The sequence below is a fragment of the Solea senegalensis genome, linkage group LG6 (genome assembly GCF_019176455.1).
Source record: "Solea senegalensis isolate Sse05_10M linkage group LG6, IFAPA_SoseM_1, whole genome shotgun sequence".
NCBI classification, from domain to species: domain Eukaryota; kingdom Metazoa; phylum Chordata; class Actinopteri; order Pleuronectiformes; family Soleidae; genus Solea; species Solea senegalensis.
This window is the reverse complement of record NC_058026.1, coordinates 16,994,058-17,121,142: the sequence shown is the minus strand read 5'-3', so window position 1 is coordinate 17,121,142 and position 127,085 is coordinate 16,994,058. Positions and strand designations below refer to the sequence as shown.

At 37.3% G+C, this 127,085-nt stretch overlaps 6 protein-coding genes across 13 annotated transcripts; 2 read left to right on the top strand and 4 right to left on the bottom strand.

The window, feature by feature from the left end:
• Positions 1 to 23,181: 23,181 nt before the first annotated feature.
• Positions 23,182 to 43,581, bottom strand: LOC122771628 (von Willebrand factor A domain-containing protein 7-like). Of its 2 annotated transcripts, none has more exons than XM_044029297.1 (11): positions 43,317 to 43,581; positions 28,473 to 28,665; positions 27,859 to 27,995; positions 27,326 to 27,470; positions 25,915 to 26,008; positions 25,385 to 25,513; positions 24,526 to 24,712; positions 24,279 to 24,448; positions 23,726 to 23,838; positions 23,494 to 23,610; positions 23,182 to 23,400 (listed from the first exon to the last, which is right to left on the bottom strand). In XM_044029297.1, exons 2-11 carry the CDS (start codon positions 28,656 to 28,658, stop codon positions 23,197 to 23,199), a joined length of 1,482 nt encoding a protein of 493 aa, XP_043885232.1. In that variant the 5' UTR covers positions 28,659 to 28,665; positions 43,317 to 43,581; the 3' UTR covers positions 23,182 to 23,196. The 2 variants fall into 2 exon arrangements, with proteins under 2 accessions (XP_043885232.1, XP_043885233.1); XM_044029298.1 differs by lacking the exon at positions 43,317 to 43,581 and adding an exon at positions 31,410 to 31,501.
• On the top strand, positions 33,488 to 38,980 carry LOC122771629 (prostaglandin D2 receptor 2-like). Its single transcript, XM_044029299.1, has 3 exons — positions 33,488 to 33,557; positions 34,258 to 34,292; positions 37,141 to 38,980. The coding sequence occupies exon 3, from the start codon at positions 37,148 to 37,150 to the stop codon at positions 38,516 to 38,518; it is 1,371 nt and encodes a 456-aa protein (XP_043885234.1). The 5' UTR covers positions 33,488 to 33,557; positions 34,258 to 34,292; positions 37,141 to 37,147; the 3' UTR covers positions 38,519 to 38,980.
• A 2,062-nt stretch (positions 43,582 to 45,643) lies between the features above and the next one.
• cabp2a (calcium binding protein 2a) lies at positions 45,644 to 63,577 on the top strand. Of its 4 annotated transcripts, none has more exons than XM_044027440.1 (7): positions 45,644 to 45,804; positions 46,239 to 46,421; positions 60,130 to 60,160; positions 61,330 to 61,464; positions 62,275 to 62,384; positions 62,485 to 62,632; positions 63,207 to 63,577. In XM_044027440.1, the coding sequence occupies exons 1-7, from the start codon at positions 45,745 to 45,747 to the stop codon at positions 63,230 to 63,232; spliced, it is 693 nt and encodes a 230-aa protein (XP_043883375.1). In that variant the 5' UTR covers positions 45,644 to 45,744; the 3' UTR covers positions 63,233 to 63,577. The 4 variants fall into 4 exon arrangements, with proteins under 4 accessions (XP_043883375.1, XP_043883373.1, XP_043883374.1 ...); XM_044027438.1 differs by lacking the exons at positions 45,644 to 45,804; positions 46,239 to 46,421 and adding exons at positions 56,434 to 56,864; positions 57,112 to 57,366; XM_044027439.1 differs by lacking the exons at positions 45,644 to 45,804; positions 46,239 to 46,421 and adding exons at positions 56,436 to 56,864; positions 57,145 to 57,366.
• A 797-nt stretch (positions 63,578 to 64,374) lies between these two features.
• LOC122771501 (up-regulator of cell proliferation-like) lies at positions 64,375 to 76,051 on the bottom strand. 3 transcript variants are annotated; one of them, XM_044029109.1, is made up of 12 exons: positions 75,790 to 76,051; positions 74,719 to 74,800; positions 74,347 to 74,475; positions 74,006 to 74,095; positions 73,171 to 73,251; positions 71,327 to 71,410; positions 70,609 to 70,683; positions 69,763 to 70,060; positions 69,631 to 69,676; positions 68,084 to 68,353; positions 67,718 to 67,984; positions 64,375 to 66,902 (listed from the first exon to the last, which is right to left on the bottom strand). In XM_044029109.1, the coding sequence occupies exons 3-12, from the start codon at positions 74,433 to 74,435 to the stop codon at positions 64,441 to 64,443; spliced, it is 3,762 nt and encodes a 1,253-aa protein (XP_043885044.1). In that variant the 5' UTR covers positions 74,436 to 74,475; positions 74,719 to 74,800; positions 75,790 to 76,051; the 3' UTR covers positions 64,375 to 64,440. The 3 variants fall into 3 exon arrangements, with proteins under 3 accessions (XP_043885044.1, XP_043885045.1, XP_043885046.1); XM_044029110.1 differs by lacking the exon at positions 74,719 to 74,800; XM_044029111.1 differs by lacking the exons at positions 74,006 to 74,095; positions 74,347 to 74,475; positions 74,719 to 74,800 and having other exon boundaries at positions 75,790 to 76,050.
• Positions 76,052 to 76,894: 843 nt separating this feature from the next.
• On the bottom strand, positions 76,895 to 83,659 carry LOC122770432 (CD209 antigen-like). Of its 2 annotated transcripts, none has more exons than XM_044027277.1 (7): positions 83,555 to 83,659; positions 83,312 to 83,467; positions 81,365 to 81,463; positions 80,463 to 81,257; positions 78,413 to 78,555; positions 77,669 to 77,778; positions 76,895 to 77,376 (listed from the first exon to the last, which is right to left on the bottom strand). In XM_044027277.1, exons 2-7 carry the CDS (start codon positions 83,415 to 83,417, stop codon positions 77,238 to 77,240), a joined length of 1,392 nt encoding a protein of 463 aa, XP_043883212.1. In that variant the 5' UTR covers positions 83,418 to 83,467; positions 83,555 to 83,659; the 3' UTR covers positions 76,895 to 77,237. The 2 variants fall into 2 exon arrangements, with proteins under 2 accessions (XP_043883212.1, XP_043883213.1); XM_044027278.1 differs by having other exon boundaries at positions 83,312 to 83,464.
• Positions 83,660 to 95,635: 11,976 nt separating this feature from the next.
• On the bottom strand, positions 95,636 to 101,870 carry LOC122770537 (reticulon-4 receptor-like 2). Its single transcript, XM_044027446.1, has 4 exons — positions 100,318 to 101,870; positions 99,381 to 99,607; positions 99,029 to 99,262; positions 95,636 to 98,834 (listed from the first exon to the last, which is right to left on the bottom strand). The coding sequence occupies exons 1-4, from the start codon at positions 100,373 to 100,375 to the stop codon at positions 97,980 to 97,982; spliced, it is 1,374 nt and encodes a 457-aa protein (XP_043883381.1). The 5' UTR covers positions 100,376 to 101,870; the 3' UTR covers positions 95,636 to 97,979.
• Positions 101,871 to 127,085: the final 25,215 nt, after the last annotated feature.

Below are 127,085 nucleotides of genomic sequence, written 5' to 3'. Positions count from 1 at the left end.
AAACAGATACAAAAAGAAAAACACATCCAAACTGTGAAATCATTGCAAAATAAAACACTGAGGGTACAGAATAATATCTTATAAGATGTTAACATCATTTTTGAGGTTTATATTATGAGACAAAAGAAAATTGACAAAAATCAAGAAACAGCCTTATCTCAACTGAAAGCTCACAAAGATAGAGACCAATAGAAAACACATCCAAACAGTAAAACCACTGCAAAATCAAACAGTGAAGGTATAGAAGTATATCTTATCAGATATGAACTTCATTAGTGAAGTTCATATTATGGGACAGTAGAAAAAAGAGAAACATTCTAAAACAGCCTTATCTCAGATGATTACGCACAAGAACAGACACCAATATCAAACACATTCCAACAGTAAAATCATTGTAAAATCAAACAGTGAAGGTATAGAAGTATAGCTTATGATATGTTCATTTCATTAGTGAGGTTTATATCATGGGACAGTAGGAAAAAGGAAAACATTCGAAAACATCCTTATCTCAGATGAATGCGCACACAAAAAGACAAAATCGAAAAAAACATCCCAACAGTGAAATTATTACAAAATCAAACACTAAGGGCTCAGAAGTATATCTTGTAAGATGTTTAACTTATTAGGGAGGTTTATATTATGAGACAGTAGAAAAAAGAAAAGTTTCGAAAACATCCTTATCTCAGATAAATGCGCACACAAAAAGACACAAATATAAAAAAACATCCCAACAGTAAAATCATTGCAAAATCAAACACTGAGGGTACAGAAGTATGTCTTATATCATGTTTATTGCATTAGTTAGGTTTATATTATGGGACAGTAGAAAAAAGAAAAACATTCGAAAACAGCCTTATCTCAGCTTAATGCGCACAAAAACAGACAACAATAGAAAAACATATCCAAACAGTGAAATCATTACTAAATCAAACAGTTAAGGTATAGAAGTATATCTTATAATATGTTAACTTCATTAGTTAGGTTTATATTATGGGCAAACGAAAAAAGAAAAACATTCAAAAACAGCCTTATCTCAGCTGAATACGCACACAAACAGACAACAATAGAAAAACATATCCAAACAGTGAAATAATTACAAAATCAAACAGTTAAGGTATAGAAGTATATCTTGAAAGATTTAAACTTCATAAGTGAAGTTTGTATCATGGGACCGTAGAAAAAAGAAAAACATTTGAAAACAGCCTTATACTTAATACGCACACAAACAACAATAGAAAAACACATCCAAACTGTGAAATGATTGCAAAATCTAACACTGAGGGCACAGAAGTATATTTTTTAAGATGTCAACGTCATTTGTGAGTTTATATAATGAGACAATAGAAAATGAAAAAAATCAGGAAACAGCCTTATCTAAACTGAATGCGCGAAAAAATAGACAACAATAGAAAAGCTAATCCAAACAGTGAAATCATTGCAAAATCAAACAGTGAACTTGTAGAAGTATATCTCATAAGATTTCAACTTCATTGGTGAGGTTTATATTATGGGACAGTAGAAAAAAGAAAAATATTCCAAAACAGACTTATTTCAGATGAATGCGCAACAAAAAGACACCAATAGAAAAAAAAAAAAAAAAAGTAAAATCATTGCAAAATCAAACACTGAGGGTACAGAAGTGTATTTTCTAAGATGTTAATTTCGATAGTGAGGTTTATATTATGGGATAGTAGAAAAAAGAAAAACATTCGAAAACAGCCTTATCTCAGCTTAATGCGCACAAAAACAGACAACAATAGAAAAACATATCCAAACAGTGAAATCATTACTAAATCAAACAGTTAAGGTATAGAAGTATATCTTATAAGATGTTAACTTGATTAGTTAGGTTTATATTATGGGACAATAGAAAAAAGAAAAACATTCAAAAACAGCCTTATCTCAGCTGAATACGCACACAAACAGACACCAAAGACAAAAACATCCAAACAGTGAAATTATTGCAAAATCTAACACTGAGGGCAGAGAAGTATATTTTATAAGATGTCAACGTCATTTTTGAGATAATATAATGAGACAATAGAAAATGAAAACAATCAGGAAACAGCCTTATCTCAACTGAATGCGCAAAAACATAGACAACAATGGAAAAGCTAATCCAAACAGTGAAATCATTGCAAAATCAAACAGTGAAGGTGTAGAAGTAAATCTTATAAGATTTTAACTTCATTGGTGAGGTTTATATTATGGGACAGGAGAAAAAAGAAAAATATTCTAAAACAGACTTATTTCAGATGAATGCGCAACAAAAAGACACCAATAGAAAAAAACACCCCAAAATTAAAATCATTGCAAAATCAAACACTGAGGGTACAGAAGTATGTCTTATATGATGTTAACTTCATTAGTTAGGTTTATATTATGGGTCAGTAGAAAAAAGAAAAACATTTGAAAACAGCCGTATCTGAGCTGAATATGTACACAAACAGACACCAATAGAAAAACACATCCAAACTGTGAAATCATTGCTAAATCAAACACTGAGAGTACAGAAATATATCTTCTAAGATGTTAACGTCATTTGTGAGGTTTATATTATGGGACAGTAGAAAAAAGAAAAACATTCGAAAACAGCCTTATCTCAGCTTAATGCGCACAAACAGACAACAATAGAAAAACACATCCGAACAGTGAAATTATTGCAAAATCAAACACTAAGGGTTCAGAAGGATATCTTCTAAGATGTTAATTTCATTAGTGAGGTTTATATTATGGGACAGTAGAAAAAAGAAAAACATTCGAAAACAGCCTTATCTCAGCTTAATGCGCACACAAACAGTCACCAATAGAAAAACATATCCAAACAGTGACATCATTACAAAATCAGTGTAACTTATAGGATGTTAACCGCATTTGTGAGGTTTATATTATGGGACAGTAGAAAAATGAAAACATTTAGGTAACAGCTTAATCGCAGCTGAATGTGCACAAAAACAGATACAAAAAGAAAAACAGATGCCAACAGTAAAATCATTGCAAAATCAAACACTGAGAGTACAGAAGTATTTTAGACGACATACTATTCTATGACATTTTTGTGCAATTTTGGACGACATACTTTACTGTGACATTTTTGTGTCATTTTGGACGACATACTAGAATATGACATTTTTGTCTCATTTTGGATGACAAACTATTCTATGACATTTTTACTCATTTTGGATGACATACTATTCTATGACTTTTTTTGGTGATTTTGGACGATATACTATACTATGACATTTTTTGGTGATTTTGGACGATATACTATACTGTGATTTTTTTTGACTTATTTTGTACTACATACTATACTATGACATTTTTGTCTCATTTTGGACGACATACTATACTATGATTTTTTGGGGTTATTTTGGACTACATACTAGAATATGACATTTTTGTCTCATTTTGGATGACATACTATTCCATGACATTTTTACTCATTTTGGATGACATACTATTCTATGACATTTTAACTCATTTTGGAAGACATACAATACTATGACATTTTTTGGTGATTTTGGACGACATACTATACTATGACATTTTTGAGTTATTTTGTATTACATACTATACTATGACATTTGTGTCTCATTTTGGACAACTTACTATACTGACATTTTTAGTTGTGTTGGACGACATTCTATGACATCATGTGTCATTTTGAAAAAACTATCTATACTATGACATTTTTGTGTGATTTTGGACGACATGCTAGACTATTTCATTTTTGTCTCATTTTGAATGACATACTATTCTATGACATTTTTGTCTCATTTTTGACGACATACTATACTATGACTTATTTGAGTTATTTTGGACTGCATACTATACTATGTCTTTTTTGAGTTATTTTAGATTACATACGATACTATGACATCTTTGTTTCATTTTGGACGACATACTATACCATGACTTTTTTGAGTTATTTTTGACTACGTAGTATACTATGACATTTTTGTCTAATTTTGGATAACATACTATACTGTGACATTTTTGTGTCATTTTGGGTGTCATACTATACTATGACAATTTTGAGATTTTTGCACTACATGCTACACTATGACATTTTTGTCTAATTTTGGACAACATACTATACTATGACATTTTTGTCTAATTTTGGATAACATACTTTACTATGACATTTTTTGTCTCATTTTGTATGACATACTATACTATGACTTTTTTGTCTCATTTTTGACGACATACTATACTATGATATTTTTGAGTTATTTTGGACGACATACTATTCTGTGACATTTTTACTCATTTTGGAAGCCATAATTACTATGTTGTTTTTGTCTTATTTTTGGCAACATACGATACTGACATTTTTAGTTGTTTTGGACGACATTCTATACTATGACATTTTTGTCTCATTTTGGAAGACATACTATACTATGACAGGGTCACACGGGAGTGTAGTGGTTAGCACTTTCGCTTTGCAGCGAGAAGACCCAGGTTCGAGCCCCGGTTGGAACAAGGTCCTTTCTGCATGGAGTTTGCATGTTCTCCCCGTGTGTGCGTGGGTTCTCTCCGGGTACTCTGGCTTCCTCCCACAGTCCAAAAACATGCAATGTGGGGAATAGGTAAATTGGACACTCTAAATTGACCATAGGAGTGAGTGTGAGAGTGAATGGTTGTTTGTCTCTATCTGTGTGTGGCCCTGCGATGGACTGGCGAACTGTCCAGGGTGTACCCCGCCTATCGCCCGATGTAGTTGAGATTGGCACAGCACCCCCCGCGACCCTCTGGTGGAGGATAAAGCGGTTAGATGATGACTGACTGACTATACTATGACATTTTTGTCTTATTGTGGAAGAAATACTATACTATGACATTTTTTAGTGCTTTAGGACGACATACTATGACATTTTTGTCTCATTTTGGACGACAAACTATACTATGACATTTTTGTCTCATTTTGGACGAAATACTATACTCAGACATTTTTCGGTGCTTTTGGACAACATACTATACTATTACAGTTTTGTGTCATTTTGAAAAAACTTACTATAGTATGACATTTTTGTGTAATTTTAGACGACATACTAGACTATGACATTTTTTTCTCATTTTGGATGACATACTATTCTATGACATTTTTTCTAAAGCAAAAAATCATAGCATATTTTGTAGTCCAAAATAACTCAAAAAGTCACACTACAGTATGTCGTCCAAAATCAACAAAAATATCATAGTATAGTATGTTTTTAAAAATGAGACAAAAATGTCATAGTATAGTATGTCGTCCAAAATCATCAAAAATTGTCATAGTATAGTATGTCTTCCAAAATGAGAAAAAAATTTCATAGTAGTGTATGCTGTCCAAAATAACTCAAAAATGTCATTGTATAGCATGTTTTTCAAAATGAGACAAAAATGTCATAGTATAGTAAGTCGTCAAAAATAACTCAAAAAAGTCCTAGTATAGTATGTAGACCAAAATTATCAAAAATTGTCATAGAATAGAATGTCATCCAAAATGAGACAAAAATGTCAGTATAGTATGTCGTCCAGAATCACACAAAAATGTCATAGTATAGTATGTTTTTCAAAATGAGACAAAAATGTCATAGTATAGTATGTCATCCAAAATGACCAAAAATTGTCATAGAATAGTATGTCATCCAAAATGAGACAAAAAACTCATAGTATAGAGTGTCGTCGAAAATATCATATAGTATGTAGTACAAAATAACTCACAAAGTCATACTATAGTATGTCGTCCAAAATCAACAAAAATGTCATAGTATAGTATGTCGTCCCAAATGAGACAAAACGTCATAGTATAGTATGTCTTCCAAAATGAGAAAAAATGTCATAGTATAGTTTGTTTTTAATTATGAGACAAAAATGTCATAGTATAGAATGTCGTCCAAAATCACATAAAACGTCATAGTATAGTATGCAGTCCAAAATAAATCAAAAAAGTCATACTATAGTATGTTTTTAAAAATGAGACAAAAATGTCATAGTATAGTATGTCGTCCAAAAGCACCAAAAAATGTCATAGTGTAGTATTTCGTCCAAAATGAGACAAAAATGTCATAGTATAGAATGTCCTCCAAAATAACTAAAAAATTTCATAGTATAGTATGCTGTCCAAAATAAATCAAAAATGTCATAGTATAGTACGTCGTCCAGAATGAGAAAAAATGTCATAGTATAATATGTTGTCCAAGATAACTCAAAAATGTCATAGTATAATATGTCGCCCAAAATGACACAAAAATGTCATAGTATAGTAAGTTTTTTCAAAATGAGACATGAATGTCATAGTATAGTATGTCGTCCAAAAGAACCAAAAAATGTCATAGTATAGTATTTCGTCCAAAATGAGACAAAAATGTCATAGTATAGTATGTTGTCCAAAATAACTAAAAAAAGTAATAGTATAGAACGTCGTCCAAAATGAGAAAAAATGTCATAGTATAGTATGTTGTCCAAAATGAGACAAAAATGTCATAGTATAGTATGTGGTCCAAAATAACTCAAAAAAGTCGTACTATAGTATGTCGTCCAAAATCACACAAAAATGTCATAGTATAGAAAGTTTTTTCAGAATGAAACAAAAATGTCATAGTATAGAATGTCGTCCAAAACAACTTAAAAATGTCAGTATAGTGTGTCGTCCACAATGAGACAAAAATGTCATAGTATAGTATGTCGTCCAAAATGATACAAAAATGTCATAGTATAGTATGTCGTCTAAAATGAGACAAAAACTTCATAGTATAGTATGTCATCCAAAATGAGACAAAAAAGACATAGTATAGTACGTTGTCCAAAATAATTCAAAAATGCCATAGTATAGAAAGTTTTTTCAAAATGAGACCAAAACGTCATAGTATAGTCAGTCAGTCATCATCTAACTGCTTTATCCTCCACCAGAGGGTCGCGGGGGGTGCTTTGCCAATCTCAGCTACATCGGGCGATAGGCGGGGTACACCCTGGACAGTTCGCCAGTCCATCGCTGGGCCACACACAACTAGAGACAAACAACCATTCACTCTCACACTCACTCCTACGGTCAATTTAGAGTGTTCAATTTACCTAATCCCCACATTGCATGTTTTTGTACTGTGGGAGGAAGCAGGAGAACCCGGAGAGAACCCACGCACACACGGGGAGAACATGCAAACTCCATGCAGAAAGGCCCGTCCAAAAGCACTAAATACTGTCATAGTATAGTATGTCGTCCAAAATGAGACAAAAATGTCATAGAATAGTATGTCGTCAAAATGAGACAAAAATGCCATAGTATAGTAAGTTTTTTCAAAATGACACAAAAATGTCATAGTATAGAATGTCGTCCGAAACAAATGAAAATGTCAGTATAGTATGTTGTCCAAAATGAGACAAAAATGTCATAGTATAGTATGTAGTCCAAAAAAAATCAAAAAAGTCATAGTATAGTATTTTGTACAAAATGAAACAAAAATATCATAGTATAGTATTTTGTCCAAAATGAAACAAAAATATCATAGTATAGTTTGTCGTCCAAAATAACTAAAAAATGTCATTGTGTAGTATGTGGTCCAAAAGCACCAAAAAAATATCATAGTAAAGTAAGTCGTCCAAAATAAGACAAAAATGTCATAGTATACTATGTCGTCTAAAATACTTCTGTACCCTCAGTGTTGATTTTGCAATAATTTTACTGTTGGCATCTGTTTTTCTTTTTGTATCTGTTTTTGTGCACATTCAGCTGTGATTAAGCTGTTACCTAAATGTTTTTATTTTTCTACTGTCCCATAATATAAACCTCACAAATGCGGTTAACATCCTATAAGATACACTGATTTTGTAATGATTTCACTGTTTGGATATGTTTTTCTATTGGTGACTGTTTGTGTGCGCTTTAAGCTGAGAAAAGGCTGTTTTCGAATGTTTTTGTTTTTTCTACGGTCCCATGATATAAACTTCACTTATGAAGTTTAAATCTTTCAAGATATACTTCTATACCTTAACTGTTTGATTTTGTAATTATTTCACTGTTTGGATATGTTTTTCTATTGTTGTCTGTTTGTGTGCGTATTCAGCTAAGATAAGGCTGTTTTTGAATGTTTTTCTTTTTTCGTTTGTCCCATAATATAAACCTAACTAATGAAGTTAACATCTTATAAGATATACTTCTGAACCCTTAGTTTTTGATTTTGCAATGATTTTACTGTTGGGATGGGTTTTTATATTGGTGTCTGTTTGTGTACGTATTCAGCTGAGATAAGGCTGTTTTTGAATGTTTTTCTTTTTTCTACTGTCCCATAATATAAACCTTTCAAAAGAACTTAACATATTATAAGATATCCTTCTGAACCCTTAGTGTTTGATTTTGCAATAATTTCACTGTTCTGATGTGTTTTTCTATTTTTGTCTGTTTTTGTGCGCATTCAGTTGAGATAAGGCTGTTTTCGAATGTTTTTCTTTTTTTTACTGTCCCATAATATAAACCTCACTAATGAAGTTAACATCATATGAGATATATTTCTGTACCGTCAGTGTTTGATTTTGCAATGATTTTACTGTTGGGATGGGTTTTTGTATTGGTATCTATTTGTGTGCTTATTCAGCTAAGATAAGGCTGTTTTGGAATGTTATTCTTTTTTCTACTGTCCCATTATATACACCTCACTAATAAAGTTGACATCATATAAGATATAGTTCTGTACCTTCAGTTTTTGATTTTGCAATTATTTCACCGTTCGGGTGTTTTTTTCTATTGGTGTCTTTCCGTGTGCGCATTCACCTGCGATAAGGCTGTTTTGGAATATTTTTCTTTTTTCTACTCTCCCATAATATAAACCTAACTAATGAAGTTAACATATTATAAGATATACTTCTATACCTTAACTGTTTGATTTAGTTATGATTTCACTGTTTGGATATGTTTTTCTATTGTTGACTGTTTTTGTGCGCATTAAGCTGAGATAAGGCTGCTTTCGAATGTTTTTCTTTTTTCTACTGTCCCATAATATAAACCTTTCAACAGAACTTAACATATTATAAGATACTATACTATTACATTTTTTTGTGATTTTGGACGACATACTATACTGTGACATTTTTGTCTTATTGTGGACGACATACTATACGATGACATTTTTGTCTCATTTCGAAAAACAAACTATACTATCACATTTTTGTTGATTTTGGACTACATACTAATATATGACTTTTTTTCAGTTATTTTGGAAGACACTCTATACTATGACTTTTTTGTCTCATTTTGGATTACGTACTATTTTATGACATTTTTGTTGATGTTGGACGACATACTATAGTATGACTTTGAAAAACATGCTATACAATGAAATTTTTGAGTTATTTTGGACTACATACAATACTATGACTTTTCTGAGTTATATTGGACGACATAGTATACTATGAAATTTTTATCTCATTTTTGACGACACTCTACAGTATGACTTTTTTGTCTCATTTTGGATGACATACTATTCTATGACATTTTTTTCTCATTTTGGATGACATACTATTCTATGACATTTTTGTTTCATTTTGGAAGTCATACTATACTATGACAATTTTTGGGTTTTTTGGACGACATACTATAGTATGACATACTACAGGTAAAGGTACAGAAGTATATCTTATGAGATGTTATTTCATTTCTGAGGTTCATATCATAGGGACAGTAGAAAAATGAAAAAAATCAGGAAACAGTCTTATCTCAGCTTTATGCGGACATAAACAGACAACAATAGAAAAACATATCCAAACATACAATCATAACTAAATCAAACAGTTAAGGTATAGAAGTATATCTTATAAGATGTTAACTTCATTAGTTAGGTTTATATTATGGGACAGTAGAAAAAAGAAAAATATTCCAAAACGGCCATATTTCAGATGAATGCACAACAAAAAGACACCAATAGAAAAAAAACCCGAAAATAAAATCATTGCAAAATCAAACACTGAGGGTACAGAAGTATATCTTCTAAGATGTTAATTTCATTAGTGAGGTTTATATTATGAGACAGTAGAAAAAAGAAAAGATTCAAAAACAGCCTTATCTCAGCTTAATGCGCACATAAACAGACAACAATAGATAAACATATCCAAACATAAAATCATAACTAAATCAAACAGTTAAGGTATAGAAATATATCTTATAAAATGTTAATTTCATTAGTGAGGTTTATATTATAGGACAGTAGAAAAAAGAAAAACATTCGAAAACAGCCCTTATGCGCACTAGACAACAATAGAAAACCCATCCAAACAGTAAAAATCATTGCAAAATCAAACATGATAGTATATCTTCAACATTAGTGAGGTTTATATTATGGGACAGTAGAAAAAAGAAAAACATTCGAAAACACCTTATATCAGATGAATGTCCAAACAGTAAAAATCATTGCAAAATCAAACACTGAGGGTACAGAAGTATATCTTCTAAGATGTTAATTTCATTAGTGAGGTTTATATTATGGGACAGTAGAAAAAAGAAAAACATTCGAAAACATCCTTATATCAGATGAATGTGCACACAAAAAAGACACCAATATAAAAAAAACATCCTAACAATAAAATCATTGCAAAATCAAACACTGAGGGTACAGAAGTATGTCTTATATCATGTTTATTGCATCAGTTAAGTTTATATAATGGGACAGTAGAAAAAGAAAACATTCGAAAACAGCCTTATCTCAGCTTAATGCGCACATAAACAGACAACAATAGAAAACCCATCCAGACAGTAAAAATCATTGCAAAATCAAACAGTTAAGGTATAGAAGTATATCGTATAAGATTTTAACTTCATTAGTGAGGTTTATATTATGAGACCGTAGAAAAAAGAAAAGTTTCAAAAAATCCTTATCTCAGATGAATGTGCACACAAAAAGACACCAATAGAAAAAAAAACGAAAATAAAATAATTCCAAAATCAAACACTGAGGGTACAGAAGTATATCTTCTAAGATGTTAATTTCATTAGTGAGGTTTATATTATGAGACAGTAGAAAAAAGAAAAGATTCAAAAACAGCCTTATCTCAGCTTAATGCGCACATAAACAGACAATAGAATAACATATCCAAACATAAAATCATAACTAAATCAAACAGTTAAGGTATAGAAGTATATCTTATAAGATGTTAACTTCATTAGTTAGGTTTATATTATGTGACAGTAAAAAAAGAAAAACATTCGAAAACAGTCTTATCTCAGATGAATGTGCACACAAAAAGACACCAATATAAAAAAAACATCCCAACAGTAAAATCATTGCAAAATCAAACACTGAGGGTACAGAAGTATGTCTTATATCATGTTTATTACATCAGTTAAGTTTATATTATGGGACAGTAGAAAAAAGAAAAACATTCGAAAACAGCCTTATCTCAACTGAATGCGCACAAATATAGACAACAATAGAAAACACATCCAAACAGTAAAAATCATTGTAAAATCAAACAGTTAAGCTATAGAAGTATATCTTATAAGATTTTAACTTCATTAGTGAGGTTTATATTATGAGATAGTAGAAAAAAGAAAAGATTCAAAAACTCCTTATCTCAGATGAATGTGCACACAAAAAGACACCAATAGAAAAAAAAACGAAAATAAAATAATTCCAAAATCAAACACTGAGGGTACAGAAGTATATCCTCTAAGATGTTAATTTCATTAGTGAGGTTTATATTATGAGACAGTAGAAAAAAGAAAAGATTCAAAAACAGCCTTATCTGAGCTTAATGCGCACATAAACAGACAATAGAATAACATATCCAAACATAAAATCATAACTAAATCAAACAGTTAAGGTATAGAAGTATATCTTATAAGATGTTAACTTCATTAGTTAGGTTTATATTATGAGACAGTAGAAAAAAGAAAACATTCGAAAACAGCCTTATCTCAGATGAATGTGCACACAAAAAGACACCAATATAAAAAAACATCCCAACAGTAAAATCCTTGCAAAATCAAACATTTAATGTATAGAAGTATATCTTATAAGATTTTAACTTCATTAGTGAGGTTTATATTATGAGACAGTAGAAAAAAGAAAAGATTTAAAAACATCCTTATCTCAGATGAATGTGCACACAAAAAGACACCAATATAAAAAAACATCCAAACAGTAAAATCATTGCAAAATCAAACACTGAGGGTACAGAAGTATGTCTTATATCATGTTTATTGCATCAGTTAAGTTTATATTATGGGACAGTAGAAAAAAGAAAACATTCGAAAACAGCCTTATCTCAGCTTAATGCGCACATAAACAGACAACAATAGAAAACCCATCCAAACAGTAAAAATCATTGCAAAATCAAACAGTTAAGGTATAGAAGTATATCTTATAAGATTTAACTTCATTAGTGAGGTTTATATTATGAGACAGTAGAAAAAAGAAAACATTCGAAAACAGCCTTATCTCAGATGAATGTGCACACAAAAAGACACCAATATAAAAAAACATCCCAACAGTAAAATCCTTGCAAAATCAAACATTTAATGTATAGAAGTATATCTTATAAGATTTTAACTTCATTAGTGAGGTTTATATTATGAGACAGTAGAAAAAAGAAAAGATTTAAAAACATCCTTATCTCAGATGAATGTGCACACAAAAAGACACCAATATAAAAAAACATCCTAACAGTAAAATCATTGCAAAATCAAACACTGAGGGTACAGAAGTATGTCTTATATCATGTTTATTGCATCAGTTAAGTTTATATTATGGGACAGTAGAAAAAAGAAAACATTCGAAAACAGCCTTATCTCAGCTTAATGCGCACATAAACAGACAACAATAGAAAACCCATCCAAACAGTAAAAATCATTGTACAATCAAACAGTTAAGGTATAGAAGTATATCTTATAAGATTTTAACTTCATTAGTGAGGTTTATATTATGAGACAGTAGAAAAAAGAAAAGATTCAAAAAATCCTTATCTCAGATGAATGTGCACACAAAAAGACACCAATAGAAAAAAAAACGAAAATAAAATAATTCCAAAATCAAACACTGAGGGTTCAGAAGTATATCCTCTAAGATGTTAATTTCATTAGTGAGGTTTATATTATGAGACAGTAGAAAAAAGAAAAGATTCAAAAACAGCCTTATCTGAGCTTAATGCGCACATAAACAGACAATAGAATAACATATCCAAACATAAAATCATAACTAAATCAAACAGTTAAGGTATAGAAGTATATCTTATAAGATTTTAACTTCATTAGTGAGGTTTATATTATGAGACAGTAGAAAAAAGAAAACATTCGAAAACAGCCTTATCTCAGATGAATGTGCACACAAAAAGACACCAATATAAAAAAACATCCCAACAGTAAAATCCTTGCAAAATCAAACATTTAATGTATAGAAGTATATCTTATAAGATTTTAACTTCATTAGTGAGGTTTATATTATGAGACAGTAGAAAAAAGAAAAGATTTAAAAACATCCTTATCTCAGATGAATGTGCACACAAAAAGACACCAATATAAAAAAACATCCTAACAGTAAAATCATTGCAAAATCAAACACTGAGGGTACAGAAGTATGTCTTATATCATGTTTATTGCATCAGTTAAGTTTATATTATGGGACAGTAGAAAAAAGAAAACATTCGAAAACAGCCTTATCTCAGCTTAATGCGCACATAAACAGACAACAATAGAAAACCCATCCAAACAGTAAAAATCATTGCAAAATCAAACAGTTGAGGTATAGAAGTATATCTTATAAGATTTTAACTTCATTAGTGAGGTTTATATTATGAGACAGTAGAAAAAAGAAAAGATTCAAAAATATCCTTACCTCATATGAATGTGCACACAAAAAGACACCAATATAAAAAAAACATCCCAACAGTAAAATCATTGCAAAATCAAACACTGAGGGTACAGAAGTATGTCTTATATCATGTTTATTGCATCAGTTAAGTTTATATTATGGGACAGTAGAAAAAAGAAAAACATTCGAAAACAGCCTTATCTCAACTGAATGCGCACAAATATAGACAACAATAGAAAACACATCCAAACAGTAAAAATCATTGTAAAATCAAACACTTAAGCTATAGAAGTATATCTTATAAGATTTTAACTTCATTAGTGAGGTTTATATTATGAGACAGTAGAAAAAAGAAAAGATTCAAAAAATCCTTATCTCAGATGAATGTGCACACAAAAAGACACCAATAGAAAAAAAAACGAAAATAAAATAATTCCAAAATCAAACACTGAGGGTTCAGAAGTATATCCTCTAAGATGTTAATTTCATTAGTGAGGTTTATATTATGAGACAGTAGAAAAAAGAAAAGATTCAAAAACAGCCTTATCTGAGCTTAATGCGCACATAAACAGACAATAGAATAACATATCCAAACATAAAATCATAACTAAATCAAACAGTTAAGGTATAGAAGTATATCTTATAAGATGTTAACTTCATTAGTTAGGTTTATATTATGAGACAGTAGAAAAAAGAAAACATTCGAAAACAGCCTTATCTCAGATGAATGTGCACACAAAAAGACACCAATATAAAAAAACATCCCAACAGTAAAATCCTTGCAAAATCAAACATTTAATGTATAGAAGTATATCTTATAAGATTTTAACTTCATTAGTGAGGTTTATATTATGAGACAGTAGAAAAAAGAAAAGATTTAAAAATTAGTGAGGTCTCAGAAATCATTGCAAAATCAAACACTGAGGGTACAGAAGTATGTCTTATATCATGTTTATTGCATCAGTTAAATATTATGGGACAGTAGAAAAAAGAAAACATTCGAAAACAGCCATCCTTAATCATCAATAGAAATCATTGCAAAATCAAACACTGAGGGTACAGAAGTATGTCTTATATCATGTTTATTGCATCAGTTAAGTTTATATTATGGGACAGTAGAAAAAAGAAAACATTCGAAAACAGCCTTATCTCAGCTTAATGAGCACATAAACAGACAACAATAGAAAACCCATCCAAACAGTAAAAATCATTGCAAAATCAAACAGTTTAGGTATAGAAGTATATCTTATAAGATTTTAACTTCATTAGTGAGGTTTATATTATGAGACAGTAGAAAAAAGAAAACATTCGAAAACAGCCTTATCTCAGATGAATGTGCACACAAAAAGACACCAATATAAAAAAACATCCCAACAGTAAAATCCTTGAAAAATCAAACATTTAATGTATAGAAGTATATCTTATAAGATTTTAACTTCATTAGTGAGGTTTATATTATGAGACAGTAGAAAAAAGAAAAGATTTAAAAACATCCTTATCTCAGATGAATGTGCACACAAAAAGACACCAATATAAAAAAACATCCTAACAGTAAAATCATTGCAAAATCAAACACTGAGGGTACAGAAGTATGTCTTATATCATGTTTATTGCATCAGTTAAGTTTTATATTATGGGACAGTAATGCGCACATAAACAGAAAAAAGAAAACATTCGAAAACAGCCTTATCTTATATCAGCTTAATGCGCACATAAACAGACAACAATAGAAAACACATCCAAACAGTAAAAATCATTGTACAATCAAACAGTTAAGGTATAGAAGTATATCTTATAAGATTTTAACTTCATTAGTGAGGTTTATATTATGAGACAGTAGAAAAAAGAAAAGATTCAAAAACTCCTTATCTCAGATGAATGTGCACACAAAAAGACACCAATAGAAAAAAAAAAGAAAAATAAAATATTTCCAAAATCAAACACTGAGGGTATAGAAGTATATCTTATAAGATTTTAACTTCATTAGTGAGGTTTATATTATGAGACAGTAGAAAAAAGAAAACATTCGAAAACAGCCTTATCTCAGATGAATGTGCACACAAAAAGACACCAATATAAAAAAACATCCAAACAGTAAAATCATTGCAAAATCAAACACTGAGGGTAAAGAAGTATGTCTTATATCATGTTTATTGCATCAGTTAAGTTTATATTATGGGACAGTAGAAAAAAGAAAACATTCGAAAACAGCCTTATCTCAGCTTAATGCGCACATAAACAGACAACAATAGAAAACCCATCCAAACAGTAAAAATCATTGCAAAATCAAACAGTTGAGGTATAGAAGTATATCTTATAAGATTTTAACTTCATTAGTGAGGTTTATATTATGAGACAGTAGAAAAAAGAAAACATTCGAAAACAGCCTTATCTCAGATGTATGTGCACACAAAAAGACACCAATATAAAAAAACATCCCAACAGTAAAATCCTTGCAAAATCAAACATTTAATGTATAGAAGTATATCTTATAAGATTTTAACTTCATTAGTGAGGTTTATATTATGAGACAGTAGAAAAAAGAAAAGATTTAAAAACATCCTTATCTCAGATGAATGTGCACACAAAAAGACACCAATATAAAAAAACATCCTAACAGTAAAATCATTGCAAAATCAAACACTGAGGGTACAGAAGTATGTCTTATATCATGTTTATTGCATCAGTTAAGTTTATATTATGGGACAGTAGAAAAAAGAAAACATTCGAAAACAGCCTTATCTCAGCTTAATGCGCACATAAACAGACAACAATAGAAAACCCATCCAAACAGTAAAAATCATTGCAAAATCAAACAGTTGAGGTATAGAAGTATATCTTATAAGATTTTAACTTCATTAGTGAGGTTTATATTATGAGACAGTAGAAAAAAGAAAAGATTCAAAAATATCCTTACCTCATATGAATGTGCACACAAAAAGACACCAATATAAAAAAAACATCCCAACAGTAAAATCATTGCAAAATCAAACACTGAGGGTACAGAAGTATGTCTTATATCATGTTTATTGCATCAGTTAAGTTTATATTATGGGACAGTAGAAAAAAGAAAAACATTCGAAAACAGCCTTATCTCAACTGAATGCGCACAAATATAGACAACAATAGAAAACACATCCAAACAGTAAAAATCATTGTAAAATCAAACACTTAAGCTATAGAAGTATATCTTATAAGATTTTAACTTCATTAGTGAGGTTTATATTATGAGACAGTAGAAAAAAGAAAAGATTCAAAAAATCCTTATCTCAGATGAATGTGCACACAAAAAGACACCAATAGAAAAAAAAACGAAAATAAAATAATTCCAAAATCAAACACTGAGGGTTCAGAAGTATATCCTCTAAGATGTTAATTTCATTAGTGAGGTTTATATTATGAGACAGTAGAAAAAAGAAAAGATTCAAAAACAGCCTTATCTGAGCTTAATGCGCACATAAACAGACAATAGAATAACATATCCAAACATAAAATCATAACTAAATCAAACAGTTAAGGTATAGAAGTATATCTTATAAGATGTTAACTTCATTAGTTAGGTTTATATTATGGGACAGTAGAAAAAGAAAAACATTCGAAAACAGCCTTATCTCAGATGAATGTGCACACAAAAAGACACCAATATAAAAAAACATCCCAACAGTAAAATCCTTGCAAAATCAAACATTTAATGTATAGAAGTATATCTTATAAGATTTTAACTTCATTAGTGAGGTTTATATTATGGGACAGTAGAAAAAAGAAAATATTCGAAAACATCCTTATCTCAACTGAATGCGCACAAATATAGATAACAATAGAAAACCCATCCAAACAGTAAAAATCATTGCAAAATCAAACAGTTAAGGTATAGAAGTATATCTTATAAGATTTTAACTTCATTAGTGAGGTTTATATTATGAGACAGTAGAAAAAAGAAAAGATTTAAAAACATCCTTATCTCAGATGAATGTGCACACAAAAAGACACCAATATAAAAAAACATCCTAACAGTAAAATCATTGCAAAATCAAACACTGAGGGTACAGAAGTATGTCTTATATCATGTTTATTGCATCAGTTAAGTTTATATTATGGGACAGTAGAAAAAAGAAAACATTCGAAAACAGCCTTATCTCAGCTTAATGCGCACATAAACAGACAACAATAGAAAACCCATCCAAACAGTAAAAATCATTGCAAAATCAAACAGTTGAGGTATAGAAGTATATCTTATAAGATTTTAACTTCATTAGTGAGGTTTATATTATGAGACAGTAGAAAAAAGAAAAGATTCAAAAATATCCTTACCTCATATGAATGTGCACACAAAAAGACACCAATATAAAAAAAACATCCCAACAGTAAAATCATTGCAAAATCAAACACTGAGGGTACAGAAGTATGTCTAATATCATGTTTATTGCATCAGTTAAGTTTATATTATGGGACAGTAGAAAAAAGAAAAACATTCGAAAACAGCCTTATCTCAACTGAATGCGCACAAATATAGACAACAATAGAAAACACATCCAAACAGTAAAAATCATTGTAAAATCAAACACTTAAGCTATAGAAGTATATCTTATAAGATTTTAACTTCATTAGTGAGGTTTATATTATGAGACAGTAGAAAAAAGAAAAGATTCAAAAACTCCTTATCTCAGATGAATGTGCACACAAAAAGACACCAATAGAAAAAAAAACGAAAATAAAATAATTCCAAAATCAAACACTGAGGGTTCAGAAGTATATCCTCTAAGATGTTAATTTCATTAGTGAGGTTTATATTATGAGACAGTAGAAAAAAGAAAAGATTCAAAAACAGCCTTATCTGAGCTTAATGCGCACATAAACAGACAATAGAATAACATATCCAAACATAAAATCATAACTAAATCAAACAGTTAAGGTATAGAAGTATATCTTATAAGATGTTAACTTCATTAGTGAGGTTTATATTATGAGACAGTAGAAAAACAAAAACATTCGAAAACAGCCTTATCTCAGATGAATGTGCACACAAAAAGACACCAATATAAAAAAACATCCCAACAGTAAAATCCTTGCAAAATCAAACATTTAATGTATAGAAGTATATCTTATAAGATTTTAACTTCATTAGTGAGGTTTATATTATGAGACAGTAGAAAAAAGAAAAGATTTAAAAACATCCTTATCTCAGATGAATGTGCACACAAAAAGACACCAATATAAAAAAACATCCTAACAGTAAAATCATTGCAAAATCAAACACTGAGGGTACAGAAGTATGTCTTATATCATGTTTATTGCATCAGTTAATTTTATATTATGGGACAGTAGAAAAAAGAAAACATTCGAAAACAGCCTTATCTCAGCTTAATGCGCACATAAACAGACAACAATAGAAAACCCATCCAAACAGTAAAAATCATTGCAAAATCAAACAGTTGAGGTATAGAAGTATATCTTATAAGATTTTAACTTCATTAGTGAGGTTTATATTATGAGACAGTAGAAAAAAGAAAAGATTCAAAAATATCCTTACCTCATATGAATGTGCACACAAAAAGACACCAATATAAAAAAACATCCCAACAGTAAAATCATTGCAAAATCAAACACTGAGGGTAAAGAAGGTATGTCTTATATCATGTTTATTGCACCAGTTAAGTTTATATTATGGGACAGTAGAAAAAAGAAAACATTCGAAAACAGCCTTATATCAGCTTAATGCGCACATAAACAGACAACAATAGAAAACATATCCAAACATAAAATCATTGCAAAATCAAACACTGAGGCTACAGAATTATGTCTTATATCATGTTTATTGCATCAGTTAAGTTTATATTATGGGACAGTAGAAAAAAGAAAAACATTCGAAAACAGCCTTATCTCAGCTTAATGACACACATAAACAGACAACAATAGAAAAACATATCCAAACATAAAATCATAACTAAATCAAACAGTTAAGGTATAGAAACATATCTTATAAGATGTTAATTTCATTAGTGAGGTTTATATAATGGGAGAGTAGAAAAAAGAAAAGATTCAAAAACATCCTTATATCAGATGAATGTGCACACAAAAAGACAACAATATAAAAAAAACACCCCAACAGTAAAATCATTGCAAAATCAAACACTGAGGGTACAGAAGTATGTCTTATATCATGTTTATTGCACCAGTTAAGTTTATATTATGGGACAGTAGAAAAAAGAACACATTCGAAAACAGCCTTATCTCAGCTTAATGAGCACATAAACAGACAACAATAGAAAACATATCCAAACATAATATCATAACTAAATCAAACAGTTAAGGTATAGAAGTATATCTTATAAGATGTTAACTTCATTAGTGAGGTTTATATTATGGGACAGTAGAAAAAAGAATAATATTCCAAAACAGCCATATTTCAGATGAATGCGCAACAAAAAGACACCAAATTGAAAAAAAAACCCGAAAATGAAATCATTGCAAAATCAAACACTGAGGGTACAGAAGTATGTCTTATATCATGTTTATTGCATCAGTTAAGTTTATATTATGGGACAGTAGAAAAAAGAAAACATTCGAAAACAGCCTTATCTCAGCTTAATGCGCACATAAACAGACAACAATAGAAAAACATATCCAAACAGTAAAAATCATTGTAAAATCAAACAGTTAAGGTATAGAAGTATACCTTATAAGATTTTAACCTCATTAGTGAGGTTTATATTATGGGACAGTAGAAAAATAAAAACATTCGAAAACAGCCTTATCTCAGCTTAATGCGCACATAAACAGACAACAATAGAAAAACATATCCAAACATAAAATCATAACTAAATCAAACAGTTAAGGTATAGAAGTATATCTTATAAAATGTTAACTTCATTAGTTAGGTTTATATTATGGGACAGTAGAAAAAAGAAAAACATTCGAAAACAGCCTTATCTCAGCTTAATGCGCAAATAAACAGACAACAAAAGAAAATACATCCAAACAGTAAAAATCATTGCAAAATCAAACAGTTAAGGTATAGAAGTATACCTTATAAGATTTTAACCTCATTAGTGAGGTTTATATTATGAGACAGGAGAAAAAAGAAAAGATTTAAAAACATCCTTATATCAGGTGAATGTGCACACAAAAAAGACACCAATATAAAAAAAACACCCCAACAGTAAAATCATTGCAAAATCAAACACTGAGGGTACAGAAGTATGTCTTATATCATGTTAATTGCATCAGTTAAGTTTATATTATGGGACAGTAGAAAAAAGAAAACATTCGAAAACAGCCTTATATCAGCTTAATGCGCACATAAACAGACAACAATAGAAAACATATCCAAACATAAAATCATAACTAAATCAAACAGTTAAGGTATATAAGCATATCTTATAAGATTTTAACTTCATTAGTGAGGTTTATATTATGAGACAGTAGAAAAAAGAAAATATTCGAAAACATCCTTATCTCAGATGAATGCAACAAAAAGACACCAATAGAAAAAAAAAAAGAAAAAAAAATCATTGCAAAATCAAACACTGAGGGTACAGAAGTATATCTTCTACTATGTTAATTTAATTAGTGAGGTTTATATTATGAAACATTAGAAAAAAGAAAAGATTCAAAAACAGCCTTATCTCAACTGAATGCGCACAAATATAGACAACAATAGAAAACACATCCAAACAGTAAAAATCATTGTAAAATCAAACAGTTAAGGTATAGAAGTATGTCTTATAAGATTTTAACTTCATTAGTGAGAGGTTTATATTATGAGACAGTATAAATAGAAAAGATTCAAAAAATCCTTATCTCAGATGAATGTGCACACAACAAGACACCAATATAAAAAAACATCCCAACAGTAAAATCATTGCAAAATCAAACACTGAGGGTACGGAAGTATGTCTTATATCATTTTTATTGCACCAGTTAAGTTGGTGTATTAACGGACAGTAGAAAAAAGAAAAACATTCGAAAACAGCCTTATCTCAACTGAATGCGCACAAATATAGACAACAATAGAAAACACATCCAAACAGTAAAAATCATTGTAAAATCAAACAGTTAAGATATAGAAGTATGTCTTATAAGATTTTAACTTCATGAGTGAGGTTTAGATTATGAGACAGTAGAAAAAAGAAGAGATTCAAAACAGCCATATTTCAGATGAATGTGCACACAAAAAGACACCATTATAAAAAAAACATCCCAACAGTAAAATCATTGCAAAATTAAACACTGAGGGTACAGGAGTATGTCTTATATCATTTTTATTGCATCAGTTAAGTTTATATTATGGGACAGTAGAAAAAAGAAAAACATTCGAAAACAGCCTTATCTCAACTGAATGCGCACAAATATAGACAACAATAGAAAACACATCCAAACAGTAAAAATCATTGTAAAATCAAACACTTAAGCTATAGAAGTATATCTTATAAGATTTTAACTTCATTAGTGAGGTTTATATTATGAGACAGTAGAAAAAAGAAAAGATTCAAAAAATCCTTATCTCAGATGAATGTGCACACAAAAAGACACCAATAGAAAAAAAAACGAAAATAAAATAATTCCAAAATCAAACACTGAGGGTTCAGAAGTATATCCTCTAAGATGTTAATTTCATTAGTGAGGTTTATATTATGAGACAGTAGAAAAAAGAAAAGATTCAAAAACAGCCTTATCTGAGCTTAATGCGCACATAAACAGACAATAGAATAACATATCCAAACATAAAATCATAACTAAATCAAACAGTTAAGGTATAGAAGTATATCTTATAAGATTTTAACTTCATTAGTGAGGTTTATATTATGAGACAGTAGAAAAGAAATGGCACCGGACTTGCTTTAATGAGATTCCAACCTAATAAAAGGCCTTTAGTTCAATCTTGAAGATACAGTGACCTCTGACCTGGATCTGAGAATCTTCATAGACACGGATTCCACATCCTATACAACGTATATTTTCTTATGTCCAAAGACCACGGTCACACCCTGACACACTTGTGTAAGGGAGCAGTAAATGTAGGAGTTCCCTGGGTGATATAACCTGCAGTCTCAGCAGTAGATGTCGCTAATTCACACACACAGGACCTTTAACACACATTGCTACCATATAATCTACCAGGTATTCACTGACTATAAAACTCTAAAACAATAAAACACTCAGTTGACTAAACAATGACTAAACAATGACGAGAATTATTTGAGAGAGAAAAAAAATCCTAAAGCTTTGAACACCCTGGCCAAGCAAAGGTCCTGAGGCACAACCAACCAGTGACGCCCTACTTTATAGTTTAGATAGGATTATTTTGACTGCTAATGTGCTGTGTTTCTACACATTGAACACTGAAGCACAGTCAGAAGACATCATAATAACTGTGTCCTGTGCAATATCACTTTATACTTATGTGAGCTGTTGTCTTATCTTATAAATCAGTGGAACAGCTGAGTCCTACCAGAGCTGAGGTTGAGGTATCACGGATAACACCTGTGGCCTGAGGCAGCTGTTTCTTGGACACCTCAATGGCCTGGCCTCCAGAGGCCAGAGCCAGTTCCTTGTAGGCATCAAAGGCACTACTTGTGGCCCTGCGACGGCGCTTCTTACTTCTGCTAGTCATGAAGAATGACACCTGTGTAGATAAGTTCAAGAGGACATCACACACCCAGTGGTTCACGCTCAGAAAGCATAAAAACTCAGAGTGATGGCTTCAGTTAGTATCTACCGTAGACTTGCTGGTTCTGATGAGAGCAGCAATGGTGTCCTTGAGTTCAATGTCTTTTGCTGCAGCATCAGTGAAAACATAGATGTGGGAAGACGATGGGGCACCAGTGAGAGCCAACTGGAGGAACAAAGTAATGAACCCATTCAGTGCATGTATCTGTATCATCACTGACAGTAAATTGTATCTCGATGCCAATCTTAGTTACTTCACGACGGTATCATCACTATAGTACCTGAAGTGCTGACAGACACATCTCAGGGATGTCACCTCCCCCTCGAGGTTTGAGATCTGAGATGGCTTTCTTCATCTTATCAGGGTCTTCTGTTCTGAACATGGGTCCAAAGTCTACACAAACACACATTTTAAGACAAACTTTTAATCAAACACTAACACTATGACTATATACAAATTCACAGTGTGTACCACAATTTCATTTATCTGCTTTGAAACAGATCATGCACTGATTTCACAACTAGCAGTAACACATTACTTGATATGATATGTGATAATTTACTATTTTGCCCAGTAACAAATAGTATAAAGAATTACAATTTACAAAACAACAATAATATTACAATTACTCGGCAAAGTAATGCTGTGTTACTACTCTGTTATCTTTTGTCCTGTCACTTTATGATTATATTTACAAGAGTAATATGATGACTTTTTGATTTACATTTTTTTGTAACATAAGCCATTTCCTGAATATTGCCCAACACTGGCCAGGAGTCTAAATATTACCTATGTTTTACTAAACATGACCAGTAGAAATTCAGGGTTCATACCCGGGTCATTGAAGGGCACCAGGATGTACTCAGAGGGCTCGTCCTGTGTTCCTTTTTTGCTGTCAATGATTTCATAAACAACTTTCCTTGCTTCAGCGATGTCATCAGACATACTGCCAGTGGTGTCAATGACAAAGCACACCACAGATGAGCGGGCAATCCCCATCATTCTGTGTGAGAAAGAAAAGTATGCAGTAAAATCTTCCAGTACACACAAGTAGATGTCCTTCATATGTGACCAACATACTTCAGAAATTCCTTGTTCCCGACAGCCAAGACGATGTCCTCCAGGAGCTGGGTACTTGCACTTGTGGCTAAATTCACAGCAGCATTGTGGGCAGCTATGTTGTCAAAGCGACGCTCGTCTTTGCTGATGCCACCACGAGGAACAATAGTGCTTGTCAGGTCACCTTTACCTCCATGGCTACATTTACCTGGTGCAGGAGGGACAGGTCAGAGCAGTGGACTGGGTAGACTGAAGAGCTTGGTAGAACTTAACCTTCTTTTATTCAAGGTAGAAGAAATTTCCTACATTCCTGTATTTGGCACCTGTGTCGCAGTAAAAATAAATATCTAAATACAATAAAATAAAAACATGTGCCTTGTTTTAGAATATATTCATTATATTAGTATATAATGTTTAGTATATAATTATACAAGTATTAATAAGCAGCACAGATAAAGGATGAGTGTTTCAGTGAAAGAAATCTCATGATGCTTTAAGCTCATTTGAGGAAGCACATGTTCTCGTATCTATTGAAATTTGTTGGCGTTTTTATTACAAACCTGCTTAAAACCCATCCATGCATGCATGCATGCATCCATATAGAGTCTTAATCTAACCCCCATTTTAAAATCCAATCCAAAGATTAAAATAAATTGAAAGCACAAACTGTGATATTAAATCACTGAATGCACAGGCTCTAATTTAAATGTCTATAGTATGTTACATTTTTTACACTTTAGAGGAGTAGAAAAGTTGGCATATTAATAAAGGCAGGTTTGTCCTAATATTCACTTTACAGCAGTTCATTTCTTTTGCATTATCTTTGAAAATGTGGTTAAAATGTACAGCAGAGTTTTAATGAAAACCAGACTCCTGTTACCTTTAGGTTTGGAAGAAAAGTAGACTCCCATGTAGCCTGATGTAAGCTTCTTTTCACGCAGGATGTTGGGAAGGATGGGATTGGGACAAGATCCACTTTCACAGTCACTGCAGGTGGGAGTGTTCACATCTACACAAGCAAAGCACAAACAAGATATTGTAATAAACACCTCAACCGGTCGAGGCAGATGCTGTACATCTTTGAGTCTGGTTCTGTTTTTTTTCTCTCCACTGATGCCTAGTGTTTGCTCAATGTGTGAATTGTTGGGTTTCTCTGCGCATGATTATGTTGTCTATGTACAGCGCTTTGAGATTATGTGTGTTATGATTTGGCGCAACACAAAAAATAAACAAATAAAATTGAATTGAATTGAATCGTCTAGTGAGAGGAAAGTCACCACTGATTCATTTCCTTGCTTTTTATGTATCCACCTTGTCATTATACTTGTACTAATATGTTCAAAATCCGAATAACAATTCAGAAATGTTCCTTCTTATGATTGACGTTGTGAGATTTTGATTCTGACAAACCTGCCAGGTTGTCCAGTGGCAGATCTGGGCGTAGGAGGTTGATATATGGTTCTGTGTTTTGCAGCTCCACCCAGTTACTGTGGCTATAGAAGTCCTGAAAATACATAGAAACACTCATGAGAACACTTACAGTACAGTATATAGCACACTTTCATTTTCAGTGAATTAAACATTTCAATGTTTTCTTTCTTACTTCTATCCTACCCTTTGTTCCCTTATGCGGTGTCCTGAAACCTTAAAGGAATACTTCACCGATTTGCATTTAGCTTTGTATTACTTGAATAGAGGTAGTATTTTTGAAAAAGTGTGCTTCCCAACCTCAGTTTCCCCTGAGTTGAGAAATATCTTCATTCTTTTCTTTGTTACGTGCCCACCAGTGACACTTGGTCCTGTTAGTGTAACTGTTAGCAAAGATGGCGGACACTGTTTCCCCCTACGAGTGGGTCTAAAAAGTGCGGAATTAGCGTTGCAGTTTCAAGTCTTGGAGCAAGTGTCACTGGTGGGCACGTAACAAAAAAAGAAAAAGGGGAAATTGAGGTTGGGAAGCACAATTTTTTTTGTGCCCGAAGTGTTAAACTGAAATACTGATTTCCCAAAATACATTTTAATTTTTGGCCCACAAACTCTTTTGATCTGTTGCTCTGCCCAGTAATGCAATTTGCATTCAACACACACGGACTGATACTGAACATAAACAACCTCATTACACCTCCCAAAAGTGTCTCAACCAGAGGAGAAGAAAAACGAGTCTCTGCATTGGAGATTAAATAAAATATAGACGGCTAATACCAAAGAGGAAGATGCGTCCACAACAGACAAACACTCCTCCTCTCAATATAACACTACGATGCCCTGCATCAGAGAATGATCATGTGATCATTCTCTGATACTCCTCTGAAAAAGACCATTTTCAATCTCCACCAGTTGCTGCCACACTGAAATTATCCAAATAAGTTATTTTTTATGAAATGAATACAGACAGTAGGGCAGTATGTCTTCTTTGCATATTTTTTTGAAACTCTGGCAACCACGCCCTTGAACCTTGAACCTTGTACCTTTAGCGTTAATAAAGTGTGTAAGAATTAGTGATATCTAATTCTTATCTCATATTCTTATCTCTGAGATTGCAGATCTTAAGAAAATAGAGGATGCTGGCGCTCACTTTTTTTACGTCCTTCACAGACCAGAAAGGATGTCATTTTTTGTTTGCAAGGAAAGTGTTTCCTTCAAAAATGCAACATCCGCTCTGGCTTATTTGTCCATCTGGGCTGCCATATAAGGAAGATGGGAAAGCTACTATAAACGTCTTGTTCTAAGACTTTGAAAACGGAACTATTTTTACTTTAAACCATCAATACAATTAAAAAAAATGTAAATGTACACATAAATGATCCTTGAGTTGCTTCCTCACCTGGAGTGTATGAAGGACTCTGCCCAGTGCTTCTCTGGCAGCCTTGTAGCTCTCCGAGCGAATGTTAGCCTTAATGGCTCCCATGCCCTCCAGGATTAGGCCACGGCCCTCATTGAAAGTCTCTGAGTTGAAATGGTGCGGAGCACTGAAAGAATTCTTCACATGTAAGCAATTGTACATGCTAGCCTCTTGCTCAGCTGACTCCATTTTATTGTATTTTTGTCTCGCTTTTTATTCTCTTTTTGATGCACTCCATTCAGTATCATTTACCTCAGTTGGAAAAAGAACTTAAAACTTTTATTTATTTCTAAATTTAAGTCTCACTTTAATGATTTTTTTTATTTACATTGTCCAAATGTCTCAGCTCATTGGAGCTTGATTTTCTCTTCATTTTGGTTCAATGTAATATTTTAGTCTGTATTTCTTTTCATCTGTAAGGCACTTCAAGCTTGAATAAATGAATCAAACAAATACACTTAACATGAAAATAATACAAACCATACTTTGCTTTTATTATACATTTTTTCTCCCACCTGTTGGAAAAGTCTCGGTCTACCAGTCCATTCTGTGTGTAGATTTCTTGAAGAGCGGTGTGAAATTTGGCGCCTGAGACGATTCCTGTTGCTGTGGGTCCGAGGCAGCCCTGGACCAGTTCCTCGGGAGAAGAACCCTGCAGACAGAAATGAATGTTTGCTTAAGGAAGGTAACCATGGAAACTAAAGGCCTGTAATGAGAAATTTGTTCTTTTTCTTGAGGTGGCAAGAACAAGAACAGAGTTAGTTATATCCAGGACATTTCATACTTCATGAGAAACTGAAGTGCAGACCTCCTGGGAAGTCCTCACAGGAAATTACAACATTTCTGCATTTACAACGCCCACTTCAAATTTCTGGCCAATCACACAATAGGTGTCAGACACCAAATAAGAAAAATGTTCTGCCCAGGTGGTGTGTCAAGAACAAGCTGCAAGAACTCCCAAACAAGGGCTGCAAGATAATAATGACATGTGATGGAGCAGGAAAATCTCTGAACCATTCAGGGCAGTGGGTCTGCAGGACCAGGATCGAGAAACACTGCAAGGAAATAGCAAATACTCAAGAATTCAAGAATTTTTTTTAACTTTGGTAGTTGTTGTCCTCCATCTTACCGTGGGTTTGAACTCATAACCGCCTTCATCAGCCACTGCCTGACACACCTCCTTCACTTTCCCCAGCAGGGCCATTCCTGTGATACTGACATGAGTGGACGATCCACCTCCGATGGGGATAAAGGCCACACAAGGCCCTGCTATCAGAGCCAAACCCAGCAAGGCAAACCCCAGCACTGAAGTCATGATCAATCTACAATGGAGAAAAAGTCAAATGAATCATACTGGTTAAACATCACAGCTATGATTCTCTTATGTCATGACCCCTGGATTATTCCAGGCACTTTTATTTGAACATCTATTTTGTTTGGACATTTTGTTGTTCCTTTCTATTTTCTTTAACTTTTTAGATATTTGTTTCTGGTTTTCCTTGTTTTCCTTGTTTCCTTGTTTTATTTTGTAGTTTATCCTTGTGTGTAATTTTTAAAGTTTTACTTCCTGTCCTGTCCTGTTGGTTGTCTGCCCTGCCCTAATGTGATTCACCTGTGTGTAATTGGTTTCACCTGTGTTTGATTATCCCTCCCTGTGTATATATGGTGTGTTTCCATTAGCTCGCCTCGCCCCATTTAAATTTTCCATTAGTGATAGTACCTGCTACTTTTTTTAGTACTTGCTCTGGCAAGGATACAAGTGAGCTAAGCTGATACTACGAGCGACGTCGCCTGAGTGTCACCATAGGAAGGGGTATGAGCAAGACGTCCGACACAATAATAAAAGTGAACAATGCCAAACTGTAGACCAGTTAAAAAGACTTAACAATCCTGAAAACATGTGTTAATCTCCAACATTTAGCAAGGAAATGTCTAAAATTTCATTTTAGTCCGGTGCATTTAGTGAGTGTGCCCCTGTCATGGAGGAAGTACTGAACTAATCTTTCACAGCCGTGCTGTGATGACCCCGCCCATGTTCAGCAGGTACTATATTGTAATGGGAAACCAACCAAACCGTGGAGCGTTGAGCCGAGGCATTACTATACAGTGGAAAAACGCCATTGGTGCTCCTTTGTCGGTTTCAGTTCATCCTATTTAAAGGCTGTTATATGCATCCCTCTGCCTCTATGTCAGAAGCTGACAGATACAGGCCTGTCAGACCTAGCTGTTGGTTGGTTTTCACATTCCATTTGTAAGCGATGTGTGCAGCTTAGTAATCTTTATCCAGCCTTCTCAACTTTGTGAAAGGTGTGTCACAGGGTTCAGTCTTAGGACCCACTCTTTTTACAATCTATGTCAATAGTGTAGGTCAAAATACAAATACATCTTTATGCAGACGATACTGTCGTCTATTGTATTTGGACATCTGCAGTCAGCATTTGACATCATTCAGCCTGTGCCACCTTAGACTAGTTGTTGTAGATGATGTTGTTTTCTGCCAGTGATTCTTCCTTCCTTTACATGTGCTCAGAATACCCCTGTTGAGCTTGTGACTTCTTATAAATACCTTGGCATCACAGTTGACTTTCTTTTAAACCCCACGTAGAATATCTTTTAAAGAAACTGAAATTGGGTTTCGTCTTCAGAAACAAACCCTGTTTCTCCTTTAATGCTGGGAAACTGTTTTGTTGCTGCCACCTTCTTGTTTATGGAGATACAATTTAGATGAATGCCTCTGCTCAATCTCTCGCAATCTCAGTCTCTTACAGGCTGTAGGCCCCTCACACAGCACCATTGCACCTTGTATCCTCTGGTCATCATTGCATTGGTACAATTTCATTTAGAAATCTGTCCTTGGCCTGTTGCCCACATATTTATCCACCTACATGTTACATGTTACTCAGGTCAGTCTTAGCTTATATTCCCAGCACTTTCACTGTCCCTCCTCTGTCCGCACAGAGCTTGACAAATCGGCATTTTCCTACTTTTACTACCCTAACCTGGAATACGCTCCTTAGCAGATTTTAAAATTCATCGCTTCACTTGCTGCTTCTGTTTATTCACTTGACATTTTGCCCATTTCCTTTATTGTTGTTGTCCTCTGTTGTGAGGAGAGGAAAATAAATCATGTTAAAACCGTATGTTACCAAATAAATAAATAAATAAATAAAGCCAACAAGAGAACAGACCAGTGAGGTAAAATAAGTTAAACTCTAACAACAGATACACAATGAAATGTAGAATGTGAGAATAGATTAAATAATAATCAAATATTCAATAGAAGTAGAATTAAATTAAAACAAACTAAGGGAGGTAGACATACATGAATTGTCAAGTTATAAAACAAGAAAAAAAGTTTAATAAGTACAGAAATATAATTAATCACGATAAATAAAGCCTTTTTGGCATCATTTACCCTATTTTAAATGGTTTAATCCTTATTTCATTTCAGAACTGTTAGGTTGGTGTTCGTCTGACCGACCCTCTTAGACAGAACAGAGCCCCAGATTGTTTTAAATCCCATCTTTAAGCTTTGTTTTCTATCAAAGCTTTTGATAGTATCAGATCTTCCACCTATTTATCATATGCCATTTTTTTATATGTAATTTTTAATTATCATTTGCATTCAATTTTAGTGTCCTTTTAGTCAAATTATATTAAAATAGTAGTTAATTATTCAAAAGCCCAAGAATTACTACATTACATGTAATGTAATGTTTCACAACTGTGAAAGTTGCACAACGCAGTCCACAACTGTGGAATGCGTCACTCCCAACTTCACTTTCTTTACTTTGTTCTTTCTTTGCTTATGTACATATATATATATATACACTGTTCACTTTTGGAAATTTTGTATGCTTGTTATGCGCCAATGACACCAGAACAAATTCCTTGTATGTGCAAATCGTACTTGGCAATAAAGCTCTTCTGATTCTGATTCTGATTCTGATTTTAAGTACTCTAAGTACTATATATTTGAAAAGGATTTGGTCCGGAGAGAAACCCTTTTGGATAAAAAAATATTACAATGTTGTTAAATACACTAAACATTGAAAGATAATCATACCTTGATGTTTCTCAGCTGTGATGAGCCTCGCAATTCCTCTACAGCTGAAAAAAAACACTTACTCTGTGAGGGTGGAAACTCTCATTCTGCCATTATCACTCATGTCACAGCTTTAATCATATCCAGGCGTTACCCTGGTCAAACCATAGTCATAAACCTGTAAAGTTTGACGTCTGAAGGTGCAGACTCCCGTCTCTGTGTTGAATCATTCTTATGTTTGCTATATGTTGTTAGTATAAAAAGTGTATTTCTTTGCTGCATAAACATATTTAAACAAAACTGGAACAAGTAAAACTTTACATCTAAACTCATTTCTGTTACATTCAAACCATTTCTCAGTGTACAGCTTAACATACAACTTAATTTTCTAATCCAGACCTTCAAAATCCATCCATAAAACATTTTAAATTATAATTGAATCATTAATATTTCATGGTTATTCGAAGATTAAAAAGTTAAATCAGGAACCCTATTATATGAGCGTTCACAGTCCAGCTGCAGTATCTGAATCTGAGTTGCTTTTTCTCAGCTGTATACACTTTAGGAATTACTGCAGTTGTTTACATATTCATTGAACGGAAATCATCAATGATGGATAGAGAAGTGGAATGTTTTCTGCTTAAAAATGGGTGTAATTGATTTGTTTAATTGTCAACATTTTTGTAGTATATCATATTTAATGCTTTATTTTCTCCCTATTATTCTGTATTTTGTTTAATATATAAGGTATTTATTTAAGGTATTTTGATACCTTAGTTAAGATATATAGCCTCTTTTGTTTTCCTCCTTGGGAGAGATTTCTGTTTGTAAATTTTCACAGCCTTTTAGGAACTCCAATCACTAGGATGGTGAATTACTTTTTATTAGTTAGATTGATTAGATCCAATCATTTAGATTGCGTTTTGTTTTTGACCTCGTTCTTGGTTAGTTATAGATCGCCAATCAATAGGATTGTGCTTTTGAGTTAGTTTTCGTTTTGAAGTGTTTAGAGCTTTGTTTTCCTGCGTTTGGAGAGTTTTCTGTTTTGAGTTTTAGGTGATTACCATAGTCTGAGTTTGTTTCCTCTTCGGAGTGATTTTTTGTTCCTCGTCCACAGTTCCGCAACGTTTCTTTTGAAAAGCGTTGTGTTCTCCATTTGTTAGTTTTTCATAGCCTCGCTTTTGTTTTCCCTCAGTAAAGAGGATCTGTCTTGTGTTTTGTTAACGATACTTTTCACTTTTTCTCAATTTACTGTAATATTAATTTATTTGAATGTGTTTTTAGGTTTTTGCTCTTGATGTAATCAGTGTTGTTTTGTCATTACATTACATGTCATTTAGCAGACGCTTTTATCCAAAGTGGCTTACAGGGGAATTGAGTACAACCTGCCAGGGGTGGAGTTAAACTTGTGACAACTATGGTGCAGCCTAAAGACATATTCTATTCTGTTCTATTCTATTCTACTATGTGACTATACTTTAATGCTATTCACCTCTTCATTTTGCAACAAAAATAAATGTATCTTGTAAACTATTTATCATTCCATATCAAAAGAAACACTTGTGAAATATCATCATAAATAAAATGTCAATTTTGAATGCTGACCAAACCATACACTCAGGGGCCCCCAGGATGTTTGAGTTTGAGGCTTTTCTTTTCTTTTTTTTTTTTTTTTTTACAGCAAATAAGCATGAAAGTCACATTAAAATATTATATTAACATGTCTTTATCCAGAGCTGCGTCTTCGCGGAAATTACAGCACAGTGTGACGTGTGAGACAAACGACTAGTTCACACAAGTCCAGTCTCTGGCGTGTTGATGTAAGATGATCATCAAACAGATCATATCAGTCTCTGTGACTGTGACTGCTCTCTTTTTCAGGACATATTTCCTCTGTAATCGACATGTGTGATTTGAATTTCCAGGGAAATGTGCAAATGTCTTCCTACACACACACAAACACACATACGTATGTACATATACATGTACAGTATGTTTGTATGTGAGCATTTTTGTATGTGGGTGTGGCAGGACTATTTGGTGGGCGTTTCCATAAGAGGAGAGAGAGAGAAGGGATGGGTGTCTGCAGCAATAAGACAGAACAGCGGCACAAACATTTCAAAGATTTACGTTTCTCTCTCTTCTCCGTGACTGTGAACTAACATCGAGGTGAGTCTGACCTGAACTTCACTTTTTACAGGATCATAATGACGTCTCAGCTTTGACAACTTATGATCACGCTGTAGCACTGTTTTGCAGCCATGCCACAAAACTTTCAGTGATTTTCATATTCATATATTTCTATTCAGATAAATGTGTCCTTTAGTTGGTACTGAGGATGTGAACTGGCGAAGTGACATCGTCATAACAGCTGGATCTCATTTAATCTAAGTTTTAACCAAAGCAAATTCAGTAGAATCTAGTTATTGACCTTTATACTATATTAATTTTCATAATGTTATTGTGTTACACCATAGAATTTGGATGTTTGGAAAAAAACAAATGTATAATCATGTGAAAAAACGTATGTTATGATGTTAATTGTTTTACACTTCAACAATTTATGATATTCATAATATAACACATCATCTTTCAGATTATAAAAAGATAATGAATAGCATGGATATTTATTGTTATTAATGCAAAGGTTTCTTGTTGCAATTCAAGTGTGTTTGTCTCATTTTTCATATTCTCAATATTATATACATTTTTTTATGATGCGTCACTAACAACCTTCACAGTTCATGCTAAAATTATACTGACTTTGTATTCAATTATTTAGTTTTTACCCTCTACTAAACACTATCTGATGATGCTCTGTGGTTGTTACATAGTTCATATAGTCAGTAATGTTTTATTTTTGTTTCAGACCCATTTTCCCATGCTGACCTAACACTGTTGCAGGTATGTTTTTATCATTATTGAAATTAAAAAAATTTTACTTTCTCATTGAAACATGATGTTCAAGGAGGTACCAGGGTTTATTTTACCTTACATTTTTCAATTTTTGTTTAATGTAGACACACATGACATGGACAATGATTACTGTTACTGGCTCCCATGATACCATATATTATTATTTTTTAGCTTTCAACGTAAGGGTTTGGATGTTGGATGAGAAAGCAGCTTTTACAACATCATATATTTTTATTGTGTTTGAACTCAATATTATATAATTTAAAAAAACAGTCATGCCATAAATCCTGCCTTTGTGATGGTTATATTGTTTACTTTTGTGTTTTACACAGATGTTTTATGGTCCGTATGGAGGCTGTAATTTATACTGTTGAATTGCATTTATTTATACTACAGGAGCATGTCTCAGCTGCATGTCTCATCACGCTTCTAAAAGTTACGGACTACAGCTTTAAATGTCTAAAGCAGTGCAGTTCATTAAAATGTCTGCACTGCAACAGATGTAAACATGAACATGTGACTACAGAAAGCCAGCGCAAATGAATCCCAAAAAGAAAATAATAAGGAAAATAACGAGAATTACTGCTTCCTCTATTATGATTATTCAATTTCTTAGTATTTTAAAGGCAGCTTTCACATCAAGACATTTGATTTCCTCATCAAAACTGTCCAATGAGACGGAAGCAGTCGTGTCAATGTTGTGTCATCGTTGCTATATTTACTCACGTCTGCATTCGTGTGCATACATGACGCTGTGTTTACATCACCTACACACTCTGCGTAATATGATGTAACTGTATGTATCCATAAGTGTATGGAAGAATCATTTTCAAGATAATTGTTGAAAAGACTACGTTTAGAATTCATACACTAAAGCAAACTTCTTGAGCTGCCATTAGACCACGCGACCGTGCACTTTTTGTAACGCACTATTGTCACTTATTTCACAAAATCACAATTTAGTTGACTGCATGACAGAAACTACAAAAGGCAGTTGTCACAGTACAGAATATCCTGGTGTGACCTGTGAATTGCACTGAATGATGTCTCAGTGAAAAAAAGATTGATGGATTGATAAAAAAAAAAAACTTACCATGGATAAAAACTGAAATGCCTTGTTGGTTTGTAAGCCCTACATTCCAAGACTGTATTGCTTCACTAAGGATGTGTCATTGCTCAATGTGCTGGTATGTGGTTAGACCAAAGCAGCAAGCTTTGACGTGTTCGTTTAAAATGTTAACACCTTTTTTGAGAAAATAACAAAATAAAGAAAATAGAATCAATATAAACCCTGAGTTAATTCTGAAAGCCAGACACTGTGCCTAAGTTTACTGTGAAAGTTGTGTTGATGTCACACTATGCAACATGACAAGAAGGAAAGTAGGTCACAAAAATGAGGTGAAAATCCTCATTTTTAAACAAAAGTGATTACTGTGATGAATACGACTAGATGAGCAGAAGAAAATAAATGTCTACTGCTAATAATAGAACTATTAAATAGCTTTTGTCATGTTTAATCCAGTCTGCAAGTATGGGCTCATTCACAAGATTATCAGATAAAAGGGATCGACTCAGGTTTTGTTTACAGTCTCTTTGGCAACAAAGTCAATCTGTCCTCACGGGGCTTATTCCTTTTAGTCACGCTTTGAAGAGAGGAAGTGGTGATGAAGTATCAGCCGTCACTAAGCACTAATTATGATGAATTATTTCCAAACTTGGCCACACGGTTGGTGTAGTGGTTAGCGCTCTTGCCTTCGCAGCAAGAAGACCCGGGTTTGAGCTCATAGAGTTTACATGTCTTCTCTGTGTGTGCGTGGGTTTTCTCCTCATGCAATATAGGGATTAGGTAAATTGGTCACTCTAAATTGACTGTAGGAGTGAATGGTTGTTTGTCTCTATAGATGGACTGGCAACTTATAGGTGTACCCCACGTATCGCCCTATGTCAGCTGAGATTGGCACAGCACCCACCCGCGACCCTCTCCTGTGGAGGATAAAGTGGTATAAAAGGGATGGATGGATTTCCAAACTCTAAGCAGCAGCAAGGGTATTGCAGTTGGGCTTCAAGAGGTCATTAAAAATGTATAATAAATAGTGTATCAGTCATCAGAGATTAAGAAACTGATGGTGTAACCAGTTTACTCACAATTAAAATGTTCATTTATGGCCACAAAATCTGTGTCTTAGTTTGTTGTTTTAGTTTGTTGTGCCGCCAGCACTTCAACACCCGGGTTACTCAATCACAGCGACTATGTGTCATAAATACTGAATGTTACCAAATGTAAACGTCTCATTACACCTCGACCACAGAGAAAGAAAGTCCAGGGTCTGCAGTGGAGATACATTCAGATATAGATGTTTGAAAGCAGAGAGGAAGAAGAAGACAGATGCCTGTGTAGATCATGCTCATGCAAGCAAAACAGTTTACTTCAGTCAAGGTTAGCCAATGCTCTCTGTCTCCCCCTGCTGTTTGTGGATATTGAACAACTGTTGAATTGTTGAAACACGACAGATCAGGTACCAAAGAAAGCACCAGGTACCAGCTACTATCACTAACGCAAGCCTAAGCAAAAAAGAAAAACGAGTAGAGTCATGTTGAGCCGAGAAGTGCTAGAAAAGCATGATGGAAAAGTGCCAATATTTTGCATATTTCCCCTTTATGGTGTTGGCAGACAATTATCAGCAGGGTCACAGCCTTCCTAAGTAAAAAAAAACACATCAGCTACTGAAGGAGATAAAGCAGGTAAAGTGTGAAGAGGCTTGCAAACGCTGGAGCCTCAGATTGTTCAGATCAGTTCTGTCTCTTTATCACACTTTGTCTTTTTTTTTTCTTTTAGAGCCCTGATGTCAAACACGACCAAAGGAGTGCTCCTCTGCCCCATACTGCAGGACATGCAAGGGCACAGCCTCAACAATAACAAACAGGCTAATTTGGTTGTGGTTGTCGTCCACGGTCTGGTTTCCTGCCTGGGGATTTTGGAAAATGCCCTTATCCTCTGGGTGGTTGGCTTCCGCCTACAGCGTCGCACCGTATCCTCTGTTTGGGTGCTCAACCTGGCCATGTCTGACTTCTTAGCCACGCTGACACTCCCCTTCTTCACGTCTTACCTTTACCACTCCCACAGCTGGGAGCTTGGCAACCCCCTCTGCAAGACACAGGCTTCTATCTTCTTCATGAACATGTTTGTGTCGGCCTTCCTGCTCGCAGCCATCTCACTCGACCGCCTGCTTCTGGTGGTGAAGCCGGTGTGGAGTCAGAATCACCGGTCAGTGGCAGGAGCATGGAAGGCGTGTGCTCTGGGTTGGCTGTGGGCTGCGATAAATACAATACCTTACACCGTGTTCCGCTCCGTCATGAAGAAACAAGATGGGCGAAATTTGTGTTATCACAACTTTGCTTTAATTCTATCGTCTCAGACGTCACTGGAGAGAGACTGTGAAGTCAGACAAGCAGCAACAGCCGTCTCCAAGTTGCTGTTTGCATTCCTTTTTCCCTTGGTAGTGATTGCAGGGAGTTACATCCAAATAGGTCTCTTCCTTAAGAACAGAAGCCAGAGGAGGAAGCAGAGCACCACCAGGCTGAGTGATGCTCTGATCACATCAAACAAAGACAGAACAGCAAGAACTACAACAATGCCTGTTAATATCTTCCTCAAGTCCTCCAGTCCTCCTCAAACCGCGACACCAACTGTCATGTCACTTGCAACAACCTCTAATCACACCAGTCAAGGCATGTTCTCCCAGAGCTTCATCAGAATGGTGACATTTGTGATCACAGCGTTTGCATTATGCTGGGCTCCCTATCACATCTTCTGCGCCATCGAAGTGGCAGCTCATTACCAGCGAAACATGCTCAAGTTAGTGGAGGTGGGGCTCCCCCTAGCTACAACCATTGCATTCCTGAATCCCGTGTTGAACCCCGTCCTGTATGCCTTCAGCTGCCCACACTTCTGTGTGAGAATACGACAGAGTCTGGGAGCAGTGTTTGACGGACTGGTAGAAGAAGAGGTGGAGTTTCTAACGGCGCCAGGGAAAAGTTTAAGAGCGCATATCCAATGGAAAAGTAGCCGAGATGTGAACTTCCCAACAAAGTCACCCTGTAAATCACATGTTATCCAACAACACTTGCCCCTCCCTTCGGACTGTGAAGGCACTGAAGACTGTCACATGCAGAATACAGAACAAGACTCGAGAATTGAGGTGGAGCAGAGCTGAGACACTGCAGACGTAGAATTCATAATGCATCTTATATCATGTCATGGCGTGGCTCTACAGGGATCACGGCGATTGGGTTGGTCCGCCACTCTGGTCCAGACAAAAATATCCACATAACTACAGCACGGACTGACATTAAGTTATGTAACGTCATCTGTGTTGCTGAGAGGATGAATCCTACAGACTGTGGTGACACTAGTTGGGGGAACCTTTATACAAAAGAGGTTAAATAAATTTACTTCCAAGATGCCTATAGATGCTGCACTAAATTATGCTTGATAGTGAATGATTACTATATAATAATACATTTATTCTGTGTAGGTTTAAAGGGCGAGTGCATAACATGTAGAAGTGTTTGGAATTCCTTTATTGTCACTGTAGGGTCATACATGATTACGGTGTAAAGTTAAAATGCAGGGTATGCAATAATTTGAGAGTAAATATAAAGACTGAATATCTTAAGTATGTTTGTATGAATGTATAATTGCTTTAAAGTAAAAAATAATTATTATTCTTTGGTTGTTGTTGCAAGAATCAGCAATCCACTTAAACTTGAAGCATAAACCTATAAAGAAGGAAACAGCAATATGTGAGAAAGTGTATAAATCCTTTCTGGTATGTGAAGGCCACCATAGTTTCCTTAAAGCTTGGAAGAAGTGACCTTTAACATTTTAGGTCCCTGAACTGTTTTCAAATGAAACCATAATTAATGTACATCCTTTAGCACAATTTTGACAGGGGAGTACAAGTTCGCAGGGCACATGCTGAAGATTTGGTCTTCATGCCATGCAAATCCTGGCCACCAGAGAGCAGTGTGGCTCTAACTGCATCATTATTAGACATGACATTGTATGGTAGGATTATGCTTTTCAGGTCCTGTAATCCAGGAGCTCTTTAAATCTGAACAGCTGAGTGTCTGACCACCTTTCCGAGTGATTGGATTTGATCACATCTCATACCCATTTTGATTGACTGCCTCATTGTGATTGCCACAACTGTCTGGTTCCAGCTCTTTTCCTGACACACACACACAAGCTGGATGTAATGTAGGCCACAGCAATGTAGGATTAGCATGAAGGTAGTTGTACTTTGGGGAGAGAATATCAGAGATTGAAGATACAGACGGCATGTGATTCAACAACTTTCCTCTAATCCATTAAGTTTTAGCATCTTATCTTCCTCCCCTCTTCTATTTACACATTTCTCTGTGCTGTCTCTTTGGTGGCACAGAAAATCCCTTGAAACAAACAAAAATTACAGGGCACTTACAGGGCAGAAAAAGAAATTAAAGAATATAATGTTTCATCAGAGGTTGACCTGCAGCATTTGACTAAATAGTTTGAAGGACATGGATTGCAGAATAAGAGTTTGTAGTATAGGATATTTTAATTAACTTGCAAGTATAAAATCCCTGCCTTCACATAAAGTTCATCAGTTTGGTTGTTGTTTGTTTGTTTGTTTTCTGCTATAAATCATGATAGAACTAATGTCTAGTTTAGTTGCTGTAAGAAAACAATTATTCCATTATGACTTGGTTCTTCCTCGAATTTAAAGTGTGTGTAAATGTTAATATAGTTAGCATAACTCTTCCTCAAACCATATAAAAAACCCTCAGCTTGTTTCAGGGTAGACAATTTGGCTGAATTTGACATGATTTGAAACCTAATTTTCAAAATATGAGTGACCTTTTCAGTCATCCAAATTTGGCAAGGTGTGTTTTTTTAAATTGCTTTACACTCACTTTAGCTTACCATTGATGAAATTAGTGGAACCTGAGAGTGTGAGTGTTGAATATCCCTGTGTGAGTAAAATAAAATGTCTTAATATGTCACGCTATAATTCAGAGAAAACCTCTCTAAAGATGGTTAGAGGTTAGAGGTCATAGATGCCCCACCACAGAAAGAAGGGCCGCATAAGAAGACAGCAGGAGATCAGCTGACAACATTAGCCGCTGAAAGCGATAGTGGCGGAGAGATTATATAAAGCACTGTGAAAAACAGTTTGAACAGATGAGAGATAAGGAAAGAATGAAAGAGAGAGAGAGAGAGAGTAGGTGGGTGGAGAGAGGGAGGACTGGTGCATATTGCTTTGAAGGGGTTTAATGCACTGCTCCTGTACTTATAGCTGACAGATGCTCGGTGGAGAATTAAAGTCACACGTCACTGATTTTCTTTGGAGCGTCATGTATGAAACAAACTGTACTCTCATGCACACGTACACTGTAAAAAATGTCCCCTTTAAATTACAGTAAAACGCTGGTAGCTACAGTTGTCAGCATTTTACTGTTTTTCTACAGTGTCACTACTGTAATCACAAACAAAAGTTGATTACTGCAAATAATAATAATAATGATACTGTGAGCAATTTAGCTGCCATTATACTCTTATTTTAATGTTCCAGCTGTAATCTCCATTAACAATTTATTGCTGTAGAAGGTATCACAGTTCTGTAGAACGTGGTCTTCAGTATCACTGCTTAGTTGTTTTAGATCATTTAAAAAAGATGTACATGTATATATATGTATATATATATATATATATATATATATATATATATATATATATATATATATATATATATATATATATATAGATAGATATATAGATATATAGATATATATACATATATATATATATATATTCCAAAATTGAAATTGCTAGCATTGTAAAAGCTTGGACAAACGATTGCTTCACATAAGAATGCTTGAAAAGTCAATGAATTACACTTTCAGCAACTGACAAATGCAAATTTATTACATTTTTGTAAAACACAAAATATGTTTATGTCCTATTTACTCCTTCTTGGACACCACCTTCCCCTGGCTGGCTTTTGTACTCCTGGCAGGGTTAAGACCAACAAAGTGCCTAAAAACGTTAAAACACAGAGTTAAATATTATCAAATCAATATGAAATGCTAAATCTATGCTATCCACAGTCCTACTCTTTCAATATTTATGGTGATAAATGTGTGAGCTGAGTGCTGAATTATTTCTAAATCCACTCAGGAAGACCATACTTGGAGTTGCATGTGCCTGAATTATGCAAATGTTTTGCTCAAATTCTTAGCAGTTATGTCGCAAGGTACCATCTCTATGTGGTTCCCACGCCTTCACAGCAAAAATAATTGTCACTGGTTTAACAGACTCTATTGATGTTGTCCTTTTAGCAGCTAAGTATTACAAAGTAATACTTTGTACTCTTTCAGGCTTATGTCATTTTGGTAACAAAAAACAAAAACAATAAAAAGGCTACAATACAAACTTGCAAAACAGAGTAAGTTTTATTGAAATTACCTTGTTCAGTAGGTGCAAGATGAATCACTGCAGGAAAAAAAGCAGCAGGTGGCAATTCTGGCGTCTTCTTTCTTTCTATGTAGATTCATTCATTCATCTGTTAACTTCTAAATGCAGTTATGTGACTTGACAGATAAGGATTTTACTCAAAAAGTCTGCATTATACCATAATTTTTTGCAGCAGTTTGCTAAAACTAACATTTTATTCCACAACTACATCAACATTTACAGTATTAAACTGTATACAGTAAGAATGGCAGGCTACATTACTGTATTTGTTGTGACGGTAACACTTTAGATTAGGGAACACATATTCCCCATTAACTACGTGCTTACTAACATGCATATAAGTAGCATACCAGACCTTTATTAGTAATTATTAAGCATGTAATTAACACCTTAATCAGGAAAGATCTTAATTCATGTCGTAATAGAGGTAGAATAAGGTTGTGTAGAATAAGGTGTTAATACATGCTTAATAAGTACCAATAAAGGGCTAGTGTGCTATTTATGCACATTAGTGAGCACCTAGTTAATAGTGAATATGTGTTACGTTGTGACGGTGTGTTGGGTATTGTTGTTGTTTTTTCTCCTTGTCTTTCTCCCTCTCTCTGGTTGGGCGTGGTTGTGGCAACTCTGGTTCACCTGCACAGTTTTCATTAAAACTAATAAATTAGAATAAAATCTATCGTGGTATTGGGCTGCTGGTCTGGCACTTTGAGTGTTATTGTTTTTTCTATGAGTGGTCGTGACCCAACATCCCTCACCGTGGCAGTGACAGTATCGCCAATACATCACTGCTTTGCCATTACCGACTTTAGATAAGGGCTTTACTTTACTAAGGCTGTGACAACATCCTTTCGAGCATGAAGCAGGATTTAGATTTGAATAGGCAGAACTCTAATCTGTGACTGAATGAAGTACTTGTAAATATTAAATATTACACGAGTACTTCTTTAACTGTTGCTGCATTCATATCAACATTTACGTCCATCACGCTCACTGCGATGCACAGGGATGTGTTGCGAGTTATCATGGCTCGGGCCACACCCATATACTTTTGAAATATCAGCCTGATTTTGATCTCAGATGTTGAGTGTTAATTTGTACTGACAAAAGCTGTCAGCAAATATTCGTATAAACACCTGTCAGAGTCTCAACAACTACATCGTTGGTTGTTCCTGCTGCACAAGACACACACACACACACACACGGGTTCATGCAGCCTAAACAAAACATTAACCATAACCACAAATTCAAATCTTAGCTCTAAATTGAACAAATTCCTCAGAAGTGAGGTTCTGCCTCATTAGGACCAGGTTTTGGTCCTGACAAGATCAGTGTTTATGCCAGAAAAAGTACAAACACACATGCACACACAATTTGAAATAGGATATTTACATGCAAATGTACAGATATGGTCCGTCTTCATATAAAATGCACTCATACGAAATCACTCAAGGCCGGAGAAAGTGATAAAAATCAGTGTCAGTCATACTACTCACCTCTGAGCTCTCAGGTAAGGTGAGTTGTTATTGCTTCAAGGTTGTGAAGAAACTCTGATCAAAATGATGCCATTTGCAGTAAGAAAAGTGTAAAAAGCGTGAAACCCTTGACCCTGAGTCCTTCAGATGATTATTGGTTTCTCTTCAAATAATAATGAATTAAAAAAAACAAACACAGGGCGTATTTGTCAGTGCAGGCAGGATTGCTTGACTGTCTTGTTACAGCATATGCAGCTGTGCTGAAATTCCTTTTCTGTGAAATGCTTCTTTTTTAAAGGAGTGTGTGTGTGTGTGTGTGTGTGGGGGGCAGAAGAATGATTTTAGGTGGGCCTGTTACTGCGAGATTCACTGTATGTGCCTCTGTGGTATCAGCCAGACTTTTTTTCTTGTATAGTCTTTTTATGTCTCATTGCTTACACTTAACATTTTAGTAGCAATGTGGTAAATCCACTGCAAATCTGGTAATTGCCACACAAAAATGTTCAAATTCAGCCTCTCTTATGTCCTACACACTTGTTGTCATTATTGTTATCAATCTATTACTTGGTGACATCATTACTCTGTTCAACATTGCATTATTATTATTCCCAGTAACATAAAGTATATGAATACTTACTTCCACTGTGGTCCACAGGGAAGAGAATATCACAGAGTGTGAAAATAACAGACAGAATAGTGCAAACAAGAATAAATAAACACTGTTAAAAACTAGAATTAAACTTTAGCCTCGAAATGAAAACCTGTTACTATCAAAAAGTGAACAGGTTAGCAAGTATTGAGGCACATTGTCAAAACTTGCAAAGATTATTTTATTACTACAACGTAACCCGAAATGTTACGTTGCAGTAATAAAATGGTACTTTGAGCCTCACAAAGAAAAAATCTGTCTCCTCTGACTTTTATTGTCATATTCCACCCAGTCTGACCTGCCACGACCTGCCATGCATACACGTCAAAACCTGTAAAGGACAAAAAATAATACAAAATAATACAATAATAACATTACAATAACCACACAAAGTAAGTTTAAATGGTTATTGTAATGTTATTATTGTTTTGGAAATTGCGGGGTGGTTTAATTCCTGGTCCCCTCTCTTACTGTTGTAAACATTCACTTCTGACAAACATTAACCGAAGAGGAAGAGAATCAAAGATTCTAACCCGCACTACTTGCACTGACACATTTATTTGTGATGTTGACAAAAAAAAGGAAAATGTTCTTGAGTATACAGTATAAAGGCAAAAGGTTCTGTTTGGTTTCTATTCTTGAAAAAGACCTGAAAAGTATTTTCCTTGTTTTTGAAACATTAGACGCTACCAACTCTTGGTCTGTCATTTCCACGACTGCACCAGGCCAAGTTATTAAGTCTCATACTTCACTGGGGAGAGGAATGCTGCGGGAGGCAGTGTTACAAACGTGTACACAGCTCCAGTGAAATCTTACTGTTAAAGAGAAATGATTAGATGTAGAGTTTGGATAATGGAGTCCTTAAAAAAACATTATGTTACTGCTGTGGGGAAGATTTATTTTGATGCACAAACCCCATCTCATACATCTCATCCTCCTCGTCTATCTGCATTCTTCAATCCAACTTGTTGGCTCTTGTTTGGCTGCACCCACGACACCTTACCCTCTTATGCTCTTATTTTACTTTTACAGTTCCTAGCTCTCCCCTCCTCCTTCCTACATCTCCTACAAGGACATCCACCCCCCTAAGCAGTATGACATGCAGTATGTGCAGGTAGTGTGCTGTGTGTTGTGTGTATATTTGTGCTGCACAAGGCCATGCAGTGAATGAACTAAACAATGGAAAACACTATAGAGTGAAGAGGATTGAGGGCACGCCTACATCAGCATCAGAACAGATGAGATCACAGAGAGAGTGCGGGGGGGGGGGGCATATGTGGGATTACTGAAGATGTCAAATACATGGACAGAAAATATTGGCATGCTCCAAAAGACTGAGTTCCACAGCAAATCTGTTATTACTATAATATATTGTTTTCTATTATATTTTTCTGTTTTGTTTTTTAATTTTCAAAAGATATTCATACAACAGATATTATACAAAAACCACACACACAGGTGATGTTTAAAATGACAAAAGATGAACATCAACATACGTAAATGTGTGCATGAATTAGCATCTGAACTGGCATCTGCTAACGAGGGCTTCAACAAGTCGACGGATGAAAAAGTGAATGATGGATAGAGATGCAAGTGGAGGGATGGGAGAGAGAGAGAGAGATGGTGGGAGTCAGATATGAGAAGGAGGAGCGTCAACAGTCGGAGATATGCCACAGATTATCAACCAGTGTCAGATGGTCTAGAGACCGATAAAGAGGAGTGGACAAGAGTGTGACAGGAGGGAGACAGAGAGAGCCAAAGACAGGGAGAGAAGTCGTGCATGTGAGCCGAGCTGCAGAGATGACTGATGTGAAAAATGTGTCGTCCATGGACGTGCCAGAGGAGAAGTTAGTGAAGAAGGTCAGTGGATGCACAGAGCAACATTCTGCCACGGTCACACTCACAAGCTCAACATCATTGTGAAGTTTTGTCCTCAATGGGCCAACTATCAAACCAAGGCATGGTTTCCTGTTTATTCTAACTTTAGGATGACCCAAATCATTCCATGATCATTTTTATCACTTTCCCGAAACTGTCACGTTTTCTGTTTCTCTCATCAGGGTCTAATCTGAACTGGCACATTAGAATTGTAAAATTAAATGTTAAATTCTAGTTGTGTGTGAGTGTGCTTTTCCTGCTGCTTGGTTCTTGACTGCAAACATTTCCTCATTCCTTGCTGTCAAGGAAACATGACGGGCTGATGCTGCGGTTCTCTTTTACTTCCTTTTACATGTCTTTCATTGTTAACAAGAGCAAGAGAAATATTTACCGTTCGGTGATCCTGTGTTCTCCAGGGATCTATCAAGAAGAAGATTGAATCGTTCAGGAGATGGAGTTCAGCCAGTATAAAGAGGCCTCCAAAGCAAAAGACCAAGACCCTGAGTCTGTCCTCCCCTGTGGAAAATCCTGAAGACCTTTGGCTCCAAGAGGGAGACAGAAGGAAGCTGCGACCCATCGTTGACTCTGTCTTTGGCCAGGTAGGATACTGAACTAGGTATCAGAGCTCAGGTGTGTTTAAGTATTCTTAAACACACCTGAGGTCCAGTGTGGCAAATGTGGCTGAAATGATTTCCATTTGGCAGATATTGGAGCTAAATACTTGATAATTGAGTGATATTCAACTGCAACGTATGTATGTACAGTATGTGCAGCTTGTCTCTCTGTTCCCTTTTTGGGAAAAGACTTCCTGGCAAATGTACACACAAGCTGCAAAAATGAACTGTGAAAATGATTTTTTTTTTACAGTTTTAGCATCTATATGTGTTGCATATGTCACAAACACAACATGTTGTGTTCATGTTTCAAACTAAAAAAAATTCTATTTCCATTCATTCAGTGCAGCTCCATACCGAGGAGTCCTTGGATTGGAGTACAGAGGAGTATTTTGAGTGATTTGAAAGTGTATTTTAAGTCAGTGGTTCTCAAACCAAATATAGAGAAAATATTGAGCTGTCAAAGGAATACCAGTATCACTGATGTTAAAATACAGAGGTGTAAAAATAGACAAAGTCAGCTACAAACTTTTTGCAAACTTTCACAGAAGGCAGATTTATTTTCACTAAGAGGATTTGCTCTCTCATCATCCTCCTCTTCTTCACATATACTTCACAAACTGTAGTGAAATTAGATTAAGATGGAGTGAGAGATAAGGTGACTCTTATTATAGGCACTCCGGTCCAAATTCCTCAGCTCCACTGATCACATAACCTGGCATTTACAGTAGAATAGTATTTGTTTCAGAACCATGTTTTTCAGTTGTTTAAGTTTTCCAAAGGCAGAACCTATGTAGAACATAGCACAGCAGCTCCTTGGCTGAGGGGCAGGAGATCCACACCTGGTGTACATGGCAGACGTGCGTGAGACTCCGTTACGTACTGCACACGCAGCCAGTGTGAAAACAACCTTACATGCTTATCAGCAGCGTAGGGTAGTAACGCGTTATTAGCAACGCCGTTATTTTATTCAGTAACTAATAGTGTAACGTGTTGTTTTTTTTGTTTTTTTTTTAATTCAGTAACTCCTAACATTTTAGCGATCAATAAAGTTTAATTGAATTGAAAAACAAAGCACTTGTCGCCCTCGAGCGTCCCATACGTAATCAAACACGCGCCGTGAAGAGGACTGGACAGGTCGGCATGATGGCGAGCGAGAAGGGGGAGATAAGTTTTTCCTCGTGGAGGTATTCACATTATTTTCAACTGGAGAGCAGAGGGAAAAACAACATTTCGGTAACTTGTAGACTGTGTCCCGGTTCAAAAATACTTTCTACGGCGAACAACAGCAACAGCAATCTGCTGACGCACCTGGAGGAGCAGCATGCTTCGACAAAGTTAGCAGCTAAGGTAGCTAACGCAGCATCCGAGACCGAGAGTCACAGCAGCGAGCACACACCCACTCCACCCAAGCAGCAGCGGAGTTCTAAAGACGGACCCATAGGCAGGCACAACTTGATAAAACAATAGCACGGTATGTTTAACTTTTTTTTTGGAGTTAAATGGTAACATTTTACAGATAAAAGCAGGTGTTTTTCGCCTCAGATAAGTAGTGGAAAACATCAGTATAGAGCTGAAATGACGGCTAGAGGCGAACTCAATCAATCAACTATTTAATGGGAGCATTGGAAAAACGTTTTACAGTAACTAATAAGTTACTTTCTCAGTAACGCATTACTATTTGGTAAGTAAGTAATTAGTAACTGTAACTAGTTACTATTTTTCAGACAGTATGCATGAGTGATGTCCTGTGCTGATGCTCTCATCATTGTTCTGTCCTGATTTTTAGCATTGATCATTGACTTGTTAAACACATCATTTTTTTGGCACAGACACATCCAATCAGGAAATCATGTACAAACCTGAGAGCCTGAAAAATGTGAAACCAAACCTTTTGTCGTACTCACACAGGCTCTTCACATGCTTAGTATGTCCGGTTCGTATGGTCACATAAAATCATAGCATTTGATGCAGCTCCATGTTTTACTCTTATGTGGAGGAAACAGAAGTTGTCCTGCATCCAACAGTCGAGCAAGTTTCCTTGTTCATGTCTTCTCCTTCAGTAATTCTTGATGAGGCGAGGAGGAGAATACATTATTCAAAAAGTTTGGTTTGTTTCACTAAAGTGCAGTGTGAAAGCAAGCTTGGACCGTCTCGAGTGTAGCGGATTATTAGGTGTGAATATGATCTTTGTCTTTGAGGTATACAGTACTATGAGCCAACCGGCAGTAAACATTCCGGAGCTGGAACAGTCATAGATAATAAGACTAAAGTTGATTGTTTATTTAAAGATTAATGGTTTTCATTGAGAAACACTCAATGCGCTTACATGCTTGTTAAACGTCCGATTTTATTTGGACTAATATAAAAATGTGGTTTTCTTAATGTAAACACGTTGGTCTGAATAAAATCGAGCTAGTCTTAGTTGGACTAACATACCTGGACAATGTGATTCATAGACTGATTACTCCTGCATGTGTGCAGTTTGTTATACTGGAGTCAGGTATGTATAAACTGCAGTACTGCGGCGGCGTCTTACTTCAGACAACACAGCAACCACAAGAGCCATGTATCATGATTAACATGTACAACATACAAAACCACAGTCTGTTCCATCTCACGTACATATCACTGTTTGTTTTTCTGTGATGTAAAGGTGACAACGACATTGCAAATGCAAAAGGAAGAAAACACGTGTGCTGGTGTTGCTGCTTGCAGATGTGCAGAGGATATAGTGGTAGAGATTACTTTTTCATTTCAAGTCAAGATCGTGTGAAAAAGCATACAGGCGAACACATAATTAGTTTTCTCATAGACTGGCGAAACCATCCAACTACAGAGATCTCAGCCTCTGAAATAGGCAAGTATCGGACAAATCCCAGGCCAGAAGAAGATATGTAGATGAGGGGTCTGAAGTGACTTACAATAGACCTTACAATACTAAATCGCTAAATATGCACACGGAAACGACACGAGGCGTAAACTTAAACAAACAGACATTATTTCCCCTTGTTTCCCCTGGCTCAGTTCATTCTGTCTCAGTTCCCCGTAAAGATGGAGTCATTTCAGATATAATAACAGTTTATTATATCTGAAAATGATGCCATCTTTACGGGGAACTTTTTTTGAAGACGTCAAACAAAAAGATTGTTTCGTATTGAGTGAGCTCAAAATAGAAATGAGAGGCAGAAACAGAAGGGATTGGTGATGCTGATTTCTGAGTTTGATGCACAATCAGTATTGAAAATGGATTTGGCTCTCTAGTCTGCCTGGTGGCTACGTGCTGCGCATGTACAGGTGCACAGATTGTATTTGCATAGTTTTGTAAAGGTCTGTTACAACTTGATCTGTGGTACAGGTTGGCATGCAGCTGCAGCAGCCTGAGGAAAAGTGATGTAATATTAAGGTTATTGCTAATTTGGACTGCAAATAAGGGCAAATTTTACCATCACTCTGGATTTTAGTCATCGATCAAAGACTATCAACAGGAACCAAGCATTCCTGACGCATCCCAAAAACGTTGTGTCACCACCCGTGGCTTCAGGCAGTTCTGGTAAAGGCATGTAGGTAGGTAGGACTAAAAGTACAGCAACAGCTGTGAAATAAATGTAGTTTACACTGGGGTGGCCATACATCCGGATTTAGACCAGACAGTCCGGATTTTAAATACCCCGTCTGGCATGTGGTGCAGCCTCCAGCACTGGCCCACGAACTTCCCATGCCCTGAGATCTATGGTCAAGCAGATAATGAGAGTGGTGTTGATCAAATATGTCATTGGCTAAAAACCTAAACAAAGCTTCCATGTGTTGGCTACACACAGACAAGCCACTGCTGCCGCTGCTTCGCCCTGTTCGCTGGCTGTAGCTATCATGATGGAGAAACATAAAACATCTTTTAACTCTGAATCGTCAAAGGGAACGAGATTGGTGGGTTTTGCACTAGTAACTAAGTTACTGCATTGTAAAAGTAACTAGTTACTTACCAGGGAAAGTAACTATTTGTTTTAATGAAAACAGCTTCAATAAACTAAATTATAGTATTGCGTCACATTTTATTGTAAGAACCGGTAACAGAGTTGTAACGATTAAAACAGTAATTAAATTACCCTGTTAAAAGAAAGTACTCAAGAAATGTATTTGCCAATATACCATCCTAAATGTTACACACTGGACCTTTAACTGAGGGAGCATTATTTAGCAAGCAGCCATTTTGTCCACAGTTGCCATACATTTCACAAGGATCCACCAAAAAGAAAGGGAAGATGTGCTGTGTTGTCTTTTCATTCTCCAGTTCTCATTGAACACTGAACACTCAACAACAGATGGCGTGAATGATGAGAGGATGAAGGGAGTGAGGGAGGGGTGGAATGAGGACTGTAGAGCAGCGGATGGCTGGATGCCAACAAGAAATTGAGAAGAGATTGATTACAATGTAAAAGGAGACTCAAGCTAAAATGAGTGACAAACGTTGCTAGATTTTCACATGAATAAAACCAAACTATGAATGAACAAGTCAGTCAGTGCCAATGAGAGACTCACAGCTACGAGCAGAACACGCTAATCCACACTTAATACCAGATGAATTACTGTGCTTTATTTCATAGTATCAAGTACAAGACGTGGCTTAGGAGTGATCTGTTTAGTCACAGCGACTGTTAGAGGCTGTTAAATAGGCTGTACGTTATCAGCTGCTGTGTAACGCAGTTATTTGACAATATGTTACCATGCTGTTTTAATGTCTTCTGTAGTTGCCATCTAAAATATTCTTTAATGTCTTTTTTGTCCTTATACATGATGCATTTAATATTACTATTTTAAGTGGGATAATAGATAATGAATTGTCTTTGCCTGTTTGTATGCTGAAACGATTAAACAATTAGTTGATTATTAATCAATTACTTAATGAATTTAGTAACTATTTTGATAATTAATTATCAAGGTGATTTTAAGTAATTAAAACAAGCTCCCTGATTTTTAAGCTTCTTATTCAAGAACATGTTCATGACATTTCTTTTCAACATTTTCTGATATTTTAGGGATCAAACAAATAATTGATTAAGTGAGAAAACTATGAAAACTATCGTTAGTTGCAGCCTTAGTGATGCGTATGTTATGAGAAATACATGATGGTCTTGTAAAGCACTCTCATACACTGCCATGGTTAATCAGTTATCAGTTAAGTGGAAGTAAAGTTGGGTAATTTGTGCTTGCGTGTATGTTATTGGTAAAATAAGATTACCAATAACTATTACACTATTTATGTTTAATTAAAGGTTGACAGTGAAGAAACCATCAAAGTAAAAGAGAGAAATGTGACCCTTTTGTATTTTTTAATTGTGTCAAAATAAAAATTGAAGAAAAATCTTGGCGCCAAAAAACAGTACTAACAGTAGTTAAATAATTATATATTATGCTGTTTGAGTTTTTCTAAATATAAAATGGCAGTTGCAACATAATGTTGTGCAATCTCTTGCCCAGAGGGGAATATGTGTAAATCAAAAGCTGTGGGGAAACTTGTACATACTTGTGCCATAGCTCACAGCTAATACCATGACACAGGACTACTATTTAATTTGATATCGAAAACAACCTGAATTCAGTCTGTCTGATTTCTGAAGATATCAATGATATTCTTTCAGTGTGTTTCACAATTAAGTTCAGGGATGTTTAGACATGTTTAGACAGCCTACAGATGGAAAAAAAACGACTATAAAATATCCTTCAACTCTTAAACGTCCATACATTTGAATTGTCATTAATCATTTGTGTATTTTACTAAACCAAAAATGCCAAACAGTGTCAATTTCCTGTTTGTGCACAGGGCTGATTGTAAAAATGTGCGTGACATTCATCTGCAGAACAAACTGAAATTTAATTGGATTATACGCACCAAACTGTTTCAGTTCCAAATTTTAAATATGTAGAAATGGATGTATGTCATGCCCTGCACCTTTCAGAACAGAAGAATAACATTTTGTAATCATGAACGTCCACTGAAAATGTTCAGCAGTTACTGTGTTTTTTTGTAGCTGTATCAGAAAACATCAATATTACTGTTAAACCTCTGTATTTGTTGACAATGCACATGAAGCAATAATAGAAAAACAAGAGCAGCTTTAGTTGACGGATTAAAAAGTGGGTTAGTTGATTACCATTACCACTGGGGCAGCAGTCAGAGCGCAGAATAGTTGTGTCCTATACCCGTGGATGGATGGAAAGAACATGCAGTTCCACCCATTCTGTGACTTTCTATCCCTTGGTCCTACTTATCACTGAACATCTCTAATCCATAGGACCTCAGAGGAAACGCAAATGTAACGTTTAGGTCACATGAAAATACATAAACAAAATCTAGACAGGTGCAAAATGCATTATCCTTTTGTTTTAATGGGCACGAATGCTAATGAGAGCAAGGGAATTTAGGACAGATGTGTGACTGCAGTTGTAAAATGGTGTCTCGTTAATCTGAAATATGTGTGAAAAATGTGTGAACTATTTTTAGTGGGTTTCTTGTTCATATAAACCTGTTAGCATGAGTGATAGTAATTATGTTCAATGTTTGGTTGTTCACTGACAAGACCTGATTTTAAAACAAGACCAGCTTTTGTCGAGATTTGTGCTGCTCTATGGAGGACTATAAAAGACTGAATGAATGAATAAATGCTGGGGGTGTAGTAACCAATGAATAAATGAAAGAAAAATTTATAAATAAATAAATAAAATAATGAATTCATTAATGCAGAAATAATTAAAAGAATAAAAAAAGTGCAATTAAAACATTGATAAATATAGCTCTTCAGTGTATTTATGTTTTTATTATTTATTTATGTGTTCATTAATTCATTCATTATTTTATCTATTCAATCATTTATCTTTCCTGTATTAATGTATTCATTAATATATTTATTCAGTACTTTATTTATTCATGTATTCATTTTATTTATTTATTTATTTATTTATTTATTCATTCATTCATTCATTCACTCTTTTATGTAGTATAATGCCATTTATAGTCCTCCATACTGTACCATAGTTTGAGAACCGTGGCTAGTGTATTCCTCATCAAAACATGCATTTAACATAATTTTGCCACCTTGTCCCCATGATGTCTTTTTAAATTTGAAGAGTGTGGGAAGGACTGACGTTAACAAAAGACAATTGTGGGATCTGTTTTGAGCATTTCTCATACATGTGTGCCTCTGGCCATGTTTGTGTCGAAACTCAATCCCATGTTAACCTATGAATCATCTGAGTTCAGCTTGATTCACCTCAACTTGATCTAGCTCCCTGCAAATTATCATATGAGTCTTCAGCTTGCATATACTGTACACTTACCAGCCACTTTATTAGGTACAATTGTTCACATAAATATGTAATCAGACAGTCAAATGGCAGCACATTAATGCATTTGAGCAAGTAGACATGGTCAACATAACCTGCTGGAGTTCAAACACAGCATCAAAATGCAAGAGCACTATTAAAGGTCCGTCGAAAATGTAACACTACCACCACACTAAGTAACTTGCTTTACATAAGGTGTCATATGGGGACATCATTTCATCAACATGTCTGGGATGGGCAGACCACTGTTGTTTGCCAACACAATTTAGAAAGTAAGTGGTTAGTTGAGGAGTCATTGCAATCTGAAGTCTCACCATTAGATGTCACTAACTCTTACACCTTGGACTATTTTAGTCTGAGCCACTCCATCCCCTAACCGTAACCCTATTGAGTGACTTTGAATGTTGCATGGTTAGTGCCAGACGGGCTGGTCTGAGTAGTTTGGAAACCGCTGATCTACTGGAATGTTCACACAAAAGCACCTCTACTGTTTACAGAGAATAGTCTGGCAAAAAAATGCCTTGTTGATGCCAGAAGTCAGAGGAGAATGTCTCGATTGGTTAACAGGGATTGAAGCCCCTCATTACATCCAAGGTATGCAGAAGACGACATGTTGTGACTTGTAGTAAAAAGGCCACAAGCGTGTAAGATGGCACTGAGTGCCACTCCTGTCACTTTACCAGCTCTTATTTGTACCTAATAAAGTGGCTGCTGAGTGTATAAATTCTTCTTCAGTGTGTTTGAATAGTTCACTATATGACAGCGTGAATAGAAGTGCATGTTGTATTTCTGTATGATGTCGAACAGGTTGTACATAAATGACATACCGCTCTCTAATGCACTGGGGATTATTGTTCTGACCTTAACAGTGTGATGACACTGATGTTGCTGTATGATGCAGCTCTCATTTTATTTTGATGGAACTGCATAATTTAATTTGTAGGTTACCCTATGTACCTTATATGAAGTGATTTTCAGTCTCTGGGTTACATTTGCAGACATGTGTCAGCCAGAATGTGTTTCATAATCAGACCAAAGGTGTAGAAGGGCGGGTTTCCTGTTGGCTTCTTTTCTATCATTGCCTTTCAGGCATCTGTGCTTGTTGTCGTCTGGGGACAAAGCATGAATTGTCACCCAAATGCCCTCTAAATAACACTTAACCTTATACTACAACAAATATGAAGTAACCTCTAGATTCAGGCAGGGTGTCAGGTCACCTTTATTTAGTTTTTGTTTTGTCAATTTTGCTCTCTTTTGTGAAGCTCATGTTAGGACTGTGCATGTCATTTCCTAATCTGATAGCTGTCCAGATGGAATAGTGGGCTGAGGCACATACAGTACCGTTACAGTACAGTGCAAGAGACGCTGTGGCTTTGAATTCTTTGTTGTTAGCCATTTCATCGCACTCCATCCTCTCTGCGTGATAGATTCTCCATGCAACTTTATCACATTTTCTCTTCAGTTTCTGTTGATTGCCAAACTGGAGTTCCAAATGATTAAATACACACACAAATACAAGGAAGAAGAACAATTATTTCTCCACATGTATGACTACTAACATGTGCGGTTTGACAGCAGCAGAACAGCACCATTTACTGTATTATTTAGTTGACAGATTAAGCAGTGCCAAAATGAGGAGAGAATTGGGATTATTTTATTCCAGCATGCAGTAGATACTAATAGTTTTTTTAAGCATTAGGGTGACACCTGCTGGTTTGAGATAAGTATTACTGCTTAACACAATTCAACAACAATGTAGGTTTTGCTGCCCTCTGCTGGTGATGTAATCACAGCAAAGAATGCTGTACATGGCTCAGTCCTGCTAAAGGACCACACAGAAGAGAAATAGAAAAATGATGATGTCAGATAGTAAAGACATACACATTATAAATATGTAATATAGGCCTACTGTTGTATTTTTAAGGATGCTCACATCTGTTAAAATGGTTTGTTTTTTTTCTTAGAGGATGTTACCTGTTTCCCTGATGTCTAAATTTATAGATTTTCAATTTATTTTTTCCAATATAATGTCTCTCTTTGCAACTCATGGACAGCATATACAACTGCTATTGTGTAGATGAATATGGGCTGATTAATATATAGTATTTTTTTTCTCTATGTTGCCTCTATTAAGCTCACACTGCCACAGCCTATCAGCATTACTCCTTTTCCTCTAATCTGGAATTCCAGGGATTAAACATGTGGCCAACTCTTCAGCCATAATTCTACTATCCCCTACTCCCCTCGCTCTATCGCGCTCTCTTTCTTACACACACACACACACACACACATAGTTTTTCTGTTTATCATCACCCGCTTGCCACAAGTGATCCCTTGAATTTGGACCAACTTAATCTCTATTCCATCCTACCCACCTTCCCCTCTCTCTGCCTCTCTAACATCACACTTATTATAAGTGTGTGTGTTACTCCCCATATAAACCATGGGGAGTGAGGACAGTTTGGCTGGTCCTCACCTCTTAAAGGCTTTTTAAGGATTAAGACTAGATTTTAGGGTTAGGTATTTGTGATGGTCTAGGGAATGCATTATGTCTACAAGTGTCCTCACTACAAATGCTGAACAAACGTGTGTGTGTGTGTGAGTGTGGGGACTCGGTAATCAGAGTCTGGCAGCAGCAGCAGGTTGTGTCAGTCCAGAGCTGACCTACTCTCCCATCCCTTCCTGTCAATCTGCAGAACCCTGCCACTCTTTCTCTAATGTCACACCACACGTCTCAAATCTCATCATCGCAGCCTCCAGCAGAAACAACCCTCTGGGAGTTTAGGATTGACCGCAACGTCACATGTTACCTTCTCTCTCCTTGACTGGACCAATAGGAGCTCGGGTCGTAGTAGGTGCACTGAGAGGAGCTGCTTTTTTCCCATAGTAGTGGTGCAAAGTGGAATCATTTGCTTCTGCCTCACTGGGTGTGAAGGTCTGATGGGACACATCAGGATGTAGTTTAGATTTTGGACTTTTGTGTGAGATTTAAACAGAAGGGGTGCAGGGAGGGGGGTACAAGTACAAGGAGAGCGGGTGATGGGAAACATCAACAAGGCTTCTAAAAAGAACAGTAAGAGGACGACGGTAAGAGATTGTTTAACAGTTTTTATTTTCCCGAGATAAATACTTTGGACAGTGTTTGAACTGGTTAAAGGTGATAAATTATAATGGATCTGCAGCCACACAAATATAATTGAAGATTTAGCCTATAGATTTTTATTTGAATCTGTCTGAAAGGACAATTGGAATAATATTAATGCAAATTAATCCATGTTTAAAACTTTGCCCATACTGTTCGATATTAAGGTGTGATTTATCCGTTTCATTTCAGTCAGTGAAATTAACTGGTTCCCCCGCTCTAAAGGGGGTTTCACCTATAGAGAGAAGCGACGCCCATTTGGCTGGCACGATGCTGGGTGACCTGGGCGATGGTGGTGAGGTGGACACAGAGGAAGACGATGAAGACAGGAATGAGCGGGAATTCAATGAGCCACTGGTCGCTCTGGTTAAGAACTGCAACATGCTGCACAACTTAGTGGGGCCTGCTTGTGTCTTCCTTAGACAGGGCTTCGCACAAAGCCAGCTTGTATGTATCTCTCTCTCTCTCACACACACACACACACACAGAATTATCAGATCCAAAATCTCCCATAAATCTGCTCTGCTCATCCATCTATTTTCATAGTCCACTGACTGTCCAAAGGGGGATAGAGTTCAGGTCACCCTCAGTTCACCTCTGTGTGACATCATCCCTCCCCAGTCCATCCACTCTCGATTCCACCTTCCATTTCCTGCAAATTTCTCACTGAGACCCAATGACCCAAACCATCACTCTCCACCTCTATCGATCATCTTTACACCACTTGCATATATTGTATGTCCTACAGCAGTCACACCATTTGTCCAGACTGTTCTCTTACTTATGCATAGAAGGTTGAAATGTCATAGAGGTCAATAATAGGGTAATTTCCTGAGTGTGCAACCAGTGATGCTAATTAAAGAGCGCCATTAGAGAGCTATGACTCTGCTGAGGTGTAGGACCACAGCAGAGTCATGACCACATGGAGCTACATATAACACAATTATCATTTATATAAGCTCTAACTTAGGCCACACCATTTGTGTAGTGGTTAGTGCTCTTGCCTTTGCAGCAAGAAAACCTTGGTTCAATCCCTGGTCTAAATAAGGGCCTTTCTGCATGGAGTTTGCATGTTCTCCCTGTGTGTGTGTGTGTAGGTTTTCTCTGGGTTCTCTGGCTTTCTCCCACAGTCCAAAAACATTCATTAATGGGGATTAGGTAAAATGGTCACTCTAAATTGACCATATGTAAGAGTGAGTAGTTCTTTGTCTCTATATGTGGCCCTGCGATGAACTGGTGAACTGTCCAAGGTGTGACCAAATAGAGACTGCAAATAGAGATGGTGCTAACATCTTACTCTGCTGGTGATGTCATTTAGAGTCAGAGACATTTAGATCCCAAACTTTAAAAAATAAATAAATAAAAACATGAACATAAACTCACTGACACTCACTTTATTAGGTACACAGGTCAGCGAAGAGTGGCACCCAGTGTGTTCTGCTGATGAAGCCCATCTGTTGTGTGTTCAGAGATGGGCTTCTTCATACCTTGGTTGTATTTGGAGTACTGTTGTAAGTTACTGTTGCCTCTCATTTCAAACCGGTCATTTGCCTCTGACCTCTGAATCAAGGCTTTTACCCCAGGAGAACTTCTCTTTCTACCTAGATATTTTTTCTCTTTTTTGGATAATTCTCTGTAAAACCAAGAGATAGTTGTACATGAAGATCTCAACAGATCGTCAGTTTCCTTAAACAAAGCGCCTTTGCTAAAATCACCAGACCAGAGCCGGCTGTATAGGCCATATGGGCGGTGGTAGAAGTGAAGACAGAGTCATGGTAGCTCAGTGGTAGGGCAAGTTGTCTTTTGACTTGAAGGTTGTGGGTTCAATTCTTTGAGAACCCATGGACAATGTCTCCCACCCACTCCATAACACACTGGTCGAACTATAGTGCAAAGCAGCTCACCAAGACTAGAAAAGCTCTATATAAATACAGACAATAATATCAACTTGTCTGATTTTATTTGGTAGTAACAAAGACAATTTATTTAGGAAATGGTAGTAGCGTAAAAGTAAAAGTCATTAGAAATATAAATTATACATGAATACATGAATGTTGTACTTATTTATTGTGTTACATGTACTATTATTAAAATAGCCATACTATCTCCAGAATATTTTTACCTTTCTTTTTTGCAAATTTTGCTTGCAGTGTCCATACTTCAATCGTAAACTACCAAACTATAGTGTTTAATGACTTGTTTATTAATGTGTTGGTCTCATTGCCGTCAGCACCACTGTGTGTGTGTGTGTGCGTGCATGTGTAGGCCTTGTGTGTGTTTAGCCCTTGCAGATGTGCTTGTGTTAGGTAAAGCAAGTGCCAGATGCAGTTGCAGATGTAGACGAAAAAAAAATCAGACAGATGAGCCTCTGTGATTTCTAAAACAATTTACTACTGTAATCTCCCTGCCTCTCTCTCTCCCTCTCACTCTTTCTCTCTGTAGGTCTGCGTTATTCCTTCTGCTGTTGTCACAGCCTTATAGAGAACGCTGAGACTATCCTTGTCCTTGCGTTACCTTTTATACTTTTCACACAGCAGCCATATTGACATGTTTTAGCAGGAAAAGCACAGGTTTACTGATCACATTCACAGCGGTTCATGTCCAGTTCAGGACAGTGTGACAATGAACCAGCAGTATAGCAGTGTTTAGATCTCATGTCACCCACACTGCTGCAAACGGAGGCAACAGCAATACTGAGCTAGTAAAGCGAGACGACTGCAAGCAGGTTGGCGTATGGTGAATTACACCAAAAGTTACACACACCAGCTTTAGGTTTGGGTTGGTTAGAATCTCATATTTATCAAAATGTTTATTGTTTCAGCAGCTTTTTTGCTCCAGTGTGTGTTTGTGTGTGTTGATTCACTGTATATTACAGTTGGTAACACATATCAACTGCACTTGTCGTGGAGGAACTGCTCAGCTCTTCCACCAGCAGCAGCGGAATTAGACTAAACACGAGACTGTGCAACAGATCAACTAAAATGACATTAGGGTCAGTCAGATCAAAAACACAAATAATCCTATAGTAGAATCTCTAGTCAGGCAGATGAACATGGAATAAAACAGAAAAGATGCTTCACAGGAAAAAAAGTTAAAGAACCACCACAAACTAAACATGTGAAGTAAAAGTGGATGCATTCAGCTTAGTTATTCTATGTTTAACTGGTTGTTAATTTCTTGTTTTCTCTTTATTTCTCTGCACATCGGCAGGACAGAGATCTGCGACCAGAGGAAATGGAAGGTACAGAAACATCAAAATCTTAATCCAAATCCTCATTTAATTTCCAACCCCACCCACACCCACGTCTCCTTCCTCAGCTCCACTGAGAGCTGTTTTCCTCACAAACCATCTGTTTGACTATAAATACTGTATTTTCTGCGTATGGCAGGGTTTGAAAACTAAAGCAGAAACATGATGGTTCATAAACTGTTCAGTCACAGCCGTCAAACAGATTGCATATAATTTAATGTTAATATGGCCATAATTGGTTGTATTCTTTTTATGAATTTACTATCACTAATATAAAATGTGATTGCTAAATTAACATTTGACCTATCCATGTATAGTGTAAGTATAAGCTGAAATGTCAAAAATACAATATTAAAGACAAAATATCACCATTTGTTTTGATGTTTTGCTGGAGATGTTGGTATATTGATAAAACAGAATGCAAAATTGTGCAAAACAGAAATGTGTTAATGATGAATCCGCAATGATTTCATATCATCCAAACGGTATAACCAACTGTCTAACATTCTTAAAGGTCCAGTACGTAAAATTTTGCATTAATTATTTTCATTTGGCCTTACTTGATAGTTTCAATAATAATTTAAATATTTTTATTCACCAACCCTCACAAAATTCAACATCCTTCGACTTATGATGCTAACTGAATACTACCTTTGTTATCCAACACATTTTTAAGGAAGTGTGAGGAGAGGGATACAACTTTACCCCTATTTTACAAACCGTACATTTAAATTAATTATTTGCATTTCTGGAAATTCTGTTAAGAGTGTTTTCTCTACCTGATTTAAAAGAAAAAAACACAATCAAATCAATTTAGAGTAAAGTGTAGGTGCTCTCCTCACTTCTGTGCATCATGACATGGAAATACCAAAGTAAAACGTCCAGGGAATTATCAAACTGTAAGGGCACTGTTTATGCTCACTGTGGCAGACATTTACTTGTTTTACTCTGTCTGTGACCCTTCAATCTTTGAACATATTGCAGTTTAATTATATTTAAGCATATTGAAAACCCATCGTCACAGATTCATATTACAAAAAAAGTAAACCTTTTAGACTGGAATATGTTTCATACCCACATTAAAAAAAAAAAAAAAACACTTTTTAATACTTAAACAGCAATAAGTTGCACTGTTTCACTGACACTTTTTTACCCTGCAGAGCTGCGTGAGGCCTTCAAAGAGTTTGACAAAGACAAGGACGGCTTCATCAGCTGTAAGGACCTCGGCGAATGCATGAGGACGATGGGATACATGCCCACAGAGATGGAGCTCATCGAGCTCAGCCAGCAGATCTGTAAGTGACATGTTGTACTGCTGTATTCTTATAAAATGACTGCTGTTCACACATACAATGTTATTTTTATATTGAAGACACTTGCAGGGTTTTACATGAATCTGCACCTTGACAAAAAAGAACTTATTAAAGCCCTTTTGATTTCAAGGGTGTAGTAATTGTTTTAATGCAAAGTAATGCCAGTAAGTAAAATAAGATATAAGTCTCAGAGCAGTCAATTAAAGCTACAAGCTGCTTGGAATATGGTCTGTATGACACTGACAATATAGGCATAAAATAACACAGAGAGGAATATGTTTCCTAAAATATACACCGATAATCATTATATTAAACATGTTTGATTTTACTCAGACTTAAATTAGATATTTTTTTATATTTATTTAACCAGAAAGTCCTGTGAGACGGAAATCTCTTTTATGAGAGAGACCTGGCCAAGACAGCTTGTCATTTACAGTTTCTTCAGTTAAACATATTCAACACCTTATAATAACAGTCAACATAGTGTACCTGGGAATATGATTTATAAGAGTATAAGTTCACTACCAGTTGATTGAACAGTTCATTGCGCCAAACAGCTGTTGTAATTGCTGTTTGTTTTTGGAAGCAATACAATGAATTACACATGTTTCCAATGAAGATTCAATCGCCTTTTTTATTTCTACAAGTCTTCAAATTGAAAAATATGGATTGGGGAATCCCTGCAGTGGGAGACCCAATACTTTTTTATTAAATAGTCTTTAAGATTTTGGATAGATTTTACAAAAATAAGTAAATGCTGAGTTAAGTGTACTTGTCAATATTCCCCACTAGGTGGTGGCAGAGTGGACTTTGAGGACTTTGTGGAGCTGATGGGTCCAAAGATGCTTGCGGAAACTGCTGACATGATTGGAGTCAAAGAGCTGAGAGATGCCTTCAAAGAGGTTTGGAATATTAATATTAAACAAATGATTCTTTCAATCTTCTCCCTTTACTCACTTCACTATTACTTTATTTTACTTTATTATACTTCTTCTTTTTAAGTTTGATTCTGATGGAGATGGACAGATCAGCCTTGGGGAGCTGAGAGAAGCCATGAAGAAGTTAATGGGGGAGCAGCTCAACCACAGAGAGATTGACGAGATCCTGCGAGATGTGGACCTCAATGGGGACGGACAGGTGGACTTCGAAGGTGAGTTAACTGCTAAAGGTTTGGTCCAGTGTTTCCTATTTGTCTGTCTGTCTGTCTGTCTGTCTATCTATCTATCTATCTAGCAGCTAGCTAGATAGCTAGCTAGATAGAAAAGTGGGAAACACTGGCACAGAGATAGAGTATTTTGAATAAGCAAAAATATATTTAGAAATAACAAATCATAATTAAATATTGGGAAAAAATTTATTTGGAGACCCAAACAAACAAAATAACATCTGTAGGTGGCGGAAATAATGTAAGTATTAATGTCTATTCGTTCAGTTAAATTAAATATTAAATAATGTTCAAATTGAAATAGCAATGTGAAACAATGCAATTAGCAAATAACAAAACTGCACTTTAATCTTTCTTGTTTTGATTATTCTAGGGTGAACAGAAGCTTAAAACTTCTAAATTAAGCCTTACTAAAGAAAAATATTGCAAATCAAATCGCAGTAGAAATATCTGAAATAGCAGAAAAATTGCAATTCAGTATTTTACTCAAATTAATCTAGAAAGACAGAAAGAAATGTTTTCCTTGCAGAAACAGAAACCTTTCTGTTTCTTTCCACAGAGTTTGTGCGAATGATGTCTCGCTGACTCTTCACCAAAGCTCACTCTGCTGCACTAACCTCAACAAGGACTAAACTTCACAGTAGTTGTCCTGCAAATGTTTCTTTGTTGTACAAATGTATTAGTGTCTCTCTTTTCTTCCCACTTACCACCATCGTCTTTGTGTTAAGTGTAATATGTAATTTTTTGTAATGAGAGATGACTCAGCAATGCAATGGTTTAACAAAGCTGTAGTCTCATTATTAGTTCATTATTTGTATTTAAAAAGTTTGTGAAGTTAGAGATCCTGTTCACCAATGATAAGGAACTCTTTGACTTGTACCAAGTACCACCTGAGAAAATATTGAGCTCCTCAAGTAACACCATTATCACCAACGTTAAAATACAGTGGTGTGAATAGACTGAGCATAATTTACTCTCTCATCATCCTCCTCTTCCTCACATATACTTCAGACACTGGTGTAGTGAAATTAGGTTAAGATGGAGCGAGACATATGGTGACTTTAATTATTATTATTATTATTATTATTACTATTATTATTATAATTATTATTATTATTGTTAAATTTATTATTGTTGTTTTGTTGTTATTTGTTTCATTTTCTACACACTCCAGTCAGTAGAACAGTATGTACAGTAAGTACCACCAGACATGATAATGTACGACATTTTTTGTGTAACCCAGTCAAAAAAGCTGAATTTAAAATAAAAAAAATAAATAGCCAAAATAAACTAAAATAAGCTCAGCTTATTTTAGTTTATTTTATTTGGGTGAACTGACCTGTTAAATATGCAATTCACAACACTGTACTAAACGAAGATGTTACTATGTGGATTTATTGTCGAAAACTTTCATTCAATTTAACTGTGTAATATTATCATAGTATGCAAAGCAACAGTGAGTGATTATATGTGTATCTTTATTTTACAAACAATCACATGAATCCATGACAGGTCCCAACTACAGGTTCAGGCCCTTTTTCCTGTTTATGTTCTTATCCCTATTTGATCAGGTAGATAATGAGAGTACATATGTTTATGTTATGCAAACATTTAATGTTTTATTTGTATAATGCTCTACGGGTCATACAATTAAGATGTATTGTAAATTAAAAAATATATATACAGTATATATCAGTGACAATACACTAGTTTTTAATGACCAGATAATTTTTCTTTTCTTGATTCCACTTTGTTGGTAAAACTTAAATTATTTACATGTTGCATTTTGTTTCTCACACAGACTTCCAATAGTTTTCTATCCTGCTGATAAAGTGTGTCAAGTCCCCTCTTTGTTTGCAATTAGTGAGGTCCTCTATCAGTCGTTTTTTCAAAGAAAAAACAGTCTCACTGTAGTCAACACTGACAGGAGCCATGGGTGGAGACCAACGCCAAAGTGGAGGAATGTACCAGCTGCAATTGTCTGCGTCAAACTCCATCACATCTGAGATCTTCATGACGTTGGCCTTTTTCATTGCTGCGTCCTCACTGATTATTTCATCAAGTTGCTCTACCAGCTCTTTGTCTTTCTTCTTCCTCTCTACAACAGACATGTTAACATGTACAAAATGACAAAATGGCCGGTTGCCCACGCCCTTCAACCTCGTGAAAGCCTGCAGCACCATCTTTAAGACATCCTTCTTGCTGGAGTCGTCCCCGGGAACACAGACGATTGTGACGTCACTGAGTGCCACACCGAGGCTCGCTACCTCCTTGTCACGTTCATGGCTGTGATCCTCTTGAACCATCTGTTGTGGTTTAAGTCCCTCGGTGTCGATGAGCACGATGCAGTCACATCCGACTTCATCCCTCACGTCTTCGTTGACATTTAGCAGCTGAATAAATGCCCCTTTGGTGCACGTTGCTTTACCAACAGCAAACCTGACTCCAAATATTGTGTTGAGCAGAGTTGATTTCCCTACATTCTCAGCTCCGATCACTGTAATGACTTTGAGCTTACTGTTGGAATGCATTAAGTCATGCAGCTCAGTAAGTACGTCATGGATCCATTTCGTGGGGATATTTGCTGCATCTCCATCAACAAGTTCAAGAGGGAAACCATCCAGCAGCATCTGAGCATACAGTCCAGGGAGCTGTTCAATGGTCTTTCTCTGACGGCTGTATTCTGGCAGGTAGCTCACACACTCATACAGCTGCCCACACTCACGAAAAAAGTGCTCAAGGTGCAGAGAACAAACAGAAATTTGCTTGTCAATTTTGTCAATCTTTTCAGTTTTTATTGGAGACTCCTGGAGCAGCATTTTGTATTGATCCTGCAGAGATGACAGATGGTGCCGGGACAGATTGTCCAATTCTATTTCCAGCCATTTCATGAAATAGCAGCGCTGAACCTCTGAGGTGACCACCCCATGAAGGAAGCTCAACCCTGCAGCTGTCATCTCAAATCTTTGCTGCTTCCTTTTAAGCTCTTTTTGTTTTGTTTTCAAAGACCTCTTGTAGACTTCAGGGTTCTGGGTGCCAGCTTTCCTCATTCTCCAGCACTCTGTTTCAATCCATGAGATCGCTTTCCAAATGTTTCCTTGAAATGGCAGTTGTGTGTCCTTGAAATCAGAGATGTTGGTTACATGTTTGGTTATTTGTTCCACATTGTTCCGGGCACTCTTGCATTCATCGCTGTCCTCGTCAACCAGGATTTCACACCAGCGAGCTCTTTCAGCCTGATGTTCAACAGACATTATGTTTTGGCACTTTTCTAGTGTCTTAGAGATTGATTCCTGGAGAGCTTTTGTCAACTCTATGTCAGTCTTTTTCTTCTGGCTAACATTTGTCATCTTTAAATCTTTAAATTTCGTCATCATTTTCAGCGTAAACATTTTCTCCACTGTGCTGCTAATCAGGATGACATTTGCTTTCATTTCCTTCCCTTCCAGACACTTTAAGTAATCAATTTCTGATTCAGTACAGAAGATGTAAACAATGGCCGATGTTTGACAGAGGAATGAGAATTGTTTGTCAAAAGCCCTGATGTCTCCTCTGAGGTTTGCAACAGCCAGTGGCTTCATGAATTTGTCAATGGTCCTGTTTCCACATGGGAGATACCAGCTGATTTCAACTAGCCCGTCTGAAATCCTCCTGGGAACATCACCACACACCATGTTACGATGATAAAATCTGTCATGGTACTGCTGGGTGTTACTGAGCAGTTTGTTCAAGATCAAAGACTTGGATAGGGCTGTCCTCCCCAGCCGGACGAATGACACCAAAGGAATGTCAGTATACACAATTCTTTCCTCACAGTTTAACTTTTGGAGTGCCTGCTGTGAAGGTCGGAAGGTTTGGACTATTTCACGCATGGCCCACAACATCAATGTCATTTCTCTCGTTTCACTGTTGGGCAGCAGGAGAGGGATGGCGAACTGGCAGAGTGCCATTTTTAGAACTATGCTCTGCTGAAGAAAAGCATCTGAACAGAGCAACAGTGCAGTAATCAGATCCAGGGGGTTGATGGCATTGTTCTTGTCTGCGTCTGCATCATACAACACACATTTGACACTTCTAGCATTTGCATTCAACACCTTAAGTTTCTTCACAAAGGCCCCAGGAAGTGACTTTGCACTTTGAAGTTTATTCTCTGAAACATCGTCTTTATTTATCTCCAGGATGGTACTGAGTGTGAGCTTGTTGTCATATTGCTCTTCAAGTCCAATCTTTGATAGCACCTCCCTGAGACTGGGCTCTGTGAATTAATAAGGTAACAATTAATGCAGAGAATGCTATATTATTTATATGCAGCTCTACAAGATGTAACCTAATGTTCAATATGGAGTTTTCGGTGGTTTCAAGAGGCTTTGTTAAATCTGAGGTTTTTGCCATTGTGTTGTGTTGGCCCATGTCTCTGTGTCTCTTTGTTTGTACATTACATTCACTTAACCCATTCCCTAAAACCTTCAATGATGACACAATATTTCACTCCAGTTTGGCTCTTCTTTAGGAAATCATGGTTTAAAATCATTGATTTTCCACTTCAGTGAAATGACTCTAACCTGAAGAAGATCCATACCAGATCAAGATGTTGTATCCTCAATAAAAGAGTGTGTGGAGTCCCCTTCCTTTTGCACTTTGTATTCTGAGGTGATGGATATTTAATGGCTCATTGTTGTTTACACTGCCGAAACTAGTGTGGACAATAAATCATCTCCTGATGTCAGTGCCTCTGTACTTTACTTTTAATAGTGTGATGTGTAATGTTTCTGCTGTAGGTCTAATAGTTTGGCTTGACAGAGCCTGTTCTCAGATGAAGGATGCAGCCTACAAACAATGTCACCTACTGTAATTTCATGACATGACATGGGGAAAAAAAATTCATTTGAATACTAATACGGAATACTAATTAATTCCTACAAAAAAGGTATACTGTACATCCATCCATCCATCTTCTACCGCTTTATCCTCTCATGCAAACATTTTTTTATTAATTGATTAATTAGAATTACAATGAACTGTAACTGTAACTATGAGTAAGCAGGAAGGTAATCTACAGTATTTTCTCACCTGTATGTATAGTGATAGAGGCCGGTTTACTGCACTGATTGTTCAACACCGTTGACACAGATATAGTGTACTCTGTTTCTGGTTCCAGATCTGAGAACATTTTGTAGCAATCCTTCGTGTGTATTGCTAACGGCATTTTCCCAGGACTTGTGACAGTTATAAGGAACTGATGTGGATTTCCCTCCATGCCGTCTGCTTTAGACCATTTCAAGGAAAAAGCCGTGGCCTCTGCATGTCCTTTTGTTAGGTGTCGAGGACGTGGCACCGCTGTAAGACAGCAGTCATTTGTGAGAAAATAGTTTTTCACTTAATCAAAACTGGGAACACACTGCAGATAAAAGAAGATCCTGGCGTGTCTAATATTACCTGTGAAAACAGATGCTGTGATCCACTCACTCAAATTGCCGTCCTCGTCCTCTGTGGCCACACTGAAGAAATACTTTTGTCCGAGTTGAAGGTTGTTTATTTCAATTTTATTGAAATCCTTGATGACCAAGCTTCCTTCCTCCCTCTTTAACGAGCTCCACTGCAGTTGGAAGCTCCCACGCCCCTCCAGTCCTTTTGGGAGGCCCCAGCTCAGGACCACAGAGTTTGACTCCACTAACAGGAACTCAATTTTCCCAGGAGGGGGCACCACTGACAAATATAAGAACAGTACACATAAATATTTTTGCCATTTGCACACTCAGTTTAGGCCTAAAAGACATGACGTGAACACACACTTGATTGGGATCTGCACGCTCCATTTAGACAGGTAACATTGGAGAAAGAAAACAGGTTTGAAGAATCAAAGGTTTTCAAAAAGGTTCACTTTACCTTGCTCAATTTTTACAGACAGAGCCACCATTAATGGGATCAGTAAAACCTCTGCCTTTCCTGCTGAAACATGCCAAAATGGCTCCTGTGCAAAAGGCCCATTCCATTTCATTTCAACACTTTTTATTTGGCCTTTTGTGTGATTTGGTTGGATGGTTGGTTTGCAAGTCAATAAAACTTGATGTACAAGACAGATGTTGTTGTCCTTTGGCTTGCAGGATGCAGTATGAGATATAATAGAAAGGCAGTATAAAATAATTATACAGATATTTCTTCTTTGTTTTGTTTTCATAGAATGAACACCTTGTAATTAAATCAGGAGCTAATTAAACACCTTTTTCCAACATGCTTGGAAGGGAAGCGTGAGAAGGTTTGTCATTAAGATCACGTTTTTGTTGCTCTTTGTGATTATTTCCTGTTGTATTTTGGTCAGTTACATTCACCTCACTATTTAGCGATGGTTCACTTTTTGGTTTCTGCCAGTCTGTCTATCTCTAGACAGTAGGCATACCAGCATTTTTGCTCATATTGTGTATGCCCTGCTGTGTTTTGTTTGGATCTTGTCTTCAGCCTGTGCAATTTTGATACGTTTGCCAATATTTGGCCGTCTGTCTTCTGGATTTTTTTAGTCTTTTTAAAATGATCTTGCTGCTTTGTCCCAATTTAGAGTGGTGTCCTGTATTTCAGTCAGTTGATCAATGTGTTTGTATGGACACTATTTTTCTTCTGATACTGCAGTAAAACACTGAAAATTGGGTGGAGGTTATCTGGCTGAAGAAGCGGGAGTTTACAGCTAGGTTAAGAGTTGCCCAATCCACGTTACATAGACTTTAGGCACTTTGTTCTCTATGTTGTGAATAAATCTTCAGTTAGACAGATATCGTGATGTATCGCTTTATGATTAGCTTGCACTATACTGATTATCACAGAATTGTATCATGAGGTTATTAGTATTGTGAACCATGTGGCACATATATCATGAGGTACCCTATGATTCCCACCCCTATTGTGGGAAAAAAATTGTATTTTTCAATGACAGTATGGTTTTAGTCTCTTTCTATGGCCCCGTTTTACCACATGCAGTTTATTATACTCACCTGTAGCAGGTTGACTGATGTGTTTGTATTCTTTACCCCAAGATGTCTAAAGTAGAATGTTAATAAACATTATACAACACAAAGTATCTGCGGGTATTTTTCTTTTAATTTTACACATTTTTAGATTCTAACCTGACTCGCTGCTGGCTCCGCCCTCTGCAAAACAACGTCATGTCCTCTGTGATTTGTTCGGACACAAATGCAGCACACCGGAATCTGATCAGTTCTACAGAAGAAATCTAGAGACCTTTGGAAGTGCCGACAACGTTTCTCCTCAGCTTCGCGACACACGTCTTTCAGTGTGTGCCTCTGCAGGGCTTCCACGGTGTAGTGGTGGCGGACATGGCATTCACAGTAGGAAATGTTGCAGGTCAGGCAGATTTTCACAGCGGCAGCCGTGCCACACATATCACAGACTACCTCCTCTTCTCTGTTTCCAACAGAAATAAAAAGCATTTAGGATTGTATGTTATGAGTATGTTTTCTTTGAAAGGGAAGTAGTGAAATGACCTGGTTTAAAAAAAATGAGGCTCAAGTCTTCTTCAATAGAACATGAAGAGCATCCACATGAAGGGCATGGAAGGAGCTGGAGCTAATCCCAGGTGACATAGGGTGAAAAGCGGGGTACAACCTGGATGGATCGCCAGTCCATCACAATGCCAACAGAGACTAAGAACCATTCATTATCACATCTATGGTCACTTTAAAGTGTCCAATTCACCTAATCCCTAATCTGCATGGTTTTGGGCTATGGGAGGAAGCCATAGAACCCTTTGGCTTCCTCATCTTGAGGCTACAATGGCTAGCACTGTACCACCATGGGATCGAGAAAATCATTTACATTTTGTAAATTATGTTAAAGCATTTCCAAAACTGACATTGTGGCAATCAAATCAAATATCCAGGTAATACACATTAAACTCAGAAGAGTGAATAGATAAGAAAAGAGGAGTTGAATTAGTCACAAGTCCGACTCACGTTTCTGTACCACAACTGTCCGTTGAAGACAAATCTGTCTCATAGGCGAAATAGTCAGAATCTGGTCTCTTCCCTCTGAAAGAATGATGTAAATTAGAAGATGATCATGCTGAAATTTTTTCTCTAAAACAGAGAGCGATGTCTTTGGACATTTCTATATGCATATGCAGAATATGATATCCCTTGTGTCTTTTCACTGGACAAAACAACAACAAACAAATGCCAAATTCTGTTTCCATATCATCATCAAGTTCACATTATTAATGAAGTATGTGTCACTCCTTACTGTTGTCTGAAATGAAGAGGGATGTCCATTGATGCCTTGGCTGTCTCACAGGCAGAATAATGGTTAGCTTATAATGGTATATTTGTGGGGCTAGACCTAAATATGGCACAATAATGTGATGACTTTGCAAATAAGTGCATTCGTTGGTAAAGACCTGTAATGTTGAAAACCTGTGTCAACTGGGGTAAACATTTAATCCCAGAGAATTCAGATTGTTTCTACATATTGTTTAAACCAAATTAAATCCACACTCGATTTCAATATATACATCTCTACATACTGCTATTTTTTTGCTAATTCATACAATAAAAAAAATGTATGATTGCTTATTTGGTTCATATGGTAAGAGGGATAAAGGATAAATGGAAAAACCTCTACAGACATTCAATTGTTATATCTACAGTAACTCCAATATTAATGCCATTATCTTACTGTTGGCTTTTGAAACCGAGAGGGTTTTCCATGGACTGACCAGACCTCACACTCAAACATCCACTGGACAGGGATGGCGTTCTTCTGAAATTGTATTCACACAGGTCAAGTCTCACTGAGAATAACACATCTTAATATCTGACCAAGAAAGAAGGGAAACACATTTTAACATGACAGTAGTCAAAGAAATAAAACATAATACCTATGCAGCATTACACCCCTTGGGGTCCAGATTTTTTCGCTGCGCTTTAAAGATGATTTAACTCCCCCCAAAAGTGATCCAGTGTGAGAGTTTATGCTCCTTTTGTAATTTATTTGGAAAAAAAAAACAGGCACAGTATAGTGAAAAACTTTCTTTTCATGTTTAGTTTAGATTCTGGGAACCAATATTTGAAAGGCATTACTTGAGCCCAGACGTGTATGTAAACAGATACGTAGGAATCAGACAACGAATAGATTTGTCAACAAAAGTGAGTTATGCGAGTGAATCTACAGACAAACAGAGAGGACACGGTAGCAGTAGACGCAATTTCAAAGGCCAGAGATTAACCACATAGTGCACAGTGATGCACAACCTCTGTTCAATAAATAAATATTAAATAATTTTTTGTCATTAAAAAGGTAAATTTGACTGTGATTATGTTTGTAATCTCATTTGTAACTGTTTATTTTCATTCTGTAAAGCTTGTCGCTTGGCTGGAGCATCTGTCATAACAGTCGTCCAACCGTGAGATACCGGGGTGGGACATGCAGTAGGCAGGTTAGAGAGACTGAGAGAACGTCAGAAAGACGGCGTGGTTGATTGGCTGTAATGCCAGAGTGTTGTTCTCTTGCTAGTATAGATGCAGAGTTTGTCAATGGTACATGGACATACAAAAGCATACAGAAGGTAAATGTTTATAATGTGGTAATCACGGACTGTGTTACTGCTAGTAATGTTGCAATGCGAATGCTAAACGTAATTAGCGATTAGCTCGCGCTAGCATGCTAACGGTTGTTTTACACATGTTAAGCTATGTAGCCTCGTGTTACTTGTTTTGCTAATCGTGTGCTACTGTTAGTTTGCTATGTGACCTCGGAATTAGCTCATGGGAGCGCATTGACTGTCGACATGACTGTATGTGTGTTCGCCAGAGTACAGGACCAGAATAAACCTCTTGGACCTTGTTTGCCTTTGGAGCGGTGAGGGCAGCCATTGGATGTGAGTGAGAAGCTACGTGGGTCAAGGCCGCGGTCACGGGTTTTCTGTTTCCCTCATCGTCATCCATCCATAACCTCCCTACTCCCCTTCTATCGCCTGCACACACAACACACACTAACTGAGGACGGACAGCGTGAGTAACCCAATTGCACGTGCAGTTATTTCTTTTTATTTTACTTATTTGAGTGAAGCGGTCACTGAGTTTTGACCTCACCGAACCCGAGCATCGAAACGGGCTGGCATCTTTTTATTTCAAAGACTGTTAAAACTATAAGTATGGTGTGAATATAGTCATTAGTTTGGACATTGAACTTTTTCTTATTTCAAGAATATGTGAATGTTTCTGAAAGATCTGTGAAAAGATGGGAACGTTTAACAAGTGCTCAGCTTGGGTTGTGTGTAATACACTTTTTTTTAGTACTTTGTGTGAGTGATAATTGCAATTTATTATACATATTGATTGGTTTTATCTTTGCTGCAGTTATTTTAAGTTGATTTGGCACCACAAAACAACTAAAATAACCCAGAACCTACATAGAGTGATGAATTAGAACAGTCACATGAGTGGGGGTTAACAATTATGTAACAATTTTAATAGCCCTGTCGAACAGTTAAGATCAGAATGGAAAAAAACGTCTCTCACTGTTTTCTGAGGTGAAGAGAGACGTCCACTGATGACATCTCTGTCTCACAGACAGAGGACGTTGACCCTGATTTCTTCACACTGAAAAAAAAAAGTTAAAATAAATATACTTTGTAAATATATTTATTTTATTTTTTTCTGGGTAATGTGACATAATAGAAAATGGTACATGTGTATGTGTGTGTATATATATATGCATATGTATATATATATATTAATAAAACAACAGAGACACAGTGAAATCACAGTGAACTCTCATTGTGAATTAAAAGCCAAAATGAGTTTTAAAATGATAGTGGGAGCTGTCCTAACATAGGAGGGAGCATATTCCACAATTTGGGAGTGACAGCTGAAAAAGCTCAGTCACCCCTTGTTTTCAGACATGTACTGGGAGCAACTAAGAGCAGCTGATGCTTTAAACTTAGCACGCATCCATCATTCATCTTCTACAATGAATTGAACAGTCAATTTAGAGTGTGCAATTTGCCTAATCCCCAAATCTGCATGTCTTTGTACTGTGGGGGGGAAACCGGAGAACCCAGAGAAAATCCACGCACACAGGGAGAACATGCAAACTGTAAAGGCATGAGTGCTAACCACTACACCAACCCAACATCAGCAACCCTAAGGGGAAATTTGGTTTTAACTAGGTCAGGAATATTGTACTAGAATATTTAAAAACAAATAATAAAATCTATCTTAAAAACATAAAGGCACTCACTGAAAGGAAGGGGAATGAGTAAGTAAGGGGTTAATGGACAAGATTTTGATACAAAGGATTTTCAGCAGATGAGCAAATGATTATCTTTCAATTGTTTAAATCATCATATCTTACTGTTTGCTTTGGAAACCAATAGGGTTTTCCATGGACTGATCAGACATCGCGTTTGAACACCCACTGGACGTTGACCAGGGTGTCTTCAATCTGGAATTATATTCATTCTGCATTTCAGAAGATGTTTTAACGACAGCACCTTTTCCTCTGTTTTTCTAATATCATATAAACATTTAGTCACATAATGTCACCTTTCAAATCTTTGTTTTAGCATTTACACACAGTTCACACTAATAGATTTTTTTACAAATACAACTTTCTTAACAGCACGTGTTTACAATAGTTGTGAATATTACAACCAAGTAAATCAAACAAAATTGCTTTATGGAGGAGGCTTGTACCTTTTGCCCTTGTCCTTTTGGCCAGCAGACATTTCTGACAAGTCATTGTCATGGAATTTGGACAGAACACTCTTCTCATTCACCGACATGTTTAAAGAGTAGAATTACTCTGCTGAACCGTCAGTTTTCCTATTACATGATAATGCAACAAGTATAGAGATGAAGTGTCAATACCAAAAAGAAGACCACAAGAATATCATGATGATTTAAATAAGGTATGGAAAACCAGGTTGAATGATTTTCAGAATTATTTCAATTTTGAGTAGTCATAGTCGTATAATAGTATACATTTGAGATTTAGATTTAGATCTTTTTTTTATTTATAGATTTAGAAATAATTGAAAGATCAAAAAGAAAATGTGAGGCTCTTACTTTCCCTTGTCTTCCTTCAAAGAATCCATTCATTCGTTTTATTTTCCACTTCCCTGTACCTTTGGACCATAGAGCTATGGAACTATAAAATATGTATTAATACTGATCTGCTGATCCATTTGCAGTAAGTGAAATAGTCGGTTAATTATTAATCATTAGGTGATGTCTTTGAATCACAAATTAGTCTGAAAACCTGACTGTGTTACCAAGATACCAAGTTACCAACAAAATTAGAAAATAGGTTAATTTTAGGATACATTATGTAAATTAGTGAATGGAACAACTGATCAAGAGGTATAACCCTGAGCAAGATACCCAATCCTTATTGCTCATCATTAATTGGATATCCTAAGTTGACCCCAGCTACATGTCTCAAGCCCAGATCAATTTGAGGATTGTGTTTGGAAGGAAATCATGCACGAAAATATCTGCCAAATCAAAATGGATCATCTGCTGTGGTGACACCTGGAGAGGGAGATTTTGTATAAAGGAGGAGCTTATTTAAACCACTTTGTATGTATCAAGATTCTTGAGCACCAGTGCAAATATGCATTGCAATTTTTAGGTCCAGAGCCTAACCTTTAGGAGCATATGAGCAGAATTTGAATAAACCACCCATTGTATAAGTTTAAAATAGCATTAAATCTTGTGCTTCTATGTTTTTTAACAGCAGCCCGAACTGACAAACCAGTCAGAGTCTGTGTTTCGCATTTAAATATTTTCTCAGTTGGTGCTTGGTATAAAAGTTTGAGAACCACTGCTCTATAGTCGAGATAATGGGGGAAAAAAGAATCAGAAGCTTAAAGACAATGGAGCCATGCAGACATCTTCTATCTGTTACACTGATTTAGTGAATAAATAAAGTGCATTTATGAAAAATAAAGAATCATCAAACTCTTTTCCATAGCCATAGTTGGTGTAGCATTTTATATGTTGTAGCATCATTATGTTTTTCTAAAATGAGCTTTTACATGAAATGATGGGAATGAAGACAACCTCTAATGTTTCAAAATTATTCAAGGCTAAGAAAGAATTGTAAGAAATGATTCCACGAAAAAAGAAATCACCTACCTGAAAGAATCACCGGGAGAATCTAGTCCACGTTTAGTGTTTAGGTTGCATGATATGACAGAGGCAACGTTACTGGCCCCGCCCTACTCTTTTTAATATGTAACTAATTCTTAGACACTTGCAGGCTGAGACTCATCTGAACAAAAGATCTGTGAGAAAATAACCTAGAAATGTGTAATGATAATAATGTGCTATGTTGGTTTTCTGTTTGAAATGGTGTGTGCGCACACTGTACATCACAGTAAGTGGTGACACAATCTTAGCACACTGGGGAGTTAAAGAGAGAGAGAGAGTGTGTGTGTGTGTGTGTTAAAGTGCAAGTTCCACAGATGATAAAATGTCACACAGGTTTGGGAACCATATAAAGTTGTATGATTAATGAAGAGTTATGAAATCGTGTTGCAGGCCTGAATCATTTCACATGGTTGTCTGTTGCAGATAAAACAAACAAAAAAACATCTACATGCTAATGGCTACTATGCAGATTCTCAACAAAATACCAAAAGTAAAGCAAAAATATGTCCTAGGTATCCAGATTGAAGTAGGTCTGTGAGGCTGTTGTGTTGCTGTATCATACGCCGATGCCTCTGGTGAGGACTCACACCTCCAGACCTCTGTAGCTCTCTGTGTCTGTTGAGTGATCTGCTGAAGTAGAATCAGTGCTGCACCTCACACGTCATGTTTGCTGACCAGCTCAGTTTACTGAAGATGTGCAGAACCAGGACCTCGATCCATAGTGATTACGATTCCTAAAATCTAGAATCAGCTCCTTGATTTTGATTGTGTTAAAAACCAGGCAGTTTTTCTCACCATTAGTACTCACTAGTGTAGGTGTACAGATTGTGGGAACGAGCTATCATGTGCAATACAAAAGAAAATATATTTCATGTTTTAAGGCAAACCAGCCTGTATTAGAGGCTGCACTTTCTGTGATTTTCCTCTTTGTTAGATGCTATCCCAGTTTCTTTCCTCTTATGTTTTTTTTTTGGACCCATTTTCCTGTTTCTGTTAACCTTTCCACACACCAGGTGCTCATTAACCTGCCACACATCGGCCACCTGCCATTAAAGCCCTGTTTTTCCTCACCAGTTGTTATCACATCACATTGCAATTAACTTCTTTATTGGTTATGTCTTAAAACACATTTAGAAAATAGTTATTCATTAGAGACAAATTACTTTTTGCAGTATATTACAATCATGCATAATTATTTCTAAAGCGTATGTGAATACCAGTTAGCACCAAATAAAACACCATATTGTAATTGTTGTAGCTGTGATCTCTGATTAAAATAATCAAATAGTCATACAATATCACAATTATAGTATGTATTTATACTAAATGTCTGTTTCAGCTGCAGCATTAATTGTGTAAAATGATCATATTTACAATCCTGTAAGCCTATTACAGTGATAATGTTATAGCTGTGCACTACTACCACAGGAAAACTAAATCTCACAGATCCAGTTTTGCTCTAAACTACAGTTCTCGTCGTTCCATTCCGCTTGCTTTGACGAACGGTGCCAGACTTCCACACAGTCCTGCTCCCGTCCACTATAGCTGTTAGGCTGACCTTGACCCCAGAACCTGTAGGATAAGAAGAGACAGCCACAAAGAGAGTTAAAGGTCCAGTGTGTAACATAAGGGAAGGTTTATTTTTTTCAAGAATTTAATTACTTCTTAATATACATTTTAATAAGTTTACAATCACTGTAAAATAAAAAAGGTATTTGGTCTTCATAGCCTTAGATTTAGTCTTATGTGTACTTTTACAGCAGCCCAAACAGGAAAAAAAAAAAGCAAGCTTATACACAATTTAAAAATGACATCCTAGGCCACTGTTTTTCTCTGACACACGTCTGTATGCTGAGTCGCTTACGTTAGGGTCAATGGTGAGCCATCCACCCATTTCCAGGTCCCTTCTGCTCCTAAATCAGACAGTCCAATCCAGGCTTCTTTGTCATTTGAATACAAGCTGTTGACGAAGGTCTATGAGAGAAGCAACAAACAGTTCAACGCTAACGTCATCTTAATGTTTTCCACGACTGGAGATGTGCTGAAAATTAGAAAGAGAAAAACCCAACATGCATACATAAAGCTGTAGCTGTAAGTTAACAATGGAAGAAAAACCTTTATGGCTCAATTGAAATGTGAGATGACCATTAGCTGAAGAACCAGATATTTTCTGCAAGACTAATGGATGCTGGGAATGTACGACCTACATTTGTAACAAATTCTTGTACCTTAGCAGAGCCTTGTTATGTAAAAAAATGTGGGATAAAACTGTATTCTTGTTTGACACCTATTAGCTATTACATTGTCACATGTAAAATATTTCAGACTATAAGCCACAGATATTATTGTCGTCATTAAAACTGAAAACATCTGCCTGCTACGTCGAGAGATTGGGTCATAAAACAGAAATTAGAGAGGAATGAGAGCAGCCAATGTTATTTGTTTACTGGTTCATCCCTGAGTACGAACTCTTTCAACTCTTTTATATTTCTTCATCGTAAATGTGGACATACAGTAAGTGGAGCGCAAACAAAGTACATCACAAGTAAATTAGGACGTTGACCTTTCAGCGTACAGCCGAGCAGGTAATGCTGACACTTGAACTCACCATTTCTGTTTGGCTTGTTATGATCACCAGGTCTCCTCCTTCACTTTGACAGTGTTCTCTGGCTTTCTTCCAGGTTTTCTTGCCAAGAGAAGCGTAGTAGCAGCTGTGCTGAAACTTCCTCCAGCCTGATTGACACTTCCTCTCTGCAAATGTGAGATATTCATTGAAAAATAAACAATGAACGAAAGGGTTTAGAAGCTTTTGAGGAGGATTGAGAAAGTGAGTTTTTTAAAATTTAAAATCAGATGGCATTCGCGGTAGGCATGGGACGATATAAAATTTCCTGTCTTGATTATCCTGACCATAATAATTGCAACTCACGATAATACTGCAGTGACTGAAATCATTTTTTTTTTTAATTTAAAATAGGTCATGATGAAGGCTGGAGCTCCCCCTTATACATATAAAAAAAATCACATAGACTGTATGTTGGTGGGTTAGACAGGATTTAAGGTATAAAAGAAATTAACCACAATTAACTTATTTTAAGTGCTTTTTATCGCAATGAGTGAAAATAATATTGTATATTGTGCTTGGCGCCTAAATTATTCAGGATTCATCAGGCTCACATTGTTATAGAATGGTTCAGAGAACATGAGTCATCATTTTCACACATGGATTTGCTAAAAAAGGATTCCAGACCTTAACGTAAATGGTAATCAATGGCATGTGCTGGAGGAGACTTAAAGCTGCAGTTTGTCACTTTAAAATATAAACTAATGTCTGATACATTTAAACCAGTGTCGAACTACTTCACACAATTCTGATTAAATCTATCACATGACACTCTTTGTGTCTCTCAATAAAGCAACATTTTTGTTTTTCGTGTCTGTGATGACACAGAATGATGCATTTTGCATCACAGCAGATGGAGGGGAGGCGGAAGCATAACAGCTAAGTGAGACGGCAACCGCCTTTAGATCACACAATTCTCAATGGATCTTTGGAGTGAGTTAGTGAGAAACTGGAACGAATGATAAAAAGGGAACGTGAGGTTAACGAATTAACGCAAGTTCTCTGAGACACGAGTGAAGTTGGTAGTGAGGTTTGCATAAGCTTAGCAAAATCATGGTACAGCATTTTTTGTTTGGCCCACACTCTACATATATATGTATATATATATATATATATATATATATATATATATATATATATACACATATATGTATGTATATGTATATATATATATATATACATATATATGTATGTATATGTGTATGTATGTATATATATATGTATATGTATGTATGTATGTATGTATATATATATATATATATACATACATATACATATATATACATATACACATATATATATACATATATATGTACAGGGATTTTCTCATAGCGGCGACTCTGCACCTGCAACAGACTGGGCGATTTACCATGATTATGGAGTTTTCTTATTATGTGCGAATCGGCCATTAATATTGAAGATGTCCTGAGGTAAAATTACATTACTTCACCTTCCCATGTAAAAATAATCCAATCCTAATGGGGCTTAAAGTGGTTGAACATGACGATGCCATTTCATTAAAGGCATTTTCATAACTTTTAGTTTTTCTTTGACAAATGAGCGCCTCTTATTAACCTAATATGCTCTCCTACTCATATTGTTTTCAAAGGTTAAATACATTTATAAAGAAATAGATAAGTGGAAATTTCCACTTCTCTTTACCACAGGACATCTATAATATTAATGGCCGATTTGCACAGAATAAGAAATCACCATAAAACTACAATTGGGAGGGGTGAATCGTGGTAAATCGCTCAGTCTGTTGCGGAGTCGCCGCTATGAAAAAATCACTGAGTTGCTTTGGTAATAATTACCTCCTCATGTAAAGCTGATCCCGTCTGAATAGGGCTTAAGTGACATGTTATGGAATCAGGCCTTCAGTGGAGTGTCAAACATATCCAGACTTATGGATCCAGACAAAGTAGGATCAGTGCTTTGGAGTTTTTCTTTGACTTTGTTTAGTGAACCTTTTTTTAACTACAAAGTCACATTGAGAAAAAAATCATACCAAGTCAATGTATGTTTTTTGACTTACCATTAATCGTTACGTTTAGTTTGTCAACTTCAGTCCGCAGATAATCTCTCTCGACTGTCATGTTGGTGATTTTCAGTTTCAGCACATCTCGCTCCTCGGTCACGTTTTTGCAACTGCTTTGAAGCTGGTCTTTCTCCCGGGACATTGTCACGAAAGCAATGTGCATCCTGTCTAATGCGCGTTTAAGTATGTTCAGAGCTAGCTGCAGATTGTCTCTTTCCCTCGTCAGGTTTTGGTGACTGTCTTCGATCTTGTCCTTTTCGCTGTTAGTGTAGTTGTATCTTCCCTGTAATTCTTCTACATCTGTCATCAAGTTGTTGTAACTCTTAAGCAGTTCGTCCTTTGACCTGGACACATTATTGAACTTGTTCTGTAGATTGTCCCTCTCCTTGATTGCTGAGTCATAACTGACCTGTAACTCATTTTTCTTTTTAACCAATGTATCCATCTTTTTTTGCAACTGGTCTATAGTTGCAGACAAGGCGTAGTTGTTGGTGTCCTGTGTGTTCCTGGTGGCTCTGAGCTGCTCGATTTCTTTGCTTAAAGCATTGTTAGAGGTCTGTAATTCACTTTGGCTGAGCTTAAGTTTGTTTGTTTCAGCAGTCAGCAAATTGTTATTTGTCTCAATTTGGGCTTTTTTCTTTGATAAGTAATCAACATTTTGCTCTAACTGGCTACTTTTGGTTTCAAGATTCTGTTTCTCTCTCCGGACCACCTTCATATCTTCCTGTAGGTTCTCTTTCTCCTTAGTCACAGCTTTTATATTGCTTTGATTGTCTTCGTCTACCTTTTGATCTGCCAGAAAACAGAAATATGTTATTTATGAGTACATTTATGATGGCATTTGCCTGCTTGCTAAAAACCTACGACTAAATATGAGAGAAACAAAGAGGTGGACTCACGATGGACGCTCTGACCGATGACACCAGCCAACAGGAGAAGACTCAGGAGCCCGAGGCAAACTGTAGCAATCTTGTACGGGCTGAATCTCAATGTATAAACTGACAATAAACAAAATGTAAACAGAAACTTTATATTTAGATTTCATGAAGTGATCACTAGAACTTGTGGTTATGGGCTTCACCTGTTTATTTAAAACAATTTTGTAAAGAACTACACAGAAGAATTATTTTCAGTCCAGGTGCTGGCAAAATAAAATGTGCATGTTTTAAATGTCTTCAAAAAGCACACTTTCTATCTGGCAACTAAAATCAAAACACACAACAAACCAGAGGACATTGCATGCTACGTGCTATGTTTGACCTCGACATTGAAACAATTTGACAAATGATTGTGGTTTATTTATCAAAACTAAAATAGCAAATTGTAAAATTAATGACAGACAACTTCATTTGCTCAATTTCCATGTAGCAGTTAATGAAACGACTATTTATAAGGTTAAAAAATGTTATATGAAGTGTATTTTGTAAGTGATTTTTATATCTGATGAGTCCATATTTTATTCAAGTCACCTTGGATATTTGCAAAAAAATTATTATATTAAGACCTAAAATGTGTCAGCATAGATTAAGAAAACATGTTGTAATGTTGACATACTGGTTTCACTGATAACAATAGCTCAGCCAGTATTGGTATTAGTATACTTTTCATTTTTGAGCCACTGGTTTGTTGTTTTGGTATGTGAAATACTACAGCTAGTAGTAACACACAACCATGCATTTGTCAAGTGTAATCATTTTTTTAAGTTTAGTTTGAATTTCTGGCATTTATCACAAAGGCATTTAAACACAAAGGCAAGGACGTGTAGTGTGCACAAGCCATGTTCACACTACACATCTCTCAGAGTCATAGAGCTAATGTGCATCTCACACTACAGAACTTGATGTCATGTGAAACTTTGCAATTATGGTGAGTTCACACTAAAGGAGTGATTGGCAATGACGGGGTCGCACATCACATGCTCTTTCTTCTGGGGAAGCTGTCAACTAATGGGTGTCATCGTGAAAACACTTGAGAATTACATGTTTTGTTAGATTCGTAAAACCAGGATTAACTGGACTCCGGGCAGCCTTTGAGCATTTACTGCGGGTGGTGCTGTCTGTGATCTTTGGCACATGTTAAAGTCTTGTATTGCTCCTTTTCCTTCCCCTTCTTTGCTCTTCTGGCGAACCAGTTTTGTTTTTCTGTTCAGGTTTTAGTCACATACATAAAGACTATCAAGTAACATGAGGAATGATGTATGAAACCAGGCTTAATTTATGTTTCACGTCTAGAGAGGGACTGCTGAACCTATGTTGTAATATGGCCGTTGCTGTGATCCCAGTTATGATATCGCTTTACTTTTTTGCAAGCCGATTACCACAACTTCCCAAATTTCATCTGTGAGTGACTCATCGTATGAACTCTATCTTATTGCCTTTTGGGGGGGAAAAAACAAATTTTTAAATTAAGTAAAATAAAAGCAAAGCATTAGTAAAAAATTATAAATAAACAATGATCACTAACACAAAGAAATGGAAAGCATTTCAAAATATCAACAAAATGAAAAGATCTAAACTGAAACAGAAAAATGAAAGAAGTCCATTTGTTCTGTGTCTGGCAGGAGAATGTTTTTTTTATTTATACCCTTTCCTAGGTATGAAAGGTATGTTAAACACACAGTTTGAGGATGTGTGTTTCAGTTACCATATTCATATGAACTAAAACAAATCAGGAAATCAATGTGATAGCAAGCAGTCATTTCTGATTCATCTTGATGAGACACTGAACCCAAACAATTAAAAAGATGGGCACCAGCAAAGTGGCTAAAACATCTTTGTAGATGAATAGAATGTCAAACAGTGTCCTATCACAAAACATCTGATAAAATGAAAGTTCTTAGTTTTTACCCCACAAGCGTAACTGGCTGCTATCCCCGAGAAGCTGCTTGTAGTCAACTTTGCTGTCTTCGACATCCATGTCTGTGACTGTAGAGGCACGGTACTCAACAGCCATCTTTGAATACGTTTAATGAGCCCAACCAGCAGGGACAATAGGAAGAGCTTCTGAAACAGCCGAGAAGAAAATAAATGACATTTTCTTCTGTTTTTGCAAAGTTTATATTTAAATTTCCTGAACAAAATTGACCTTACCTGTGTGTGAAAAGATGTCAGTTGTGTTTTGTGCCGTCTCAGACAGGAAAACAAACGCACACCCTGCACTGCACTGATGCTGCTGTCGCAATATATCTACATAAGTTCCCTGTACTCTTGTGGCCCTTCATTCACAAAGTGAGGGTTGGTCAATAGGCGGAGCTTAAAAATTAAAAATCCAAATCAGTTTGCTTGTTGTCTCACGGTTTTAGGTTTGTTTGTTATTTTTGTGTCTTTGCCAAACAAGATGAACTGATTTGTGAGATAAATCACATTCTGGTGTTTGGCATCTTTTGGGGATAAACCTGGTGTCATGAGAGTTCAGCGACAACGTGTCCTCACCCCATTCACAGATATGAGGAAGAGCACATTTCCCAAAAACACAAATATGCTGAACATGCAGCAAAATCTCCTGATTACTCAAGATTTGTTCAAACATCCGTTTGCTGATTCAGTTAAAAATCAGTATTTGTCCCTTGGTCTTTCAAGTTTCCTTCCAGACCTGGGCGATAAAATAATGTGAAGAAGAGGGAGTTTATAGCAGGATAATGGCAAAGATGTCTGCTTTGTCGATGGTCTAATACTAGTGACAGTCTTGAAGTGTAGGTGTGAGTCAGAAGAAGTAGAAGGTACAAGGTTGGATGAGTCTTTCTCTTTAATTGGTAAAATTAAAAAGCATTTCCCTATGCAAAGTTCATAGTAGTTTCTTTGACTTGCTTGTGGTGATGGGAAGTCCACTGCAATTTACATTATGTCTAACAGTATGGCTTGTGTTCCATGCATGATGGGAATGTGTGATGTTAGCAGAGCATGTAAATACATATAAAACACCATTCATTTTAATGGTAAACTGTCTCATTGTATACAATATGTTTAGTCAGTCAGGGTCTTAGACATAACTATATGAACAGATGACAAGCACTCCTGTTTCCGTGCATATTCTCTAATATTGCGTCTACTTTTCTTCTCTGTATGGTGTCAGATTTGTCCACTTTCACCAGTCTGTGCACAGCTGTGCACATCCAGCCTGTAGTGGTGATGTTGGACTCTGTAGAATATTCTTTCCGGTAAGGACAGTCTCACATCAGGTGTAACATACCCGTCGGTGACACCCACACAAAGGAAACCAAGACGCCGGTAGAGCCGGTGGACAGCTGCTGTGTACGCTGTGGTTCCCAGCACAACAGAGGAGTATCTGTGAGTGGCAGCAAACTCTAGAACCTTCTGTCCCAACGCAACCCCAACTCCACAACGCCGACAGCTCCAGTCAACAGACATCCGCTGTAGCATGACAGCACCTCCTGACTTGGCCAACAGCTGCCACGACACCCACCACTTTACCTCCCAGCACTGCTACCCACTGCTACCCACAGACAGGAGTCTGCGGGCAAGGACACTGACATCAACGTGGTGGATAAAAGATGTAGAAACACGACAGAAAAAGGCAAATCAGTCAAAGAATGTCTTAACAGATTGCACCTTTTCTCATTAAGCTAAGAAAAACTTTAAGCAGCAACAGGACATGAACATTTTGAATGTTGCATTCACCAGCATGTGTGTATCCTGGTTATTTTTGTGCATTTGTACAAGCTGCTTATACTGCATTCATAACCTTTAATAATATTTATTCCTGCTTGGAAAACCTAGATTTATGATCTGGAGTACCCTGATCAATGCATTAAGGCATTTAGATATGGTCAAGTCAACCTGCTCAAGTTGAAATCAAGCATCACAATTTGATGAGAAGTAAAAAAAAAAACATAAACTTTCAGTTTTCAACAAACAGTTACTCAAATAACCACTTAACTACTGGATCAGGTGTCATGTGTACCTAGTAAATTGACTGGTGAGTGTATTTCTAGGAACCTGGTGATTTCATGTAGAACTCCTCAATGTCACCCGTGTCTCTGCTCATGGCGTGTTCCAGGTAGCCATGGATTACACGCCTGCTACAGATGTAGCGCCCACACAGCACAGTAGCTGGGAGGAGTCCTCCTAAATATCATGGCTTCCTCTGGTTGGTATTTTCACAGTCATGTTCACACGTTATTTTTAAACTTTTTTCCAGGCTGCAGCATCATAGAAACAAATAATTCATGCGGATACCGTACCTGTCACAGCAGTGTAAAGTAGGAGACTCTCAGGGTGATGTCTCTAACCTCTGAAGGCAGTGTCTGGCACCATTTCCATCGTTCCTTCATAAAAGATACGTTGTCCCTCAGCTTTGTCCACTGGCTCAAACTCGCGCACAACTAAAGTTTGGATCCTATTTATTTTTTCATTCCTGTTTAAGACTTTTTGCTCCATACAGAAACACAAGAGATATGCTTAATGCCTGAAGTCTGACTGTTCTATTCGACTTTGAGCTGTAATCCTGAGGAGGTTTTTGTGGGTCTGGAGGTTGGGGGGCGTTTCTGCTTGTATGCTATAGATAAGGTTGTGTGTTCCCTCATTCTGTGTGGTTCAGGTCAGGATCAGGCTTAACAGTGAAATGGACACTAAACAGTTATCCACCACTATAGCTGTGGTCTTCATAGTACGGTTTAGTGCAGTATGGTATGGTGGACTGATAACAGCACCTTTACTTGGTAGGCGGGGTGTACGTAGGCTGTGCTCGATGCTGTGTCGAGTAGCATCGCTGCTCCAGGCCACAGTATAACAGAAACTCTTAAAATGTGTCTTATGCCATTAGTTCATTTGGCCTATCTATAAAAAGAAAACACCTGATTGCGGTTTGGACTTGGAGGTGGCTTTCCTTTGAGGACAGGCTAATGAACAGTTAATGTAAAGCTCATTGCTGATGGTCAAGATTTGTGCTTTTTTTTCTCCTGATTTTTTGCCTTTAACAGACATAGACATGCACCTTTCATGAATTATGAAAGCACACAGTGGTGGAGCCTGGATGAGTGCCATTATTTTTTCTTGAACCTAAATATTTAATGTTCAGGGATATTCTTAATGCGCCACTTAACTGCAAGTTGCCCAAGAATTACACAGGCAAATAAGAGAGGCGTTATCTGAATGAATACAATAACGATGATACACAAACACCAACTGTTTCTATTGGCTTAAGACACATCTGTGAGTTCTACAGTGGGATTTCACTAATACATTGTAGTGGTTTATCATAATTTCTGCAGAATGAAAATAGACCAGGGTGATGACGGCAGAGGACTAGGAGCTTTGGAGGAGGCAGGGAAACTGGCAGAAAGTGACTCACTTCTAGTCCAAGAACTCTCAATTGGTTTGTTGAGATCAACAAGAATCAGTGTACATCAGACAAGAGCGAGCATGCCAAATGTGACATGAGGGCGGAACCAGCTGGCTTCTATATTTAAATGCAATGACGCCTGTTGATTGTGAATAAAAACCAAAAGCACTTGATCAATATCTGCAACTATGTCAGAGTGATCTGTACAACAGAGCTCATTCCTTTAATCAAACAAAGATAGGAAACAAATGAATTACAGTCAAAAATTGACTCATCTATGGATATCTGGTCACCATGAACGTTGATATATCAATAACAATGAGCTACAATAAATAAAGCTTTTGGCAGTTCTATTTAACTTTTTTTCTTTGTTTTGTTTTCTTGGTATTGCTTTATTGTTCCTATTAGTTGTAAAATGTAATGTTATAAAGACACAAATGGAAATAAATAATCATTGCAGATGATTTAGCAGAAAGAAATAACAAGTAACAAATCAAACGTGGATATTTTGACACTTCCATTATATCCACAATTCTGATGTCTGATGTTGTGAATTAAAAACAATTAAAAAAGTAAGATATTTGTTAAAAGTTAAAATATTTTGGATATTCTTGAAACACTCTGAATATTCTTGAAACTGGGACAATCAGGGACAAACTGGGACGTCTGGTCACCACAATCTGATTGGCTGTTTCACGTGGAACATTTTTATCGTTTGATTGCATTTGATTGACTGAGTCAAGATTCTGCAGAATCACGAGAGAGATGTGTTGATATAGGTCTTTTTTTTTTTGGTGACTCATTATATTCAAAAGGCAACCCGGTATATATTATATGTGCAACATCTTAATTGTAAAAACCTCCCCACAGAGGATGTAAATACACCACGACTTAAATATCAACGGAATCTGTTAAAGTAGCACACACATTTAAAAAATATAAAATGAAGATGTTTCGTACCAGTTTGTCAAAACTCATAAATCGCTAAATAACTCAATGCAGGGGAAAACACAGTGTCTATTTGATTAAATTTCAAAATAAAATTCTTAACAATGGCATATCCCCAGGCAATTCAGGAGATAGTGAACTCTATCTTCTTCTAATTTCTCTACTCTGGCTGGAAAGGAGAAGAGAGAGTTGGATCTCAGCCAGAAACAACTGCCCTTGTTATGTTTGTTTATGAATGCAGCAATGAGTCGAAACCCTGGGAGGCCCTGCCTGTTCAGTTTATGCTGAGTGGGCTACAGTGTGAAGGCTTCTGTCCGGTTCATCATTTCCTTGTTCCTTCTCTATGCCCCTGGCCATGTTGTGTTTGCTGCCATTTCTGTTTCCTGATGAACATTAGTCACCCACAGCAACCAGAAATTGTAAGACAGACAGTGATGTGCTTTTATTATAGTTAGTCCAGCAAACTGGATTAGAAATTAAATGAAATTCAAAGTGGTTGAACTGGATATTTGATGGATGTCCATGCCAATTAAAAAAGGGGGACAAATAAGTCACTTAACTAAACCCCTTACCACCTTTGTTCCGGTGAAAACCAGTGTATGTGGCTCTTTAGTAATGTTATTTGCTCATCCTGGTACAAATCTTCACAGTTTAGTGTAAAGTATGGAAGTTTTGTTCTGATAAAAACCAACATATCTACTGCCACTCTGGTCAAACACCAGCTACTGCATTCAAACTTTGCCATTAGCTTTCTTAATCCACTCGTCACTGGTACACGCTTTCATCAGCCTCTTGTCCAATCAGCACAAGGCTTATTGATGCAAACCCCTCGCCAGATGAGGCCTGTCTCACTAAGCACCTTCTGTGGGAGTTTTTAACCAACAGGGCTGATGTGCTTTCATAAGACACTGACGATGAAGTTACATAGTAAATTTCTCACACTTCTTTTTCTAAGCATATCAAGGAAATACAATGGCCTTGGCATAATAGGAAGGATAGCATAGTACAAACAGATGTTTTACAGATGTTTGTTGCATCGGGCTCATTCTTCATTTGCCAAACTGGCTGATTTTTCCATTGTGTAAGCTTGACCCTTGTAGATACAAGCAGTATATTGAGTTCCTGCCATTGAATCCTCCAAAAAGTTACAAACTGCCTAATTTAAATCAGCTCCATTTGTTGTTTTCAAGTCATACTTTACGTTGAAGAAACACGATGAAAAAACAACAGTACAAACGTAATTCACACCTCAGTGATGCACACAGTCATCACCGCGAGAGCAGAACAGAAAGTACATAAGGATGACACAGGGGGAGAAGAAAAGAGGAGGAGTTGAGGAGAGGAAGGTGGGAAGGTGTTGGGATCAATTCAAAGTTTCTTTCAAAGTGTATGCAAAAGGAAAAAAACGTGGAGATGCTTCACGTGAGTCTGAAAAATGTGGAGGAGAAAGAAAGATGGGGGCAGCGATCTGGAAAGACAACTTCATGAAGAGGATTTCTGTTTAAGCCTGTGATGTAGGTAGTGAGTCAATGACAGTTTAAATCAGTCAGGGCTCAAAGGAAAATTAGGACACAGGAGAGTAGGAGGACAATTTTACTGCTGCTTTATCATGATTATATGAGATAGAAGGATCGGACATGCTCACCCCCCTGGTTTCCAGAAATACTTCCTCTGAGCTTTTTGGCCTGTGGCAAATTAACATTAGCCAAAATAATGGGACAAACAGCTACTTCCTCCACGTCATAATAAAGTCATGCAGCAGAATTACAAGCTCCTCTGCATATCTACTTTGCAATGAAATTAAATGAAAAAATTTATTCATCCTTCAAACTTTCCTTCCTTCATTAAATCAGAAGGTTGGTAACTTGGTTATTAGAATTAGTTATTTTTGCATTCACACCAAGTAGTGATAGTGAATTTGACCTCTGCATTTTACCCATCCTTATTACACATCAGAAGTGGAGCAGGGGGCAGCACTTATCCGTGCCCGTGGAGCAATGGGAGATTGGGTGCCTTGCTCTAGGGCACCCCATCTCTTGGCCCTTCCCGGGATTTGAATCGTCAAACTTTACTTTTCTTCTTGGCCATAGGTTCTTATCTCATAAACCTGGCCTAGACGGAACACCAACTTCAGTTTAAAAACAAATTAATATTAGATGTCTGTTTACTAGTTAAATTGGACACTCTAAATTGACTGTAGGGTGAGAGTGAATCGTTGTTTGTCTCTATATGTGGCCCTGCGACGGTTTGGTGAACTGGCCAGGGTGTGAGCCCACCTATTGCCCTATGTGAGCTGAGATTGACACAGCATCCCCCCGCGACTCCTCTGTGGAGGATAAAGTAGTAGAAAATAGGTGGTTTGGGAAGAAAGGGCCAGCTATGATTCAGTATTTCATACATACCCATCTAAAAATCTTGACGTGGTAAAGGTCACCGTTAGTATGTTCTCATGTGCATGTGGAATCTCAACAGGTTATCCGACTTCCGGTTCCAATTAGGTTAAGGCAAGGGTAGGGGTTGGAATGCGCCATGCATTTGCAATATTAAGGTTAAAATAAGGGGCTACAGAATGCATTTTAGCCTGATGTGTGTGTATTCCAGACATAGACAACCAACATCAATCAAGAGGATAACCAGATCATACTGAACTGTTCTTTTATTGTCTCTTGCCTGTTATAATAGTTTTAGAATGTTCAGCAAATTATTCCAACCCCAAAGTCAGAGAAAGAATTTTTCCCAGTTCAGTTCAAACTCTTGGAAAATGCTAAAAGAGCCACCTAGTGGCACAAAGCTGAATGTTGCCTTACGTGTGTTTATGATATGCAGTATCTAAGCAGAAACTGCATAGATACTGCACATGAGGGTAAAGTAAAGTAAAATCAAGTTTTCTGTGTAGATTTAAAGATTGCAAATGTGTACAAATCACACAGCAATTCAAAACGGAAATATGAGTTATAATAAGCAACTTGAATGAGAATCAGTGAGTTGTTTTTTTTATCTGTTTGTTTTTACTTTATTGTGTTATGTATAGTTTGCTTATTGAAGATTTGAAGTGGACATGATGGAAGACTTTCAGACGCAGCTCTGATCTGAAGAGGAACTTGGGTTAGAAGCTGCCTGAAATGAAAACTGGATGCTTTCCTGCTCACTTTTATTTTCGCTGCCAGTCCTCTCTCTCTCTGTCTCTCTCTCTCCCCCCCTCCCCCTCTCTCTCCTCCTCCTCCTCCTCATCTTTTAGTCTCCTCTGCTTATATTTCTCATGATTCTCCCTCCATTTTTTCTGACCACTTTTGAAACAGACACCTGACAGATGATGTAATGATTCATCTGAGATGTCTGTGTCTGTGGATCCATCTGCTGTGTATTCATGCTGGTGTGTTGCTGCATGTGTGTATGTGTTTGGTTCACTCCGCTCTGTGTGTGTGTGTCTTTATTACATCAGTCATTTCTGTGAGAGAGTGGTATTCTCATAAATGACGCATTCAACACCTCAGAAACTCTAAAATACATATTGTGATGCAAACATGCAGATTTTATTTTGTAGCCACCTGGCTGAGAAATGGTATTTGGGCTGTTTTTAGGTGCGAGAGTGGGTGTGGGGTGTGTGTGTGTGTCTGTGGTTGTGACGCCAAATTTTGTCTCAAAACCGTCACTGTGATGGTTTTTTCTTTTTAAATAAAAGCAATATTTAATACTTTTTTTTGTGTGGTTGCATGACGTGCTGAAACACTGACCTTGTTGAGCATGCACTTGCACACTGCCATTGCAGAGAATCAGAAAAGAACTATTCAAACCACTTAACAAAATGCACATCTATCGGAAAACTATAAAAAACCTTCCCTGCATTATCTCATTGTTAAATCTTGACACGTTAAAGGTCACTGTTGTTGTCATGCGCATGTGGGATCTCAACAGATTCTCCGTCTTCCTCTCACTTTTACTTGACTGAGGGTTGCAATAAGGTTAAGGTTTGGAGTTAGCCATGCATTTGAGATATTAAGGTTAAATTAAGGGAATACAGAATACATTTTAGCCTTATGTGTGTCTTCTGTTTATGTGTGAGCACGCTCATGTCCACGGATCCCATGCACATAATGCTAGAAGGAACGTCTGTCTCCCAGTGGGCCATTCTTAAGGCGCATTAACAGCAAACACTGCCAATGAGGGTGCATTCGCACGTGTGTGTGTGTGTGTGTGTGTGTGTGTGTGGGCGTGTGTGTGTGTCAAGCTTCCCAAGTGTTCATGTGTGTGTTGAAGAGATCCAAGTACGTGACTCAAATATTACACCTCTTCTATTGCTGTTTTTCTGTCTCCTTTTCTTTCACACATCTTCATTTCATTCTGCAGTGTACTCTGATTTCAAGCCCATATTGTAGTCACTGTCTTTATACCCTTTGGAGTCTTTTTGTTACACACACACTCACACATAGTCACCTGTTTGCATCTATTCACACAGAATGTGCTTTGTTTGTTGTCTGAGACAAGAACATAGCATCACATATTACCATGGCGAACAAGTGATGAAAAACATTATTTGATAGTTGGATACTGTTGTTCAGAAGTGTGCTTTTACACTTAGATTTATAGATATGCATATTATATCAAGGCAGCAACAGTGCTTCATGACTGCATATTGCTTTGTCTCTTCTCTTTGATACGGAAAAATATACTGGAAAGGGTTAAAAAATTACAAAAGTGTAGACAGAGCGAAACTATTTTTAAAATAACACATTGTTTGACATGAAATCTCAATATGAGCACAGACAGAGCCACGGGCAGATGGGGGAATCAAAGTCACACGTGTCTGCTCAACTTTATGAATGAGTGAAAATCCATGAATCAGAGGAACTTGCCCGCTCAGACTGGAGGTGATCAGAAAAGCAAGCATGAGAGAAAGAACATGAGAAAGAGGGAATGTGTGAAAAGAAGCAATGTGTGAAGGAGCACAGAGTCGTGGTGACGGAAGGAGATGTTATATAGAAATTGCGTCGATATATGAGAAAGTGAGAGGTTTGTTTGTGTTAGCAAGTGAGAGGGAGACAGATAGAAGGATGGAAGCTCAGCAGGGGGAAGACAAGTTGTGACAGAGTAGTGACGCACTTGTGCTCAGCAACCAGCCTCCTCCCCATCTCTGTCTTGCCCCGTATTTTTCTTATTAATCAACTGGGAGTCATTAATATTCATCCTATTCAACCAGCTCTGGCTTCTGTAGACTTGCTCACGCCCCACCTTCCCACCTCAATTTCTCTCATTGCGTCTGGTGGTTGACTGACATGAATATCGTCCAATCTGACCCACACGGTTCATATATGTGCTCTATGACGCAGGTGCTACCCCACAAAAGCTGGAAGACCAATGGCGGCTGATGAGCTGTCTGATGCACTTGTTTCATCCTTATATAGACACGACAAGCTGTGATTCCACCGCTCCATGCCAGAGTGGGATCTGTGTGTGTGTGCGTGTGTGTTTCGAATGAAAGAGCTCTTGGTTTTCTTTGTTGTTCTGGCACAGACACACAGTATAATTGGAGGAATATGAAGATAAATAAATGTCCCTTTATCAATCAATAATATTTGTGGCTGTATGTTTACCTCCTTGCTAGACAAGTGAGTTAATAGTAAGCATGCGTGTGTGCGTGCGTTTTTTTTACGTGAGGTAATTATTTTTCATACTTGATATACGATGATGAATGACTGGTTTGTCTAGGTTAGCTATAGATCACATGGTTGCAAATGTGAATATATTAATATAAATTAGGTAATTTATTGCGATGTTGTGGTGCATCATTGCTACCATAGGACTTTAGATTTTGTCATTTTAAACTACCACGATGAATGTGAAATGAAACAATCAAGATGTGATTAAAGTGTAGACTCTCAGCTTTAATTTTAGGGGGCTCGGAAATGATTGCACAATTTACTAAAAACCAGTTTCATGGCCAGTTGTGCCCTATTAACTTACTATTCCCTGTTATCTATTCTCTATTTAGTGGCTTTTCACTGACATTTTCAATATGAGGTCCAAATAATTGTCAATACAAGTGAAGAAGACCATCATTTGGCCGAGAAAACAAAATAAACCTATCAGAAAGATGGCAAAAACAGGAGGAATGGCCAAATCAACAATTTGGTACAATGGTGAACTCAGAAACACCAAAAGACCTGCAAGACCACAGAAGACAAGTCAAATGGATGGTGAATTCACAGAACTCTTCTGATGGTGAAGAAAAACCCTTTTACAAAATCCTGCCAAGTCAAGAACACACTTGAAGATGTAGGCGTGTCATTGTCAAAGACGACAATCAAGAGAGGGCTTCAGAGGGTTTACAACAAGGTGCAAACCACTATCAACATCCAAGAACTTAGAATTTGCTCGAAAAAAAAAAAAATATATATATACATATATATAAAAGACCTGGATGAACAACCTCATTTATTCTGCTTTGCTTTCGGTGACTATACAAATTCCTGCATCATTTTCTGGCCTGTTAGAAAAGCCTTTAGCATGAATGACTTTTTACCCTCAATATTTTCTCTTTCATCAGTCAGATCAAGTAAAGAGGGCCTAATGTAAATAATGGACATGGGATTAAGTCACACATGTGCAAATCAAGTATGTCTTAACCTTCAAGTCTCAAGCAAGTCAAGTCACCTTATTATTAACACAGTCTTACCTGCAGTATCCAGTCTTTATAAAGAGAACATTTATTAGTTGCCAATTATCTAACCTGTATGTATGACAATGAATTTGATTTGCATTATGGTTACATTGTCAAAGATTACCTGTTCACATTTTCAGTTTTCCCCTCGTAATTTCCCCGATACCAAATCTAACTCCTGGAGTAACTAAACAGAACAATTGGCAGCCAAATAAAGAATGATGTGTAGTATATCATTCTTTATGCACACGTGAACACTATAACACAAATCTGAACACCACTCTGCTCTCAAGTGAAACTGTAGCTATTCGTGGCCACTAAAAACAGAACATTCATGGTTGGAAATTTTACCTTTAGATTGTAAAAACTTATTTGCAAGTTATTTTTTGTCTTGTCTTTATTTACATATGTGGTAAAATACAACACAGTTTTTACAAACTATATCTTCAATCCCAAAAAGCCACACATTCTTCTGTTTGACCAGATATCCACTATAGCTGATACATGGTTTGCATCAGCAAGAAAAAAAAACGTATTTTCTCTCGGGTCTCTGCAACTCGGGATTCTACCTTTGTGGATGATTAGCAGAATATAGGCTCCCTGAGGAGGTATAGCTGATCCTTGTAAAGCCCTGGTAAAATACTGGCCTGTTAGCATGTCTCCGACTATATTGGCACAACATCTATTCACTTCTATGATGAAAAACAGCCGGAAAAGAGAAGAATTATCTGCCATCTTGTCTATAAAGGTGAATATCTTAGTATCCTGCCAGAGAGCGTTCACTTGGTTGTGACATCAGCTACCAGAGCTCTATCAGATGTCATCAGTGTTTCAATTATCTCAGTAGTTGAGGCTCATGTTATATCATTCCTACCATGTTTCCTCTTGTTTGGTGACAGTCCGTTGTCATATTGTGAGAGCAGGTGTTGTTTGCAGATGCTTTGAGATGCTAGTGCATAGTAATGAGGGCTATATGCTTACTTTTCATCTCTGTGCCTCCCGTTCTCTGTCTTTCTCCGTTGTGTAGTTGCCTGGGGGCACTCTCTCTCACTCTCTTTTGCTGTGTGTGTGTGTGCGTGTGTGTGTGTGTGTGTGTGCTTTGATTCCTTTGGGCATTTGACTACACACGAGCCAAAGCATAGAATGAAACGCCCACATAAAAAGAAAGAAAGAAAATATATCATTTTGTTAAAACAAGTATGAATTTATTTTTTTCTTTATGCTTCTCTCACAGTAAAAATAACAATTAAGCCAATCTGTCATATATATATAATCATCATTTCTTTCTCAGATACAAAACATACACATGCACAGTGACGGACTGAACAAAGAAACATGGAAAATGGTATAACTGGCACTTTGGTCGTCTGACAGTGACCTCACTGTCATGGCCACTGAAGAGCACCCTGGCTCAGTTTGACCTCCTCCACAAGACTCTGTGAAGAGATTAAACATCTAAATATTTGACACTGAATATTTCCCAGACATATTCTTTGTAAAAACTTTCATTGACCTCAATTCATTTTCTCTAATTCTCAAAAATAGATTGAGGGAAAAAAAAAAAAATTGATCTTTTTGTAATCTTGTTCATGTTAAAGCCAGGTTAACTGACTATGAGAACATCTCTCTCTTTCTCTCTGTCCTTCACTTAAATTACCTCCTACTCTTTCACTCCTACTACATCTTGGTCTTGCCCTCATCACCTCTACAGAGGCTCTTTTTTCATCCTTTCTCTGTCCTTGAGAGATTGAGACAGCGTTAGAGAAAAACAAGGCAGGAGCTGCTATTCACTTTCCTTCCTACATGGTGATGTGGAAACTCGATTGGAAGAGGGAGGGGTTGAGAAATGCTGCTATTGCTGCTGACGAGAGTGTGCCTGTATTTGGTAACTTCCTCCGTCTTCCTTATTTTGCATTTCTCCTGCTGCTGAACACTTCTGCTGATGCTGAAGTGCAGGCCACTTCTCTATACCCTCACATCATCTCAGTCTGCTGTTCCTCTGCCTGTTGCTTTCTCCAGCTCCAAACTCTTTCAGTGCTCTCTTGGTGTATTTAAAAATCAGACAATTTGCACCTCTTTGGTCCATCTGGCATCACCCAGGATTGACTCAGTGGAGTGATAAACCTAATGACGTATTTGCCTTTTGCAGTGTTGCCAGCTTGTTAATCCATTCATCCTCATTTAGCCTCTCTCTCTCTCTCTCTCTCACACACACACACACACACACACACACACACACACACACACACTCAAACACACACAGATGTCCATCGCAGCCAGAGCCAGTCTGAGTCGCCTCTGGCTGTGACATTGGGTCCATGTGGTCAGTCCTGTGAGTCTGCTTTTCACAGATTATTCACACGGCAGCAATCTGCTCCCTTTAGGAGGATTTTTGTGTTTGCCCATCTTGTCTGACATTGGTGATCGTTTGTGAGGAAAGAAAATCCCCTGTAATAGATTACCCCAAAGGAAATCATGATAGACAGCAAGTTTCAGGAAATATTTAGTAAACAATTTTATCTAGATGTTCAAGTCAACAATCTTTTTACACATTATGTCAATATGTCACAGAAAGACATTCAAAAACCAAAAAATCTCTGGCTTCCTGATAGGAAGCATTTGTTTCCTGTGGGGGTGTTGCAAACAACACCGTATTTACAGAAAATGGTGGAGGGTGCGATGGATGGAGGAACTACATGAGTGGATTTATTACTTTTCACCTGCAGGTTGCTGCTTCTACTGCCAGCACTGTCTTTTTTCCTACTGCCTTCTGTCTTCCACCGTTTTCTCTTATTGCTGCATTAAAATGTCCCCCGTACTTTCTCTGCTTTGATATCTTCCTCTTACTAATCCTGTTTGTTAGGAACCCTTTCCCCTCCTCTCACTCTCATTCTCCTTGTCACCGTCTGCTCTTCTCTGACATCCCCGCTTTCCACGTTCTCTTTCTCTCTGACATCCCGTCAGGCTGCAGTATAGTTTCTCCTCATTTACCTTCAGCCTCACTGCATTGTGCTCTGTCCTGTAGAAACACTAGCCTTCACAGTTTTCTTAGGTAATGATGAATGGGATTGTGCTGCATCACATATGTCAGATCAAACACTCACAGAATACAGATCTATGTACATGTACACTTTAAGTGATTACAGTATTGTCATTACTGTGCACTGAATATAACAGTAATTGTACTCGTGACAGCCAGTTAATTGGATGCACTTATAGCACTAGTAGTTTTATCTAAGTTGAGGTGACAAACTTGACAACATCATTCACAACTGCTATCAAATCTCATTGATATTAGAGATGGAGTCAGCCCTCGTAGCCCTGATTGCAGGGAACCATGACATCATACAGGTGAGACACAGAAAGCCATACCTGTAGAGTACTGTAATTATATATATGACCTTAGCTGAAGAACTCTTAGCAGCCCTGAAATGTGTTAAGCCCTGTAGTGGCAGATTCAGAATCTAACCATCCCCCAATCTCCCTGGCTGTGCCTTTGAGGATCGGCTCACAGCAAAGCGGGCAAAGGGGGTATAGAGAGTCTAACAGGGGTCCTCACAGCCTTTAAAACAGGCCGGAAGGAACTGGGGTAGCACTAAGAGTCTCATTCAGCCGAATAGCAGGTGGAGGTTGATGCAGAGGCTGAAAACAGAAAGGGCTAGTAATGAGATTCGCGAGCGGGATGAGGGAGAGGAGGAAGATGGAGGCAGGTCGAACTCAGGTGGACATTCAAGCTCGAAGCACCGCAGAGTGACCCCTGAGTCCTCGTTGCCGTAGTTTGCCCAGTACTCTTCTGGGTCAAGTTTGGGCAGTGCCAGTTCTTCCTCCCCCAGCTCATACTTGACTACTGAAGTGGTTGTGGATGGGCCTTTCCCATACAAACCAGCCTTGACAGTCTCTGATGCTTTCTCAAAGATGCCTTTCGTGGACGACTGGGGCCTGTTTTTGTGAAACCACCAGCGGGTCTTGGTGCTGAAGGTGGTGGTGGTGGAGCCAGCGATAGAGCCGGGATCTGGCAAAGGGCAGAGGGCGAAGTCCATCTCACGGAGGAAGCGGAGGTCCTGGCCACGGCGATTAGAAGGAGAGGCGCAGATTACCTCAGAGGAGGAGACACGTGCCTCACGGAACCACTCCCACAGTGGGCGGGCCTCACAGCCACAGGACCAGGGGTTGGCATTGAGACGGAGGAACTCGATTCCCTGGGTGTCCCTCAGGGCCTGACTGGGCAGCTCCGCCAGGGTGTTGTTGAAGAGAAAGAGCATGGTGAGACGGCCGAGGTCACGGAAGGCTCTGCGGTTCACCTGCTTGACACGGTTGTCGTGGAGGAGAAGGCGGTCGAGGTTGACCAGGCCACGGAACACATTCTCTGAGAGGGTGCGGATACGGTTGCCATGCAGGAAAAGCTGGCTCAGGTTGATGAGGTCAGAAAAGATGTCATCCTGCAGGAAGTGGAGATTATTCTCCTGAAGAAGGAAAGAAAGAAATGTAAACGATTAATCATGAGTAGAACAGACAATATTTGATTTGTAATATTTGTAACTGGAGATGAGTAATGCTTTATGTGTATTTCCATGTCTGGGTGGCTGCAGGAGTGTGTGAGAATCTAACTGTGTGTTAGTGTTCTGCTTTCATTTTTATGTCTCTCCAGCGCTCCTACCTGCAGATAGAGGAACTGCAGGCTGTAAAGCTTGTGGAAGATGTCATGGGGCAGGGCCGTGAGCCGGCAGCGGTGCATGTGGAGGCTCTGAAGCTTCTCGAGTCCTCGGAAGGCTCCCCCCTCCAGCCTGTGGAGGTTAGGGTTGTCCCCCAGGTCCAACTCCTCCAAGTCCCTCAGCTCACTGAAAGCACCTGCCTCAATCCACGTGATGTTGTTGGAGAACAGCCACAGAACCTGGTGACGCAGAGGTGATTTTTCGTCAATATGGGTATCATTTCACCTGAACATTAGTTTTCTGTGCATCAGCATCAAGAAACAGCTGCAGCTTGAGTTTTCCATATTTTCTCATTACCTGAGTTCCGAAGCCGAAAGAGCCAACTCTAAGCTCCGTGATCCGGTTGTTCTGGAGGAACACGCGCTGCGACTCATAGGGCACTCCGACAGGAACGGCGGTGAAGTTCTGCGCCTGGCAGCTCACAGTCATGGGCGTCGGGTAGCACACGCACAGATGCGGGCACGCCGATGCCGGACTTGGCTTGCCGAGGACCAGCCACACCACCAACCATAGGGAGAGACCGCCTGCGTGGAGGAGAGCGAGTTGAAAAAGAGAGGGGAGAGGTGAGTGGAAGCCACCGTGGTGTAAGCATCACTTTGCAGCACACACGACATCTGATTCTAAATGGGAAAACATCAGTGCTCATTTTTCACTGTGCGTTAACAACTTCTCTTTATTATGGCTTCTCTGCATGAATGCACTGGGATTTCATCTCGATCAGTTATAATTACATCTATAAAAGACAGGATGAGCATCCCCAGAATCTGAATTGCCCGTATTGTCATTGCATGTCCATATAACGAAATTAAAATGACCACTATATGGTGCAAATATCAAAGCAAAAGGTCCTTTTTGCGCGTCTGCACCACAAGCCCCAAACTTTACGCATGGCATGGGCGCAAAACATTCAGTCAAAACACAGCAAATACTATTTCTTAGGGTTACAAAAAGTTCTTTCCATAATCAGATTCACATCCAGCACATGCAATGTGACTATTAAAAAATAAGATACAAAAATGAAGAACTTCTTAAGTTTCCCTTCTGCTTCAATTATTGCCAATCAAAAGAAACACCCTGCATGTATCCATTCCGATGTTACGCTCAATAATCAATGTGCATTAAATAATTATTTAATTGAAAACTTCAAAAAAATGTTGCACAGGTTCTATGTGACAGGCAAAGTGAGTCTATGTCCGCAGTGTCCGACCACAGAGAGATAAAGGCAGAAACTTACTTTTGCAGTTGCGCACGATGGAGCATCGTCGGCTCCGAGTAATCGAAGAGGTTTCCATCCTGAACCAAAGCCCAAAGCGAGTTAGCTAAAGAGGGCGAAGTAAAGCCTTAGCCTGCTATCTCCGCTGATGCCCTGGTTCCCGAGTCGGAGCGACTGAGAGTGTGCCGGTCCATTGCTCCCAGTGTGCCTTAAATACCAAAGCATCCAGTAATTGCCTACGGCAGTGGGCACGTTGGATTCTCCTACGTCATCGATCCGAGGTCATGAATGAGTGAGGGCGGCGAGGAACGGAAAGGGGAGGTGCCGACCGTAGGGGATTCTCTTGGAGAGCATGTGCGCGCGTAAACGCTGGTTGGAGAGACGTGCGCTCAGACTTGGTGAGAGGAGGAGACTCTTTCGACGCACAAAGGGAACAAGAAGGAGGGAAGGAGAGTGAAAGTAGAAACGGTGAAGGGAGGGATCAGGAAAGGCGGGGTGAACGGAGAGCCAAGGCACGTTGCCCGGTAATGATGACTGGTTTCTGTGGAGGAGTGGAGGACGGGTAGGAGAAGAGCGCACAGCTCGTTTCCTTACCATAACGGTCTGTTTCCGGCGTGCGCGGCAGCCAGACACAGAGAAAACAGATAGAAAAAAGAGACTTACATGGTTCTGTTGGAGAGGATGCCCCACGAATTATGATTCAGTCATAAGGAAAAATGTGGTGCCAGAGGACTGACACTCCCAAAACAACCAGAATTGAGTATTTGTTGTGGAGGGCAACTATAACATGCTTCAGTCATGTTGATTGTGCATTAATTATAGCTCCTGATAAACTCCCTCTAATGATGAAGATTAAACATTTTTAATTGGCCAAATGAGGCAACAATGATCAGACTGGAATGTGATTTTACATTAAGATCTGTTCAATCAAAACCTGCTGGAGTAAGGTGAACCCTTCTCTCTCGCTCTCTTTCAATTCTTGTGGCTCATTTCTCAGTCCATATTGCACCACTTACACCACAAACATTGTTAATTGGCTTCCCCTGCAATGAAAAAGAAAAAATGAAAGACAGCAAAGCACAACAGATGCCTTTGTATGGATGCCACTTCAAGTCTGCTTTGCTGAGTCTGTGCCTCAAGCTGTCACTCTGCTTGTGTATGGCCACCAACTGAAAGTCGGTGAAAAAGCTTCAGCTGTGTCAGCCTCAAGTTTCTTCAAGTATAAAATATAGGTTATAGAGAGTGACAGCAATATCTACAAAAAAAAACAGCCACTAATGACAATGACAAAATAAAATAATAAAACTTGACACTCAGACTTGACACTGCTGTTTCATTTATCTTTTGTCATCAGTATTTTTGCTTACTGGTGTAGTTCATCATAATCACAGCATAAATTAGGTCCTCTTGCTGATTCAAAACATACATAACTGAATTTGTTCCCAGCAAAATATGTCAGTTATTAACAGGGTTCTTAAATTGTATTACATCGTCAGTGTGGGCATCTTTCTTGCTTCCCATCCATACATTTTCTACCGCTTTATCCTCCACATGAGGGTCGCGGGGGGAACTGTGTGAATCTCTGCTGACATATGGCGACAGGCGGGGTCACACCCTGGGCAGGTCGCCGGTCCAATTTTTTCACCCACAAATTTCTGTCAGTCTTTAAATACACATTAACATATTGTACTGAATGAATCAGTGGAGGCAGAAGATGTAATCTTTTCATCCACAGATGGCTTGAGAATTAATTATCCCTATACTACATGTTTAAAATAAAAACATGAATATATGAAACATATGAGTATTATTTGAGTAATTTAGTCTTAAATGCACAATAATAAGGTACAATATATATATATATGTATATATATATGTACATACATGGAAATAGGCCAAGTTTTATATAAAAACAATTTTATACAATATATACTGTATATAGCAGGGGGTCCCTGCTCCATCTTTCCATCAGTTTGTGGGTCTTTGGCCTGAAAAACGTTGAATACCCCTGGTTTATATTGTATGTAATTTAAGCCCGTGCATTTCCACTGTATTCATGATTTGCTTTGATTATCATGTTAACAATTTGATTTCCTCAATTTTCTATACTAAAGGTGTATAATGTGAGAAAATGTATGTGGAAATGACGTGTCACAAGAGATTAAGGAAACATGTTAAATAATTTGAAATACCGGGCTCAGTGATAACAGTGTGCATTTGTGGGTCACAAACACTGTCTATGTTTTGGTTTGGTGTTCTGGTCTGTTTGCAGCAGCCACCACCCCCTACAACAATAGCACGACTAGTAGCAGTTTAACACAATGGATGTCAGCAGAGTGAGCGGACAGTAGCTAGCTGCTAAGGGTCAGAAATGTTGAACTATACCGGGCCTAAAAATCCTCACTACCCCTCTCAAAATCAGTGCCTTACTTTATCAGTGCTGCACTGAGTCAGACTGGCGTTTCAACTGAGAACAGTACCTTTACTTGGCATTAGTGGTTTGTGTGCTGGGCCCGATGGCCGTGTCAGTGAGATACGTAGCGCGACGTTGTACCCGTGCGGCGAAAATGAACAACCACATTCACGTGACACAAGAGACAACAATGGAGGACAACCAACAGCTTGTTTCTTTTCTGCTCGGTTTGTGGCTGTTTGTCTCAAAAAGCTGAGAGCTCTGAGCTTCAAGACTCATGAGCATTAAGCATTAAAGATGACGTCATTAAAGTCCCCTTTTCCGTAGCCTATTTCTCTGCTTTCCTGTTCCCATTTGACTAATGTATGACTCAGTTCTACTTCAGTTGATTATTGATTGATCTGAGAGTGCCCGTGCTTTCAGCATTTAATGAGCAGCAGCTGTTAAACTGAAGTTTTTTTCGCATCGTTTTCAAAAGCGGTGTGCATGTGAAATATTAAAAAAGCAACACTGAAAAGATTTTTTTTTTAAAACTAACCCTGGCGGTATTATAGCCTTAAATGAAGTTGTCAGACTCAGCCTTGGAAAACAGTTTCAGCTTCTTTTGAGCATTTCACAATGAAAATCAATATAATCTGCTCCACAACATGAGAACCATGAGGAGGCAGCCAGCAGAATCACACTCATTCATGAAAGTACAGAGAGGCAGTTCAGCAGATGAGCTCATGAGAGTATGTTGTCCCATGTAAGGGTGTATGCATGGCTGCACACACTAGTGTGCTGTGCAGTGCACACACTGTCCCCAATGATTTCATTGCATGATCAACACATGAGTAATTGAGTGGATCCACTGCTCAGTGTATATTGTTATACTCACTTGTCCTTATTATCGACTTTCGGTTGCACACAAGCTTCAGTGCCCACTGACCATTTGGGGCCGACACCTTACAGGCATCCCCATCACGCATATCCACCCACGGCACCAGCCGTGCAAGTGTGCGAGTCAGTGTGTGTCAGCTTGTCACTGCGCATGTGTTTTTGCATACCAGTCCAATGAGGCACAACTTTGTCTAAATGCCATCACAGCATGTCAGTCAGTCATTGTTGTGCCATTCACCCACACAGCGAGTTTGCGGTACAGTGTAGGCAGCACTGTCTCTCCAATGAGTGTGATGATCACTGCGTTGTGTTTGTGTTTCCCCCACACAAAAACAAACCGAGGCTTCCCCGGCCTGAGCCCACGCCAGCACATCTGCCAGCCCGTCTCACTCTGGCCATCTACATAAACTTAAGCTTATGGAGAATTAAAGCTGCAGTGCGTAACTTTTGGTGGTTTTTGTTGTTGATTATGTACTTATTATTATTACTTTGTCTTCATGAAAACAAACAATGTAACACTATTTGTATGCAGCGTCCTTCACCTGAAAATGGACCTGATTGAGGGAGTGATTGTGTGATGCTACAGTTGGGAGAGAAAGATTAGCTTTTGCAGTGCTGTTTCAGTGGCTTGGTTGACTTGTTTTGCTGCTCTTTAATGACCTACTGTACATTACATTACATTAACCCTGCTGATCTGTTATCTGTATCTGTATAAATGGTAAAGACAGACTCTTCAAAAGATGCATTTTCATTTTGGTCTTTGCTTTTGTGCAGTGTAGTGAGTGTTAAAGAGAAAAAAACTGATGAGTTAGGCTAAGGTCAATGTCTCTGTCCACTTCAGCACCATGGACAGGGAGCAACACAAGACACAAAGGTGCGTTATTTCTGTCCACAGAGACGCACAGAGACACCTATTTCGTGTGCACGGTGTGCAGTGGGTCCGCGCCGCTGTGTGCGGAAGTATACAAGGGCCTTTAAATTTTGCCCACCCACAATCTCAATCCTGGCACCGCCTCTACTGTGTGCCCCCTTCCTGCTAGTTGTTATTACATGTTTTACTGTTGACCAAAACAACTTTAGCTGGCAGCTAGTCGTTAGCATGTCAAGTTTGTACCATTCATTAACTTGTAAATATCACACTTTCATTACAGTTTTTTCACAAACAATGTCAGCTGGACTAATATGTTTTGCATGCTAAAGTCTATTTTTCGTCAAACTAAGACAATAGCTAAAAAAAAAGTATATCACGTAAACTTGACTGAATGTCATATTTGTGAGTCCACCGAGTATTGGTGTGGGACATATGTCAGAAATGAAAGCTATCACAGCAAATGTTTTTAGCTGAAGAGGATGACAATCTCGGTCACACAGTAGCGCACGTGGCTAGCACTGTTGCGTCGCAGCAAGAAGGTTGCTGGTTTGATTCCCAGTCCAGACCTTTCTGTGTGGACATGTCATGAGTTTGAATGTGCGTGTGCATTTTCTGTGGGTGTGAGTGTGTGAGCGAATAGTTGTTTACCTCTACAGCAGCCCTGTGACCCTTGTGAAGGATAGAGCAGTAGACGTTGTTTGGATTTGCTGTGCTATTGACACAGGTCAAAGACATCAACCACAGTCCATGTATAGGCAAAAAGGCTATAGGCATCCGGATGTGACACATACAGTATCTGAATTGAAAATGTTTGATCTCTGAAAATATCACAAGTCACTTCAGCCTTGTAATCAGAATGTAGCCTATCTGACATGCTTCCTGCTTCACCTAACTATCTTCCCAGCTTCCTATTGAGCCACAGTTGTTTTCCAGCTGAGGAGTGAGTCATCATTCAGCACGAAGTGTCACAATCTTCATCCCTTTGAATTTGCTGATGGAAACGAGTCTCCTGTATTCATCGCTACAGGTGTGGCTTCTTAATCCTGTGACGTCAACGCTATCACACTGACAGCAGCTCTGAGCTGAAATTAAAAAGGGGAGATGGAATGCTGTAGAAGTGTATCCAATGTCAAGGCAATAAGTTCTCATGCCTGTGACGTATAAATCAAACACGGGTGACACCTTCTCTGTGACACCTTTAGTGCACTTCACATTGATTTACAAGCTCTTTGTTGACTCTCCTTCATGACATCCTGAAGAGGTATGGATTTATTAAAGATGCTCAGTGAGGGCGGATGAACATAATCTAGAGACTGTGTTTACATGCACAACCTGTACAATGTGTATTTGTATTCTGATGATTACACAGTGTGGAGTGCATGAAGTGAAAGTCTGATGCAGACATGAGGTGTGTTTCCTGCTGCCTCTTATAATGTTTTCATTAGATTTCATCCCACAACTGAAACATCACTCCTGTACTGGAACAATTGTGGAAACTGGATAAAGCAGGCGATAGAAGGTACTGATGAGGAAACCTCAACATCCCTGCATTTACTGCAAGAACCAAATATTGGTACTGCTTATCAATTGAAGCGGCATTGAAACATGACCATATAGCAACAGCCAACTCTGCTCTTTATTTACATCAAGTTGTGCTCATTGAGCGTATATTAAAAGAAGGGACATAGTCTTCAGGGTTCTTCCTGAAGCCATAGTAGTAATAGTAATTAAAAATATAGTGAATGGCCACTTGGAGGAGACTCCACTGGTTGCAAAAACATCCATTCGTATGGAAGTCTATGGGAAAATTTGTCTGATGTTCACTTGATTTCATCAGCAAACATTTTCCTGAGGAGTTAATGTCTCAGTCGTTAGCGCTTGTTCTTCTTCAATAGAACATGATGCCAATTTTGTAGCTCTATAACGATTCAGTTGGGGCAGAGGGACATCATAGCTCATTCACTACCTTGTCATTCTTGCACACCCTCCTGTACTCTTGCACATTTTAATTGCACATTTTAAAGTACATTTTTATTGCAACTTTGCTTTTGTGTACTTGTGCCTTAGCCGCTGGAGACAAGTACCTTTCTAACTATTATGGAAACCCACCTAAATGTGTATTTACTTTTTTCCAAATCTGGTTTGATTTTGCAATACATGTTAATGGAAACGGCCACATGGTTGGTGTAGTGGTTAGCACTCTTGCCTTTGCAGCAAGAAGACCCGGTCAGAACAGGGATTTTCTGCATGGAGTTTGCATGTTCTTCCTCTGTGGGTTTTCTCCAGGTTTTCCTTTTTTCTTCCCACAGTCCAAAAACATGCCGATTTGGGGATTAGGTAATTTGGACACTCTAAATTGTCCGTAGGTGTGAATGTGTGAGTTCATGGTTGCCTTACGTCCACTTAGATTGGCACAGCACCCCCCGTGGCCCTCATGTGGAGGATAAAGCGGTAGAAAAAAGATCGATGGATGGATGTTAATGTAAACCTGACTGAAGAGGTAGTAGAAAAATCACAGCTGGACACAAACAGTCACGACAGTGGAACAAAAAGGAACAGGACTTGTGCCTCTTAATGACTCAACATGTCTAGTTGTTTTGCAGCACATAACTGTCCGACATGCTGCTTACTGACTGTCAGTTTATTTCTAACGCACACAGCAGCATATTTCCACGTTTGTCCTACTGTTGCCAACAAAGGGCGCAATCATTCCATGCTTTACACTCCTCCTCTCTCCTATATTGCTTCTCTTTGTCTTTCAGCACTCCCTCCCTTTTAGTTTTTCTTCCTGGTATCTCTCTTCTTTTCTGTCCCTTTGCGTCATCACTTCCGCTTAGCCGTATTCTGCTGCTTTGTTTCCACACACTGACACAGTCTGCTGCACAATGGATGCTGAAGTGGCATGTAATTAATTTCTTTTTCATATAAGGCAACTTGTTTTGTTTCTAAAAACCTGTCAGTGAGAGGGAACGTCATCATGTTTTTGCGTAATATACATAATAATAATAATAATTTAAAACTACACATTTATGCTATATGCTTCATTGTTACTATTTATTTATAGTACATTAATCTGTGTGTTCTCATCAAATCATTTTGTATTAGGTCATTTATTCATACAATAAAGGGCAACCCTGGGGCCAAAACCTGCCATCTGCCATCGTCATCATTTTATGTGTGAGTGTGTTCTGCATTGTCTTTATAGAAAGTCATTGTTGGGAGTTTCATTCATTGGGCACAGATGTATAATCAACGTTGGGCTACTGGAGGAGATTTGTCAATGTGACCTTAAATTGGTTTAACCCCTGAGGATGGCATCATCATCAGGAGTTTTTGAATAAGACTACAGATTTATATAGAGAGCTATAGCTCTATAGAACTATGCTACAAACAATAGATTACCTGGAATAGATGAATGAATGTTTTTTTTGATGGCAAACAGCTTAAAATCACAGACAATTACAGTGTATTTTGAGCTCTGTTTAGGGAAGATACTTATAAACTGAGAAACAATTTCTGTGGTCTGATGTGATATAACGTAATCTGTAATCTTTAATGCAGAAATACACTATTTATTTCATAGTTTCATAAAAGAATCCCGGATTTTTTCTTACTTTATGACACGGATATTCCATTAATGCTATATTGTGATAAGTGATGCAAGGGTGTTGGAAGGCTTATAATTTTTGCATGTGACTTTGCAGAATCTGTTGATGAGGGTCAGTATTTGGTCTATGAGTTTCCTGGTTCCCATTTTGATCAGTCACATTTGAGCAAAGATCGCTTTGATGTGTTTTGATGTGTTTTGAATGGAAGTCTATAGAAAAAAGACCTACTTCTATGATGTTTTATTACATCATTAACTCTTTTACTTCAATAGAGCATGATGTCAATGTTGTTGTTTTTTTTTGCTTTAGAGGATAATAAATAGTAAAGTAATGAGTGGACACCATTGTGATAGCCTGCTGGTATTGTTTAATAGGAGCTTAGTTTAGCTTTTTGTGGGTGATTTTACAGTTGCTCACTTTTTAAATGAATCAAAAATCTTGCAACCTGAATTTAAACCTGAATGTCGTCAATTGACGACATTTGGGTTCTGAGAGCAGAAATTGGGGAATGAAGGAAATATAATGATAAAGTCTGTGACAGGAGGAGGTTTTGATAGATGGACTTGAACACTGCAGTAGCAGGTGGTCCAAAAATAGCATCCTTTGGGTTGGGATATATAGAATTTAAAGTGATGTTGACAGAAAGTCCTTTACAGTGTGATACTTTCCTCTGAAAACCCTTCAACCACAGAGTGGCCTTCTTTGGGCAATGCAATTTCCTGCTCTCGTCTACAGCCGACATTGTATAACACTCAGCCATATGTGTTTTCATGTGTTCAGATCAATGTTGTCCACTCTCCCTCCTCCTCTTCCTTCTTCTCCTCCTCTTTCTCCATCCCTCACTCGTCACTGCTCTATTTTTCCTCTTTGGCGCTGAACTGCCCAGTCTCTCCTCACAGCTTCCTCTAACAATTACGAAAACACATATGTAGTGTCTGTCTGTCTGTCTGTCTGTTTTCGTCGTGTTAACCTTTAATTTTGTCAAATGTATTGTGTATTGATATTTAATGAAGAATTATTGTCATAATTATTATCATGGTTTTAAACAACTGTTTAGGGGAAAAACTGATCACAACAAGAATGTGGAGACACTCTTCCTAACTCCCAAGAAACCGCCAGCAACGCACTAAACAAACCATTGTAAAGGTTCATTAAAAACAAGCAAAATATGTCTGCTGGCAGTCTGGCTGTGAGTGGATCAAGGAAAGTGCACTGCAGCTGGGATGATCAGGCCTCTTTTACTGGAATCCCCTGTGCCAAAAAACCAAACTAGAAAAGCATATTATTAATACAAAATAGAAACCTTTGTGTTTATCCAGAGCATAATACACTCTGTCAGTGGCTTGTAGGACCAGTAAAAGAGTAAAATAATGATATATTAAAGGAGCATCATTTTCTTCAACCACAGTAGTTTTCACATTATCTAACAAGATGCAATAAATCAAAATATGACAGGGCTGTAATTGAGGATCAGAAAACACACAAAAAAAGATAATCATATTAAATTGAGTCTTCAATTCCCAAAACACTCACCGAGTATATATTGAATCATGATATTATCACTTCACCCGTAATGTAATTTGTTTCCATCTCAGTCAAACCTGTGCTACTGAAAGACGTGAAGTAAGATCAATGTGGTCAGTGTTTAAAAAAGGTTACACATTAAAGCTGCAGTTGAAAACAATAAATATCTTTTATTTTTTCATCCTCAGTGTGACATTTAATTCAAGTTAATACTTTGATGTTGTCTCATGTGGTCATGCAACACGATGTTTTAAATATATTACCTGGCAGTAATATAATGCAGTTGCAATATTGGTGAGAAAAATCACAATCACAATTTTTCCCAAATCAGTGAGGCACCAACTTTGCAACGTAGACATATTAAAAACTAGTGAGGGTGTACAAAAATGGTGCCGTCATGAAAAATCTCTGTCAATGAGTTTTCTTACAGCTTTAGTGGCCAATCCTTCACCGTTAAAAACTGCTGGGCCTCACAGAGAGAAGCCAGAATTGTATCTTGCATCGTTTCCCACTGAGAGAAATCATTTTCTCAGCATATCCTTTGCTGAGAAAATGATTTCTCTCAGTGTCATGCCTTTTTTGTATCATGCAGTGACCGCACACACTCTCTTCACTCTCTGGAGCCGTTTCTTTTATCCACAGGGAGACGCTGAATGTTAAAACTCTGAGCCCGATTTTACAAAAATAAACAGCCTGGTCCTATTTTTCTTTGCTTCATCAAATTGCAGATTTTTTTAAAAAAATTCTTTACTCAGAACTGTTGCTGTGTATTATTTGGTCTGCATTTCTCTCAGGTCAGTTTGGTAAATTTCACTAAAACCACTTTTAAAGCTCCAGTGCGTAACGTCTGTTCACCCCCACTGAGGAATTCTGAGTAATTACCAAAATTTTGGAACTTGTGTGAAGCTGCAAAAGGCGATTGATCGTTTTAGTCAACTAAATATGAAATAAATATACATATATATAATATACATAATTACCATACATAACCATTTGTCTTGACAATCAAATAAAATTTCTGTGTATACAGCAGCAGAGCAGTACACACAGAAACACTCCCTCAGTCTGGTCTGATAGTTTTGCTTGACAGAGCCTGTTTTCAGATAGATATGAAGATTGCTAACATTACCAATCGCCAAAAGTTATGCACTGCAGCTTTAATGCTCCATCCACTCAAGTTTACATTAATTCTTAATTTTTTTTCTCACATCAGTCATACAGATGTGTTTTTGTGTGCCCTGCGTCATCCTCGTTTCACCTGTTATTCACACTTATTAACACTTTCTTCAGGTGATGTTGTTCCCCCACATAAAACTGTTACTTCGTCACTGTCTTAATTTACATCTAATTAAACCTAATGTCTCCAATGTAATTACACTGTTAAGTCACTTATGTAGTGAGTGTTCCTCAAGAACAAAAACATGTAAAGGCCTTATTACAGCAATCAATACAATTAATTACTTTGGTTTATAATAATTATAACCAGTGCTTTGTTGCAGAATGAATGAATGAATGTGTGAGTGGTTTAATATTGAAATTTGAATTTGAAATTCTTTACCAGAACTAAAACACTTGAAATGCATTAGTGAAAGTAAATTAAACAAAACATTTAACAGGAACAAAGAAAATATTACTTACAAATAGAAACCTGAAAAGTGTTTTTATTATTACTTATATTGCTAAATAATTTTGAAAACCATGTAGTGTTTTCACCCCACTTCAAAAGTATGTATTATTTTGTGTCAGTCGTAATGTGGAGAAGTTCATGGAGGTGAATGTAAATAATACAATCAGTGTGGAAAAAACAAAAGATAAAAAGGAACAAAAACACCACAACAAAACAAGCAGAGCAGACAAAAACAAGAGGGAGAACAAAACAAATATCACCAGTTAGACCTACAATATCAAACCCTGATATTTAATTCATGACTAGAATGTTGATCTCAGTGAATATGACAAGTGGTAAAGTTGATTATACAGATGAGGTGCTGTTTTAGTTGATGTTTGGAACTAAATATGATGATTCAATTCTTTGTATCAAGCAATTAAAGGGGCTACATGTGAGAAATGTATGACATTAAGTCATAAAATGACCATGATCTTAAGGAAAAGTTAAATACTGGCTTCATAATTATATATGTATAAGTATATTCACAATTTACATTTAAAATTTTGGGCCAGAAGACCACAGGGGTGGAAAAAATACCTGAGCCATTTAAGATGAGAACATTTCTCATTATAACAAGAATGTTTTCTAGTTGGGTCATAAATGCCAAGTGTTACCACACCTGAAAGTCTCTGTAGCATTAAAATTAAGATAAAAAAGATAAATATTCTAGACATGGAAGCAAAGCAGAAATCTTCAGCTAAGTTTCACTAACCCTCTTTTTCAAACACCTTGACGCAGGATGTTTAACACATATGTGGTTTTTACAGCCTGTCATGTCACCTTGATGTTTCCTCTCGTCACATGATAATGATAGTGGGACAGTTATGTACGTGTATTGACATGATATAATGGAACTTTTCGCCTATACAATTGTATCTCAGCTCAACTCTACTCATTTAGTTTTTGCTTTTCCTTGAGTGATAGTACCGTGAGTCATGAGCACGACGTCCGACACAAGAATCAAACCAGACAACGGCGAACTGTAGTTAGTCAGTTCAAAATCCTGAAAACAGGCGTTAATCTCTAACATTTAGCGTTAATCCATCTAACAGCGGATCTGGTGTATATTCAGCACTGCTGAAAGTTGGCGATCGTGAGCCGAATCACAACCTGCTCGGTCGTATTTCGGTTCAGTGACTGTGTCAGACGGAGTCTGTGCTCCGGTCATGCAGGAAGTACTGAATGATTCTGTAAACAAATCTTTTTAATAACCTGAGCCTAACTTTGCTAGTAGTCACTGGTTTGTGTGTTTGTCACATATTAAATGATGTCACTACATTTTCGCGCAGGCTTGGTATGACGACTCCACCCACGTTGAGACGTTACTATGGTAATAGCCGTGCCGAGCCATGCTACCCCTGAATAGTGGAAAAGTTCCACAAATGAAGCTTCTTCTGTGTTTTGGAGACTTTAGCAACCATGCTGTTTTCCACACAACCACAATGTTTTCAGTTGGGATTGCAGTCATTTTTAACACTAAAGCTCGTTTTATACGTAAAGGTAAGATAATCAGAGAAACTGAGGGGTTTACGTTCCTGACACCTAATATTTTCTCTTTTGCAGTTTTTCTAGATTAACTACACATGTCTTCTACCAAGTGTACGTGTTCTGGTACTTGTGTTTACACACATAACTACGGTCAATGGTGCCCATAGACCACAGCTCTCCACTAAGGCTCATTTATGTAAAAGAAAAAAATATTTTTGGAAATGCACCAAGATATAATAGCTTCTTTCTTGACCTACATCCCACCCATTCACTAAGTGTTGGAAATCAATTTAGTATCTTCATTGCTAACAGACAAAAAAGCAATCCAACAAATGCTGGTGAAAACATAAAATTATGACGGAGATTCAAACACAGAACATACAGTAAATACTAGTAGATTTGACCTCCTGTTTGGACTGTTGTTTTGTTACACCCCCTCTACACCTACTGTAATGCTGCAGGTAGCACTTCCTCCTCCAAATGTGGCAACTGACACAGAGACACAGCAACAACAACCTGCAAGTGCTTCAGCGTTTATCTTTGACAGATCTGTCATCTGAACACTGAAAGCAAACACAAACAAGGACACTCGTATTAAAGCATTCAGACATTCCTCATGTGTGCACATGGATGTGGTTGCATTCATAAAAAAGTGAGGGTTTGCGTAAATCTATTGTCCAGCATGTGTGACCTCAATATGACGTCACGTTTATGTAAAAAATCGAGAGGCAAAAAAGATTTACGCTTTCAACTCGAAGGTTGTGTGTTCGTTTCCTGGCTCCACTAGTCTACATGCTGATGTGTCCTTGGGCAAAACACTTAAAGGAATACTTCACCCATTTGCATTTAGCTTTGTATTACTAGAATAGGGGTAGTATTTTTGAAGAATTGTGCTTCCCAACCTCAGTGTCCCCTGAGTTGAGAAATATCTTCATTCTTTTCTTTGTTACGTGCCCACCAGTGACACTTGGTCCTGTTAGGGTAACTGTTAGCAAAGATGGCGGGCACTGTTTACATTCTGGGAATGAGGTACCGTCCCCCTACGAGGGGGTCTAAAAAGTGTGGAATTGGCGTTGCAGTTTCAAGCCTCGGATCAAGTGTCACTGGTGGGCATGTAGGCCTAACAAAGAAAAGAATGAAGATATTTCTCGACTCGGGAAAATGAGGTTGGGTAGCGAGATTTTTCAAAAATACTACCCCTATTCTATTAATACAAAGTTAATGCAAATCGGTGAAGTATTCCTTTAACCCCACATTGTTCCCGACGGCTGTGCCTGCAGAGCGTGAATGGGTATGAAAGATGAGCGACACACATAGATGCGCTGTATGAGAGTGTGAGTGAAGGGATGAATGGCAAAACTGTAGTGTAAAGCAGCTTTGAGTGGTTATCAAGACTAGAAAAGCGCTACATAAATACAGACCATTTACCATAGCACCAAGAACAATACCTTGCAAAGTGCACTATTGCGCACACAAAAAATAGGGCTGTGGTCTACATGAAAAAGCATCTGTTGTTTATCTATGTGGAAACCTTAAATCTTTCAATAGTGTATTTTCCTTGACTACTTACATCAATGTCACAGCGACATTTTGACCATTCAGAATGAAAAGATATTTGGTTCATACAGTTTCCTGTTTATAAAATGTAAAAGTTTTTTACATTTTATTGAAAAGAAAAACAGAGGTGGCTAATGGCCCACCTGTTCATTTTCAGCTTTAAAATCTGCCATGTTCCATCACAGCTAAAGTCTAAAGTGAGTAGCGACAGTAAGGTCTGAATCCAAAATTCTTGACACTAATATAAGAGTCTACATACTCTGACATTCATTGTAAAGCACAAACACAAAAAAGGCTGTGTGAAGAATTAGGGCTTGTGAAGGAAGTTCACCTCCATGGTGACCCTCTGGTTTCCACGCAGTCACTGTGTGAACTCTGTGTTGTTGTTGTTGTTAGACTGACGTTTTACAAAATGAACATTGTCAGATGCAGTTTTATGGGAAGAGGTTTGGAAAAACTGCACATAGATGTTCAATTTTTATTTATTTTTTTGTTTGTCGGACACTAAATCATAACATAAATATCTCAATGCACTTGAGATCAAATAAGGGTGTGATTGAATTTTTTGTAAGCTAAGTTAGCTAAGCTAGTAAGATTTTGACTGTTGTGAAGGTCACTCACCTTCTACCGCACAGTACACTCTGGACAGGTCACCGGTCCATCACAGAGACGAATAGAGACAAACAACCGTCCGCTGTCACACTCATCCACTCCATTTGTGTCCTCAACAGATGATACACTGCACCTTTCATCCTTATCTGGATTGGACTTTTTGTGCAATATTAGTACTCATGTGCAATATCGGTCTAAGGGTTACATCCCATTCACTTGTTGCCATTACATTATTACATTTCATATTCTTACATTATTCAGGTGTGTTGTCTATTTTTGCATTTTCTATGTATTGTTTTATTGCATTGTCTCTATTGTATTACCGTATTGCTATGTTGTGTTGTTACGATAAGTTGCTATGTGTTGCACTGGGGCAATGGAGGAAGATGTCTCATCTCATTATGTGCATGTACCTAGTTGTTGATGACAATAAAGGAATCTTGAACCTTGAACATTCACATATATGGTAAATTTACAGTGTCCAATTTGCCTAATCCCCAATTCTGCATGTTTTTGGATGGTGGGAGGAAACCGGAGAACCAGGAGAAAACTTGAGTTTAGTTCATTTTCTTTGTGAAACAAAGATGAGATACCATCTAAATGTTAACAAAATGAAAAAATGAAAACTTAAAGATATGAATAGTTTTTGAAACAATAAAATCAATAAAAAAATAATTTTAATTTTTTATTTAATTTTAATTGTAGCTGTTGCACTTTGCTAAATTGATTTGTTTCAAATTGCTATTTCAATTTGAATGCTATTGATTTTTAACCTGAGCTGATATCTAACCATATTAACACAATCATAAGAACTAAGGGGCAATTTTGTTCACAGCCAGCACTCATTTAGAAACAACAAGGACCAAATACAACAAATTAATAACATAAATGTGTCCCTCAGGATGAACCATGTCGTGCTTGTGAAGGTCATTCACTGCTGTTTACATAAACTTTAATCAAAAACCTTTCTTTCAAAACCATATTTTCAGTGTCATGTCCTTCATCATAAGTGAAAGTCATGTATTTCTAATGAGATCATTAATGGATACACACAAAGAGGTAGAGCAAGTACAGACACTTTTTCTCATCGCACTGTGCTTGTGGACACTAGTTATTATTATTCAGTATTCTGAGACTTTCATCAGGATGAACCGCTGATACAGTGTCAAAGAAGGCATTCAGAGCCTTCAGAGCTTCAATGGCATGGCCTCGATAGTGACATGTTAACAGGTAATGGGGCTGAATAATAAATATGTGAACAAGCAACTGTCAAAGGATGTTTTTCCCTGCAAGCTGCTGTGTCTTAGATCAGTACTTTCTCCTTTTCCTCCTCTAACTTCGCCCCATAGTCATCACCCGTCCCCACCAACCCCCACCTCACTGCTCCTCCGCCTCTCTCATTGCATCCTGCCTCCTGTTCCACTTTCATCTATTATTTTTAACCCTCAGGCATGCCTCATATGTGACGCAGATGGTCGCGTAATACAGACACACACAGTAAACTAAAGAGGGAGAGGGCCAGGGCTGCAGACACAGAGAGAGACAGAGTGAGAGACAGAGACTGATTTGAAAGAGGAAAACAAGCAGACACAGGGGGTCGTCTTATTAAGGAAGAAGACTTGGATTAAAGACCCAGGGGGCGAGGGATAGGCAGGGAAACAGACAAGAGAGAAAGACACAACTTTTCAAACATCTCACCTGTTACATATTACATAAGCATCTGCCCTATGTAATGTAAGTCATGGTAATACATGCAAAAAACTTGACACGTCCAGAACAATCCAATGCCCAGAAATGACCTTTTTTTTTTTTAAATGAAGCAGTATTTATTATAAACAAACAATTTCTCCAATATTCACAAAGTAAAATTTGTGTTGAAATAATGATTGTGAAGATAAAGGTTCAATATAACTGCTGGAGAGTGTCATTGAGAGTGAGAAAGTTGCCTTCTCTCTTCCGCTGCTTGGGGCTATAAACCTTATATAAGTAGAATAAGTAGCACACTGCAAATTTACATTTTTTTTCACCATGAAATTTTGTTATATACAATAAAATAATTGTACAATTTTCTGTCATGGAGTATGAAAGGAATTATAAATCCTCAAAGCCAGTTAAATGTCAGATGAAGATGACCCCAGCAACAGAAACAATTGTTTTTGCTGACCCCACCTTAAAAGTCCAGTGTGTAAAGTAGGAGGAAGTAGCAGAAATCTATTTTTATTATGTAAAATATTTTTAAAATTAAAATAATTTTTTTATTAGTTTCGGTGTTTTACATTACAACATATATTTTATTAAAGGGATTTGCCACAGTCTTGCAATGCTATGTGCCAACCAGCCAGAGACTTCATTTTGCACATAGACCTATTCACATTGAATTCAACTTCATTGAGTCTTCTTCCCACTTGATTTTACAACATTAATCTTTTCCTGAAGTGTTAATGATCTCAGTCACCAGTTTCAGCTCTTCTTTAGTAGAACATGATTTTGTAAACTATGTTGCCACTTAAAGCACGGCACAAGTGGACAACAGTGTGATTGACAGCTGTATTGTCCAATTGGAGCCTGGTTGCAGATGACGCCTGTGAACTTGTGGTTGCAAAAACTCAATATTGTGCCGGCCAAATTAGAATTAGTTGTTTTAGCACACACACCAATTAGTGATAGTGAATTTGAGCTCCGCATTTAACCCATCGTTATTACCCTCCAGTAGTGAACACACACAAACCCAATTAGGTTGGCTATGGGTTGCAAATTGCAAATCTTGAGGCTTCAAACTTGAGTTGAGATTTTGAAGCAAATGCTTACAACACAAACAAAGAAAAACAAAATTTTTCTGGCATGCAAAGGCCACCATAGGTCCCACATGTAGGAAAGGGAGTGGTTATTTGGTTCCACGGTTTTCTCTGCCATCACTAGGTGTCATTAATTTTACACAGTGCAATTCAAACCTTTACAATAAAATCAAGCCTTAACCCACAAAAGCCCTGTGGAGTTTGTTGCTGCAAACAAAATGTGTCCCCACAACCCAGTGAAGACATGCACACGCACACAGACACACACTCACACATCAGCATCGTACACGCATTGTGCTGTTCCCACTTCCTCCATCTCTTCTTCATCGATCTTCACTGAAAGCTCCACACACCCACTCATTTGTCAGAGCAGAAAGAAGAGGAGGTACATATCAATCTTACATCACTCAACAGTCAGCCCAAGACTTTTCATAGAGGCACAGAACGAGCAACAACAACTCTGTGACGCACACCAACTGTCAGGTTGATGTGCTTACATGCTTGTGTGTGTGTGTGTTGCACGTGTCTGTGCTTGACATCAGTTAGTGTGCCTGCATGGCAGAAGCCAGACAGAAATTATCATCATCATCATTGCAGTCACAGAGTATACAGGGAAGAAAAAGTTGTTGTTTTTTTTAATCCTTGTGGTCCAATTCATTTCTCCTCCAACTTATAATAATGAGTTAATGTTACTCATAAATTAGACAATGAGACTAAAATTGTCCATCCACTCCTACTCAACGTATGGCTGCGGGCTGTTTCCAAAAATTCTACAACAATGGCACCATCAAAAAATGACAATGCCAATAAAGTAATGATTAATAAGGCTGCACATGTTCTTCAAATACCACAGTAAAAATGAGTACAGATGACACATTCAGTTTCTGTGCAAATTCTCTGGCTTTGATAGTGACAAACAATGCAGAGAATCTGCTCTGAGGTGCCATTGTGTCTGCGTGTATCTCTGACTAAACACATTAAAATTGCACAGACACAGTTGCGGCATAACTTAGTGAGAAACAAGACAGGCTACACTCAGATTACCAGCCACATTGTTCAAATCTGATTCACTGCAGATCAGATTTGACAGTTCACATTCTTAGCTACAAGTGACTTGCATCTGAGCAAGACAGGAGCGTCATCAACAATAACAGCAACAACTGAAAACGTCATATTTGCGAGTCCACTCAGTATTGAAGCACGAGATATGAAAGATATGATGAGATGTGACCACCTGGTGGAGCAGTGGCTGCATTTGTTGTCTCACAGCAAGAATGTACCACTTCAAAATACCAGTTCGACCCAACAGCCTTTCTTATGTGGAGTTTGCATGTTCTCCCCACAAAAACATGTAGAGGTTAAGTGGACACCTTAAATTACCATGTTTCCATCATGGTACAGTTCAGTTTGGAACAGTACAGCCCTGGGTCAGGCTTGTATTTTGATTGAGAGTGTACCTTTACTTGGTAGACGAGGTGTGAGTGTGTGCCGCATCAGCGAAATACCAAACCTGTACCAAACCAATTTATTCCATTTATTCGTCTCCGTATGTTGGCCCTACAATGTCCATAGTGTAGCCCACCTTTTTCCATTATGTGAGCTGGTATTGTCTCCAGCTCTCTGTGACCCTCCTGTGGAAGATAAAGTGGTAGACAATGAGTTATGAGATGTACCTTTATTTTTCCCCTATAGGGGAAATTCAGAAACAGAAACATTGGCAAATCATTTGTGATTGAGATTTGGCTGTTGTGTTTGAGTTTGCCGTGCTTCAGATCTGATATCAATGCTTAGCACATCAGCAAAAAGATAAATGGATTCTAACATAACACAACATGACAAAAGTGTTTTGTCCTGTATGTGCACCTCTTTTAAGCTGTGTTTGGTCCGGCTTGGTACAGTATGGTACATATTTTTTGAGTTTCCATTAGGAATAGTACTGAAATAACCAGCCACCACTATTCCATTTTTTGGCACCCTTCCCTTGAAGTGCCAGAGTAGAATGGTATGGAACCATAACACAATGGAAACACAGCATTAGTGATATATATCTGTTGCATTTCTACTTGCATCTCTTACATTTCTTATCCAAACCATGTCAAAGTGGCACTACACACACTGTTGCCCTTATTAAGTCACCTGCCAACAACAGACAGACGTTCTCATTCATGTCACATGGCACCGGTAAGACACAGAGAGGCTTAATCAGCATCCTGTGAGCACATTTGACAATGGTTTCAATGTCAACTGTTTATTTATACCTACATTTATATGAGAATGAATGTTTATATATATATAAAAGTTAAACACTGCAGCTTCAACACCACAGTCATGCCACCACTCTTCAGAGGAGACTGCAAAATACTTGATGTTTTTCACATAATGTTAAACCAAATCCTTACAAGCCTTGGTACCAGAGTGATACCACTTCTCTCACTCCATGGAGGAAAATGTGATGATATCAAGTCTTACATCATGTCAGGGAGCCTCAAATAAACGTGATACTTTACGTTTGCCACCTGTCTGATTGGCCTATCTGATGATCCGACCTACGTGTTCAGCAGGCGGGGTGAGAAAGATACAGATGGAAGTGAGAAAGAGAAAACGGGAGATGTTTAACTTTACATCCCTCCCCCTTTTCTCTCTCTCTCTCTGTCTTCATTATTGAGCAGTTTTATACCACAAGGAGTCATGAAGCTTTTCTAAGCTATCCCATAATGCCCTGCTTCTGAAACAGTCCCAATTCACAGAGTGACATCAGAGGCATGGCTGGAAATAGTAGTAGCCATATTTGTGCCTCTGTGTCTGCATGTGTGTGTGTGTGTGGTATCACTTATTTTGTGGGGACCTAACATTCATCCTTCCCTGTGAATGTAAATCATGTCCTCTAAAGTAATGGAGAAGCGTGTGTGTGTGCGTGTGTGCGTGCATGCGTGTGTGAATCGAGTGTGTGTGTGTGTGTGTGTGTGTGTGTGTGTGTGTGTGTGTGTGTGTGTGTGTGTGTGTGTGTGTGTCAGCTTTTACTCGGGTTTTAATCATGTATGAACATCCATGTATGTGTGTGTGTTGTCTTGTGGTTATCTGTGTGTGTCAGTGTGACGTAAATACTCCTCCAATCCTTATTTAACTGCATAGTGAAGAAGGTTCATAGCACCTTGTAGGTGTCTTATCTGCCTGTATTTATAGACAAGACTGAATGCAACAGTGCGACAGGTAAAATATGCCTCTACCTCTAATGGTTTGGGGGGCTGAGCTGAACTGAGAGAGTTTATTCCTGGGACTGCATTGAAACTTCATCGTGATAGGGTTTTTGTAGATGAAACATTATGACTGAAGATGAAGAAGGTCTGAAAGCAAAATAAACTTAGACCTTCACAAAGACATTTGCTGACGTGGCTTGAATGTGATGTACTTGGATTTTTTTATGCTTTATTATTATAGCTGCCCATGCAGCTATAATTGAGGCTAAAAGGACGATAGAAATTAACAAAAAGGGACCTTGGGGAGCAGAGCTGTGTTGCTTTAAGTGGCAAAATGTTGAAGTCTTTTTCAGCTGGAAGTTCTCGTTTCTTTTTCTATTTCTGTTTCTTTCGCCCACCTACATGTTAGAGCCATGGCAGCTCTGTTCTGCAACCATATCCACCGCATCTGAACATCTCCATTCATTGAACGATATTCATTCATGCAACAATTTCAGTTTGCTCCTCCTGTAATTGATAAACTCAAGCCTGCGAATCAGAAGCTGTAGCTGGAGTAAAAAAGCAGGTCCATGTTTGAAGACTCATGTCCCTCATCAGTCACAATACCTAGAAACAAAGCAGTGGGTTTAAATACCCATAATCCCTATTAGTCTTTTCTATGGAGAGTAATAAGTAAAAAAACAGGTTTTGTTGCTGCCTAAAAATCTGCATCATTTTGCCGTTCTAGCTAGATCTGGTGTGGTGTTGTAGTTTTTCTAATGTTACTAGTTGCTGCAATAGCATGAGAAAAAAAACTACAAAGTTTGCTAGGCCAAAAAGAACATTAATCTCTCGCGATAAAAAATTGACGCTGTTAAAAATTTTTTTGCATTAATGCTGTTAATAACTCGTTTAACTGACAGCACTAATAATTATACATTGTATAAACTCACAATTTAGTGTTTCAAACATTACAACAGAAGAGACTGGAAATTATTTTTAGAATGAATGTATTTTTCTTGTAAAGCCCAAATAATCAAAATTTAGAATTTAAATGATACACTGATTCTTATATGTTTTCTATTATCAAATGATACTGTAGCATTAAAAATGAAAACAATGTCTGTCCAAACAAGCATTTTATCTTTATCAGAAATACTCTGGGTTCATGGTTACTCATCAGAAAAAGGAATATCACATAATTATTCATTGACTCATGTAAGTATATGACAGTGTGAATAGGAAGCACATTTTCATGCTGTTTGGTGTATTTTGTTAGACTTAGCAGGTATTTGTGATATGTTTGTGTCACTACGACTCTATCAGATGTGTCCAATCACTCCAGGAAGGAACAGATATTATTGTCTCTTTTTAATACAAACACATTTACACATTATGTTCATTCACTCTCCACATTAGCACTGGGAAAACATTAACTGAAAAATCACTTTTACGGAAACACAGAAACACATTTAGGTGAATACGGAGACAGTGTTTTAGGGGAAAAATCTCAAAACATCAGCCTTGCGTTTCTGTGTAGACAGAGAATACGATACAGGAAAACAATACATCATATTCCATCAGATGAACCTGGAAAAGTTTGGAATAAACATGTTTTTGTGCTACATTAGACATTGTTTGGAAAATGTGCTTTTCTCATAAGTGACAATTCACGATCTTTTGCTGTAGGGAAATGGAAAGCGAGTGAATCATATTTATCATAATTTCTGGTCTGAATTATCCTTTAATGCAGCTTTAACTAAAACATGCCTCATCAGAAGCTCTCAGCTTTTTAAAGGTCTTGACGTCATGGTGTGGCACAGAGATTACAATGTGAAGGGTGTATTTTAGTATTTATGAATATTTGATACCATTCTGTGGAAGAAGTAAGTTTCACATAAAGGATCACAAAAAATAAAGTGTCTAAATTGTGGTCAAAACCATTTTGCTGTTGGTGTTTTTCCAGACCAGACATCAATATTTTTCTTTAGTGAGGAAGATAAATAATGGATTAAATCATTCATTTCACAGGACTTCAAAGCACAGCGTCAGGCTGATGCAAAGTGCTGTGAAGAGGTGGAGTGTTTTCTTCTTTCACAGATCAACAATGTTGGTCCAAATTGTTTTCCATCAGCAGAAAATAAAATCTGTGCCTCTACACACATTATATTGAGTGATCACACCATGAAGCCTTGGAACAAACCTTAGAAAATAACCTCATATTTCCAAACAATAACAAAACCAGTGAGAAGGTCGATTCTTCAAGTTTAGTTGCAAAAAAAAAGTATGGAAGATAAAGATATTGACCAATTCTTCAGCCTTCTACTCTCAATATAAGACCTTTTCTCACTATAAGTTTTATTCATATCTATTTATCGTATGTCATATTCACACCAGCTCCTTCTAACTTAAACATGTTTGGGGTTTTTTTATGTAAAGGCCAAAAAACTAAATCAAATATCTCCTGATTTTCAAAATGAAATGGTATTTTTAATCTACCCAACACTGTCAGAGCACATATATCTCAGGTGTAGAAGACAGAAACTTCAGGTACAACACATCACACTTATTCAGCATCCTAATTTATTCATTCAAAAGTCAGTGTTTTGACAGTGTTATTCTGGGATGCTGAGTTAGTCAAGTCAACTTTTAAAAACAACCAAGGTTGACCAAAGTGTTTTACAGTTATAGGCACAGAAACATAAAAGTAAAACAGTAAAATAATACCATGATAAAATAGTAAAATGGTCAAATCTATTCTTATCCTGAAATGAAGGCCGGGGAGAAAGAGTGGGTCGTTATTTAAAATGTTCAATGGTGGGGGCAGATTTAATTTCAAGCTTATTTCTTTCTGATTGTATTTGTAAATTTCTGGAATGGGATGGAGTGGGAACAAGGGGGGTGTTCTCTGAAGACACGCTGTTACCTGTGAAACACAGGTGCTCTCAAAACATCCCCATTAGCACTTGGTACTTTCCTCCTGATGTAATTAACCATAGGCCGTATGATGGCAAAAAAATCGAATATTCTTATGTTGAAGGTTAACATTTATGTAACCCATTGGTTAATAATAAATGGGTCAGTTTCTCTGTTCTCCGTTTAAGTAATATCACTTGATCAAGCCTATTCTAACATTCCACACTACAAAATAAGTAATTCAAGTATGTATGATTCGTGCTGATATCTATATTGGCTAATACTCAAGGCTGCAATATCGGTATCGTATCGGAAGTGAAAAAGCTGTATCGGGACATCCCTAGTATAGACATTCATCTAGGAGTTTTAGACTGGAGAAACCATCACTCAACAGAGGAGGTGGACTAAGACACCAACTATCAGCCACCGACAATGCTGTCCTGAGTGCTTTTCTAAAAAGAATCAACAAGCAAACACATAACAACAGCAGTGAAGTCCAACAGCCACACAATAGTAGAGTGTGCTACTAGAGTGTGACCCACAGAGGCTTTTTGCATGAATGGGGTGAAGTCTGCCTCCTCTGATTGCCTTGTTTTCAACAGCAGACGAAGGCAGTGGGTGAACTCTGTCCACACATGCCGCGCTAGGTGACCCCCCTACGTCATGTCCAGTGACGTGTAATTATAAAAAAAGTGTTTCCATTACACTTCTGCGATAAACCTTTATATTGACACATCTGAAAAACCACCTCATGAGAGTGTTTTATTAAATTTGGTGCTTCCATTACCAGTTTTATTCAGGTTTTGAGCAATGGAAAGCCAATTATTGTGTCCAAGCTTTTTGTAACATGTATAACTCAACTATATGTGTTAATAAGATTCCATGTCAAGTGAAATTGGATGTCAGATGCTTTATTGGTGATCAGGGTCAATGTGACTTTAGTTTTATGATCAGACACCAGAGGGAGTGCTTCCTGGCATCTCTTTGTCTCACATAAACACTCACAACATCCACACTGGCAACCCCTGGTCTTCCCCCAACCCTCCTCTAACCCAGTTTAAGTCTCTTATGTTAGGAAGATACAGAAGAGGCAGGAGTGAAAAGTGGAGCAGGGAGCTGACAAAGACATTGTGAGAAAGTATTTATAATCCGACACAGTCTCAAACGTTATTATCTCCTCTTCCTCTTCACTTCATTTTGAATAACTTTTCAATGTTCTAATAAACAATAACAATAGCAACCCACAGCGCTCACTCAAACCAGCAGGAGACGACATTACAGCCTCTCCCCCCTCTCCTTCGTACCCTTCGCTCCGTCTCTCTGCCCATCTTTGGCGTTAATCTCTCCTCCCATGCCTCTCTTCTTCACCGTCGCTGGGATTAATTTGGATGTGTGGGTGCATCTAATGGGCTGCATCTGGGGGCAGTGGGCACCATTCTCGTTCAAGTGCCTGATATCACCCTTCTCCAGCAGATACTGGCTGACGCAGTGGCTTGGGAACTGATAACCCTCCAAGCTAGAAAAGGAAAGAGGAAAAGGAAATTAGAGGGAATCTAGATTGATTTATTTTAAATAGGGATATTCTCCAAAACATGGAAATTGGAAGATGCACTTACACCAAACACAATTACACATAGTGAGTGCTTAACACATTTATTAGACCACCTATCATAAACACAAGAAAACGTAAATATTTAAATTTCAAAAACGTGTTTAAAACTAAAAATGTTGTCAAATTTGAGCCAGCTCACTGGGCTTCTTCTTTGAGAAGAAGCATAACATTCAATCACTAAAACACATTTTAAAATGTTCTTAATCAATAAATAATAATGTTCTTTACTATTCTCTCCGTTTTTTTGTAAAATAGTAAATTTGAAAACTCATGGATAACAATAATCATTTTTTCGCCGTGTAACTCCACCCACAGTTTTGAGAAAACCCCCACACCTTATATCAAAACGTGCAGCTTGATCGGGAATGGTGTGCTATGACTTTTCTAAGACTTTCGAGTAACCGGCCAGCAGGGCCTTCTCTGCTGGCCCTGACAAAATCAAAAAAGTATTTTTTTTATTATCATTATTATTATTAATTTTCAATAATCAAATTTATGTGTGTCTGAATTCAATTACTTTTTCAGTATGTTATGATTATATTTCCAGAAAGAATATGGTTATTTTTCGTGAAACTGAGCTGGATTTTCCATATGTCATTAAAGGCATCATAGCTCAAGTATTATTGTTGGCCTTTCGTTGAAGCTGCCATTTCCTATTTGGTTATAACTTTGACTGACGTGTGTCATCAGCCAATCAAAATGTGATGCATAGTGACAGAACGCCCAAGGCCCAGCGATGTGTCTGGTGCTAGCCCCCACTGATGTCATCAACAAAGTTTGAAACTTTGGCAGGTTTTGAAGTAAGCTATGGCCACTGCATTAACACCACCGATCTATCATGTTTCTGATCTCTTCGTGTGCACATTTCAAGGCGATCGTTTGGAGAAAAGAAGGAAATTATTTCAAGAGGAAGACCTACACCAAAGAGGTAAATAATTTCCGGTAGTTTTGGGCAACATACTATACTATGATTTATCTGACTAATTATGGACGACATACTGTACTATGACCTTTTTGTCTCATTTTGGACGACATACTATACTATGACTTTTTTGACTGATTTTGACGACTATGACCTTTTATTGATTTTGGACGACATACTATACTATGACTTTTTTGACTGATTTGACTATGACTTTTTTGATTTGACAACATACTTATACTTTTTTTCTCATTTTGGACAACATATAATACTATGACTTTTTTGACTGATTTTGGACAACATACTAAACTATGACTGACTCATTTTGACTATACTATGACTTTTTGGCAGATTTTGAACAACATACTTTACTATGACTTTTTTGTCCCATTTTGGACGGCATACTTTACTATGACTTTTTTGTCTTATTTTGGACTACATACTAAACTATGACATTTTTGTCTCATTTTAGACGACATACTATACTATGACTTTTTGGTCTAATTTTGGACGACATACTAAACTATGACATTTTGGTCATTTTTGGACGACATACTAAACTATGGAATTTTTGTCAAATTTTGGACAACATACTAAACTATGACTTTTTGGTCTCATTTTGGACAACATACTAAACTATGTCATTTTCGTCTAATTTTGGACAACATACTACACTATGACATTTTGGTCATTTTTGGACGACATACAATACTATGACTTTTTTGACTGATTTTGGGCGACATACTA

Excerpts from the sequence above, each read along its gene's own strand:
- LOC122770537 (XM_044027446.1), bottom strand. The coding sequence starts at position 100,375 with ATGGAAACCTCTTCGATTACTCGGAGCCGACGATGCTCCATCGTGCGC. Across the intron at positions 99,608-100,317 it reads CATCGTGCGCAACTGCAAAA|GCGGTCTCTCCCTATGGTTG; the intron begins GTAAGTTTCTGC and ends TCCTCCACGCAG. Across the intron at positions 99,263-99,380 it reads CTTTCGGCTTCGGAACTCAG|GTTCTGTGGCTGTTCTCCAA; the intron begins GTAATGAGAAAA and ends CTGCGTCACCAG.
- LOC122771501 (XM_044029109.1), bottom strand. The coding sequence starts at position 74,435 with ATGTCGGTGAATGAGAAGAGTGTTCTGTCCAAATTCCATGACAATGAC. Across the intron at positions 68,354-69,630 it reads CATCAGTCAACCTGCTACAG|TGGTGCCCCCTCCTGGGAAA; the intron begins GTGAGTATAATA and ends TATATTTGTCAG. Across the intron at positions 66,903-67,717 it reads CTCTATCACTATACATACAG|AGCCCAGTCTCAGGGAGGTG; the intron begins GTGAGAAAATAC and ends ATTAATTCACAG.
- cabp2a (XM_044027438.1), top strand. The coding sequence starts at position 56,817 with ATGGGAAACATCAACAAGGCTTCTAAAAAGAACAGTAAGAGGACGACG. Across the intron at positions 57,367-60,129 it reads GCTTCGCACAAAGCCAGCTT|GACAGAGATCTGCGACCAGA; the intron begins GTATGTATCTCT and ends GCACATCGGCAG. Across the intron at positions 61,465-62,274 it reads CGAGCTCAGCCAGCAGATCT|GTGGTGGCAGAGTGGACTTT; the intron begins GTAAGTGACATG and ends ATTCCCCACTAG.
- LOC122770432 (XM_044027277.1), bottom strand. The coding sequence starts at position 83,417 with ATGGCTGTTGAGTACCGTGCCTCTACAGTCACAGACATGGATGTCGAA. Across the intron at positions 81,258-81,364 it reads CATCGGTCAGAGCGTCCATC|ATCAAAAGGTAGACGAAGAC; the intron begins GTGAGTCCACCT and ends GTTTTCTGGCAG. Across the intron at positions 78,556-80,462 it reads ACTAAACGTAACGATTAATG|AGAGGAAGTGTCAATCAGGC; the intron begins GTAAGTCAAAAA and ends TCACATTTGCAG.
- LOC122771629 (XM_044029299.1), top strand. The coding sequence starts at position 37,148 with ATGTCAAACACGACCAAAGGAGTGCTCCTCTGCCCCATACTGCAGGAC.
- LOC122771628 (XM_044029297.1), bottom strand. The coding sequence starts at position 28,658 with ATGACTTCAGTGCTGGGGTTTGCCTTGCTGGGTTTGGCTCTGATAGCA. Across the intron at positions 26,009-27,325 it reads GAGTCCTTCATACACTCCAG|GACTTCTATAGCCACAGTAA; the intron begins GTGAGGAAGCAA and ends ATGTATTTTCAG. Across the intron at positions 23,401-23,493 it reads TCAGAACCAGCAAGTCTACG|GTGTCATTCTTCATGACTAG; the intron begins GTAGATACTAAC and ends TTATCTACACAG.